Raw genomic sequence first — 123,417 nt, 5'->3', positions numbered from 1 at the left:
ATCCCGCTTAAGAAGATAGTATCGCCCAGTTACGACTAATTACTAGTTTCGGATTTTCATAAATTGTGTTTTGGCAAATAAATTATAAATAAATAAATATAAGTGTCTATTTGTGGGATTTGAAAGTATTACTAGATATTAATCACTTTTTCTGTTAGCATATGTTAATACTTAAATTAATGTAAGGTTAAAAATGATTTGCGTGTCTATGCAATTTTGAATCAAAGTTTGCCAAGAAATTTTGCAGCTTAGTACATATTAAGGGTAAAAATCGTACACAATCATTATTAAAGTGAAAGGGGAGGAATGTTATATACTCGATCAAGCATTGATAGGTAATAATCATTCTTACAATGCCAACAGAGGAACAATTTTATTTTATAGGCAACTTTCGTACCATATAAGTTAAAATTGCTTTGTATTCATATTCTAAAAACCTACAGGGTGTCATTTTATTTTCCATAGCTAAATATTTCTCTAACAAAATGTTTTTAGAAAAAATGACTTTATAAAGTTAATTTTCCAAAAGAAAAAGTTATTTATAATTGAAAATCTCTGTTGAATTTCTAAGGTTTTCTTAAATAATAAACTTAATTTTTTGCATGCAGGTTTACGAGTTTACCGAGGAAATTTTCAATAGAAAAGTATTACAAAATATTAAATGAAAAGATGCTTTTAGTCAATTTTTATAAAACTGGAGGAAAATTTTCAAAGCTCATTGAAGAATAAGGTTGATTTATACTTTTTATACCCTATATTAAGTTTAGCCCCAAGATTGTAGCGCTTAGAAAAATGGATGCTACAAACCAACCAAATTTTTGTATAAGTTTTCATAAAATTGCATAATTAGTCCATTTCAGTTTCTTCACCCACCCGTCTGTCTGTCCGATAACTCAAAAACGAAAAGATATATCGAGATTATCGCTGAAATTCTTATTGCGTTCTTGGGATCCAAAAACTATAAAAGATGGAGTCGAAAATTTGTACGTAGTTTCAAATAGTGAGACTATTGATTCTAATTTCAGACTAATTAAGGGGAGGGGGGGCAAACGATACAATTTTTGAGGGAAAATTATTTTGTTTAAAATTCTTTCCGATACAAGTAGATTCAAAAAAAGAAAAAAATTACTAGCTACAAAAATTTTCGGGGGAAAAGACCATTTTACCCTACATAAATCTTTGTTTTGTTTTATTTTTGGTTTTTGTTTTTTTTTTTTGACTTATTTTTTTTTATAAAAATAATGTATTTCAAAAATTAACTTAGTCAACTGTTTATTTTCACGTGTTTCGTGGATCTTTAGTTAGCCTAGACAACTTTTAAATAATGGAGGAACTTTAGTTTATTGACAAAGTTTTAATTGATTCGAGGTTCGATATATAAGAAATCCTTTACCTATATTTAAAAAAATAATAGTCAACTAACCCATAATAAGTTTAAAGTTTAAACTATCACAGTCACCCCAATAAAATAACGTGACTACAAAATTAAAAAAGTTCGTGTGTTTTTCTAAAACTTTAGTTAAAAATTCTTCTTTTTTTTGTTACAATATTACCTACACATTGATTTTTATAACATGTGGATGTGTGTAAACAAAAATTAGTAAATAAAATGGAATGAGTTGGAAAATGAACGCGAAGGAGCTATATCGTACGATAGAAAACATATTTTCTGTGTTAATATGTTGAAAAGAAAATAATTTAATGATTTCCTTGTTCATTTAAAGAGATAGTAGTAAAATGAGGGAAAACTTTTGATCAATAACAAATGTGAGGAGGGGTAGTTTTAAATTCAAACTGTTTTTGCTATCGAATGAATTACTTATGATAGTCAGTCAAAGACCGTCAGTGTTCTAGTTCGGGGGCGGTTAGACTCATACAGATTGGGGCAATGGACTTACTACCTAGTACAATTTGTGTCTCGTGTTTCGTGTGTATTCATAACATCATAATACATTTTAACATTGATTTTATATTTTGTCTGTAAAATAAATAAATAAATAAAAAAAAATTTATAACAACAAAAATATGGCTGCAACAGCAAAAATTAAAACACGTGGTCCTCCCGTTCGACAACAATCCATAAGTTCATCCATACCACAAAAACATGTTTTAAAAAAACAATTATCAGAGGGCACGTACAGCTCAAAAGTCAGTGAAATAACACCACCAAGAATTGCTTGGGCAGATGATAATAATACAAAAACGACAGAAAAAAGTGTTGAAATCGTTGCCAAAAAATGTCCAGAATATCCAAAACCAAAACAAATCTTAACCCCATCACCGAAAAGTGAACCAGTATTTTATTCGCGACAACAGTTGGCAGAACGTTTACGAAAAGCTTGGAAGGAGCGTGAGACAAATAGTAAGAGTATCGATATATTTTTGGCACGATCAATTACAGATGATGTTCCTGTAATATCGCGGGAATCATCTACAATGTCAGTTAATAGTACGAAAAATGATTCGAATTTTAATACGATTTCGAAACAGGAGCCTAAACCAAAAGAGGTTGATATTGAGCAGCAAAAAAAGTTAACTAAAAAGATTTCTTTGGTAATATCACCATTATTTCGGGAAACTATTGATCAAGATTTTGATCCATCTGAACCGAATCCTAATGAGACGAAAATTCCTGAAAAACCACAATTATCAATTGAAATTAAACCTAGATCAATGTCTGCTGCCACAAAACGAGAACTTTTTCGTAAAAGTAGTACTACCAAAACTCAATTAGATGAAACTATTGAACTACCAAATAATACAAAACCGGTAACTTCATTTCGACCACCGCTGACTAGATCACAATCGGTTCCAACAACACCAGTGCCCATGCAAAATCCACCAACGAAAAATAAATTTCCATCGAAGAGAAGATTAAAAACTGCTCCAATCCGTCGAAATAAATCAATTGATACTGATGGTAGTACTAAATCTAGTAGTACCACCCATAATGCCCATAAGCCGAAAGGGAAAAAGAAAGGACCTTTGGTACGTTGTCAATCAGCGACAGCTGCAGAAATTGTAACGATGGTATCTTTGACAAGTCCACCGATGAGTGACTCAGAAGAAAATGCCCAGAAACAGGCGGCCAATTTAGCAAGAATCAGAAAACAAAATCAAGAGAAGAAAGTTGAAATGAATGCGAAATTAGAAGCTCAACGGCTAATCACATTGAAAAAGATTGTTAAGCAAGGTAAATATATTCTTCAATTACTATCAATTTATTTTGAACTTCAAATGTATACAGGGTTTTTTAAATTTCTTACTGGCCCTAAAAATTTATTTTGAACAATTTCAGAACAATAAAAGTTAAATGTAATGAAAACTTCTGACCCAAGTGTTTAGGCAGTTGCCTTTTAAAACAGAAAAATTGATTCTCCTTTTGAAAAAATATATCAGGTTACATTTAGTGATGCCGCGAGAGACGAGGGAAACGAAAATAAGGATCTTTAAGTATTCGACAGACTAATTTAAGAATTTTCTACAATTATTCGCCAGGTAGCAGATATTCGAGAGATAGGCGATAAACCTTCGAGAGGGAGATGACAAATTTGCCAATCAATCTTTATTGATTTTTTTACCATGTATATATAAAATATATTAAGGTATACTAAGTTTAGTCCCAAGTTTTCAACACTTGAAAATATTGATGCTATTTAACAAAATTTTGCCAAAGATGTTAATCATTTAATTAGTCCATTTCCGGTTGTCTGTCCGTCTGCCCGTCCGACAATGCGATAACTCAAAAACGAAAAGAGATATCAAGCTGAAATTTATAGCGTGCTCAGGACGTAAAAAGTAAGTCTGAGTACGTAAATGAGCAACATAGTTCCATTGGGTCCTGGGTCTATAGAACCCATCTTGTAAACTGTTATAGATGGAACAAAAGCTTAGATGTAAAAAATGTTCCTTATAAAAAACAAACATCTTTTGTTTGAAAATTTTTTCCTAAACATCACTGTTTACGCGAAAGGACACAAATTAAGTTGGAAACATTTCAAAGTCGCAACATGGTCGTGTAATATATACAGGACTGTGGCTTTCTAAAAATGACTATCTTTCTTTACTTAGGTACATGATGTAAAAAACAAACGATTTCATAATCAACACTGACCATACATGGTATTTCAACAATTTACTCAGCCAATTGTTTGTTTTCACTTTTTTAATTCAAATTCTTGTTAAACGTATAAGTCGATCAGTTATTAATCAGGTTTAAATTCAGCTATAAAAACGAGACAAGAAAATAGTACTTTCGTCTTTTTTCACGGCAACACTTATAGAAACCGTCGCTTCCACTAATTTTATTATCCTCGCGTAGATATTATGAACTATTATTAGTCTATTCTTCCTTTATGTCCCAAAAATTCGTATACACTCATATTAACAAAAAATTTTGCTCCAAAGAAAAATGCTCTTCTTTAAATTTTTTTCTTTTACTTTTCGCAAAAAAATATACTCAAAATTTTCCAACAGGTCTCTTTCTAAGGTCCACTTCATTGTTTTGAAAGAGTAAAATTTCTTCAAAAACTTCACAAAATGAAAAAAATAATATGATTTTTATATATTTAGGAAAAATATATATACATTTGCTATTATAGTCTTTTCTTAACTCCGTACAACGAAATAAAAATCTAAAAGTACAAACATGGGTCTACCCAGATTGTGGTCCAAGAGAGAATGGTAAATCAGAAAGGGTAACATTTAAAAATGCAACAGTAGGTATTTAAATATAGGCCCATAAGTGATCAAATAAATGTATGGACAGTCAAAATCTAGGGGAGGGGGGCAGCTGCTCACCTACAGTTCATAAAAATATTCAGTTCCAGAAAAATTCAGACAAAAAAGGTATACATTGAAGACCTTTCTTATATAATTAGGGTACGAAAATCTTGAATAGTTTTTGCGTGATGCACGCACACATATGAAACAGTCTACCATTTTATTTAGAAAAAACGCATAGTAGGGTTAAAAACGAATAGGAGGATTTCCTTCATTTTCTGCCGGTTAAGGATGTACGAGCGCTAAGGCAACGTTGGATAAAAGGCTCGATTTTTTTTATATGTAAAATATATGTTTCTTCAAAAGTAGACATATGTAACATTGGTCTTATGTGAAAACGGTAGATGGATGATATGTTTTCATAGATTTCCCCAAAGTTATTCCGTAGAAATTTAAAAAAAAAAACTATTCCAATTGAAGTTAAAATCTTAATGAATTATTGAAAACAAAAAAAATTCCGTTGTGTCCGACTAATTAAGGATGTATGAGCACATTAATGATGTGGAGACACAAATTTAAAAAAATATAGTTTTTCAATTTTGATGTTGAATTATGTTATTTAACTTGATAATAAAGACGAAAGGTAAGAATAAATTTCGATATCTGGAGTAATTTTCATAATATCGAAAAGTGACAATTTTGTTAAAATATTTAGCTTTCGATATTTCGAACACCAAGGGAGATATCGAAAAATTTTATTCTTATTTTTCTACATGTATGAAGTTATAACATAATTCATCATGAAAGTTAAAAATAAGGTACAAATAATTTCAACTACAAGCTTGCCTCAGCGCTCGTACTACCTTAAATTATATAAACAGTTTACACCCCCAAGAATATACGTAAGTAACTACGGCATATAAATTTTAAAAAACAAGAGAATTGTTTTGCAAAATATGTTGCGAAAGGTTCTTGACAACACTACAATAGTAACAGATTTAATAGAACATTTACATAATTACATTTGACAAAACAAATCATTTTCATTCCTAGAATTCCATTCTAATATATGTGAAAAGTATTTACTATACATGCAATCTGAACCAAACATATATTGTTGTGGTATTATCACTGACGTGTTTCGAATTACTTTTAATATTGTCTGAAGAAGTCATTATAACTTTTATTATGAGAATCTTAATATGCCACTCTATATGTAGATATAGCAATTTTAGTTTTCGGTACATGTTTATTTTGTGAACTTGTTCAAAATTTCATATGCGGGAAGGTGTTCTATAATGATCCCCCTAAGAAAAAATGTAATTTATAGCCAAACTATTCGAGATATGTATAACATCGAAATATTTTTGGTTTATTTATTCAAGTATATGCCAATTTCTTTTATAAAGTTCAAATTTTTGGAACTATTCAATTTATCTCAAAAGGCATCGTTTTACTGATCTTGTAAGAATAGGTGGATAAAATGATTTCATTGCATTTTTTTACCAAACAATTCACGTAAAATATAAATTATTCTTTTACATTGCATCAACGATTAGTATGAAAACAAAAATCACAGGTAAAATCATCTAAATTAACACATTCAACACCCACCAAATGATGGGGGATCATTTTACCTATTATAATTTTACACACAAAATAGGGATCATTTTAATGTAAATAAAGGGGATCATTTTACCCGTAACGACATATTTGAATATCGTCATAAAAACTGACCTCCAAATTTATTATACGCTTATCAAAATGTGTTTAAAACTATTAAAAGCCAACAGAAGCCAAGAGTTAAACAACCAGCCGGCGAAAAGTAACACAAAAAAAAAGACTTAAAAGTTTACGTTGAAATTTGTATCATAAGGCTACGAAACACAAAATAGCTTATAAATCGCCATAAATCTTTGTGGAACGAGATGGCTCATTTAATGGTTCACTTAAAACAACGAGGGGCCATTTTATCCACAGGGATCATTATAGAGCACTTTTCCCTATGACTCTAATTTTGAAGAATTATACTCTTTGTTTATTAAAATGGGATAAAATTTGCTTGTGGTATAGAAAACTCAAAACAAAATCGAATTATTTAAATAAATTTGATAAATTACATCTAGTGTATAAAATTATACCAAAAATTTGAAGATAATGATCAGTTTAATAGAATTTGGATTTTAATCACGTCACAAGTACAAAAAATGTTTTGAAATTAGCCAAATTTGCTCCTATAAGTAAAATTAAACAAAAGTTTGTTATTTTTTATCCTAAATCTGTAGAATTTCGAATTCTACAACAAATTACTGAAGAATTTAGAAGAATGGTAGAATCTTTTTTTTTTTTAAATTCGTGACGTCACAAAGTACAAAAAATCGTATATAAAGAAAACCTTTGAAAATTGTAACTCTTATTTTCAAATTTTTAAAATCGGCACTGCACTGATAGTTATGTTTCGAAAGAAATTAAAAATATACTGAAAAGTAAAAAATAATTCGAAAACAGTTAAAAGAACGATTCGAATTCTGAATTTAGATAGCCATTCCAACACTATTTCCGAATAATTATTTGATACAATATATTTCAGTTAACAACTGTATACTTTTGTTAGTGATTTATCTAAGTTTTTGAAATGTTTCGTAAACTATAATAAGTGAAGCTATAACTTTTTATTTTCTTGTAATTAAAAGTTAAATTTGTGTACTTACTTAAATGAACTAATTAAACTATATGAGAAATACTTGAAAGTTTATGAAATTATCCCAACGAATATTTTATATTAGAATCATTTTAAACTGCTTAAAAACTTACTATTTAAGTTAAATTTCATGAACTTTTAATAAGCCCCTCAATCAAATTTTTTGTTAGTTTTGACATTTAATTTTGATAGTTTGATCAATTAAAAATATATCTTAATGTTGTAATCTTATTTAAGATATCACAAAGTAATTACCTACTTTAAATTTACAAAACCAAAGAAATTTAATGGATTTTGATACACAATAAGAGAACGCTGAGTTGAAGATCAGAAACGAAATACTTAGAGGATTCTATAAAGTTAGAACAAGGTTGCATGAAGGAAAAAATTGCCAGAAGCGACCCCTGAAAAAGACTCCTGATTGGTAAAAAAGATTATATTTTTGGAAAAAATAGTATTTGTGTAGCAGTAACTGATGGCATGAGACCCCTAGTCCCTAGTACTGGAACAAAATTTCGTCACAATACAATTATTAAAAAAATTGTAATAATTTCAGACATTTATATCTGAGCGAAAAATGATTGAGTCTTAGATCTCAATCGAACGTATATACTTTCAACTTTTTGAAAATATAGCAAAAAGTTGTTACTATTCCCTACCGCTTTGCAACTAAGGTGGACAGTCGATTGGGGAACAATTTTCCATTTATTTTTACGATCTTAAAAAGTGAATGCCGAGTGTAAAAATTATTTTGCATGGAAACTGGCAAGGTTGTTCTTTTCTCTCGAAAAACACTATTGAGTTAGCACATTTTCAAAAATTTTTCAAAAAGAACATACTTTCGATTGAGTTTTTCATAGAGATACAGATATCTAAAATTACGATAATTTTTTTGATAATTCTATTTTGAGGAAATTCTGGACCGGTAAGTGTATAAAGTATCTTGATTCCAGAAAAGTAAATTAAAATATGTTAGAGAGGAAAAAATTCGTCTCTTTCCCGTTCCCTCAACCATTTTTTTTATAACTTGTAATATTAGCACAATAAATTTTTTTATTAAAGCAAAAAATTAGATAAATAAAAGTCATTGGCTTTTTGAACGACATACTTTTGAAAAAGAAAAACTTTTCTTTTCATTGAAAATTATTGAAATTCATATCAATTAATTGATATATTGAATTGATTTATAACAGGAGACACAGTGTATCAGCTAATATTATACTCAATAAATTAGATTCTATTTCCGCTTCCTCCATTACACGACATTATCATTCTTGAAATATAAACAAATTACGTTTTATATTAATTACAGAAAAAAAAGTATCAACTATATTTAACCTAATTATTACTTAACTACGTTCAATTAAATTTTTGGGTATAAAATAACGTTAACTTCACTTAAAATAATATATTCATTTCCAAATTGCTCTAGTTCATGATGGATGAACAAAAAATAACAAACTACGCCTATAGACGGTTTTTCTCGTAGAATTATTTACCAGGAAATTATTTTAGAAAAATTTTAGATCAGATTATTTCGCAGCTATGTGGGGTTTGGAGTGGATTAAGGGATATTATATTGTGTGTCAGAGCATGGCAGGTTCTCAACAGATATTTTGAAAAATTCCTGTATCTCCCTTCCTGTTCTGTACTTGAGAGTACAGATGTCGATGATAGTAGTCTATTTTGGTTCAGCTAAGTGTTTTTCAGTCTCTTTGTCCAAAGCAATTTTTATCTTGCTTCTTTTGAATTTTTGAGGTGATTTTTGACTTGCCACATTCTAATTTCCGTGGAGATTTCTGGCTAGCAGACTTTCAGCATGCAGTTCTTGAGGTTTATAGTGGCTTCTTCTTTCATATTCTCATTACACATGATTTCTTTTCAATTTTTCGAACGGATTTCTGACTTTTCAAATCTGAAGAAGGAACTTGTTTTGATTGTTAGTTGTTTCTTTATATTTTCATTATACATCTCTCTGCCAGTATTGTTTAATGTTTGTGCGGTCGTTATGGAATTATTCGGAAAGCGATTTAGCTTACTTTGTTTTATAACAGTTTCCGAGATTTCTTGCACGCTTGATTTCAAATTACCAAGCTTTAATACTGCTAGTCTGTGGCGTCTGCCTCTATTTTCTATAAAAGAAAATGTTGTAACAAGAAAATTGCACTTGAGTTTATCCGGTTAGGATCCATTTTATTTTCCGGTTTATTTCAATCCCAACCTCCTTCGAAATCGCCATAAAGTTTTGCCTGCCACTATTTATTCCGGATTATAAAAAATGGATGCTTTGACTTACCGTTGCTTCACGACAGTTAGAGTCCACTTTTTGCCCCAGATATTTACATCTTCCTCTATCTCGAACATGGCCTATCTGCCATATATGTGTCCTATGAAAAAAAATTGTCCACTTCGACTCAGGAGCTTATTTACCACGCAGCAGAAAGTTAGGGTTCATGAATTTTTTTACTTGCTATTTCCTAGAATATATATCCATATTTGTAAATAACCTGATCTTTTCCAGTAATATTTAAATTTGGACTGTAGCATCTTGTAGAATAGTATTGTTATAGTTTTGTCAAATGATCTTCGTGACTGTAATTACAAGTGTGACACGAACATCAATTAAAATTAAAACAAACAATTACAAGTCATATGATAAATAAATAATAACAAATATATTTACAAACATTTTACTATCTACATATAAATAAAAATGAATGTTTGTTTGTATGTTTGTATTCAATATTTTTCCTAAACCACTGATGAGATTGCAATAAAACTTTGGAAGGATCTTCAGAGTACGCCCAACGTGGTTTCTGACTCAAAAAATCTATGTTTAAAAAAATATGGAGATATACAGTCTTATATTAAAACTGCAGCCATATGGACGCAACTGTAAGTAGCTTGCTGGCGCGTCGGGAAACTTCTTGCCTTATTCGTGTAAGCACCAGACGGAAAAACCAAGATTATTGTGTATCAAAAACTCAAAAAGCACTTTAATAAACAGAATATACAAACAAACACTGTTTTACTTTATGCCGGGTACAGCTAGTTTTATATAAATATCTGTATTCAATTCTATTATACCATGTATATTTGAAATATATATATAGTATATTATGACTAGTCCCTTAAGTTTGTAACCCTTAAAAATATTTATGCTACCAACAAAATTTTGGTATGGGTGTTCATAAAATCAACTAATTAGTCCATTTCCGGTGGTCAGCCCATCCGTCTGTCAACACGATAACTCAAAAACGAAAAATGATGAAAAATGCTGTAAAAATTTCAGCTTGCTCAGGTCAAAAAAAGTGAGATCGAGTACTTAAATGGGCAACATGGATCAATTGCATCCATGGTAAACCATTAGAGATAGAACAAAAGTTTAAATGTAAAAAATGTTCCTTATAAAAAAATAAACAACGTTTGTTTGAAACATTTTTTTGTAAACTTCAATGTTTACTCGTGAGAGCGCAAATTATGCGCAAATTATAAAGTATGTATTATATGGGAATATCCGTTTTGTATGTGTGGCATATATGTATGTGTAATGTGACAGTGTAATCAACACTGTCTATACATGGTATTTCAACAATTTACTCAGTCAATTGTTTGTTTTCACTTGTTTTAAATCAATATGTGTTTATTATATATATTACCAATTACATTCAATTAATTTAATTATTTTATCTAAATCAATAATAGAAACATATTAAAATTATATTAAAATTGAATATGAAATAAGGTTGATCGATTACTTGATTGAGAAAGAGAGCGTCACATTTTGAGAATAACCCTATATCACGAAACATGCCAGGCTTATATTGATTTGATTATAAACGAAGAAAAATATAAAAGTTTAAATCATCATCATCGAGTATGTTTAATAAATAGAGATTTTAATTTAATGCCTTACATGAAGGTCTTGAAGAAATTTTCCACAATTTTAATTAAACAACACATTCTCAACATACCTCCCATGTCGAAAATTCGTTTGAGTTTGATGGGTTTAAATTTCAATCATGTCTAAGAAATAGTTTCTGATAGTAGGTAATGTATTGTCTCGAAAAAGGGAGTAAATGTTACAGTTTTAAGTAAAGAAAAGAACAGTTTCAAGTAAGAATGATTATAATTTCCAAGAAATAGCAAAGAAGGATAAAAATGTTTATGTAAACTAATGTTATAAAGAGAAAATATTTGATTTTTTTATGCATTTGTTTGTAACGGATAAACTCAAAAACTACTCAACCCATTTTAAAAATTATTTCACCTATAGAAAGCTACTTTATTAGCGAGTCCCCGAATTTCTGGCCAATGTTTTGGCAAACTGTTTTTAACATTACTTTTAACATTCTGATAAAACATCAGCCACATACTTGATATGTATAAAAAATAATAGATTGATCCGCACTAGGCTTCAAGGAAAAACTTTGAAAATGTTTCTGAGCCATTGTATCTAGATTGTGGATTGCTCTGTTCTTTTCTCAGGTGGTTGTTTTTATCCGATCAACCCTTTTACTTGGGGTAAGTTGTTTTAGTTCATGTGGGGTGACTTAGATCGCAAGTGTCTCTAGATTTCTGGCTGAGTTTTTAGCAAATTGTTTTTAGCAAATTGTTTTTAGCATTACTTTTAACATTCAAAACATCAGCCACGTATCTTTCCGATTTCAAAAATAATTTTTTTTCTCCACTGAAACTTAAACTGTCCTCGGTTTTCAGGCTGATGTTCTGCCATTTGATTGAGTAACCTTGAATCTTTATTTTCCACAGTTCATTTGCCTGAAAGTGTTTGTAGAATCAAGGTTTTTGTAAATTTCACTTGTTAAGTTCGCTACCGATTGTATGGATGTTACGAATCGAATAACCTTAAATTTAAAACGTATATATGGTAAAAACGTGTATGTATAATAACAAACAATGCTAATTGAAAATAATAAAGACATATTACTTAGGTACTTACTTAGTTTTAAACACTTTTGTTTGTTTACTATTATTAGCAAAATAGTATAATAGATTTTATCCGTGCAAAACACGCACATATGAATAATTTTTTTTTTTAATTTTCATCAAGTATGTACTTTGTTGCATGGTATTTACTGTTATCTGAGTGATGAAAAATTTAAAGGCCGTTCGTTCTATATTAAGAAAATTCTTAATGATAATCATAACGGAAACTGAAAATTCTTAGTGTGCTGAATCATTCCTTATTTAATTTTCCAAGATAAAATTATTATAAACTTTTTCTACATAGTTCATATGACGCATATTAAGATTTCATCGCTTTTCATTTGTGACTGAGTTTATTGAATGACTCGAAAGGTGTTAGTAGAAAATTTTTAGGTTTTATGAAAAAACACATAGAACGACTTAAAGTGTAGAAAATGAAAATGTTAATTACGCAATAACAAATTTCATTTTCAATTTATTGATTAAGAAGTGGCTGAAGTTCGGGAAATTTATTGTTATGCAGTGTATGTTACTTGATCTGTTGTGCTCAACAGACTTTGGAGCCCAAGTTTCTGGAGAGATCAATAAACTTCTATAAATTAGTAGAGTCAGCTTGGATAAGCGAGTGTTCAAGGGAGCACAATCTCATTCTCGCTTATAGAGGTTTCTAACCCGAGTTTCTCGCTAATGCAGGTACATGGGTAGCGTTTCTCTCTTATAAGGCAGCAATAACAAGTCACAGCAAGTACGAATGTAGTAAATTGTAGCTATAGTTCCTCCTAAATAATATAAATAAATAAAGCTCGACAGTCGCTTATAGAGGTATAGATAAGTAGCAGTCTCACTTGCGGAAGTCCATGAGAGAAAACGACTCTCTATTATAGAGGTGTCTGTTTCTTGCTAATAGAGGTTTTGGGAGCTTAAAATGGTGGGTCCTGGCTATTACTCTCACTTATAGAGTTTTCTCACTTATCCAGTTCTCAGTTACCCAGATTTGACTGTATATCTAAACTAAAGATCACATACAACTGTTCATCCAAATAGTTTGGTTAAGCCCCCAGAGCCTGGCAAATGGCCTACGCTCACAACACCGTGGCGTAGGAGCGGCAAGCATGTTAGTAAATTTTCCTAAAGCTTATTAATTTGGCCTTTTTTTTTCTAAATTCAGATAATCTTAGTGCATGTTATAACTTTGATCTTTAAAAATTCTTAATAAACGATAACAAACCCGAAACAAAATTTTTCCTATTATTTTTTCTTATAATTTTCTGAAATAACCCGAGGTGGTAGAAAACCCTTGGTGTAGGGGGAGGCGGAGTAAATCCGCCTTTGCGATCCTCATTTGCTCGGATTAATGAAAGTTAGAGGTGTCAGGATGGTAAAAACCATTCAAATTCTAGCAGAAAACCTTTATTTACCAATTATTGAATTTTTAAATTTCGATATAAATTTTTCTGATAATCTGAATTTTAAACAACAAATTGTGTCGAAAATTATAAAATTAATATATTATTACTATAGAAGCATTGGGAAATAATACTTAAAATTACTATTATACTCTTGGTCATACGACAACGCCTTTCGATACTAGAACGTGTTACCATAAAATTGAAATTTTGTGCGTCATAATTAATGAGTATTTAATACGCCTTCTATATAAATTTCAAGTCGATTCCCTGAACGGTTTACGATAAATTAATTATTAAAATAGCTTGTTATACAAGGTGGTATATCAAGAAGTCCTAATAAATGTTGGATCAATAAGTGCTTTTAAAAATGTTACCATTTACATATAAGTACAACTTTTATCAACATTCCTCAAGTTTTAAGCTTTAAAATCATCATCAAAATTAAGAACTGTGCATAAAAATGAAAAACTTTTTTTTGTTAAAAACCCTGACTTTGATATAGTTAATTTCTACTAAACCGTGCGGAAAATCGATATGAATTTTTCATAAAAGATGTATAAAAGGATGATTAATTGGTAAATAAAATTTCAAATTTCCAAATGGGGTTCAGTAGACGTTGAATAAACAGATGGATATTTAGAAACTATAGTAATTTACAACAATATTGTTTAATTTTGTAAATGAACTGTTTAATACCCAGTAAATGAACTGTAAAAATAGCCCACTCTTCTGTTTACGACTATCAATATGATTGCTTCACGTTATTAGTAAATTTCCCAATAGAAGATTCTACCGGTTGTGACAAATTGGCAACTTTTTCTTTAACCATGTGGCAGCTATTATTTATCCTCAATCATTTACATGAACGTACATCCATTAAAAAAAATATTTATAGATGCAATTTTCTCACGGTTTGCATGATTTTGATAAATATTGTTGCCATATCATGTTTAAAGTAAAAAACCATTGAATACAAAAAAACTAAGTTTAAAAAAATTCTTTGAACTTGAAAAAGATATCTCCAAAAAGGATAATGCTATCATTAAATGTCTGGCTCATATACAATTTTCTAAACAAATCCATGTTGGTATTTGTTTATTTTGTGGCATTGACAATAAATTGAAATATTTATTGTAGTGAAAAAAAAAAAAAAATAAAAACAAAAAAAAGTCTGAAAATAATGAAAATTTAAACTTAAAGAATCATGCGCGATACATTTGGGAAAATACCACCCTTTAACTCATATTTTTAAATGTTTTTCTCTAACAATAGATTAATCAATCATGCAATTAAACGATACAATAAATGAAATAATATGAAAACTTTTATCTATTTAATTTTCTATTTTCTTGTTTTTTTGATAAACAGTTTCATTCCAACAAACAACTCCAAGTCTTCCAGTGCGAAATAGTTCAGCGAATAGTTATTTGGCACGACGAAATTCAACAGCATTTCCATTATTTCGTCCAACACGTTCATCTGTGTTGCAAATGGCTAATGAACGTGAGAAACGCGCACAAAATAATTCAGTACCTGGAGAAGAAAGTGAACCGAAACGAAGATTATTATATGATGATGGTAATGTGGATTCGAGTGACGGTGCCCAAAAGTAAGTAAACAATCTATAATAATACTAGCTTGATATTCAACCGCGTCGCTGGGATTAAAAGTAAATACTAGTTAAGTCCACACCGTTATAGCCTTCACCTCCTTTGTTCTCACTTATCTTCCTTTCATAACACTCGAAATAGGGGTAAGGATTGTTTTATGCAGGTAAAACATATGTACAGTTTTCAATTTAAAAAAAAAAATGTAAAATAGTCATAATTCATTGAGTATATCAGAAAAGATGGCTATGAATTGTATTTATACATTTTAATGTTTACCATTTTTACAGAAATCTTTAATTTCTGGTTTAAAATGATGTTCATATATGGCAGTGATGATGTTCATACAAGCAAACAAACAGACAAACAAACAACCTTTCTTTCACATTTATAATATATAGGGATATGGATAAATATGCAAGTGTTTGTTTATTTGTGAACTTATTTTTCTTCGGGCGAATTTTCTTTACGTCGAAACGAAGCAAATCTCTAGGCTATGGCATGAACTTATGAGAAAAATAAAGTTAAAGATAATTTGGAAACAAAAACTTCTCTAGATTTTATTTTCCTGCGGCAACCTGCTTAAAATGATAGATAATGTTAAAATAATGACAGTTTCCGAGTACATATAAAGCCGTAAAAGCATTCTTTTCGAGATACGGGCGTTGTACATTTTGGCAGAAAAAGGAAGTTTTAAATTATGAGCCAAGCCATGATTTAAGATGTATGGTGATCAAATTCGAAAACCATAGGTTTAGATATGAGTGTTCATTACCGCTGTTCGAGAAAAAAATCTACAGTATCACTGACTATTGAAAATGCAATAAAGATATGCAATGCTTCATGTTTGGGAAATTATGTGGCAAATTTCCAATTTTTTTAAGTAACTGTTTTAGAAATATTCACAAAACTATCATTTTTCTTCAAAGATTTGAACACCCCCTTTTTGGAAAATTGTTTGAGCCTTATATATCATTTATTAATGTCTCGCTCGTATTCGTGCGACAATACTGCAAACAACCTTGAGATAGATTAAAAAAATCGAAAGCGCGATAATCGTTTTCCGACCTAAGTTAACAGATAGACAAATAAGTTAATACGATTTTAGGAAATCATACTTTTAATGAAATTTCTATTAACATATCGCAAGGACAAACATAGATAGATATTGAAGAAGCACGCAAAACTTTTCTGTCGTCAAGGCCAGCTCTATATATTTTGCATGTTTGCATGTTTCCAATGCCTAAACTTTCTCTAACTACGTTAGTTGCTAAATCGAAAGATTTGTAACCTCAATTTCAATAGCATCCTATAATAAATATCTGCTCCTGCGTTAAGGATCCGCGCCTGTATACTGGCATAAAACTTCGACACTATTTTATCCTTCCTGCTAAATTCTAATATACCTTATATTTTTCAATTTAATTAATAAATCGTAAAATAGTAAATAAAGTTTTTATATACACAATTTTGACCTTAAGTGCAATTTTCTCAATTTTGACCTTGAGTTCAAGTCGCAATATCTATCAGTGATTATTCAAAACACTTATTATTGTAGAAAATTCAAATTTGAATTTAGCACGAAAAACCAAATCTACTCCATGTATTAATATCAGAGTCATTATGTGATTAATACCCTTCCAATGATCGTCGAATTATCGAAGAATTTTCATAGTACCGGCTTCACTTCATAATCCTGTCCTGTTAAATCAAATAAAAGATCAATTCGACTATTTCTTTGGGCTTCTTAGATTAGAGTTTTTTTATTTGCCACTCTTTTATCTCTATACGGTCATTCAGGTACTGTATTTATTAGGTCCCGTTATTTTGATCCTCTAAATCTCGATAAGTGTCGATAAGGGAAAAATAAAAACTTCTTGAGGTTCAGCGGCGGTTCATCAATTTTTCAAAAACAAACAGGTATAGGCCCGTTTCTATTATTAATTCAAATTCTAAAAATATATCATAAATAGTACATAAAAAGTACTACCATTTCATACTGTTATTACCCCCCCCCCCAACCCCGCCGTTTCGGAGAACAAAAATTTGTCAGTTTCAAACTTTCAATTGCTTATAACTAGAGAACGAATAAATATATAGATAGCACCTTTTTGGATTTTTGTTTTTGATAATATTTTGAACTCATCCCCATGGTCACGAAGTGTGTACTTCAAAAAGTTTTTTCCCAAATAGGGGGATTGAACTATATAAGCGAGAAACCTCGATAAACGAATAAAAATTGCAGATACAGTCCTTTGAACTCTCGCTTATTCATAGCCTCGACTGTATTACCTAATTACTGGTATTATTCTGAAAACAAAAACTTTAGAAAACTTCCTTACTTTTACTAATTCATCATTAGAAAATATTTTAGGAAACTATTTTTAAAATTTACAAGTAAGATAAATTACTCCATCAATTATATTTCTAAACATTCTAACTTTTCTCACGCAAAGTAAATTGGGATGAACTTATTATATAAAAATACAAATTAAAATTTGCACATTTTAAAAATTTTTCTCAGTTCTTTGATCTAAATGAAAAGGATACAATGAACGAAATCTATGTCATCCTTCAAAACAGAAATGTTTCTTGTACTAGTTACGAATAGGATTTACTTCTAAATGTGTCCATGTGTTTGTGTAAAAATAAATGAATATAAAATAATGCTAAAATTTTTCATATTTTTCAAAGATATTTTCATTGGCGTAGCTAGAGATTTATATGATTGGCTCTCCAAATATTCTCAGTGTTTAAAATAATTAAAATTATTTATTATATTTTTATACCATGTTATATGAAATAAACTAAGGTATACTAAGTTTAGTTCCAAGTTTGTAACGCTTTAAAATATTGATGCTACGAAAAAAATTTGGCCGATTATTGCCCGATTATTTAAATAATTAATTGACTTCAAAAGAAGGCATATCAACAACATTGGTCTTATAGGAAAACGGTAAATGGATGATTAATTTCATAGATTTCTCCAAAAATAGCCGGTGGTAATTAAAAAAAAACTATTTAAATTAAATTTAAAACCTTAATAAATTATTGAAAGCAAAAAAAAAAAAAAACCCGTTGAGTTCGACTAATTAAGGAAGTAAGGAGCACGGTAGTGGGGACACAAATTTAAAAAAATATATTTTTTTTCAATTTTGATGGTGAATTATGTTATAACTTGACAATATAAGATGAAAAGTAAGAATGAAATTTTTCGATATCTGGAGTAATTTTAAAAATATCGAAAACTGAAATTTTTGTTTAATTATTTGGCTTTCGATATAATTCGAAAACCAAGGCAGATATTGAAAAATTTTATTCTTATTTTTCGTCTAACTTCATGAAAATAAGGTAAAAATAATTTCAACTCTAAGTCTAAAATTGCCTTGGCGCTCGTACTCCCTTAAACATTTCCTTTTCAATTATTTGTATATTTTATAGCTTCGATAAATTGATATTTGCGATCGATACGAAAGAAATCGATAATGAACTGCTTATCGTAGACCTTGCTCGACCTTGCCTCCCACCCTCCTAGCTACGCTAATGAATATTTTGTAATAATTTATTTTATTATTTATACCCAATAAAATAATTTTTATATTTGAAATATTTTTAAGACAATAAATATTATTTCACTATTAGTCAAAAATATATAAATCATTGTTGAAAATAATAAATGGTAATAAATAGTTATGTAATTTATTCGTCACATAACATTCATGTAAAACAAATTATCGAAAACAAATATAAAATGTATAAAAGTTTATTTTAGGTCATTATATCGATAAAAATTTACATAATTCTTATAGGTTTAAATATTTAGAGTACTTATTATACGTAACAATCGAAGCTAAACGGTTAAACCTTTAAACAAATTTAACAATTTATAAAAAAAAAGTAACTTGACATGGCTATATTGCATATTTTTCTATTTATTGATAGAAAAATTCTCAAGATATACACGCGAAGAAAAAGGTTTTTCACTTTCCAATCGAATGTTCTTCTATTAAGCAGATTCTAGATTCAATGTGTTATCTTGAATATATAAATCTTGTTAAAAATTTAAGGAAACCTCCGGCATAAAATCAGGTCTAATCGATTCGTTTGTGGCATCGTATCTAAACGGGTGAACCAATTTTGATATTTTTGTTCAATCGAAATGTAATTTGATGGAGCGTGTTCTTGCTATGTTTCAAGAAAAATTTTCTCAGCCGTTTGGAGATCATCTTTGCTAGTTGTTATTGGAAACGGAACCCTAAAGTCGCATTTGAAATATGCATAAAAACACTCTCGATCAAATTATCTTTCAAAGAAAAAAAATACAAATCAAAATCGATTCAACCGTTTCGGAGATAAGATGCTACAGACGACACACAGACACGTTTAACTTTTAACTACCATCTTTTTACTCGGGCGTTAAAAAAGGTTATGTCAAAGACCGTAAGATAGTCACGCATTTACGTACGTCATTTCCACGCTTCTTCCCTCTTGTAGAGAATGGAAAACATTTCAGAGCATAATGGAATGGTTAATAAATGGTTACATTTGAAGGGACAAAATATCGAATAATTCATTTGTCATTTTATAGACCCTTCATTTACTTTTGGCCATTCGTAGACCTTGTGTCAATATTGTTTATTTGATGAACAATGATGAACAAAAACTTCTTAAGCCGACTTTATTTCGTTTTAAAATTGATGATAAAATTAGATATTCAGAGGATCCGGGTTTGAGTTTTTGGTTAAATGTTAATACGTTGATCCATTGAAGTTTACAGTCTAGCCTTATATGTTATGTGGCATAATGTGTTGATATGACAAAAGCTGTTAAGAATATCATTTGTGAACAGGCCCGTAACCAGACCTAACTAGTAATACGGGCAGAAAGTAACAAAAGAACAGAATAAGTTAAAAAAAATATTTTCCCTTAAAATTTAAGTAGTCTAAAATAGCCGTCATCTTTTATGATTTTTGGGGGAATTTCCCGTGGATTTTTGATATTTTGGAACTTAGGATTTTAAGTCACCACGCAAATTCATTGATACTTCTTCAATATCAACATAATCTCTCTTTTTTTGACCTGTGTAAAAAGGAATTTGGCGTATATAAAGTACTCAAAAATTTGAAACAAATGTCCATGTGGCTTAATAATAAAAATATGACCATTAGAATTGTCTTCTTACTAGTATTACTCAATAGATTATTTCGTCTATTAAACGACAACCTCTAAAACCAATATTGTATTGATCTAATTCGCACTTGACCGCTTTTTTTTCGGAGGCATAATAAACATAATGTTAACATAGTTTATATATTACATTTTTATTACTTAAATGATTAAATTGATATTATCATACGTTTTAATAAAATCAATTTATAATAATAATATTACCAAAAAAAAAATGAATGTATAACATAAAATATAGTAGAGAAACTAATAAAATCGATAAAACAATGTGAAAACTAAAAAGTTATAACAAAAAAAAAATGATAGACATTTGTGAATGTTACTGACAATCAAAAATAATACACAAAACAACAATTGCCAATTGAATGAGTGATGGATTATGTTCAGTAAAAGTGGTGTAAAATTTTCATAGCACTTCTATGTACAGATTTTCTTTTCGATTTAACTGAACACCTATAAGGTTGCCAAATTAAAGTTCCGGGAACTTTTGAATAAACCAGAAAGTCGAGAGATATATAGTAAAATTAATCTAATTATATCATCGAATCATAATATTGTACGATATTTATGACGTTTTGATATCCAGTTTTCTCATAATTTAAAATTTAAAATAATTATCCATCAAATGATTTAATATAAAAAGCTGCTCTAAACTGTCTAATTTATCTGAATATGAAACAAATAATCAAAGCATCTCTTTATTTACTAAGCTCTGCAGGATTTATTTTGATATCGAAAATCGGGGGAAACTACACAATTTTTTCAGAGGTAGCAACGATGGAGAGGTCTATCTGTTCATCTGCTTGCCGTATTGTCGTTTTGCCTTCTGGCCTATCTGCATGCTAAAAAGCAGGAATGGGTTAATGTCGGGTAATCAAAAAAGATTGACCCTTTGAAGAGAATAACGACACTCATTCTCTAATTGAGCAAAATAAAATACGACATTATGGAAATTCCGTTGTTAATACTATGAAAATGAGCATTTCACATGTAGGATTAAAATTAAAAGTAACTTGTCCCAAGTCTCAAACATTGAAATACATATGAGAACGGTTAGTTCATTTTTTCTGTCGATAGTATGTAGGCAGTGGTGGATCCACGGGGGAGAGGGGAATCGGGTTCAAGCCCCTTCTCCGTACGGATTATTACTATGTCATTTTATATGTATAGGGAATATAAAACGCCTCTGTATGAAGGGAATATTGACGATTTTTTTGCCTAAATAAAAGGTCATTCATGTAACAAACAGCAGAGAAAATTTCTTTTTGAATGGCTATATAAAATCAAGATGAAAGTCATCAATAATATGTTTGTATCTCTTTCTATCAAAACAGAATTTAGTATGGAGTTCTTTTGGCATCCGATCTCTTTGTCGAATATGTGTCTAATTGGTAGTATGCTTATATAATCCGTATATTTTGGCCGATTTTTATATTAATTTAACTTATTGTCATCTCTTTTACGATTTTTTAATTTCCGATTTTTCCATTAGTGTACCAAACTGTCCCAGCTTTTACCACTACGAGTCGGGATTAACCTATTTGTAAATGGCAAACCTAGCTGTTCGTTATATTTTTAAATGCATGCAAAACTATGTTTCTCTTTGTGCATGGTTTTCTGTGCAACTCCAAATAACTTGCCCGTTGACTACACAAAATTTACTTGATAATTTTAATTATTTTGTACTGTAGTACGAAATAGTTTTTGCAAACGAAAGAAGGAATTAGCTATTTCTCGTAAAGATAATCTTTGTATTCAAAAAGAGAGTACTTATCTCGAGTAATTATATTTTTATACCATGCATATATTAGGTAATATACAAGGTATACTAAGTTTAGTCCCAAGTTTGTAACGCTTAAAAATATTGATGCTATGCACAAAATTTTGGTATAGGTGCTTATGAAATCACCTAATTAGTCCATTTCCGACTGTCCGTCCGTTCGTCTGTCTGTCACCTCGATAACTCAAAAACGAAAAAAGATATCAAGCTGAAATTTTTACAGCGTACTCAGGGCGGAAATAATAAGGTCGAGTTCGTAAATGAGGAGCATAGATCAATTGGGTCTTCCATGATCCGTAGAACCCATCTTGTAAATCGCTAGAGATAGAACAAAAGTTTAAATGTAAAAAATATTCCTTATAAAAAAATAACCAACTTTTGTTTGAAACATTTTTTCGTAACTGTCACTGTTTACTCGTGAGAGCACAAATAAGGCGTAAATTGTATAGTATGTATTATATGGGAATACAAGTTATGTATGTGTGACATTTATGTATGTATAATGTGATAGAGTAATCAACACTGTCTATACATGGCATTTCAACAATCAATTCAGTCAATTGTTTGTTTTCCATTGTTATCTCCAATTTTCGTGAATAAACTAGCCATATTGTAGTCTCTTTTTTTACATAGAGGTAAAAAACCTGTATACATATTATATATGAAAAATTTATTTCGTTGAGGGATGAGGATAAACAACCAAATCAAATCGGTGATATCACGACTATTTTGTTTACAACGTTTTCCAAAAACATATTGTGAAAGAATAATTAGTACAAGCATATTAGACAAAATTTTCATAGAATTGATTACTAATACAATTAAGTATTATATAATGTTAATTTCTATAATACTCCGAAATGTTCGGTAATTTTTTTATCACGAAAAAGGCTTTATAAATTCGATTGAAATCTATTATGTATTTACATTTGATTTTCGAATTTTAAACACGACATGTCTAACCTTCTTCTAGATTCAAGTTCAAATGAAAAATGAATATATAACATACTCGACTGCACATAAATTTGAAATAATCGAAAATCTTTATTCGATGGGAACATATGATAAAGATTTATTGTTTATATTATTTTTTCAAACTGACGAAATTATTACTCTGCAACATCCAATAAAATTTCATTATTAAATAATAGCTGTGATGCCCAGCGTTGCCCGACAACATCCAGTAACCATAATCGTTTAAATATTGCCTTTGGACTTCGGGTTGATTTTGCCTTTTGGACTTCGGGTTGATAGAAAACTCGTTGATTTTATAGAAAATTATGTTTTGCTCGTACATTTCTCTGCACGTCGGTTTGGTACTTCGCTTCTCAGATAGTGAATCTATAGCGCTTACTCATAATAAATAAAAAGGTTAAGAGTAAATTTTCATCACGCAAATCTTCCACCTTCAGATATTTTGCTCTCCAAATTCCATGTAAAACTTCCAAGAAATGTATTTGACCTCCCATTTTTCCATCAGTTTAAACAAAAGGGAATTTCACCATTCACTCTCACCTACGGAAAATATAGCCACCAACCAAACTTTATTATTAACAATGGTAGATCAATGGCTGCCGTTCACCAAAATTGAGATCCGCGAGTGGATAGCTACGAAGAAAATTCGTTACGTGTGTTCAAACAACAATAATTTATAAATTTTCATGAACCTTTGGATCAAGAAAATTCTTGGAACTTTTTTGCTCAGAATTTTATTCGCAATACCATGGTTGTTTTTAACTTTAATTTTTTCCCAAGGTTTTGATTGTTTTTCTGCCACAAAACTAAGTAAAAAGTAAAAAGTTTTATTAGTTAATTTGAAGGATACAAAGCGAAACATTACTCATTTACTCGCTTACTGGAAACCGCTTAGATTAAAAAGTGTTCCATAGAACGATCCCCTTACTACAATGACAATTTTATTTACTTGTTCAGTCAGCGAGTAAATTAGTTTTGACCTTTCGCTTTGTGTATACAGATTAACTTATAAAAACTTTTTAGTTTGTTTTTTGGTAGGGTAGTCGTGTTTTGTAAAAAGAAGTAGAATGTAGATTTCTGTTTGATTTCTTAGAAAATTTGGAAAAATTATAAGAAAATTAGTCTAATATGCATGGACTAAATAATGATGCTTATCACTGTTACATCAAGTTTCTCGATATTTAGGTTGAAAATCATTTTTATATCCTTACATCAATGTTATACATTTTAAAAGTACCCATTCAAATTCAAGGCGATATGATCGTGAATAACAAAATAAAAAAAAAACATACTGCCTTTATACGATTACCTACCTACCATCGATAAAAAAGAGTATTCTTTTAATAATTATTTTCATGAAAATTAATAAACGCTATTGTTAAATAATTTATTATAATATAAGTAGATTATGTTTAACAATATACATATATGTATTAATTTTGAAATAAAATTAAATTTTCTATGTATTAATTGTAGTATGACCTTTCGTTAAATTTTGTTAAGACGGTTCTATACACATTTTTCAATGGCGTGAAATCATTATTTCATTGGCGTGAAACTTTATAATTTTTTTAAGACTCCTCTTAAACATTCGTTCGTGGGAAGGAATTTTTATAAAGAAAAGCGGTTTTCCAGATAAGAATGGTTAAAGTTACATTGGAATTTCAAACACTGCGATTATACCCTTTACTCTATCGATTTGAAATTTGAATATGTTATGGGTACTCATATTCTATCAATTTCAATTTCAATTCCCTATCTTTTATAGTTCTGGAGAAATTGGATACCAAAATTTTGTCCCAGTAAATAATCGAATTACTTTAATGGACTCATTGGAACTAAAATTAGTATACCTTGATATATATTTCATATAAACAGGGTATAAAAATGCACAAATAGTGATAAACAAAAATGATCCGAAAGTTCATTTAATTATAAGACAAATGTTTTTTAAGATATTGTATTTAGGGTATTGTGTATGGGATTTAGGGTAGTATCATAGAAACAATGCAATCGTCAAACAAATCCGTTTTTCGCAATTTTCCTTTCATAATTATCAAAAAAAACGCAAGAGTTTTATGAAAACTGGACATAAAAATCTTTTCTCGATTTTTCCTAATTTTCTTTAGGAGTAGGTACGTACCCCTTAAAAAATCGAAAAAATCACAAATACCTTTTTGTTTTCAAATTCCATAAAACTTGCTATTTAGAGTAATTTTGACCCATAAATTACAAAAAAGCGGTTTGTTTGACTTTTGTTCGATATCGTCTGAAATCGTTTCGATAAATCGCTCTTTTATTAGATTTAATCGATATCTGAGAAACCACTTATCTAATTGTCCAATGACCCCAATTTTCGTGATTTATGGGTAAAAATTACACAAAACAATTTTATGGAATTTCGAAGCAATTTTTCTCGATTTTTCACTGTTTTCTTTAGGTCTAAGAAACACCTTTTCCTTCATTCACTTAGAAAAATTGGAAAATCACAATTTTTTTTTTTGTTATTTGATAAAACTCGGTATATAATGTAATTTTGATCCGAAAACAGTAAATAGTCGGTTTATTAGTTGGGTAGTTTCTAAGAGATTCTAATCTGAGAGATTTAAATATTCCAAGAACATCAAATTTTCCAAAAAAATGAAAGAAATTATTTAGAGTTTTAATTAAATTATTTTTATTTTACAGTTCCGAAACAAAGAATACAAATTCAGGATCCAATTACAATTCACAAGATGGTTCAGGCTTATTAGAAGGAAATCGATACAAAATATTAGACGAACAAAATGAAGTAACCAAAAATTCAAAAGAAATACCTGAAACGGCTAAAATAATTCCTAATGATTCGTCAAAACCAAGTGGTGAAAATGAAGCAAGCACTGAAGACGAACCAATATTTGAAAATCCAAAAGAAAGACAATGCTGGAAATTATTTAAGAAAATGCGTGATAAGGGCGTTGAAGTATCTTTTGATACTATTTTAAAAGGTCTTTTAACACCAACTGAATACAGATTACGATCGAAAGCGAGTATTATAACTGAACAGTCGTCTAAAGAAGAGGAAGAAGTGCCAGAGTAAATTAATTAATCCCGAAAACAAAATTAACCTAAGATTGAAATGTTCAAAAAAAAATGCTTTCGAGGAGAAATGAATTGAGGAATTTTATATGTTTTAATTGTTTTTTATGAAGTACCTAAACATTAACAAAGAGTCTTTTGACAAAGTAGGACATAAGTAGATATACAATTGTAATATCTACTTATTCCCCACTCTGTATCAAAGTACTGAAAGGCCCTTTCAAACCCAAAGTCAGCAATAGCGCGTTGGATCCTTTTCCAATATAAAGTTAAGTGATTGTGTTTTACCTACTTACTTAAATCTAAAACAGTTTTCAAAACTTTCATATATTTAAACCAAAAAAAAAAGTGGACCACGCTAGAAAATAAACAGCAAATAAATATCTTCTCATAATTTCTCTGATTCAAAATCAATCGACAGTTTTCTCCTAGTTTAAAATCTATGCTTAAAATCCCAAGACATTGTTTTTGGCAGTTCGAAGTGATCCAAACGATATTGAATTGAACAAAATTAAGCTTTCATTAAAAGTTATTTGCGCAGGCGTAAGCAGTTCAATCCAACACCATTTGTATCAATTTAAGCCATAGAATATTATACAAAGATAACGCAGGGATATGCTAGCCTGTAAGTGAATGCGAATGAGAGAGAAGACTGTCAGTTAGTTCCTATGTTTGTTCCTTTGCCACAGTCATATGTCATAATCATATGATGTATAGAGATTTTATGTAATGTAAACAATATCATTAACTAACTGGCAGTCTTCTCTCTAATCATATCGCAAATCCATAAATACCCTACTAAACTGAAAAACAAAAACAAAATCCAACGTGTTGCTTAAATGAAATCTATCCGACTTTTAAAAAATCTTCGAAAATTCGAACATAAAAGTATACCAGCTATTGTAAAGATAGGCATTTACATCAATATATCAGATTAAAAAAAGAATAAAAAGTGCTCATTTGTGCAATAATTTTTATTGAGCTAAGTAGTTTAGCATATATGACGCGTGGCATTATCCAGAAAAATAAAACATGAAATACCTTAAAGAGGCAATCTTAAGAAGATCTCAAGAATAGCTCCGATTTTGATTATGTTTTTTTGAAATGTTTGTTTTTTTATATGATTTACAATCAGAAAACTTTCATGTCCCGACTCTTATATCAACGCCCAGCCTAAAGCATGATAAAAGAAACTAGCGGATGAATTTCGAAAAATTATTTTTTAAATAACGTCTACAGTATAAAATCAATAGATCCTCTTGAAATTCAAAGTTCTATCATTAATGATTTAAGCTGGGCGTTGATATATTAATCGGGACATTGCGTATTTCCCCTCGGATTACCACCCCCCTCTCTGGAAGGTTTTTGATTTTAAATAAAAAAAAGAAAGAAGAATTCCAAAAATGATCAAAATCGGATCTGTTCTTGAGAACTTCCCAGTAAAAACATGCATTGATATGCGACTATCAGGCAAGAAAACACACGTGCTAAGTCATAGTAACCAATCAAAAGCCATGTGAACTACCGTTTATGACACGACGCTATGCCAATGCTGGCTCAGGATTGTTTACTGCGACCTAGTGCGTATTTTTTCGCCTCAGTGAGTTCTAGCCTTAGAAAATACCGCATTACATCTTAATTGATCTTAAAGCGCGCCTTAAGTAATAAGCTAACAAGACCATTATTAAAAATTAATTCCATTGTACCCAATGGGATACTCTTCATAAAACTTTGGAGAAGCAACAGCTATTTATAATAGCTGTTACGTGTGAAAATTTAGTGAATACACCTGAAACTAGTTGTAATTTGATACATAGTCGAATCAAATACAAATCACAACACAAAATTGTAGTAAACTCAAAAATTAGAGTATTGAATGAAAATGAATGATTTGAATTAATGGGTGTGAGTTACAAAGAGTTGGGAAATTAGATAGAATTCACTTAGAAAAAATCGGGCAATAATCGTATAAATTAATTTTGCATTGCAAGTTCCTATAATGGAAATTTAAACATGATACAAAAACCAATTTTCCATCGTAAAAATTTTATACCCGTTTTACCGTCCATTAGCCAAGGCAATGATTATTTTTTTTTTTTTTTTTGTAAATGCACTTAATATTTTTATAACTACTTTCTATAAATTAAAATTTAAAGAAAAAAGAGTAAACTTTGTTAGAAAAGTATAAAAAAATTGTTTATTTAAAATGATTATTTTTTTACTAAAAGAAAGAAGATAATTTAAAATTATTATTATATTGTAATTCTAGATCATATTTTTATAGAATAAAAAGTTAATATTTGAACTGTGTTTTATTTCTAACTCTACATTTATGCCCTTCATTTAAAAACCGTGCTTAAGTTGATCAACAAAAGTTGAATGAAATCTGTAGTGACAATAGCGACATTCCATGTTTCAATTGAGTTAACCAACAAAGCGAAGTTAGACGAAAGCACAACTGGTCCCATTGTTGAACTTCTAGTTTCGTTCATCCTCTAGTTTTTGCTTTCAACTTGAAAGCTCGATTCATGATTGTAAATTTTACTTTCACGCTTAAACTTGTGCTTGTAAATAAAACAAGTTAAAACAATTGACTGAGTTAATTGTTGAAATACTAGCCAAATTTTGTTTTAATTTGCGCCCTCACGGGCAAACAGTATTGTTTACAAAAAAATGTTTCAAACAAGACTTGTTCATTTTTATATAACATTTTTCACATTTAAACTTTTGTTCTATCTCTAACGGTTCACTGAATGGGTTCTACGGATCCAAGGTCCCCTTACCTATGTTGCTCATTTACGAACTCAGCAACTCAACCATACTTTTTTTTATCCTGAGTACGCTATAAAAATTCAGCTTGAAATCTTTTTTCATTTTTGAGTTGTCGTGTCCACAGAAAGATGGGCAGACAACCGGAAATGATTAATTAGGTGATTTTATAAACCCCTGTACCAAAAATTTGTTCGTAGCTTCAATATTTTTAAGCGTTATAAACTTGGATCTAAAGTTAGTATACCTAGATATATATTTTATACATACAGAATATAAAAAGTAGAGTAGGGATAGAAAAGTTAGATTAGTTTTTATTGAAACGAGTGTAAAAAATTAAAAACGTATTCAACTTTTGTTGATCAACTATAAATCAACTTGAATCATGAGAATGCGCCTTTATTTTTGCAACGATAAGTCGATTTAATATTGACCATAACCTAATTTTATTGCAATATTAGCACGGACTTTATTTATTTATTTTATTCTATGCATATTTATCAAGTCTCTAAATATTAGGAATATTTTTGCAAAATTTTTTATTCCATATTCCCAGGTCACCAAACTCTCTTTTACGTAGATTAAATCAGCAGAATTTTAAATTTGATTTAGTACTAAATCTTTATATGTTTACAAAATATACCTAAGCATGATAAGATAAATTTAAAAAAAAAATGTAGACATATAAAAAACTTAAAGAAACTGAACCAAACTTAAGTAATTAAGTGTAAAAGAGCTAAAAGTTAAGACAGTCGAATCAGTCTATCACAATGATAAAACGAAAAGTTTTACAAGACTTAAAAAATATTTATTTAAATGGAGTAGCCGCCGTTACACCCGAAAAATTAATCACAAAGAATGTTTCCGTTGAAAATACAAAAACAGTAACAATATGCGACAAAAAATATTACGTTGAAAACGGTTGTTATGTGGTTGGTTTTGGAAAAGCTGTTCTTGGTATGGCGTTATCTTTAGAAAAAACATTGGGTGAAACTTTAAAAGCTGGAATAATAAGTGTACCTGTTGGTATTTTAAACACCATTAAAACTGAATTTAATCTGAAAGATACAAATCTTCGGATATTGGAAGGTGCTAAAGATAATTTACCAGATCAACAAGCTGAAAATAATTCCAAAGAAATTGTGAATTTCATTAAAGATTTACACGAAGATGTATTACTGATTGTACTGATATCAGGCGGTGGATCAGCATTACTTCCGCTCCCAAAACCGCCATTAACTTTATCAGAAAAATTAGCGATTATAAAACATATGACGAGCGCCGGAGCCACCATAAACGAATTAAATATGGTCAGAAAGCAGTTATCGGTACTCAAAGGAGGTGGATTAGCAGAAATTGTTTCTCCTCGTCAAACGGTATCGCTTATAATATCCGACGTAATAGGCAATCCATTGGATTTCATTGCAAGTGGTCCCACTGTGAGAAATTGTGATACAAGAATCGAAGTACAACAAGTTTTTGAGAAGTATAACTTAAAGTCTTTAATTCCGACTGTTTTATACGAAGAAATATTTTCTGAAAATAATTTTCGTTTGATAAGCTCCAAAGAATCAAAAATCGAAGATTACAGCCATATAGATAATTATATAATTGGGAATAATGGTATTGCATTACAAAAAGCTTTTAACGTAGCGGAATCATTGGGATATGCAGCATGTATCTTATCGGGAAACGTTGAGGGTAACGTTGATGAGGGTAGTGCAAAATATGTCGAATTAACAGAGTTAATTAAAGAATTCCTTTTAATTGAAGCGCCTGCTAAACAACATTTTTTTGAAAAGTTTAAAGCATTACGAATATTTTTCAATATTGCACATGAGACAGAGGAAAAATTATATCAAACCATATTGAGATTCAAGGAAAAAACCGTTACTGACATTTGTTTGTTAATGGGTGGTGAAACGACTGTAATTGTTAGTAATAAGAATGGCCTTGGAGGTCGTAATCAACAATTAGCGCTTCAGTTTAGTATAGATATGTCTAAATTAGATGAATCAACACCAAATTTACCAAAAGCTATTTTATTGTCTGCTGGCACAGACGGTATAGATGGTCCAACCGATGCAGCAGGTGCTATTGGATTTGCGAAACAATTTGATATGGCTGTTAATTTAGGTATAGATCCAATGTTGTTCCTAAAGGAGAACAATTCTTATAACTATTATAAAAATTTAAAAGAGGGAAAATATTTAATCGAAACAGGACATACAGGAACGAATGTTATGGATTTACATGTACTGATTATTACCAACTCTGATTTTGTCTCGGAATAAAATATTATTTTTAATAGATTAGATTTTTATGCGCACACATTTTTTTAAATTGTATATATTTTGTGGTCAATAAATGGTTGTCACAGATTGTGTATATTTTTTGCGATACTTAACCCATTGCATTGTGTGCCAGCGGTACCGTCTAGTACCGTTTTTTTGAGCCTCTGTAGGATCACGAAGAGAATTCAGGGGAATTTTTTATTTATTTACATAAAAACCTATTTATTTGTAATAAACTTAGTAAATAAACACAATTTTTTTATATTCTAGGAAAATTGATAGGAAAATTTTGACCGGTACTTAGAAGTACCGTTGGTACATAAAATCAAGTTAATTCTGATTTTCAAGTGGTTTATTTCTGTTCTATAAAAATAAAGACAGTTAAAAAAAAAAGAATTATTTTTGATTTTAAATTCAAATTTTATTGCAAAAATAAAAAAAAAAAAACTAAAATTATGACATTCTATAAAAAAAAATTATTTTCTTTTCTGATATCAGATTCAAATCACAAACAAAAATTATATATAGGTATATTTCATTTTCGTTTTCATTCCTTATTTTTCCTAATCTTCGATGTAATGCAGGGAAGTTTAGGAGAGATCCAACAAAATTAATAAGATGATATGCCTCAGTCTAAAGATCTTCGTTCTAATTTTAAAGTTAAATTTAAAATTATTCAAAGACATATAAAAGTAAGCGCTTAAAAAAAATTAATAATTTTTACTATGTACATACTTCGTCTGAAGAATGTCATTTGCAAGAATTTTATCTTTGTTCGATATTTATCTTAAATCTTTAAACTTCTTTCTTTAAATTTAAAAACAGCGCGTATTTCAAAACATGTGCATGTGATTACTAGGCATTGGTGTTTGGAATGCTCGAGTTAATTCTTGTCAAGAATTGACAAGTATGAACAAAATGTGTTAGAAATGGCGTTGTATTATTAAAAGATTTGAATAATTGTGATTTAAAGTACTTTTTATATCAAAAATAATTTTTTAAATGTGTAATAATGAAAAGTATATTATTTTTATCAACGATTTTATACTTTTGTACAATATCCACAAATGGACAACTGATAATCAATGTAAAAAACCAGGTACGTTTCATATACGTTCGACATTTTAAAATGAATTTTTTTAAATTTTATTAATTATAAAGAATTGTTGAAATACAATTAAGCAATTTCTGATATTTGATTTTTTTCTAACATTGAAAATGATAAAATAATAGTTAAACATTATTTTAATAATTAGCTTTGGGGATCACTTTAATATTTATTATCTGCGAACAATGTTTTAAATTTATTCTTTATATCTTTGTCAATTTAATAAAACGTTAACTAAAATGGTAAAATTCATTTCTTTTATTTAGGGAGGTGATGTTATTCAAGAAAGTATTGAAGCCAATGTTACAGAAAATACTGTACTTTTGGAATTTCAAACATCGGATGGGACTTTAATCAATCAATTAATTGATTTTGCAAATGTAAGTATATTTTTTTGGACTGATAAGTGATGATTTTTTTGTTAAATTTTTGCTAGAAATTAGGCAGTTTTCATTGTTTTTTTGTACATACTAAAACTGTTTTGTGTGGGAGTTTTTGATTTATTGCTTAAAATAACATCGTACGCCACCACTTTCTTAGGTTTACCACATCTTAAACCTTAGATTTACCATATCTATTTATATTGTAATTAATTCAGTTATTAGCTCCATTGAGAATCGTTATTGATTTTGAAAGCTTCTTAAATACACGAAACTTTTCGCAACCAATACTAATTCATAAAAGAGGGCACTTAAATGGTCGTTTAATTGAAAATTACAGTAAGATATCGCCAAGCGATTTGCTTATGGCGACAAGCATAGGGTTATAATATAATTTTTTTATGTTGTTTGGATGAAAAATTTTATTTATTTTTTTGGGCTGCTTAATGACCTGTTGCCCTTGTTATTAAAGCCTTTGGTCATTAAAGCCTTTGTATAGATGATTTCCCAACTAAGGCTTGTAAATTACTTGGAAACATTTGCTTATCTTATAAAAACCCCCAACCCTATAAGACGAATATGTTTACTACCGATTTTTATGGCAGTCTTGTAAAATGTCTATCTAGATTTGAACAGAGTAGAGTCTCAGTTACCTGAACATTCAATAGTTCGAGTCTCAAAAATGAAATAATTAATTTTATTAACCTTACGTTTTTCTATACAATTTCAATAATCCAGACATTCCAGTAATTCCGCACCTCCTGGTTTTTAATTTCTATCGGATTAATGAAACTCTACTACTGTATTTATCTTTTCCTTTGAATTTCTATCGAAAGTATACTTGTAAACAAAACAAGTTGATTTTTTATTAAATAATTTATTTTGGAGTTTGAATTGGTTGTCAATTTAAAGATCATATTCCAAAATCTTTGCTAACTTTAGAAATAGAAATTTGATAATTCATTGTATTAAATTCACTAAATATATCGAAAATTGGCGATTCAAAATGGAGCCTTGAATTTTATTATACGTATTAAGTTCTATTTTTGAAATATCATTCTTCTTCTTTGCAGCTCATTAAAATTGGGGATGCCATCACTTAACCACTTTTATCAAATGAACAGAACAACCATAAAAAGAACAAGAAATTAAGCTTAATGGCGAATAAAAATCGAAAAGATGTTATTTTTTGACTACTAACTTTGCCACACGTTTAGAAATATCATCTGAGATTGATCTTATTGGAGAAAGTGAGCGTTCAAATTGTAAGCGCGAATAGTAGAGTCGTGTTTACATAATTTTGTTCGCTTGCTTAAGTGTGTGGCAAAGTCCTTAACGTCCTGGAAGAATAATTCCACTCAGAAATCATTACTTATCAGTTGAAGATACTTATTAGTTGAAGATACGTAGAAACGTCCATTCTTTGATATTTAGCAATTTTGTATTACAGAGTGTACAAATTATAAGAGCCTTGGTATTGGGCGAAGAAGAACGTGGTCAGAGTCAATACCAAGTTATGTGTTTTATAACACATTTTGAAAAAAATGAATTTATTTCTTCAGATGCTATGTCAAAATTACGACAAAAAAATCCCGGGACAATTCGTGTTCCCGAAGATGATCGCGGTGGAAAAAATTACAGTATGGATTATTTTGTAAATATTGCTACAGCATCTGCAATCTCCCGACATATCAGTAGTTTTTGTGCCGAAGCAGTCAATGCTTCTTATACACGAAAACAAGATTTACTTATGTGGGCTAGAAAGCCAGGTAATTCATGGATGAAAACGAAATGATTTATTTTCGTTCAATTTTTTTAAATTTCCAATTAATTATTTTTAGGAACTTCAGAGTTGACTTTAATGTCAGCTGTACGACCATTTCCTGATGACTTTGGAGCACTTAGCGATAATACCTTATCGGTCTCCTCCGTACAATCTTGTAAAAATACATTCCCTATTCTAAAAGTGCCTTGCCAATGTCATTTTGATATTTGTATTGGATGGTATCCATGTGGCTTGAAATATTGTAAAGGAAAAGGAAATGATGCAAAAAATCCAGCATCTACATATAGATGTGGTATTAAAACTTGCCGAAGAAAATTTTTATTTTCTTATTATGTTCCTCAAAAACAATTATGTTTATGGGATGAATAGGGGGAAAGAAGTATTTTTGTATTTTGTAAATTACTTTTTCAAAACACGTACAATTCATATTTTTATACCTTTTTTTTTCGAATAAACAAAAATAGCTATTTTTCATATTTAACCCTAATTCTCCATTGTCCTTTTTCCTTTTTATCCTCATTAATCGTTTTTCTTTTAGATCGTGTGATATTTTCATCGATTTTTTCCAGGATGAAATAGAACAGCTGATGTTTCTCGAATAGCTGAAAAAGTCATATTATCAAAGATAAGGGAGTCACATTTTGCCAAGTTAGCCATTTCAAAACACGTTGGAAGATGGAGAAAATTTCATTATAATTTTACTCGGATTTCCTTCACTAAATAAATTACACTGTGCTGTCTGTATTAAATGTTACACTAATTTTTCTCTATTGTTAACCAATCCATGACCCCCAACATATATGTTTGTGATCTATTCCTAGCTCCGATGGGTCTCGGCAGCGATTTCCTCAATCCCGTGTATTACTATCCTAGTATCTATGTACCGTCGTCCTCATTTGTTTTTTGTTTTTTTGACACGCATTAAAAATTAAAGTTTTTGTTTCATGACTAATACCTAATTTGAAAATTGGTATTTTTATAATTACCTTATTTAATCTTTTACTCACGGTGTACTTCGTTGGGATGTGTTTTATCTGAATTTTGGAAAAATTCAAGACACACACGTTAAAAATTAAAGTTTTTGTTTCATCGCTAATTTGAAAATGGATATTTTCCTACTTGCCTTATTTAACCGTTTACTCAAGGTGTACTTCGTTGGGATGTGGTTTGATCCAAATTTTGGATAAATGCAAGACATGCACATTAAAAATTAAAGTTTCTGTTTCATCACTAGTCGCTAATTTCAAAATTGGTATTTTCCCAATTATCTTATTTAATCTTTTACTCAAGGTGTACTTCGTTGGGATGTTTGTTTTATCTAAATTTTGGATAAATGCAAGACACACACGTTAAAATCTAAAGTTTTTGTTTCATCGCTTATCGTTAATTTGAAAATGGATATTTTCCTAGTTGCCTTATTTAATCTTTTACTCAAAGTGTACTTCGTTGGGATGTGGTTTGATCTAAATTTTGGATAAATGCAAGACACACGTAAAAAATTAAAATTTCTGTTTCATCACTAGTCGCTCTAATTTGAAAATTTGGTATTTTCCCAATTATCTTATTTAGTCTTTTACTCGACACGGTGTACTGCGTTGGGTTGTCTGTTTGATCCAATTTTTGGATAAATGCAAGACATGCACATTAAAGATTAAAGTTTCTGTTTCATCACTAGTCGCTAATTTGAAAATTGGTATTTTCCCAATTACCTTATTTAATCTTTTACTCAAGGTGTACTTCCTTGGGATGTTCGTTTGATCCAATATTTGGATAAATGCAAGACACACACGTTAAAAATTAAAGTTTCTGTTTCATTACTAGTCGTTAATTTGAAAATTGGTATTTCCTAATTACCTTATTTAATCTTTTACTCAAGAAGTACGTCGTTGGGATGTTGGTTTGATCCAAATTTTCTATAAATGCAAGACACACACGTTAAAAATTAAAGTTTCTGTTTCATCACTAGTCGCTAATTTGAAAATTGGTATTTTTATAATTACCTTATTTAATCTTTTTCCTTGGGATGTTCGTTTGATCCAATATTTGGATAAATGCAAGACACACACGTTAAAAATTAAAGTTTCTGTTTCATTACTAGTCGTTAATTTGAAAATTGGTATTTCCTAATTACCTTATTTAATCTTTTACTCAAGAAGTACGTCGTTGGTATGTTCGTTTGATCCAAATTTTGGTTGAATGCAAGACACACACGTTAAAAATTAAAGTTTCTGTTTCATCACTTGTCGCTAATTTGAAAATTGGTATTTCTTAATTACCTTATTTAATCTTTTACTCAAGAAGTACTTCGTTGGGATGTTGGTTTGTTCCAAATTTTGGATAAAAGCAAGACACACGTTAAAAGTTAAGGTTTCTGTTTCATCACTAGTCGCTTATTTGAAAATTGGTATTTTTATAATTACCTTATTTAATCTTTTACTCAAAGTGTACTTCGTTGGGATGTTGGTTAAATCCAAATTTTGGATAAATGCAAGACACACACGTTAAAAATTAAAGTTTCTGTTTTATCACTAGTCGCTAATTTGAAAATTGATATTTTCTTAGTTGCCTTATTTGTTTTGTTCTGTCTTTTACTCCAGGTGTACTTCGTTGGGATGTTTGTCTGATCCAAATTTTGGATAAATGCCCACACACCAGGGGCGTATTTACCGCCGTATCAATGATACGGGGCCCCCGAGCTACAGAGGCCCCTTACATATGCAAGCAAAAATTAGTAAATGTTATCCACAATGTCACTTAAAGGGCCATTAATTAATTACGTAAGCATAGAAAAACTGAAATCGTCTTCAGCTATACATGTTTCAATAAATCAATTTACCGAAAAAAGGCAAGAAAAGTGTATATTTAATTTGAATAGTTTGGCTAGGTCAATTTCTAGGAGGAAGTGATAACTTATAATCAATCAATAAATATTTATTTTAATTTAATGCAAGCAATTTTGTTTCTTTTGTGAGAAATCTTCACCCTTCATTTGGGCTCCCCAAATAATTTTGATACGGGGCCCCTTTAAGGCGAGCTACGTCACTGCCACACACATTAAAAATTAAAGTTTTTGTTTCATCACTAATCGCTTATTTGAAAATTGATATTTTCCTAGTTGCCTTATTTAATCTTTTACTCCAGGTGTACTTCGTTGGGATGTTTGTTTGATCCAAATTCTGTCCAAAAACCAAAACCTTAATGCAAGATGCACGTTAAAAATAAAGTTTCTGTTACATCACCAGTCTGAATGTTTAAAATACATGATGGTTTTAATCAAAATATTTCCATTTTTATGCTGGTTTAGTTATTTGACTATATAATATAACTGATAAAAATATTGAATTAATATTCAAATCGCATAATGGCATTATTTCCAATTTGTCACCGATACCTTACTTTATTTCAGTTATACTTACATATAAAATGTATTGATTTTTAAATAAGAATTTCAATTAAAAATTACGTGAATGAAATGGAGGGCGTTAAAATTTTAGGTCATATTATTTTATCATTATAACATTTTTAATGCTTGATTATATTACTGTTTTGTTTGTGCATATTTGAAGCATACTTCATATTTAATGATTATTTAATGTTATAACAATTCAATTAAAAATATTTTATTATATTTAAATTATTGTTGGTTTTATGTTTGTTGGACAATCAAATTTATTTAGTTTCTTAATTTCGTTTTTGTGTTTAAAAAGACCTTACAAATTTGTGTTTCATTTCTTGTATTCAGTTAATTTTTAAAACTTTTTTTTCTGGAATTGTGGAATACTAGCTCCTTTTTAAAACTTTTATTTCTAGAATTGTGTGATGTAGTGATTTCATTTACAAACAATGTTTTGTTATGCATATTTCTTAAAATTATCATCACAAATGAATTTTGTTTCAAAGATTAAATCAATTTATAAATATACGTATGAGGTAAGAGTCATTTTTAGTCTTTTAGAATATATATAAATTAATTTGCTCCAAATGATCGGGATCTCATATTGATCTTTATTTCTTTGTTACCCTCTTTGTGTACAGTTATTCGTCTATAGGCAGAGATGCTTTCTGGTTACTGACTCTATTAATACAGTTTTTTTAGTAAATTGGTCCGCTGATTCTGAATGTTGCATTTTCAAAAGTCGGAGCATCAATTGTTTATAACAATTTTTTAATTAATAAATGTAATTTTTTCATATTTCTCTCTCTCTGTATTTCTAATTTTTGAAAAATCTTTACAAGTTCATGGCGCGTCTCAAACCCCCATTACATTGGAGGACACCTTAAAAAATATGACTGAATCACTGTGATAAAATAATTGATTACAGCGAACAAATGGCGAAATGATATGTTGAATTATTTAATTCCAATTCCTTATAAGCTTCAACGGACCTTTTAACTACCCTTATTTTTAACTTTTTAAACGTGCATAAAAATAGAATTTTTAGTAACGCTATGTTTTTGAAATTTCTTGATAATTGTTGAGTGAAGTTATGGCCAATTTAATCTAAAGGTGTTTGCATAAATGCAGCAAATAATATAACTAATATGTATAATAACAAATGCAATTATTTCGTATTTGCGGTTTTGAAAATATCGCAAGATAATTGAATTACAAATCAGAATCTCTTTAAATTTCTCAAAAATAAATTATTTCATCAATGTTTGGTTTAATCCTTTCCTCTTGATTAAGCGGATTTGAATATATTTCCAATAATTGACATCTTAGGTTGTCTAACAGGTATATCTTACAAGATCAAACTATACTCATTAGTATTTGAAGAGGATGTATTTGCTAATAAGCCATTCGTTCCGCATAAAGATTTCGTATTTAACTTCTCTTTCGCAGGTATTCGGATTTTTAGTTAATTATTTTTTAATTCAACCAACTAGTTTCGATTCTAAACTGAATTATCTTCTTCAAATGTCTTATTAAAGTTTGTGTAAAAATTAATTGTCTAAATTCAGAACAAATGAAATTTACAAAATAAAAAAACCCTTGAAACTTGAAACGTATGTAAGAACACTCTCCATTAAATTACCTTTTTCCTCAGAACCTAAACCAAAAAACCGATTTTGAGGATCATCGCCTTAATTTTTAGTTGTTCTGGGTACGGAACCCTAAACTCGCGCTTGAAAGATAGCTAAAACACTTCCCATTAAGCTACCTTTCGAACGAAACAAAAAAAATCCAAATTGGTTCATCCGCTTATGCACTACGATGCCACAGACAGGCAGACAGACATACATAGGGGTCAAACTTATAAGACTCCTTTTTTTGGTTCGGAGGTTAAAAAAAATTATTTTAAAATTAAATAAAATTATGTTCCTATTTTTTAACAAAATAATTTTTTTTTTTCATTTTCCTTGGTTGCTAATTTTTTTTAAATACAACTTTAATTTGGAATAAAATCTCTTTTGGGACTAAAATCTCAATTTTTTAAAATTATTTTGATATTCATAATCAATTTCTGTGTTTAAAAAAAGTTGCTATACTCGTCTGGAGAATTATCGTCGTTCGAATAATATGTAAAAATATTTGGTAACATTATACTGAAATTACTTAACGTTTCCGTGTATGGCCCAACCCTAAAAATAAAAAACAATTCGCATGTGTGTTTTCTTTCACTCACATGTGTGTGCATTAAACATAAATATTTTAAAGTGTACAATATTATATACACTTTTTTTAATCAATTTAATGTTTTGTTTCTTCCTCTATATAAACACACAAAAGCCGAAGCTGAATAAGCTAACGCCTAGAAACGGTGGTTTTGAGAAATAATATCCTGTAAGTGCAATTAGAAAAATATTTTTCTTCAAATTCTTTGTAGACATTATTATCTTTCGATTAATTTTTTGGTAGAATTCGGCTTGAAGCTGCTTGATGGTACAAATGGTATAGGTTTTTTTCGCCCTCTGTAGAATTTTCGCTTGGATCATTAATTTCATCAAAAAGTTGGTTAATCAAAAAGAGGGCGTTTCTTTCTGAAAGGTTTGATTGGTCATAGTAATCTGACACTTATTAAAGATATCTTAAATCGAAATTTGTACTCAATTTGTAAGAATTTCTAAGTGTGAATAATAAAACTACTAATGTTTGCTATTATTTGTCCTTTTCCGTTTACCACTTCCGAAACTAATAAGTATTTCTTATAATTATTTTAATTTTTCTATATATTTGTTTCATAATTGATTTACAGAAATTCTGCTTATCAAATAATTACAATCTTAAAAAATAATCAACATAAAACTCATAATAATAAAGCACTACATTTTAAGTTAGAAGCAATAAACTAACTTAATCTACTTCATATTGATACTTATTGATCCCTAAGCGCAACCTAAAGTCGTTGTTTTCTTATTTCCGTTATATATTTGAGATACGTTACAACAACCGCTAAAGCGATTTCACTGTGCGTGTTTAGCATAGCAATGGCATCCTTTAACCCCAGTTTATTGACCTCCTCTCGTTCTCTGCCTTCAGTACCCTGGCAATCCTCTAGCAAATGCTTCACGCTTTCACCACTCCCACACAGCACATACACCTTTTCTCTATTTACTCTTGAACTTTCCCAAAACGATACATTCTGAAATTCACAATTATACGTCGTTCCTCTTTATTTGCTCCATGTAAGTATTTTGCCCCATCTACATAGTGATTTAGCTGGCAATACATCACCAAGCTATTTTTTCTTTTATTTCTTTGTTGGATTTAATTATTATTGAGGCTTCTTTCATTACATTGCGAATTTTAGATTTACTGAACACATATTCCTCATCACCTACTCTTAATTCATTCAACTTATTCATCCGATCCACTCTTTCTTTCAAACACGTTATTTGCAGATTCTTTCGGTTCTGGCGTATTCGGTTGAAAAAACGGAACGCTCTCTGAAAGATCAAATAATTTGAATCAAATCAATTTGATTCATCAGCAATGTTAAATATGTAACCAAACATTTGTCAAAATTATAGCTAAGAGATATCCAACTATAGTTTCTATAAAAAATAGATTTAAGGTTAATCGTCCAGTTTTTGATCTAGGAGTCTGAATTTGATGAAATTGTTTGATAGGATTTCAATAAAATCAATAGACACATCGAGCGCTGATGTTATTTCATTACGCTACTTAATTCGATGGACCTGTGGGAATATACTTGTATATAGAAGTTTAAATGTGTATTGCATTTTCATATCTAATAAAATTAAGGTGTATCTATTTTATTAGAAATCGATTTTATAATATTGTACATAAATACATACAAGTTTTTATGGGTACAATTTTCTATTCAATTTAATTCATAAATGATTGATATACATATATTTCAATTATTGTACACAAAGTGAGTCTTTCTCTATTGATGGGTTTATCTTTATACTATGTGATTTATCCATAGTAAATACTAAACTTTACTATATGTCATGGTTACGGTGTGACTATTCGCTTCGTGCATGAGTTCAGTTACCATAGTAACGGCACATTACTTTATTGGCATTATTGTATGGATGGACATATAAATCTATGGATTGTATATATGTTTTACATTGAAAATATGACACTAACAAATTTATCTATAGCAAATACTCAACTTTACTATTTGTCATGGTTACGATGTTACGATTATTTGATTCGTGCATGAGTTTAGTTACCAGTAACGGCACATTACTTTATTAGCATTATTGTATCGATGGACATATAAATCTATGGATTGTATAGTTGTTTTACATTGAAATATATGTTTTACTAAAAAATTTAAATAAGAATAGGTATGAATACAAAAAATATTATTTATGCAATTTCGTCTCTTATTTTCATTAATGAAACAAGTTGAATTAATTATTATTTTCAAAAATTTTAATTTGACATTTACTATACCATTTACATGTAAACAATTGAAAATTAGTCATAACAGCGCTCTTTAACGCCAAAATTATCCATTGGAAGACGGCCCTCGGTTTGATTGTCTCTACAATGACTACGCACTTAACAATTATTGTAAAACTAACAATTTACATAATAAGAAAATTATTTAAACACTCTTTAAATACTGGAATTAATGGAATGAAAACGAGAATGTTTGTCTTTAAAAATGATTTTTTTTGTTTTTAAACTTAGATCTTATAGTTCATATCTTGGGGGTTTATTACAAGGAAAAAAACTAACGTATCGTTTATTCTAATTTGCTTCTATTCAATTTTTAAATTTTAATATGAAGTGATATATTGTGATATTGGATGAAGGTAATTCATTCTATGAAGATCTATAGAAACCTTTTGTTTCTATGATAATACAATAGTAAATCGTAAAATACTAACATAAAGTTGAAATAGGTGAATTCTTCGATTGTCACCACTTTAGAATTTACGATTTGGGTTCCAAAAGTAAATATTTGTTTTTATTTTATTCTTCTAATTCTTGGTATTTATTACAGCGGATGTTTGAGGAAGTTTTTTTTTTCATTTTCATGCAATGATGACTCTGATATTAACTTTTATTAAGTATTACAATATTGTTCTTGGAGCCTTGCAGTTATTCTTAAAAGAATTCTAAAGGAAAAATTCAAGAGTCTGATGGTTCAGAGAATAATTGAAATCAACTGAAAGAAATTACATGACCAAAAAACTTTCAACGTAATATTTTGATATATTCATTGCTTAATCCATCGTGGGAAAATAATTATCGGCATTTTTAATTAAAAGAAAATCGAATTAGAACTTCACAAACATTCACTATTCACAAAAACACCCGGTACGAATACTGATTTGTTTTCGAGGAAAAAAAAATTATAAAAGTTTATCAGCTGATGGCCAAGCCAAGCTAGGGAAAACAATTGTTTTTGACTAAAAGAAAACCAATTTTGCAAATACGTTTCGTAACATTTCAGTAGATAATTTTTATTATTTATTGCATTTGTGCTATTGTATATTTGTCTATTTTCGTTAATGGAAATTGTATATTTGCCCATTTTGGTTAATGAAAAAGTTTTACCGACTCAAGTATTAGAGGAAAAATGATGTAAATTCAAAAAGTGCGTTATTTAAATGAAAGTTATTATCATAACACTTTTTCATATACATTTATATGAGTAATAAGTAGGAACGTGACAGTATTAGAGAATTCAAATTCATAATTTGTTGAGAAACCAAAGAAAATCGCATGCAAAAGAAGTTTTGGAATTGCATGGTACCAGATGGTCTAACTAAATAATAAGTTTTCGAGAAATGCGAAGACAGTGAATAATTTCAAGATCAATATTGTTTAAAATTTTACTTGAATTTTTGCACGTTCTTTTTCAATTAATCATTTCTCCAAACAACTAAAAGACATTTCTTTTGTGTGCCCAGCTCTGTTTTATGTAGTACCTAACATATACACTCTTTTAAAGTATATTTATGTAAATATTGAGAACATAATGTAAACTAATTAATAGTGTTTCATGTTTAAAACAATAATTCCCATTGATACAGTAAAAAAAAAATGAAATACATAACATATCCACACCTTTATTACAATAATAATGAACAGCAGCAGTTTTAACTTTATACTCCATGTCTATGTTATTAGAGTTTGTTGTGTATACTAACTATACCACGAACAAAAACTGTCAGCCGAGTCGGCGACTCTTATTATGCTACCACCAAACATTCTACCATATCATTCAAAAATTGGTTTGATTGCTTTGGTGTATGCAGAGTAAAGTTAATTATTTTGCTAAAATAATCACTAGTCTCCTAGCGGGGACGATAATATATCAGAAAAAGGACACAGTTGACAAAGTTTTCCAATAAACAAAGGGGTTACAGTAATGGCTATTTTTAACTCGTGTAGAATATGTACTGTCTTCTCGTACTGTTTTTCATGCCATGACAAATAGTAAGTTAACCATTACGCAAGTCAAATTTCACATTAAAATCGCAAAACGCGATGGAAAGCTGTTTTTTGGTATGTTACTTGAATCCCCTAGGGGAGTGTATTATTACGTTTACCAAGCAATAAAAAGTTGTGCTACCTGCGTAATCCGTGAAAAACTGTAAAATTTTCGGACTTGTTTCAGTTTATGCAGTTCAATTCAAAAACTTTGGGCTTTTGACATTAGTTGCTATTATCATTTTGAAAGTATATTAAATTGGAAACAAGTGAAGGCAACCCACGGCACCGTATGTTTAATAGTTTTTGAGATATGATGCTTGAAAAATTTACATGGTTTTCAGAAATGTTAAAATTTTGAGTTTTGCTTATGTTAAACCCTTAGAGATAGGACAAAAGTTTTAGTACAAAAAATTGTCCTTATAAGAAAATAAACAACTCTTGTTTGAAACAAATTTTCGAAAAAAACATCATTGTTTTCTCGTGAGGGGGCAAGTTAGAGCAAAACTTTGGCATCCATTTTCTCCAAAAATATAAAACATAACATAACATATTTTGATTAGTAAAATTTTCTCATTTTCATTTTCGCTGATGTCGAAGTCTGGCTGATACTCCTATAGAACTTTTGGCTTAAGATATTTTAAAGGCCGTAGATGGTTAGAATTTTCGTAAGGTTTTTTTATGACTTTTGTGCTAAGGTTAAATTTTTCGGCTTTATAAGCATTTTGTAAATTTAGTTTTTATAGTACTTAAATTTAATTCAATCCTAATACTTTTTGGATGACCGGGATGCGTTTTTTAGGCAGAAAATATGGCAGAAATGTATTTCCTTTTCATGGTCAAAGCTTGTAAGAAAGACGATGCTAAAAGTCTCAAAGAGCGAATAATTATTGGTATTTATAAGCAATTAAAATTTGCTGTTAATAATAAGTATTAATATTTATTTTACATGGTTAGTATATAATGTTGAAACTCAGTCGCTACTGGAATCTCCGGTCAGAATTGAGGTCTCATTTAAATAAAATAAGCGTGACGATTGCTGGGCTTAAGGCCATTTGCAATTACTCCAGCGTCTTTTAATAAACTTCTTAATTGGATCCATCATTATATACTCATTTTTACATATCTCGTAATATAATTTTTGGTGGAAGTGTCGGAATTGTTTGGAATGTTTAATGCACTTACTTGCGCTTCCACCAAAATAAAGATTTAAGATATAGGATGATTTTTTTAAAAAACCTTTCAGCATTATATTTCAAAAACAAATTGGAAAATCATAAAACGCGCTTATTTTAATATATTCGAGAACGTTTTCATGACAAAACAGGTGTCAATTTAGTTTTTTTGTTTGAAAAATTTGTTGGGTGTCATCCCTGTAAAAACGTGAAAAACAAAAGATCCAAAAACAAATCATACCGAGTGTTCGACTGCTTGTGTATAGATGGACCACTAACAAAATAATATTGTAGTAACATTACTAAACAGGTAGTGACATCTCATATATTTTTTTGATACTAGTACTATGTTAACCAAATGACTTTACTGAATAGTCGCCCAGGTATTAGAAAATAATTTTTGTAACACTTGGTATATATTATTTCGTTCATCATAGGTAGTATATATTTTTATTAATATAATAATATAGTAGGTACATTCTCATTGTTTGCTGATGGAAATATCAAACACACAAACCACGTGTGTTTGCAATCATCAGTCGTATACTTGTTATATTCATTTTAACACAAGCTACACAAGATCAGATCTTTGAACAAAACTCTTTTATTTTATTTTATTTTTTTTTCTTGAATTGTAACAAAGTGACCAATAAAAAGTTTGAATTGAATTTGAATGTATGTTGGTGTTATGTAATATTTCAATTGTGATTAAAAGTAATATTGAAATTTAGAGTTTTACATATTTTATTGTGAGGCAGGTTCCAAAGTTTGAAGGTTTTTTTTTTTTTGGAATAATGTGTGATTGTTGTAAATTTTCTTAGTGTTGAAAGTTCGAAGTTCGTTTTAACTGTTTGTGTGTATTAGTGTTTTTTTTTTGTTTTGTTTAAATAAATGTGATTTTCAAATTTCCAATACAATTTTCCCTGGATATAAAATTTCGCTCCGATATAATAAATTTGATTAGTCATATTTTTGTTATAATAAATTATTAGTCATATGATTTTTGGTGGGCTAAATGTGGTAGCTTATTTTGGATAGGTTTAAGTAGGCGATTATTACATATTTTTTAGATTTTTTTGAAGGAGGAAATATGGCGCCAATTCCCTTGCCATGATTAATCGTTTAAATATAAAATAATTATTTAAATATAAAATAATTCATCTAATTGATTTCTAGCGAATTCGTAATTGAATTTATTTTATACGAATTTCGAATGCTATGTAGTCATATCATTAGTATGAATTAGCATATCGTAATTATTATCCCGAAGGATTTTACCTTAATTATCTTTGGTAATTTAATTTTCTATACCTATTTTTTGCCAACAGTTGGTTGATGCTAGACACAATAATCCATTTATTCATTTGTGAACATACATAGCTCGACAGCGAAAAGTATGTATACATTTCTTATATAGGTTCGATATAGAACTTTTTGCTCTGAATGTTAGTTCGTTGAGACAATTGTTTTTCGAATATGTTGTTTTGGTCATTTTAACTTAACAGAAACATTTGATAAATTTGGTATCTTTCGACAGTAGGTTTCTTTGTCCAAGAATGTTTTATGAGTTGAAATCATCTTCGATATGTTACCAATGATTTGTACGAAATTTTTTCGTCAACAATTTTATGGGTCTTAAACTAGATGCCAAAACCTTCCTTTTAAACCTTTTTTTTAGTTGCTTTTAATAAATTCACGTAAAAACATTACTTTGAGCGGACCATTTGATTGTAGAAGTGTATTTCGTTTTTGCATAAAAAGTTTTTTTTTTTCGTTCATATATTTTCTGTTATTTTCGGTTTCCGTTAGTTAAAGATTCTTTATAAAGATAAGATTATTGTCTAATAACGCCTAATTTTAGAATAAATTGTAATCAAAATAAAATTCGTAATTGCAAAAATTCATTTATTTTTTTTGGGAAATAAACAATAAAACGATTCATAGAATTCAGTATAAAAAAAAATTATGATAGAAATTTATTTAATTAATATTTTAAATACTTGCAATATTTTTTAACTGAATGTTATTAGAATGAAATGGAGCATACGAATAATAATTGTAGTTAAGAAAAAAAAAAAAAAAAACTCATAAAAAAATTTTAATAATAAAATAATAATTAATATCCATGAATGATTTTTTTAGCAAACTCTTTTTAAAGTTAATATAATATTATGTATTATTTTATTCATATATGATGGTTCCGTTCCCAATTCTCGGGAAAATGGCTGAAGATACCAATATTTTTGATTCAACGTTTTTTTTAAATGGAAAAAAATTTCCGACAATTTTTGTTTGAAACTATTTTTCATAAAGTTGATGGTTTCCAAGATATCGGCCAAAAATAGTTTTTTATGTATACATAGCGTTAATGGACGCAACCTTAGCACTTTTGAGATTGCGCGCTAGAAGGGAACTAGATGCCAAATTTTTAGTTTCTTTTTTTTTTATCTTTGAATAAATTCATAAAATCGCCAGGTGATAAACCTATCACCTACGCGATAGTTTTGCCGTTTGATTGTCTTTGCTTGCTGATAATTTTGCCAATCCACCTATCTTAATATACCCCTTTGTTCGCCCTTTATCCAGGAATTCAACTGAGATGCACTTTGCTAGCTCCATTTATGACAGAGACATTCCCAGCAAGCTATTTTTGTTGGTAAAGATGTTATTGCGGCTTTGATGATATTTCGGTTGATTTATTAATTGTAAGTTTGTATATTCTCAGGAAATAGTTTGCAGGCTGTGCAACATTTTCAGGATTTTGTTTCAAAAAATAATTTCATATACGATCTTTTAAAGCGCGTTTTTTGGGCTGGATGTAGTAAATCAATCGCATTCTCGATAACTTAAGCGGCTGATTGATTATCTTATCTTTGTTTGTTGATACCGGTTCACATCGCTGTGTCAAAGAATTCAACCGAGATTCAATTTTCCTTCTATGATCTATGGTAGTAATATTATCGAAAACTCAAATCTGCCTTTAAACAGGTCCCGTTAGCTTTGATGCCCCGAGGATTATTGTTGGTTGTCACGTTTTCGTCATTCTCATGTATTAACGCTACTTTTCATATTCAACGACGATTTTAGCTTGCAGGACCCTGCAAGCATTCTCTAGTTAAAATCTACCTCCCTTCCTTCATCTACACTCTCGCAGAGTATCCTCGCTGGTTTCGCGAAAGTTAGCCGAAGTGGTGCACTCACTACCACACTCTCGTCTTATTTCGCACGTATCTCATTTATACGGCTGACATCGAAGTGGCAGCACCTGTTTTTTTTGAACTGTATACAAGACACAATAGATACTGAACTACATAAGTAGTCAGGAGAATGTGGAGATGATATTTGCTTAATCTCGCTTGGAGGTTTTTTTTTGCCTTTGACTCGGATATAAAAAACCGCTTTTTTAGAGAAGTCGGACAAAACGAGGCATGGCTTCTATGTTTGCGTTACTCTCCCGACTTCTTGTAATTTCGAGAGAGAGTGTTGGGGAGGTGTAACTCAAATATCAGATAATTTAAATAAAACGGAAGCTCTTGTTGAAAAACCCGTTATATACTGTTTTTTCTAACTCTGAACCCAAGAAAGCTAGTTCGATGCACACTTAATTAAAGTTGAATTAAGTCTGTTATATGATTATATGTACATAATTAATGTAATGGATGAGCAGTATATAGGAAGATATTGTTTTCTTTTCGATGTAGAAAATATAAATATAAAATATTGTATTGTTTGTTCCTTTTGGAAGAATTTCGGTCATTTAGTTTCTCTTTTTAATTGATAATGTACGAAGTGGAAGAATAATTAAGTGATTTGATTTTTTTTAATGAATTTAACATCATAAAAATTAAAATACAATGCTATGTAATTTTTGTAGATAAATCATTGTTGTCTTCTATTCATACATTATTTTGGTGAAAATTTGATGAAATTTTATTGTGTATCTTAACAGTGTTCGATCATGCAACCTTGATCTTTGACCTTCGTTCTTTCAATCTAAAACAATTTCATGTTTTAAAATAGTATTTTGAATTGATTAATGACAAAAGGAATTATTATTTTTTGGTTAAATAAATCTAAAGAAATTATATTTTTGCCATTAGACATTGAACCAATGATATTACAAATGATTACTTATGTTATTTCGGTCAAATTATCACAGTTAAGGAAGACATCCAACAATACACCGTATAATTCAAAGGCATATGCGAAATTAACAACTTTTAATCGCCAATTTTAATGGATAAAAATTTACGTAAGGAATTCCCCCCGGAAAATTGGAAAACTGCAAAAATTTCCATTTACAGTTCTATACATGCTAAAAAGAAGGGATTTTTTTATGCGGTTGAGCTATAAATTTAATATGTTTACTGCAAGTATCTCAGTTTCTATTTCAAATACGTCCAAAGTGACTAGTAATGATTTTATATAAAATTTTGATACTTACATTTTTAAGTTTTTTTCCATATCTTCATATGTTTTCGAGACATTTTAAAAAAAGGGATTTTGGGGGTAGTTTTTAATGGTTTTCTACCCTCTAAATGAAATTCAATTCAATTTTTTAACGATACGTATACTTCAAATTTATGTTAAAAGGAATTTATATTCAAAAATTCAGGCTTCCGTTTTGATGGTAGTTTAAATCTTCATTTTATTGGATTAATATACATTACTCTCTCGTTGGAAATGTTTGTTTCTTCAATATTTTTTGTCAGATTATGTCCTTGGCATTCAAGACAAATATGAATTCGACAAAAAAAAAAGTGAGTGTTAATGTATAACCAAGCGACTGGTTGATATTAGAACTAAATTGTTAATTGAATAAAGTAAATATTTAGATTGCAGATTAGTTCATGTTATAAAATATTAGCGTTTCATTTGCTTTAGTGGTTTTAATAATCATAATTTTATTTTTTCATATGAGTTTGCTAATTATTACAATTGTCTATTGTGATATTTGAATCTAGTATGGCACATATTACTTTATACCATTTGTGTGGTATAAAGTAATATGTGCCTCCATATTCATATCGCTATTGAGTTTTTACTGAGTCTTTATGTTTAAAGGTCCTCTGATATCATTTTAAGCTTTCTTTTTTGAATAATGCTCCATTGATCTCAAGACCAAAAAAACTGCAAAACTTTGAAATTTCATTCGTAAAATATCATTAGCAATGAAGATTTTTCGGTTTTATCAAGCTTTCAAGAAAGTAGCAAATTTGATTCTTATCTACATACAAGGAAAGTCATCTTTGATTCGCCAGTATTTAAATTTGTCGATGACTTTTGAATCGAATGATTGTAATTCCGCCTTGATTTAAATATTTAATTGAATTCCCTATCAGTAAGAGTTTTTTTGATACATGTTTATTTTGCGAGATATGTTCCGGATACGGAATTCTAAACTTACACTTGAAGCATAGCTAAGAACACTCCCCATCAAATTACCTTTCAAACAAAACAAAAAAATCCAAATGGGTTAATTCGTTTAGGTGCTACGATGTCAAGAATCAGATGCTAGACAGACACATAGATAGACAGACACACATAGCGGTCAAACTTGTAACACCCCTTTTTTTGGTCCGGGGGTTAAAAATAAGTCAGGATAGAGTTTATGTTCAAAATTAAAAGTTTAACACCCTGAAACTCGAAATTTAGTACCGTATGGTGGATTTTGCTGCTTAGAAAGGACATTATCTTGTATTTTAAGAAATTAATAAATCAAGAAAACGCATTAATGGTTTTGTTGTTACAGATGCAATGCATTTTTGTCTTCGTTTTATGCTCAATCGAATTTTTTTAATTTGGTGATCAATTTGATGATTTCGAATAAAAGTAGGGAAATAGGATAAAACTTATCTTGCTCAGACAATGGAAGAGCAAGAAAAATTAGGAGAACTATATTATCTACTATAATCTGGAGTAATACTCAGAAGTTATGTGGCGTTCACAGTAAATTTATTAAAAAAATATATTTTATTTCAAATTCTAATTAAATTATAATAATTGAAAAATGTAGGTTAAATTTAATAACTTATTAACAATTATTATAGAATATCGTATTATAATTATCTAGGGTTTTAATTTTTATTATGTTATAATTTTTAAAATTATTATATGAGTGTTTCCTCCATTTTTTTTTTGCTTACTTTGATTGTACATAATTATTTAATTATTAATTGCAATTACCTTTTTTTGCTTATAACCGTCATTTGAGAAGAGAGCATACCATTATAGGTACTTTATCATTAGTGGTTGTAACTACTTATTAGCTATAAACCTATATTTTTAATTTTATGACATAAATCTTGGATAAAAATATAACTAGATGCTTATTTTCGTCTACGATCGACAACATTTTGAGTAGTTCTCATGAAAATCACCCGCTGAAAATCTTATGGAGCCTTTTATATTTCGGGCGATATCATAGAAAATACTCAACCAATTGTGGGTCGTTTTTGGGTCGAAATTAGCTTTTATATCGAATCATTTTCCGAAACAAAAAGTTGTTTGTGATTTTTTTGTTTTTTTCAAAGAAAAACTTGAAGAAAAGAGACAAAATTTCGTCTCCAAAATACCTTGTTTAGATAGTGTTTAATACTACGCTTTGCATTTTTTAAAATAAATTAGATAAATTAAAAAAAAAAAAAACAATAACATTTATACTGAATAAATAAAATTGATGAAATGGCGTTTTCGAAATTTTCTATTTTCATCTTGTGTAGTTTATGAGAAAAACGGTTAAAAGTTTTGGCCTAATTTGCAGTCTTGGTGGAACTATGGTGTAAACAAAAAAATATTTCAAACAAAAGTTGTTTGTTTTTACATAAGGAACATATTTCTTACGGTTTACGAGACGGGTCTTTTATGTCTTGATATTTACAAAATTGGTTCTACAGACCCAAGATCCCGTAGGGGATTGGACTAAATTTTTTAAATCTCTTCAGGTGAAGAATTTTTATTGGATGTGCAGAAAAGTGAAGTTCATGAAAGAGGAATGTACTCACTAGTGACGTCATACGTGGCTATCGTGAGATTGCATATTAAACTTTGTTTGGCTAAAAAGAGATGGGAAACTTTTGAATGCAATCTTTGATTGATTATATAACTTCTTCGTTTTTAATCAATTTTAAAATCACATTTAAATTTTGTCATGGTATCTAGTTTTAAATTTTTATGGGTAATATGGTTTATTCGACATCAGGATTATGCCCTATTGACCTATGTTGCTGATTTACGAATTCAATCTCACTTTTAATATCTTGAGCAGGCTATTAAAATTTCAGCTCGATTTCTCTTTTGGCTTTTTAGTGATAGACAGATGGCCTGACGGACAAATCGAAATGGACTAATTAGGTGACATTATAATTAGGTATCATCAATATTTCTAAGCGTTACAAACTTGGGACAAAAATTAGAATACATTGATATATATTTAATATATACAGTGTATAAAAAATGATTCAACAGAAAATCTACGGAAGAAAGACGAATGCACCCTTTCAGATTTTTGTGTGTAGAGCCCTTGATTTTAGTCGTATCGTAATGAAACTCTATAAGTATATAAGCCAACCAATCGAAGTAAAAAGGACGTGAATATTGTCCTTACGCCCTTTTTCCACCGAGTTCCTCAATTTTTATTTGATGTGAATGAAATTTTATATTCTGAACTACTGACAAGAAAAAAAATTGTTTTGGAAATTTGTTAAAAACTATTAATATTAATTTTCAATAACTATTTTTCAGTAATATTTTCCATTTTATCTGATGTAATAGGTATTGTAATTAATTTATCATGTGATAAAAATACTAACGAACCGAGTGATACTTGATGACAACCTTGATGTGTGATGATACTGTGAGATAAATATTATAATGTGAAGCTTAATACCCAAGCGTTAATATTAATAACTAGTGTTATGAGTGTTTATATTATTAAATGATAAGAAAATTTTCATCAAAAATATAAATAATATGGCATATGTGTTATGGCGTGTATTTATGAAAAAATATTCAAAAGTACGTTTGGGTATTCATCGTAATGCGTTACCACCTATAAACAGCGTAAGTATTTATTGTTTGTTTTTGAATGTGTTCATTCATGGAATTTATCAATTTCGAAATTATTTTTAATTTTTTCTGCACTTTTTCCTATTTGCAGTCTATTTTTTTGAGAAAAGCTTTTATTTTATATTTTTTAGGAATTTTAATACGACTTAATGAGTATAGTTTGTAAAAATTCGAAATTCATCCATTAATTTTTGTATATCGTCCCCCATCTACTTGAAGGTTAAAATTCTTTTTCTAAATGTAGATAGGACCTCATAAGAAGTGTTAGAATCTCTGAAAAACGATAATTTAAAAAAAAAAAGCAAGGTAAAACAAAAATTGACTGAGTTTAATTGTTGAGAAAATTTTAAGTAAAGAAAGATAGTCACTCTTAGGTAGCCACAGTCGTGTATATGTAACTTGACTGTGTGGTCACACATACATAACTGATATAATGTTCTAATATAATGTTCTAATTTAATTTGCTCCCTCGCGTGTAAATCGTCATGTTTATGAAAAAATGTTTCAAACAAAAATTGTTAATTTAATTTAAAAGGAACATTTTTTATATTTAACCTTTTGTTCTATTCTATCTCTAACGGTTTACAAGATGAAGATCCCTAGGACCCAAGATCCAATTGATATATATGATACTCATTTACGAACTCAACCTCACTATTTACGAACTCAACCTCACTATTTACGTCCTGAGCACGTTATCAAATTACTAAATTTCAGATTGATATCTCCTTTCGTTTTTGAGTTATCGTGTTGACGGACAGACGGATAGACAACCGGAAATGCACTAATTAGGTGGTTTTATGAAAACCTATTCCAAAATTTTGTTCGTGGTATCAATTTTTTTAAGCGTTACAAACCCAAGACTAAACTTAATATACCTTGATATATTTCATAGATACATGGTATAATAATACATCTCTAAATTTTTGAATTGTTTACGTGAAAACATACTCTTTCAATAGAATCATTCGAGAATCATTAAAATTGGTTCTTAATAAGTGAAAATATCGCGTAACAAAAAAATACAGTCTACCTGGCAGCGTCCCCTTTTTCTTCCGATAAAAATACAAAAATCATTTCCTTGGAGTTTTGTTTTCATCAATAAGTTTGCGTAGCTCTATTCTAGATTTTCTGGATTTCTTTGACAAGAAATCGCTGGTGAAAAGAATTTTCGTTTGAGGAAAAAGCTGTTAACATGATCTTTAACAATATTGTTTCGAATTTCTGGTTTTAATAGAGTTGTCTAAATATACTCAATGTACCTACTTACTTCTACAAGTACTTAGAGTACTTCTGTAATTTTTGCGTATCTGTTTCAGTATCTCTGTGGTATAAATGAGAAAATCAATAGAAATCTGACACTATTTCCTAGTCTATTGGATAATTAATTTTTTATGATATGCATTTTCACCGTTGAATGTTGCTAAGTAAAAAATCTTTAACACATACATATATGACTTCCCACGATGAGTCGATGTCTATTTTAAAATTTTCATGGTCAAATTGAGAGTTATATTGTTCATTTCTCATTAGTTTAACATTAAGTGGGTTTCGTTTTAGCTGAATTATTTTATAGCCTCCAGCATTGCAAAATTTATTTATTTGCATTTTACGACTTGCAACTTTTTTTTCGGGGGAGATTAATTAGTTTGTAGATAAAATTCCTTGATGTTTTTTAGTAAAAGTTATTTAGCAAACTATTTTTGGCTAAAAATTACATTTTTTAGAGGTAATTGAGATTTTATTATTTATTTTTTTACACAATTTTTAATTGCACAACTAGTTTCGATTTCTATATGAAATCTTCTTCAGGTAATCAATATTTTTCATTAACTTAAAAATAATTTAGTTTTGCAAAACACCTCCTTTGCTCTGACGTGCTCCAGGTCTGAGGTTCAATTTTTTTATGTTTTTGGACATATCGATGTAGCTCACAAAATCATACTATCTTCTACGAGCTTTACAGCCTCTAGCATATTAATTTTACTGTGCAGGCCTTTATCAGTTTTTCTCACATGATTTCCCACCGTTATGACTACAAAATCTGAAGCAAATAATACAAATAAACTCAATTTGGTATTATGGAATAAAACTATGGAACGTTCTTCTATTGTGCCCCATGGGTTCTCAGAATTTTCAAAATCTACTTAAGTGCATTTAATAACAAAAAATATTAAATTTATACAAAAAAATAGCACATGCTTGCTGTAATTATGTATTTTTTTTTGTGAAATGATTACCTACAAAAAAAAAAAAGAAAAAAAAAAGAAAATTCTCCAGTTCGAAATTTTATCTTTACACTGCTCAAAATAATTTTGATCGCCTCAAAGCTGAGGTGCTGTAATGGATTCATGTGAAAGCGCATGAATTGATTTGAATCTTGAATAATTTTCTGCGGTGTTCCATTGAGACCCCACTGCCCTTTTATAATCTACTACATATTAACAACCACACATGCTAAATATGTGATGGTTTTAGCGTGCAAAATATTCGAAAAAAAGTATTGTGAAAATGGTTGGAGGTGCTAATTTTCAGAATTCATTTTGCTTGAAAACGACTACAAATTAAATATTAAAAAACGATGTTCTAATCTTTAAATTTACATTTACACCGTTTCAGAGACTTTTATTTATTTAACAGAAGTTTAGATACCTTAATTATAGTAATAAAAGTGATTGCGTATTATTTTAAATAGATGATAATAAAATTAAATGTATGAATTAAATTATTATTTATGATTTAGAATTATTGTAGAAAATAGTACCATCTGAAAATTTTCTTTGAATATAAATAGATTATTGAAAATTTTGAAAAACAAAAATATTATTGTTTAATTTAAAAAGTTATGTTTATTATCAAATTTGAAGTGGAAAAATATTTCATTTTAAATTAAGCATATGCAATTCATTTCGATTTCTACGTCATACTGACGTATACTGGAAAACATTATTTGATTTATTCCAATAATAAATTCAGTGAAAATTAATTTTCATTATGAAATTTTTGCACACCATAGAAGTTAATTCACAAAAATAACTCAAAAATGAAGTATTCAAATCTTACAGGCATTTTTTCGTATCCTTATCTTTCAGGTATTTGGATTTATTGACTGTTGATAATAGTAAAACTTTTATGAAATTGATCTTGGCGAAATCGTGTAAGGTCAAGGTATACGATTGATTGGTAATCCTAATGGTTAGAAAAAATTTCTTGTAACAACGCTAGTTTTTTTTCGAAGAGACAAGCATGTCGAATTCTTAAGCTTTAACTGTACAATTCGACTTCCACAACTGTCTCAGTGAGGAGGAGGAAGAAATGATGATACATCTCTTCTATCACTGTCGCGATTTTACAACGGGAAAATTGACGTAATAAAGTCAGATATTCAAGGTTCTTTGATAGAATTTCGGAACTAAAACATTAAATGTCATGTCTCCCCAATTGATTCTGAGGAGCTCAAATTGGTGCAAGGAATAACGACTTCTTGCGGGCAATCTTTGCAGCTATTACAATGAGCCATATGATATAAGTGTGTCTTCGGCCGGACAGGTCATACTGCTATAATTGTTTACAAAACTGAATGGAAATAGCACTTCATATAAACAAGATGTTCCACGTCAAACTTTCTTCTATTCCTACCTAAAAATTGGAAGACAGGTCATTATTCGAAACGATCGCATGAAAGCGTATCAAGGTTGTTAGTCGCTTTCTTGATATTTTTTTGGGTTTATAATATGTAAAAAAATATTTGATTAGCTTCATGAATTTGCATTTCTTTCAAGATTTAATTCAATTTTCAGATTATGCCGAATAGATCATCAGTTTTACCGCTGTAGCACAGTTTTTTTATAGTTACCAGATTTTAGTTAGCAATTACCTTCGAAACACTGAAGTATTAATCATTACTTCTTTTTGTTCTTTAATTTAGTAGATAGTAATATCAAAGAAATATTGTGATTATACCGTTAATTCTTCAACAGGTTTCGATTAGTTATGGTTAATAATAAATTAACCTGATAGTTTGACAAATTTTTGCTTGTAATCTTATATATTAAAAAAAAAAACGTCATCCTACATGGAGAATACAAGACAAAAGAGAATAAACCACAAGCAAGCATATCTCCTCAGTCCTCACCCACATACATTTATCAATTTATCTGTATCTGTATCTATATCTAATTTTCTTGAAAAATGGTCTTTATATTTATATTTATTATGTTGTTTTATTACACATGTTATGCTTAGGTCATGATTTTATAATGTTTTATTACAATATTTTGTAAGTAAATTAAATCATTCAATGTTCATTGGTCAATAAGGTGTGTTTGTTCTTTTTGAACTTTGAATTTTATTTATATAATAAGGTTAAACGCATACTGGTCATGTGAAACACTTTTGTTTTAGCTTGCTTAAAACGTAACAGAAGTCGGCAAAGTGATTTTTTAACTTCCTAGTAAAGGGAAGTTCTTGTAACCAATCTGAAAATGCAAATCGAAATTTTCATAATATCTTTTTGTTTATTACCACTTTAGATAAAAGTCGTCTGTCACCACTTTAGATGAAAGTCTGTCACCACTTTAGATGAAAGTTTGTCACCACTTTTAGATGAAAGCCTTTTACCACTTTTAGATGAATGTCTGTTACCACTTTTAGATGAATGTCTGTTACCACTTTTAGATGGAAGTCTGTTACCATATTTAGATGGAAATCATTTGTGCATTTGTTATTCTGGATACTTGATGTCATTATACTGTCGTTGCGTACGCATTTGTGTATGTGTTCAGGAAGCTTTTTTCGTTCACGATTTATCGTGAGTGTAAAGTGATGGTGATTTCGGACTTACGCCAATCGTTGCGTAGTAACATTAAGATGGTATTAGAAACCTTGGCAAAAGTGTTGGGAAGCACAGTTATTATTATTAAGGTATTTTCATAATCTGGGAAGTTGAATACGTGGACCATAAGGGTCGTTTTTACTGTATCACAGTTCAGTTTAGGTTTGTAAATGGGTAGGTTGAAGGGCTGACGTTAAGGGTGCATTTTTGAAATGATCCAAATAATCTAGGGTCGTTTTATTGGGTTCAAAACATAGGTATTTGCTTCTTTGGAAGGAGAGAGGTATACAAAAATGGGAGCAAAAGGGTTTATGGTAACATCCGAAATATAAATCTATAAGATTTTCTGTAAAAGATACAATGGCAAAATGCGGAACACTCATTATGAAAAAATCAATTACTTCTGACTCCTGGTATATGACGGGCGGGGTCTTAATAATATTATTTGTTGTTGTTTTCTGAGAATAATATAATAATAAAAAGCTCATTGAGATAATTTGATAATTAAATAAAGACAACAACTTATACCAATTAAATCACTCTATAGTTTTGTGAAAGCCCCTTCCATATCATTAAATGACTATTGATATAAGTTTAAATGTCTGTCATTGTTAATTTAAATGACTATCTATATAATTTTTCTAATTTTTTCCATAAACATATCCCCTCAATTAGACCTCAGATCGAAAAACGGTAAATAACTTTTTCCTTCGTGTTTATGAGCTTATTCAGGAAGTTAAACGTTTTGCAGTCAATTATAGAACACCCTGTATATACAGGGTATGAAAATTAAAATATAACTTGATTGGAAATTTTATTTCAGCATTTATTTAAATATTAGAAAATATTCTGCCCACTGTTATTATTTGTGAGCAGAGTTATCAGAGTTAAGGGTTTGAATAACGTACAACACGTATCCATGATTGATTGTACGTCTAAAGTGTTCCAATTCATTGACGTATCCCATAAAAATCCTGATATTTTTTGTTCAATAACCGAATATATATAACGCCATTCTTGGCCTAAATCTTTATTTTATTGCTATGGGAAAAACATAATTGTCGTTTGAATCACAGTTTCTTTGAAAAAACCTGATTAGTCATAATGATGCAGTTTATGCATGGCGGTTATGTTCAAGAAGGAAGAGATAATATTTTTTTTTAAATGACGTTATAGCTAATAAAGTAATTGTAAGCTTGTCGCGTGTGAACTTCAAATCACGTTGTTTCAATGCTGACTGACTGATATGTTGCAACCGAATAAGATACCTTATAACAATAAATAAGTAAATGCAATAATAATATATAAATAAATATAGTTAGTGGTTTATATTTACAAATATACAACACTTACAAATATATATCATTTAATTGTAAATATAACCTTTTACACTCTATTTAGCATTCATTACATCAATAATAATATTATTATGTACAGAATGGCTCTGAAATGGGGATTTTCTATAGAATACTTGAAAAATCTTATACAGAGTGTAAATGAAAATAACTTGAGAAATAAGCTTGACGGAAGAGAATTTTTCAAATAAAAGGTGTTGGGTTCAAAGAACATTTGTTGTCCTTGAATTAAATTTTCCTCTCGGGATCATTTAAGGATGTACGAGCGTCAGGGCAATTTTCGATAAAAGGCTTGATTTAAAAAAAATATGAAGTTAGAGTAAATCTAAATCAATTCTGAAAACTAAAGGTTGGGTTGCCCGATTATTTAAATAAATAAATGACTTCAAAGGTATAGGCATATTAAACATTGGTTTTATGGGAAAACGGTAGATGGATGATATGTTTTCATTGTTTTCTCCAAAACTAGTCGGTGGAAATTAAACAAAAAACTATTTAAGTTAAAACCTAAAAAAATTATTGAAAATAAAAAACCAGTTGTGCCCGACTAATTAAGGATTTATAAGTTCCGTAGTGTGAACACAAATTACCAAATATATATATTTTAAATTTGGATGGTAAATTATGTTATAACTTGACAATATAAGACGAAAATTAAAAATAAAATTTTTCGATATCTGGATTATTTTTCAAAATATTGAAAATTGAAAATTTTGTTTAATTATTTATTTTTCGATACTTCGAAAACCAAGGCAGATATCGAAAAATGTTATTCTTATTTTTCGTCTACATTCATGAAGTTATAACAAAATTCATCATCAAAGTTGAAAATAAGGTACAAATAATTTCAACCCTAAGTCTAAAATTGCCTCGTACAACCTTAACAGTCGATCCAGGTTCAGATAAAAGTTAGAATAGATTAGGTTAGGTTATATTGGCTGTCCACGAAAGACACACTTACGCTATGGAGCCCATTGTAATACCATACGTTGTTTTACTACCTTTCCGCTGATAATTTCATTTATCTTATCAGCTTCTCAATTTCAGAGTCTTAGTGCACCTTCGTCATGCATATACCATGCACTGCACCAGCCCATCACAACTATTAATTAAATTAATTGTGTTGCGACGGCGAGAATCGAAATGTACTTATAATTAGTCAATTTGGTAAGTGCTTTAAGGGAAGTCAAACTATTTCTTGTATGAGATCTGTATCTTTTATGCAATTTAGAAAAAAATTCGTTAGCATGGATCTATACACCTCTAGTTGTTGACAGATATAGCGGAGTTAGTTTCATTTTTAGTTAAAGTACGAGTTTTGTTTCATTCGATTAAAATCCCATCCCAAACGGTGGCAGAATGCATTTGCACGTTTGGTTTCACTTGTCGTGCCGATCGATATCTACTCATAGTTGAAAATGATTGACAATGATAGTTGATAATAAAAGCTAATTGAACCAATTGAGTAACATGCATTTTCCACAATCTTCTTCTTATTCAACAACAAAAAGTGAAATTAATTTTCTAAAAATTTCTACACATGTTAAAAAAAAGAAGAAAATATGACATCAAGATAATATATTTAATTATTTATATTAAAATTATGATTATTACAAGTTGAACAATTATTAATTATGTGAATATTTATTAAAAATATGTATAACATCGTTGGTTTGTCACACAAGTAGACAGACAGACAGACAGACAGACATATTTGTATTGTTTCCTTTATTAATTAAATGTAAAAAAATAAGTAATAACAATATAAACGTTACAATTAATTAAAATGAATGAATATTTGTGTACCATTTTAAAACTATTATTATGGACCGGCAGCTAACAACATTTTAAATTCTCTCTTTTATTGTATGCCATTTATTATTTTTATTATAGCACATTTGGTGCGCAACAATAGTGACATAGTGGCAGTTTTGCAAGGTTCTTAAACAAAAAAATATAATAAACGAAAAAAAATTGTTTTGATGCGGGTTTTGTTAAACGAAAAAAAATAGTTGTACCCAGTATCATAAGTTTAAATATTAACATTTTTGGATTTAAAATCGTTCACAACATCTTGCAAGTAAATATTTTCAGTACATCATTTTTAATCGCCATTATCGACAACGGGGATTACTGAGACACTGATGAAGTTTTTTATTAGACAAAACATTTTTCAAACTAAAATCGTTCGAAATAAAATCGGGTAAGATGTTGTTTTTTTGTTTTTTAAAGAGTTGCGTTCTTATTCTAATTCTGCCGTGATATGCTTTTTTAAGCGGTTCCAAAGCTGCGTAAAAATACAGATTGTCATGATACTAGAAATGTTTTGGGAGTTCCTAAATCAATTTTTTATATTAACACAAAATTTTGGACATCGAATTAAAGAAAAAAATTTATGCAGATTAATAAATTTGTTTTTTTTTTTTTTTATTTACCTTATTTATTGTAAAATATTGTTTTTTTTTTTAAGATAGCGTTTTTTATTTGACGACGGCAGAATTTTCCTCTATCTCTATCTTTATCCGTCTTAAAGCCACAGTGGAATTTGGCTTTAAGGTGCCAATCGCCATCTCTTAAAATAATTAAATGCCGTTCAGTGGAAGACGTATAAGACAATTTTTAATTATTGTTAACTGTCGGTCCATTATTAGAAAACTGCGTGAACAATTATATTCAATTAATAATTTCCATTGAATGGATGGAGGAATACACACATTTTTACTTTTTTTTTTTTTTCTTTCTTCAAAGTTGATTGTTTTTATTAAAAAAGGAAGGTTCAAAATTATTTCTCTATTTTTTTTGTTTGAAGAGATAGATTATTAAAAGAGAAAGAAAAGAAAGAATATGATTTATTATCTTTTTTTTCTTTATGAATTAATATGCAAATTTAATAGTGGAAATTATATAAGTGAAAAAACTCAGCATGAAAAGCTTATTCATAATATTTTGGATCGACGAGTTTTTAACTTCCTGGCAGGAAGTTAAATTTATTTTGATTCATTTGTTTAGAGCTAGATAAAATTACAATAACACTTTCAAACACTTCGATAATTTTTTTTTACTCAACTTCGCATATTCCAACAAAATTAGTATATACACATATATTATACTAGCTGCATCCCGCGATTAAAAGAGATTTTGAGAGTTTTCATCGTTACTATGTGTAAATTAATCAAGCCTTCTTGAGAAAAATGTGTTTCACGGACTTTTAAAAAACTCTTTTAAAAACACGGTTCCTGTGTTTTCCTCTGACCCCTAAACTACCACTATCAAAAATTATGTCGATCCTGTGCTGTATGAAAAATTAAAACAAATCTATCCCACAGGAACCATACATTTTACCGGGATAAAAAGTAGCCTATGTGGTATTCTAGACTATATATAATATATCCCTGTGCCAAATTTTATCCTGATCCGTTCTGGCGTACTTTAGTAACAAATCTGTCCATCAATCCATCCAAACTTTCACGATTATAATATATATCAGATATCAGCGGCAATCAGTTTATTTATAGTAGGTTTTATACAGTGCTCTTGACCTGATGTGATTATTGTTTTGAGTGAAAACACGTCGATTTAGATATCGAGGGAGAAGTACAAAAATACTACCTAAAGAATTTTAGATTTCATCCCTTCACCTTTAGCCAACCCCACTTTGAAATTTCGCACCCCTACCTTGTGATACATAATTTGAAAGTTCTCTATTCAGCCATGATAAAACAAATGAAATCTTAAATCTACTACAGTTTGAAATGGTCACCATTATTTGCTGGACAAAAATACATTCTGTAGAAAAATTTATTGAAGGGTTATATCTTCCATTTCCTGTGCAGTCAATCTTAAGAACTAATCGATCGATTTCATTTTTTTTTATCATGGTTGATTAGACCTGATTTTGTGTTCTTTAAATTTATTTAATATTTTTCAATCCTTTCTGATAATTTTTCCGATCAATTTGGCTTGGAAGTGTTAATCTTTGAACTTTCTTGAGGGTTAATAATCTTTCAACTCGGTTTATATTTTTGATAATGAAATCACGTCATATACCGTTAAAAAACTATAATTAAAACACGAGAAATTCATGTATATATTTTGTATAATTTTGAATATATTTTTGATAAGATTTATGTGGGGAAAATTAACTGTAAAAAAAAAGAAACATTTTTATGAATGTTTAAAAAATATTATCAATAACAATACAATATTTGCCATTGTTACACTAAGAGCCAGGCAGATCAAATTTTGTATGTGCGCTGAACTTCTTGCACACGATTTTGAAAATACAAGAATGTATTTTGAATCAATAAAGAGTATTGCGTATAGTACAATATCATAATGCACCTAGAATTACCCTTGTCAATTGTACCTGAAAGATCTCTCGTCAACATATTTCTCTACTACTCTTTCTCTTACAAGAATCTACCAAAATTAAGTGAATTATGTATTACCTACCATGTATCAATAGAATTGAAACTTTACGTCCCATAAACTTTATATTTAAGCCTGGAATATGGTATGAAATCACCAATAGCCATTGATTTACGTTGGGTATGGTTTATAAAACAATATGCAATTGTCTGCTTGAAATAGACAATCTGTTTGTTCAAAAACAAAACCACATTGGAATCAGTCTTCAGCCTTCCTGCGTTCTCAATAACTTCATTTCAATAGGGGAAGGTGTCCTATAATGACCCCCCTTAGAAAAAAAATGTAACTTATTCAAACTATTCGAGATATGTATAACGTCGAAATATTCTTGATTTCTGTATTCAAGTGTTTCAATATTGGCATGTTAATTTCTTGTGATTTGTTCAAATTTTTAGAGCTATTCAATATTTCTCAAAAGGGATCCTATTATTGACCTTGTAAGAATAGGTGGATAAAATGATTCCATTGCAGTTTTTACCAAACAGTTCACATAAAATAATAATTAATCTTTTACATTGCATCAACGATTAGAATGAAAACAAAAATCACTGATACAATTATCCAATTCAACACATTCAAAACCCGCCACATGATGGGTGATTTTATCTATTATAATTTTATACTCAAAATCGGGATCATTTTAACGTTTATAAAGGGGATCATTTTACTCGTAACGACATATTTTAATATTGTCATAAAAACTGACCTTATAATTTATTATATGCCTATCAAAATGTGTTATAATATTATTAACAGTCAATAGAAGCCAACCAGTAAAACAAACAGCCGGCGAAAACTAACCGGCTGAATTTTATGATGAAATTTGTTTTACCATAGATCATAAGCAGTAAAATTTATATTTTTGCTATGAAACACAAAATAACTTATACATCGCCATAAGTCTTTGTTGAACGATTTATTTGATCACGTGGAAGCCATCTATCGATAAATATACTAGATGGCTTTAATGGTTCACTTAAAACAACGAGGGATCATTTTATCTTGAGGGTCATTATAGAGCACTCTCCCCTACATACATATATGCCAGTAATTAGCAATATTTGTATAGAAACTACAAAATGATTCAAAGTACCTTGTACTCTAGGTACTAAATCTGACCTTACTAATACTAAAGTCCAGCGCATAGTATAAAATTTACCTGGCTCTTAGTGTATAAATTTTTTTTAAATGTATATCATAATAATATACTTTACTTAATTAATTACTGAATAAATAATATAAATACAATTAGTGTAGTGACATCCGTTCGTAAGCAAATTTAACAATAGCTAGGTATTAAGCGCGAATTATAAAATAACATTAAAAAAGTGAAGGTTAATACTTTTTTATTGTGTATTTAATTTTTGATTAGTTCTCACGGTTGTTATTTTTCATAGTTCATTTTGAATTAAACCAACCACACACAATACACAAAAATCATCATAAAATCATAATTCATCTTGCTTTGCTTGCATATCCTAAAATTTAATTAAAAACGGTTTTTACTTTTTTAATTGTTTGGTTCCGCTTTTACTTTATCAATTTCAAATCTATACATTTAATTTTTGATATTTTAACATTGAATATTTTCAACAAATTTTCCACATAATGTTTCTAATACCTTCTAAATCAATCGCTAATAACAGTAGTTTATAGGGAGTGTTGGCTACGTCCTAGACCGGATATATCTAAAGGACTCGGGTTTGAGTTCTGGCTTCTGTGTAATTTTTTCGTTTCTTTCTTTTTGTTTAAATAAAAATATGTTATGTGCTTTAACCCATTGAAATGTACACTCTCGCCCTCAAGTAGAAAGTGGTATAATGTGTTAATATGACAAAGGCTATTAAAAGTATTATGTATGAGGTACTTGGACGTATTTTAAATACACAAAATTTTAAACAAAAGTACAAATTTGTCATGGGTAGTAAGTATTTGAAATAAAATTGGATACTGATAACTTATAACGTTTCATTTAACAACTAATGAATCATTTATAAACAAGTGAAATTTACAAAATTTCCTCGACAAATGTAGAGTACGGAACTCTAAACTCACACTTGAAACATAACTATGAACATTCTATATTAAATTACCATTTTCCTTATCCAAACTAAACCGATTTTGGAGATCATCGCCTCTTGTTAAGTTGTTTCTACAATCCAGATAAAAACACTTTCCATAAAATTACCTTTCAAACAAAACAAAGAAAAAAATCAAAATCAGTTCATCCGTTTATTAGCTATGATGCCACAGACAGACAGACACATACAGCGATCAAACTTACAATACCACTTTTGTGGTTCGGAGGTCAAAAAATATAAAAATTTTTGTGAGATTCATTTGGGTCTTGTCTTTTTATTTCAGTTGTTTTAAAAATGCCCAAACAAAACTTTTTGTGTCTGATTTATAATACTTCTGATTAATTCATTTTGAGAGTTTTTGTCTCTACTGTTATATATTTCCGAAGATGTTTGTCTCTTCTTCAGTCTTTTCTTCAAAATATTAGTGAACAATATATGTAACAATTAATTCAATATGATGAATTCTAAAAAATGGGATATATTTTCATAGTTTTTTGAAATGTGACTTAGAAGTACAAAGTTAAAAGATTTGTTTAACCCTTTAAAAATTTAAATGTCGGTAAAACTGGGAAAAAATTTTGGGTTCGCTATTTTTATGTACTTGCGCTTCCACCAAATATGTATTATTATTATTATTATCATAATTTCTCCCAATTATCTCCAAAAAAAGCTTTAAAAACATTTCTATTTCCTTATTGTATTCTCGAATTCCTTTAGGATATCAAGTACATGATACTCTAATATTGTCCTCATGCAGTATGCCTGCATCGTTACAAACGAGTTGGTTTCAATTTCAAGCTAATATAAACTTGATAATTAAAGTATTACTAATAATTTGAAACGATCGATAATTGTTGCACGCTAACTTCGAACAATATATGATAATTCATTGAAAGGACGGAAATTCGTCATATTCGCGTTTTCCTTTTAATTAAAAAAAATTACTTCTTAAACTTTAAAACGTTAATCAATTTTATTAATTTATTTACATCAGTTTCAGCTTAAGAACCACATACATTAAAAAATATATATTAAATTTTCTAAATAAAATATAAATTTTCTCAACAATACAATATGACATTGCCATCTGTTTGGTGTTAGTAGAAATATAATAATTAGATACGTTATTTCAACTACTTTTACAATGCTTTCACATTCATATTCAACAGACTATTACTTTAATGTAATGTCTTCAGGTGTCTCACTCAAAATACCTGGGTTCATGTCTATACTAAATACCTGGTATTTTAAATTCATTAACTGACTAACTAACTAAGTTAATTGTTTAATTATTCTGTATATGCTTGGGTTATGTTTGAACAATTTATTATTAGTAAATAAATTGATTAGATATTTAGACAATACCTATTTTTGTTTATTGATGCTAATTTAATACGTAAATGTATTTTTGTTCAAGTGCTAATTTTGTTTATATATTTACTATCTAACCCGGCGAACGTCGTACCGCCTAACAGTTTTTTTTTTTTTTATATGTTACTATCGTCACTCAATTGTTTTGCTTTCCCGGAACCCTCTACTAAAACTGAAACTTTACGGTATGGTATTAAAGCTCAAATTTACTTTTATTATTACGAATCTTCTGTATGGGAATATAGAAAATTGTTGTTTTTAGACTTTTTCAGATTTTCTATTTTTAATATTTTTCTCTCCATAAAAACCATCCTCCTACTTCAACTAATATTATAAAAAAGAATTAGCGAAATCTGTTCAGCTACTCTCGAGATTTTAGCATCACATTCAGCGATTCATTTTTATATTATATATACATATATATATATATATATATATATATATATATATATATATATATATATATATATATATATATATATATATATATATAATTTTATATCTAAGAAGTTTCAACAGTATAAATTTTATTCCAAAAATTGCCCCATTTGATGAAATTAAATTAGATACACTCTTCGATGTTACTTATATATATGTTATATTTTCTACGTCTCATATTTTTAGAGAAAAAGAAAACCAAGGTTTTTCCCCGAAGTTTTTGCTTGCCCGTGGTTGAATTTGGACCAAATTTAAAGTTTAAATTAATCTATATTCTTTTTTTTTTTTTTTTTTAATTTTTTTCTTTTTTTGATGTTTATTATATATTAAATAATATGACAGTAATTTTCTTCCTTTTATCAGTTTTTATCAGTCTTTCAAAAATTTTTTCGATCTAAGCGAAAGTTATCTTTAAATGTATAAAAAGTGAATCATGATGAAAAAACATTTGGAGTTGTTTAATTATGAGTATGTACAAATTCTTAACATTATGGATACGCTTATAAGGTAGTTGATAATTTTTTTAATCGAAACGAAAATAACAGAACCGTATTGAGGCTAATAAGTCAACGTCGTAATTAATTTTTTTTTCTATTGTATATTCATCGTGTACTGGGGTTCATCGTATTCTTAATAAGCAATGTAGAAGCTGTAACCGTATTTCCATATGAACGTATTTCAATTTTTTATTTTGTAAATCTTATGTTTCTTTAAGTGAAATTTTCTTACATTTTTATGCAAACACATTTATTTCACGAAGGGCTTAGTATTTGCCAGCCTTTCGATTTTCGTATCCCCATCCCCCAAAAAAACCAATTTACATCCCCAAAATCATTAGACCCATTAGATCCAGAATAGGAGCTATTTTGAGCATTTTTTGTCCTTCGACATTTTTTCCTAAACCTCACCGTTTCTTAAAAATTCGGTTTTTTGATGAAATTTTGTGGCTTTGATCAAATATTTATCTCAAGACCAATTGGTTCTTATAGTTTTTTGGACATTTCTTTTTTTTAAATATTTGTTTTTTCACCTAACCTCGCCGTTTTCGAGATGTCGACGTTTAAAAATTTTTAGGCTCAAATTTGCTATCAACAAGTTTGAGGATGGTTATTTATCGAATGGTTTTGATCAAATATTTGATTAGAAAACCAACCGAGCTTTTGATCATTTTTCAGCTACATAAATTTTTTTCGGTTATTGCTGAACAGAAACGACTATAGTTAGAGTATTGGTGGTTGAAGAGAGGTATCTATATTAACAGGATTGTAAACAACATACTTTCTATTGCATGAGAAATAGTTTCGTGGTACCGTAATGTTAAAAATAACACATTATTTGACGACAAGGAAGAATGCAAAACTATTTTACAATACTGCAGGGAAACACCTTAACCGTTTATACAAAAAAGAGACAAAAGATAGAAGCAACACCGTTTCTTTTGTCTTAAACTCGAACTTGTTTATTTTTTCAATCCATTCCTGTATTTTGTTATTTTTAAGAGTGCAGTCAGTATACAACAAACACATATTATTATGACTCAAACAAAACATGTAACAAATAATAATTAAAACCACGTTCCATCCACAACTAAAACAAAAAAAAGACAATAATAATACACCTGCACACACAAAACTAATTATAATAAATAAGGTCCGTTTAATAATCATTTCCGATCTTCAGTCAGGTATAGTTGGTGGATATTACTTGTCATCGTCAATGACATAATAATAATATACACACATTATATACAACCACCATCGTAGAGTTGCGCGCAGAATATTATCAATAGAGCGCCGGTCCTACCCATCCTAAATTCTGTATATGTATACACAATCGACGCTTGTAAAAGAAAAAAAACGGACGGTAGTGTTTCCCGCGCCTATACATTAATATTATTGCTATCGTCGCGACGTTATGTGGTATTAGAGAGAGTATTCTGTGTATGTGGAAAATGCATTCGATGTTGGTTCGCATTCCACCCTCTCATTGATCATCAGTTAAGTTGTGTGTGTTGCTGTCAGTGCGTATTTAAATTTTGACAAGTGTGACGTATTATTTTTAATGTGTTCGGGAAATTCTTGTGTGGAAAGTGATGAAGTGATTTGTGTGTAAAATTTTTCGTTGAAACAATAATTTATTGTGATTGTTTAAAAAGAAAATTATTTTATTAAAATCTCAGAAATATATCTCATAATTTTTATTATTTTCTTCCTTTGGCGTATTTGGAGTACCTACCCTTATAACGTTTGTTTACAATAAATAGGCCAAGCAATTTATACTTTCATTTATAATTGAATGATAGGCGGGGAAAACATTTTGTTTAGTTGATGAAATGTCAATTTCACTTGAAAATTCGAGTTCAACTTCGAAATCAGAAAGTTGACACCCCCCAAAGTATTTTAAATTTTGTAAAAGTGATATGACGAATTCGTAAAAATGACCCCGGAAAGTAATAACTTGCATTTATAAGAACCTGTTCTTAGTTCGATTTGATGAAATGAAAGTGAAAACTGTTAAATATTTCATGTTTTATTGAGGGAAAGGTTTTTAAAGAAAAACCCAACAAATTGAATTTATGCCTTGGTAAAAAATTGAAGGAATAGCAGGTTAAGAGGATTGAAGTTGGTTTCTGGCAAAAATGTATTTTAATTATTAGTACCTAATTATTTCGATGAAAATTTATAACGAAAGCAGCTTGTTTTTAAAAAAGAAATTCTTGCCTTTTTCTTTGTTTTCTTATTATTTGTGAAGATAAGTTTGCATTCATTGGGAAAAAATATTAGAACTCGAAATTTTTGCATATTCAAAACTGTTTGAAAACTGTAAATAAGAATCAAGTTTACCTACCAAAAAGTTCGCTCAATTTGTTCGTCCAAATGTATGTAGTTATTTTTCATAAACTTGATTTTTCCGGGATTGATTCAGTTTAATGTTTGAGGAATAAATCGTAAAGAATCGAAGAGAAACAAACTATTTCATTCCAAAGCTTAAGTTTTTAATTATTAAGCGTTATTTTTATAAATATTAGTGGGCATAATAAATGCGCTGAAAAGAAATATCTTTTTGATTATTGAAAGATTTTTATTGTATTACAATTATTTAAAAAATGCAACTAATTATTTACGAAATATTTGGCTAAACTGATTTTTACTCCTTTGAAATATAAAATAAAGAATGGATTTGTCTTTACTTCAGAGAAATATTCTGAATTTTAAATTAATTTGATTTACATTTCGAATAACAAATTTCTTCATGATTACTTGAACTTTGTTTTAACCGGCCCGAAAGGAGATGATTTTCGAAAAAACCTTCCTGCTTTCCTAAATTATTTACAAAAAATTCGTGAACATCTAGTTTTCATTTATCTTAAAGCACAACGGATTTGATAAATTCAAAATAAACCCTGTTTTATTTGAGAGACTAGAAATCCAGACAAAACAATATTAATAATATACACTTAGGGGTTAATAATAGTTTTCCCTTGAATATTGTGATATGGAAATGAGTGAAAAACTCCCACACACATAAATAATTGATTCTGTCTCGTTTTTGAGCTACTTTTCACATAACATTGATATAAATAAATAAACAGTATGAAAATTTTCTGCTTACCCCATCAATAAAATTTTCCTTCTGCATAAATCATTCGTAACTTATTAGATTCTATTTGTACTTCAGATAAATTGTTTAGTACTTCAGTAGGGTGTTGTTTGGGAGTGGTATATACAGGATGGCCCTTCCCTGACCACATGTACCCCTTATTTTAAAACTGTAGAATGTATTCTTTCAAAAAAGTAAAAACATTTTTCTTTATAAATCGAATGTGCTCCATACGGAAATAAGAGTTTCATTGGTCAAGGGCCAGTCAGTGTAGTGTTTCTACCAATTGAGCCAGGAAAATTTTTAATCGCGTGTCAAACTTTAAAATCGACGAATATATTTTTAATAAGATATTTAAATAAGAATGTTTTTGTTGTTGGAAAAATTTTTGGAACAAGTTTTGTATTCTTTTTAGAGAATCCAATATTCTCTCTAAGTTGTCTTTCTAAATCTAAAAAACCCTTTTTAAAATAAATTAACTTCCGGTCTGAACCTTCCAGATCGAACAATAAGCTGAAAGTATCAGTTTTCAATAGAGAGCAGTCTATTTATACGGAAAAATATTGAAATAATCAAAACTAATTTCACTATTGGGTTTTCCAGCTATGCGATACTCCATCTAGCGTTTTTAATAAGTAACAACGATACACAACCTGTTATTCATAATAACAATATCATTACACGATTTTTTCTGGACTGGAATAAAATGAGAAATGGTTTCTGGAATAAAATCCTCAATGATTTTTACTGTTTCCAAGGAATCAAAATTGTATTGAAAAAAACTCTCAATTTTATTATTTTTTGTTTCTGAAGAATCAAAATAGCATTGTTTTTGTTTTTTTTTTAATTTTCTATATATTTTTAAACAATTTCAAAAACAAAAATAGTTACATTTTGAACTAAAAATAATTTCTCGACACTTGCGTGAACTACACTCCATTAGGATTCGATTAAAAAAATTCTCAATGTTTGTTATTTTTTGTTTCCAAGGAATCAAAATAGTATTTTTTTTTTCATTTTTTAAATATTTGTAAAAAAATTTCAAAAATAAACGTAGTCACGTTTTGAACCGCCAAAAAAGTCAAATTATTTGATACAAATGAATAAAAATTTTCAGTTTTTGTTTTTTTTTCTATGGTGTTAAAACTATATTTTGATTAGTAAACTGCTATTAGATTCTAAATGAAATGAATTCGATTATGATGATTTACTTGGTCATACAAGTCAAATTTGTGACATTATAGCGCAAAAATCTTGTAAATAACGCAAAAATAATTGTAAAACCCAATAAGTGAAAAATGGGTTGTTAGGAGGACACCTTATACATTTATGTAAGTTAGGTAAAAGCGTATTATATACAGAATCGTTTGTATATTATATTGAATAAACATAATTTTCCTCGTTTTTATTCATGAAATGAATGAATATTTTCCTGTAATTGAGATAAGGGAGCGATAAATTTGGTAAAAAGAGATATAAAATAATAATATATTATGATGTTTGTAGATTTGATTGAATCATATGTTTTATTCATATTTATATGTGAGATCAAATATCATTTTATGCAATAAATATCAATTTCTTAATAAATTTGAGTTCGTTTTTTCGTAACAATGTACAAAAAAATTTGGGGAAAAAATTTTCTTTTAACAGAAGATGGTTTTATTTTAAAACAGAAAATTAAAAAGTTAAAATTAAAATACAAAATTTCGTGAATATTCTAAAAGCCGAAAACTTTTATTTAATAGTAGGTGTTCCATCAATCGAAATGTTCTATTTATACTATTTAGAAAGCGATTAAACTTGACACAGCTTCGTCCATTGCTTATATTCTTCGTGGGATTTTCTTACTATACTTCTATTTCCTTACGTTTTTATTTACTCTACGTTCCAATTCCACCATAGTTCTATTTCCAATCGTATTTCTGCATTGTGGTTAGCACATTCAGATGATGCCAATAGTTTCTATTTTCGTTGGAAATTTATTTTTCATTAAGATTGTCTTTCTATTTCCACCCTTGTTTGTCTCTTTTTATTAATTACTTAAGCAACAGTTTAAGTAACGATAAAACTTTCTTTTTTTGTGACAACAATTGAATAAATATAGATCCGTTAAAAAAATACTTTATACCACCCACACCCTAAAAAGAAATGTTGATAAATAGAACGCGGCAGTGAAAATATTATGATAAAATTAGAACAATTTCATCGTATACATTTTTGTATTTAGATATAAATAAGCTGTTACTCATACACACGAGTGGATTAAAAAAATCAATAATGACCTAATTTTCGAGTTTATATTTAACTTTGAAACTATGTAAATAATTTTCACAAAACATGAAAAGCTTTTATTATAAAGAGTTGTTAATTTTCATAATGGAAATGTAATTGAATTAATTAACAATAATTTGTTCCAAATTAACTAATGTTTATCAAGACCTAGATCTTTTTTCCTGTGTTTCTAGGTTAGGTCTTACTTAACGCAACGCGAATTTTAATCCCAGAATACAAATAATATTGATGCATAATAAAATAAGCTATTTCTGGCACTAAAAGTGCTGTTCATTTCTCTTAATTCGCTCAATAATAGATTTGGATATAAATTTTCTGCAGAATTTATTAAAAGTCCTTCGAATTTGAAGTCGTGTCACGATCACCAAGTTATATAGCGAGTTAAAATAAGCAGCTATAAGATACATTTACATTTCTTAAACTTCAATTTTCCTAACTAACCATGGTGAATATTTATTGAATACATATTAAACGCTTTAATGAATATTTAAAGTAGAAACACGTACTTTTTAATTACAAAATAAACTCGAAAAGTAAGCAAAGAAAGTGTTATCATTTCAGAAAACAATGGAACAACAGAAATATCTGTATAATGAAAATAAACCCCAAGGACATTCATGTGTGAATAATTTATGGGCTTACATGGTACTACAATAACCTCTTCTTATACACTTGAGGATTATTACCGTATTTTTAAAAACTAATTAAGTAAATGTTGACCAAACCTTTTTTTCCGTTGGGTCATAATTGAGAAAAAATTACTTCACTAGATAATTATTTATTACACAGGTCTGCGACTAAAAAACTGCATAGGATTTTTTACATTTTCTTATAGATTTTGACCTCCCAAAAACAGGAAAACTATTCAAAACATTCTATCACATAGGTTTTCATAGATATTAGTAACAACATAAACTAGTCTTGAAGTAGTATTATTGCACAGTAAAAATAAATTAGCTTCGCTTCCAATGGGTTATTCTGTGTATATGGAATAAAACTAACTATAACAATTTGGAAATTACCCTGGAAAGAATCAAATATCAAGACCATCAATGGAAGGTTTGTGGGGACTTCAAAATATTCACGATGCTTTTGGGTCAGCAGGCAGGCTATACTAAATACCCATGCTTCTTATGCTTATGGGATAGTAGAGCCAGAAAAAAGCACTGGAGCACTGGACTAAAAGTGATTGGCCACCCCGAGAAACTTTAAAACCTGGGGAGAAAAATGTTATCAATACTAAAAAAAGTTTTGTTGCCACCTCTCCATATCAAATTGGGGTTGATGAAACAATTTGTAAAATCACTGCAACAGGATGGAGACTTTAAATATCTATGTACAAAATTCCTGAAGCTGTCAGAATCAAAGGTTGAAAGGGGGAGTTTTCACTGGACCCGACATAGGAAGGCTTTTAACTGACATCCTCTTTGTGGAAAGTATGATTGAGAATGAAAAAGAAGCTTGGGTATCGTTCAAGGATGTCAAACGAAAGTTTTTTGGAATTACTAAGGATCCTGACTACAAAACCATTGTTCAACTAGCAGCATACGAAGCTCAAAGCTGCAAGATAAGCCTGAAGGTCAATTTTTTGCACTCCTACATAGAATACTTTCTTGAAAACCTGAGAGCTTACAGTGAAGAACAGGGGGAGCGGTTTCACCAGGCTGTCCGCGATATCGAGAGAGGGTACCAAGGAAGCGCATTCTAAAACATATAATTTAGTAAAAATATTTCATGCAGCTTACAAAAAATTTTTTATTGCAGACCTTTGTTATTATTATTATTTATTTATTTATAGTCGCTTTTTAACAGCGACTTATTTTCTTAAAAATTTGATGTAAAAAAGGTGGCAGAAGAATTACTAAAAATACCCTTGCTTTGTAGACCGTAATGTGTCGGTGGCTGTAAAAAATTACTCTTTTTTATGGTGTCACCCTTAATTAAGGTTATCTTAAATTTGGGTTTACACTTATAAGGTTTTCTTATATTTGGGTTCACACCTATAAGGTTCTCTTAAATTTGAGTTCACTTAAAAGGTATTTTTAAATTTGGGTTCACTTTTATGGTTCTCTTAACTTTAGGATTCTCTTACTAAGACTTCACTTTTAGGATTCTCGTACTAAGACTTAACTTTAAAGTATCAGGCTGTGCTGTCAGAATGAGATCTAACCGAGATGAGATTGCATTTCTGACAGCACAGTAGAATTAAAAAATACGTTTTAAATTGGAAATAATGGTGAAAGCGAAATTTAAGTCTAAGAATACCTGTTTATGTATACCTTTAGTGTTTGTCAATGTAAAAATTTTGGGTTTTAATCACCACCCTCTGTTTACCTTATTTGATAACTTGCCATCCCTATTTTGTTTCCATTAGAAGAATTTCTTTAAAAAGTTACCCTTGACGAATAATCACCGTAGTTTAAGTTCTAATTTCAATTGCCATAAAATATCTCGGAAATTTATTTTAAATATTTGTAGAATGCTTTGAACAACGATATAAATATTAAATAACAAAAAAGACAAATAAATAATTTAATGGACATTTTCTTTTTGATGTGAAAAATAAAAAATAAATTTTCTCTGAGAGATGTATTTCTGATTTTAATAAAAACATTTTTTTAAAGATTAAATATATTAAAATGAAATTTAATTTTTCTTTAGCAAAATAACAAAAGGTTTTAACTCTTTAAAATAATTAATTAATTAAATAAAACAATTAAAACATTATAAAAAAAAGTATTTCCATCACATCATCGTGAACTTGTTCTTGAGATAAAGTGAAATTGAAATTTTATGAAAAAGAAAGAACAATGATATTAATTTTAAATAATTTTAATAAATTATTTTATTTGGAATATTTATTAAATAATTTTCATTTTATTTTGTTTTTTTAATCTGAAAATTTGTATTAATAAATATGTATTTTTTTCGTTATTGTGAAAGTGAAATAACCTTTTTGTGGAATGAAAACAACGTATTTGTTTTTTGAATGTGTGAAAATATTATAGTACAAACGTTGTTTGAGAAAACATCGATTGAAAATCGGATTAGAAAATTGTGGATAGAATTCAAAGGACACCATGATACGGAGAAATAGAAAGGTAAAGTTTTCGATGCCAAGAACATTATAAAAGTATTATGGCTTCGGGATTTTTTGAATAGTATTTGGCTGTAATTTCTAGTGTGGATCATTATCAAGAGGTGGCTCATTATCAATGCATTATGGGCATCAGGTACATACTGTTTGGCGGTACGCACAATACTTCTAGTGGATGGCCCTATTCAATACTGTAATATTTCTCATGCTAGCATAGTTACTATAGTATCTGTATTTATACTATACCAGCATTGTAGTAAACACCATGCATTTCTTATCGTGTAGAAATTAATGTGTGGACTAATTATGCTTAGCCTAAAATGTTTTTTATATAAAAAATTTTTGTAAGCGCGGTATTCTCTTTCACTCGATTCGGAAAGTTATTAATGGGTCTTGTCAGACTTGAATTTGAAGAATATCTCCGATTTTCTGTTAATCCATGACGAAGACAAATGAGTTACCAATGCCAAATAGTTTTGCCCGATACTGAATTTAAACGGGATATTTGTCCCACAATTTTCTACCCATTTTCTCTAATTTTCAATTTGTCGAACAAAAGAGAGCCTTTTTTATTTGGACAAGTATATTTATTAGTTATTAAAGTACCTATCTATTTAAATATAAAGACAGAAATCTGTCAAATTGTAACCTTCAGTACCGATCCGAAACATCCGGCATCGCGTGACTTAAAAATCCCATTTCCAAAAATTTTTGTAGATTAAAAATACTGTTTGTCATATTTAGTTTATTAATGAAAGACTGGGCTGTAACATACGAATTTAGTCGTTGGACTAAATTCCATTTTATCATTTTATCAATACACAAAGCGTCAATTTTATAGATTAGAAAGGCATTCGTGAGTTATGAATGTTCTTTGGAAAATTCATATCAAATGTACTTAATTTCTAAACGTATTGTTTTCGCCCAGCTGCAACTTTGGCAACATTGTAGCTTTAATGGTTCAATAACATGTTACATATTATTGTGAAGCTTCTTTTTTACTTTAAAAGAAAGTTTCCTTGATATATGTAATTGGGTAATTCGATTTGAAAATCAATCGCCACATTTACAAAATAATACTTTCTATCATTGTGTGATGACCATTTATTGTAAATGAATCTAATCTGATATGATAGTCTCTTGTTATTTTTTAATCGTTACACGTTTAATAAAATGTTACATTTTAAAATATGAATCATTACAAATCACTTTCTACGTATGTACTTAATATACAGGATGTCCCAAATAAAACGTACACACTCTTTTAATGAATGTAACATTAATAATTGTTATATAATTAAAAATTGGCCAATTGGAAAAAATTTAAAACAAATATTTCAGCTATATAATCATAAATTATTTAGAAAAATGTTTCGAGATTTTATTATTTCTTCATCAGTTTCTTATAAAATAAACAAATTTGCAAAACGTTTAAAACATATTTTACGTCTTATGGGTAAAACTTCAAAAATTTTAAACAGTTTAAACAAATGTAGAAATCACCTATTTACCGCAAGTGTTCTGGTTGTTTAACATTGTGTTCCAGACACGGCAGATAATACTGACCCATCGAATTTTCTTGTAGTTACAATTGGTATTTGGATACAGCGTTCTCAATGATTGCTTTCAACTCACCGTGTTGTAGCTGGTTTTATGCTATACAAATTGTACTTCATCTTTCCTTGACCTACCTTCACTGTCTCTTGTGAATGCCTATATCTTAAGGTGAATCTAACGACCTGGTGATTCTAATTTCTTGTTGATCGATGCAAGATCAATGAGATACATGGTTACCATCTCGCATACATTACTTTGGTTACGATAACAACCAATTACCCTCAGCAAGTGGATTGAAAGACGTCAATCAAGTTGTTATTATTTTTTCTCCACATTTCATGGTTCCGATATCGGGAATCGAACTTGAGCCTCCTGAAAGCCAGGTATCCAGATATCCAAAATGTAACGACCTGGTGATTCTAATTTCTTATTGGTCACATACAAGATCAATGAGAAATTAGAATATAAGAATTGTCCTACAACTCGCCCTATAAAGATAAACCATGTTGACCAAATATAAACTACCAAATTGAGGAGTATTTCAGTTATAACTTGCGTCTCGATGTATTTCGGGTGGTAGCACAAATTCGATTAGCTAGGTCGTCCAAATTTTTGATAATTTCCTTCAATAACATAAAATATACTATTGAAACTTTAAGCGTTTGCCTGGCTTCTAAACTATTAAAGAGAAGATATATTCTATATATTGTTTAGATGCATTCCTTATGAACACGTCTTTTGAAATGATCCTTCCAGGCATTTTGATCAGTTCCCAAAATTTATCTTGCCAACGAATAATTAAGAGTCACGTTGGTACATCTTGTGGTGTTCGATATATCTCCTTAAAAGAAGCCGTTGATCGAGCATATTCTAAGAAATTGCTAAAACGTTTCGACGGCTTTCTCTTGTGAGGCAAGCTGATTCCTCAAAATAATCTGGCCAGTTGATGCATTTTGTTGAAGTCCCTTCATCAGTGTGTACTTTTTTATGGTAGACTCTGTATACAAAAATATTTATCTTGATTTAAAGTAATAACTATTTGTACAGAATTATTATTAAATCATATAAATATTACTTAACAATCAACGAAAAATAATAATACATTTTACGAAATAGACAATAAAAAAACAAAAACCCATCTTTGAAATCAATCTATGAAAGTTGTATGTAATAATATAAAATGGAATAACTTATTGACAAGGGCAAATTTTATGTTTAGGTGTTATGACGCGGTTTGTATGTAGCCATCCCACTGAGTTTAATAATAGCTTTAAATAAATAAAATCGAAGGAAATATATATATTTTTTATTATTATTATTTCAATTGTAACTTTTTAAAAATTGATATTCAAGTTTGATCATACTATCAAAAATTATTATGCATGCTTAGGTAACTTTTTTTTTTCATAATACTTTCTCTTCAATGCGGGAGGAAGTATTTGAGAAGTTTTATTGAACACAGTTTGAATTTCCTCAAGCTGTGGGTAACTTAGAGAGCTAGTTGGGAAAGTAATATAAGTTTTTTCTTCTTTATGTGAAGCAATTTATTTCAATGGTTGAAAATTTGCATAGTATATTCTTACGTAAAACCATACATCTGAATTATGCTCACCCTGCAGGATGACATTACAGCACTTTTCCGGAATTTTACAATTTCTTGTGTTTTCTTCATTAATTCATGCTTTTTTTTGTTTTTTTTGTTTTTTTTGTTTTTTTGTTTTTTTGTTTTGTTTTGTTTTGTTTTTTTTTTTTTTAAATTAATATTTTTCCTTGTTAGAGTCAGTTCTAGTGTCTTTCTTCCCTTTTTACACTGAATTCTGTATTAAAAACTTCCTTTTTTTTATGTACCCAGCTCGTCTGATAAATCGCAGTGAATAGCATTTGAAACAGAACCCTCTTCGATTCCTTCGAACAATCAAAGAACGTTTGCCCTACATTCTAATGACAAAAACAACAAGTCACTCGTACTTGATATTCCTAGATATCGAATCTAGGGCCAGGGTAAATTTTGACAGCTAATTTTTGCAAGAATAGAAATTTGAGAACAACATCCTTTTAGACGTTGAATATATGCAGACGATAGTCAAAAAACAAGATAATTGAATACAAAACCTTGCGGCGGACAAAGCGATTTAGGTATGCATTTTTTATTAAATTCACTTCGTATGTAAATATCGTCCCTAACAATAAAGGATCATCCTAACGTCAATTCGCCATATTACCCATAAAAATATAAAACTAAACTTTATACTATGCCAAAATTTGAAAGTGAAATTAAAATTAATTTAAAAACGAAGTTATAAGCAATCAAAGATTGCATTCAAAGGTTGCCCATCTCCTTTTAACAAAACAAAGTCTTATATGTAATCTCCATGGCGATACCCACGTATGACGTCACTAGTGGGTATCTTCTCTTTCTCTTTGTTTAATTAAGAATTTTAAACGTTCATACATTGCATACTAGTAAAGATTTTTAAAAACCAAATTCTCTTTTCTATTCGTGAATTGAGAATTCTTCGCCTGAAAAAAAAATGTAGTCCAATCCTCTATAAACGATTGTTAATCGATTTTTTGTAATTTTGACAAGCTTATGAAAATTTATTGATTTGGGGGAAAAAATTTTATCGATTATTTTCATAATCTTACCACTGAACCTACGGAGAACTTCCGCATAAGGAATCGTTTCAGTCTAATTTCTCGCCCATACGTCATCAAAATAAATACATACAGAATTCACATCTTTAGCCCTTCACAAGATAAATCATTCAGCTTTACTTCTTTCCTCAATCTGGTATATTCTCTCACTGCTCTATTAAGTTACCTACGTAATTCGTTCACCCTTGTTTCATCCTTTCTCTTTTCACACTGATAATGTGCCTTTTTTACTTGTAATATTTCCGCAGACGTTTCAGCTGCCTACCAAGTTAGTCTTCTAATTTTCCGTGTTCGTTACTTAGTATATTGTAACTATTTTTGACCAGCACAATCTTGCTATTTCCTCCAATTCCGTGTTCTCATCTGTAATAAGATTAGCTTTTATTCGCTAAATAATTTTCGATGTCGAATATTGAAATTTGAGATTTTTTAATCAAGTTCCCTGCATTTTCTACCATTGAACGTCAGTACTAAGTTGATATTTTATTTTGTTTGATTATTACAAGTTTCTTCCCAAAGTTTTCTTTGAAAAGTAATAGGTGTGAAATAATAATAATCTTTGAATAAGAGATTTTATTATTGTTGACATAAACTGACAAGTCATGGTGTGTTGTATATGTTAATTGAAGTCGATATATTTTATATATGCATAGTGTTTGAAATTTAATTGGATAATAGGAATAAGTTAGTTGTGTAATAATCTTATTTAAAAGGCCTGTAATCGCATCTATTATATGTAACGTTCATATGTTTTTTAATAACCAATTAAATTTATTATGTATTATTTAATATTTATGAATTTTATATTCAGTGATTCCAAAATCAGTTACCATTCATACATTTCCTTTTTTTTTGTCAAGATGAGCTAGGGTTTTTTAGTTGTCCTTTTTTAGATGAATCTCATAAAAATGAGTAATCAGGACTTTATACAGTGTCTCGTGTTTATGATGAAGACACTCTAGACACTCTCATATTTTCGTTAATTATAGGAATATTGGTAGGAAATTTTGCACAGCCATACAGGGTGATGAGTTACATTTTATACGTTACTTAACCTAAATCTAAACTTTAAACTCAACCCACTACAAAATGACAAATAGATCTGATTCTTATATTTTGCCTCGCGCCAGAGATGGTTAGAGATATCGAAAAAATTTATAAGAAAAAGTGGATTAGAATATTTTTTTATACCCATATATCGATTTTTATAACAATCTTTGCATTTTCAATTTTTTCTTTTAATCACACTTTATTCTTTCATTTATATATGCATTTGTAGCAAAAAGAAAATTAATGCAACTTCTTTATTACATTTTTATTTAATGAGACTCAATTTAAAAAAAATGAGGGCAGTAATTTGAGTTCAGTATTATCGAAATGGATTCGTTTTCTTCAAATAAGGTTTATTTTAACTTCAAATTAGGTTTATTTCAACCGCAAATTAGGTTTATTTCAACCTCAAATTAGGTTTATTTATTCACGATATCAAATATATGACGACGAAAGTTTTTGGTATATTGTTGCAATATTCAATACCTTCCACGTTAGGAATCATAACTAGAAAGATACCATACCAGATCCAAGATTATTGATCAATTGCAATACTATTTATATTTTATTTATAGAAAACAAAAATTTCCATTTTATTGGTTGTTACATTTTATGTTTGTGAAAATTATTTCCCAACCATTAGAAATTGTTGTTGCATGCTATGTCAACAATCATTTAATATCTTCATGCAATTTCAACATTTTAATTGTGTTGAATTGTAGCGAAAATGTTTAATTTTTTTTTGAGACCTTTGTTTCAAATTTTTTAAGGATGAATTCTGAAACTAGATAAAAATATATGAATTTTCCAAATAGTGAAGCCTGAAAGCTTAAGATGGAAAAAATTATTAATAGGAAATACTCTATTTTCTCAATGAAAATGTTAATCATTTCATTCTAATGAAGAATGTGAGAACAAAAGTCCTTCAAAAATCGCGACTTTGTCAATAATTTTGGTAAAAAATAAAGATTGAAAATATGAAAATGACGACTCATTTAATGAAATAAATTAATGATTATTTCTTTTTCAAGAAATTTTAACAAAATTATTATTGTTTCATAATAAGACAACATCTCTTTAGAAATTCGAAATACCTTAATAGCTCGAATCCTAAACTTTGGCATCATAAGCAGTTTTAAAAATTTTATCTGCTTGTAAAGAACTAATAAAAATATATAAACGATTGAAAGATGATCCTTAAACGAAGAACGTTGTTAAACTTTCGAAGGTGTTCTTTTCTCTCGATAAAAAATTAATGGATTAATGGATAGTTAACGCACTTTTTGTTTTCTTTATGAAATTGAGGATGAAATTAAAATTATAAATTTCATGGGCATGTGCCATCAATAAAAAATTCATTTACATATCAAATTGGTTAATCTGTTTGGCACGAATAAAATGATAAATATTTCTTTTGTTGTTGTTTAGTAAACGTAATCGACCTTTAAGTGTCAAATCAAATCACTCTCGGTACATCTACCCTGTGGTCAAAAGACGACACTTATAATTTCATAGTCAAGGTCAATCATCATATTTTTCGTATTGAATACCAATTATAATAGAAAGTAATATTTTTTTTTTTAATATTTCTTATTTGATGTGTGAACGTTTATCATCCATCCATTCATTTAATAAAAATGCATTTAACAAAAAACAAGATAAATGTTTGTAGAATGACTTTCCATTTTATTTTTGGGTGGATCTCAGATGTGTTGGCTTGGCTATAAATAAAGTATTATATGGTAATTTTAATTAGTTCACAAATGGATCTTGCCCCATTATGTTTTTATATACTTATCGCTCAGAAGCTACTAAGTTAGCGGTTATGCTAACTGCGTTTACTAGCGCATGTTCCCGAAAATAGCTGCAAAAATTCCTGGCCTTTCGGTTGCCATTTATTTGCTAAATTAAAGTATCTGCTAGAGTTTTTTTTTTCATTTTTCGTGATTATTTCACAAGACTATTAGTTGAAGCTACTTAAAAATTTTCATCTCCCTATCTTTTTATAGTTTTGGAGAAAAAGGTCACCAAAATTATGATCTAATTTGCGCCCTCACGGGTAAACAGTGATATTGACAAAAAATTGATTAAAAAAAAGGTTGTTTATTTTTTATAAAGAACACTTTTTATATTTATATTTTCGTTCTATCTCTAACGATTTACAAGATGGATCCTACGGACCCAAGACACAATTGACCTACGTTGCTTATTTACGAACTCAACCCATCTTTTTTTGTCCTGAAGACGATATAAAAATTTCAGATTAATATCTCTTTTCGTTCTTGAGTTACCGTGTTTACAGACAGACGGGCAGACAACCGGAAATGGACTATTTAGGTGATTTTGTGAATACCTATATCAAAATTTTAAGCGTTATTAACTTAGTATACCTTGATATATATTTCATATATACAGGGTATAAAAAACGTATACAATTCTTTTACCTGTCATTTTTACATGATTTAGCTTTTAAGATAAAAAATGTAATTTTAATTTTTCAGGCTGAAATTCGGTTGCATTACTAGCGTACATCCAGCGTTATTTAACATTCGCGTTAAATGTATTTTCAGTAAGAATACTCTATTGAGGAAATTTGTTTCGATTCATTGATTATTTTCGATGTGATAAACTCACCACAGATAGTATCATTCAGATGCTATCAATCATTTTGATTTAATATTAGATGACCCGGTGAACTTCGTTTTACCAATTTTATTAATTGTAACCATATTGATCAGCGCTACTATTAATTAACCTGCAGCTCCAATTCATTAATGGCTCTACTATGCTTAGCTCGTTCACTTTACACAAATTTTACTACTACCTCTTAGAAAGGCATTCGGCCTGGCTGAGGCCCAGCTTTGCCTACCCAAAATCTATCTAGGTGGTAGATATGATTTAAAAAGTTGGTAGTTTTCAGCAAATTCTGCTTAAAAGTTGGTAGATCTTTAATCTTAAATCTAATTTCTTTGAGTATCTTTGAGCCAAGTAGAGATACTCAAAGTTGGTAGACCTACCAAACTATTCTAAAGATACTCAAAGCTAGTAGATTTAACTAAAAGTTGGTAGAGTTGGCAATGCTGCTGAGGCCTTCGGTAGTGGAAGTTGCTGCGCATATAGCTCTAGTAAATACCTATTCACAATGCCTGAAAAATCATAAATAATACCTCAATGCTATTCAAATACTTGTTCACAATTCTAGATAAATATGGTGGGGGCGCAAATAAATACATAGTATATATAGAAAGATGTATTTGTGTTATATGCGTTTCCACCATTTATTGAATTTAATACTTTTTTTAATTTTCTAATATCCAGCTCAACTTTCTTAATTTTTTCTTTCATAGAAACCTTCTCACAAAAATTAACACAACAAAAAAGAATTATCGAAATTGTTCCACCCGTCCACGCGTCATTCCATTACTTGGAGAAATACGGGTTCATTTATATATATATATATATAGATTTCATTATGATGACAAAAATTTTTCTATACGTTCGTTTCGTCATAAAAAGTAGTTGGAAAATAATGATTAATCCAAAAAAATGATTCCTCAAGCTCGCGGTATAAATATTTCATGTACGCATCATAACTAATCAAAATTACTTTATTAAAAAATAATACATAGTTATCAATATCTTTGTAAGAATAATGTTTTGTTCTTTAATAATAATATACAATATACATAATCGTTCTCGCACCTCGTGTGTATATAAGTGTAAGAGGATGTGCCGCACATCAGAGTGTTTGAATCATCTTCGTAATAAATATAATAAATATTGAAATTACTTAAATAGTAAAAGTCAAAATATATGTTGTTAGTTTTTTAATTTTATTATAAATGCTGATATCGATAGGTTTTGTATTATAATAAATTAGTTTTATTTTGAATATGTATGGTATATATACAAGATGGAAAAAAAAACACGTTAAAAAACCTGCCCTAACCTTTCTTCGTCTTTGATGAATTCTTCTTAGTCCCAAATCTCATTTGGTTTTAATACTCTATAATGAAAAGGAATCGATAATCGAAAAGGAATAGAAGGAATCGATTTTAAGTAGTTTCCATCTCTTTAAATTTATGAAACGTGTTTTATGAAACTACAGAGTGTTCATCATTAAAAACTTTGGTTGGCTCGTAATTCTTGATCAAAAGAGTAAAGTTGAAAGTTTATTGATTTTCTTCTCTATATACGGAAAACAATCGAATAACCGTCAAAAATTGGAGCTTGAACCGTTTAAGTTTCTCAAAAACTTACGATTGCAATCTTAATATCGTTTGAAGGCAAATTTCAAAATAAAGGGAGCCTTTCGCCGCCAATGTTAATTAAAAAATATTCGATTACAACGAAAAACAATATTTTATATAAGTCTATCTATCGTATAGTGAAGTTTCGATCATACTTTACCTTGTAAATTTTTGTAAAAGATTTTCAAAAATGCTAACGTTTGTTGACAGTCTTACGGGAAAGTAAGACCCCACCAACTTTTCTTGAATTATACTACAAGTTATCGCTTAGATGGAGTAGAAAAAAACTGAAAATTAGTTTTTCGAAATATTACAGTTTCTGTTTTTGCACAAGATATATAAGCAAATACTTTGACTTAAGACAATATTTTCTTGCTTCACTTTAATTCTTAAGAATTCAAATACTTATTTTATTGAATTAGTAAAGTCCTTTCACCGCCAATATTAATTTAAAAAAAAAACACAATTTACTTCTAGCCAGTGAAAGGAGTACCATATTTTAAATTTTTGTATAACTGCTTTTGTGGTTTGTTTTTGGTCGCTCAAAAATAATTCCGTATTATCTAAACCTTAGAAGTTAGTCCTACGGTTTTGGGATTTGAGAAAACATCTGACAGAGGATATACAAGAAATTTTTTCATACATATTTGATTGGTTTATATCTGATAATTTTTTAATTATATATGTATAACTTAAAAGTTCTTTCAGTTTTATAACAACGTTCGTATTGTAACTAGAATTATTATTATACAATTTTTTATTCTTTTTCAAGAACATCATGTAACTACCATTTACAGTTTTAGTTTGATGATACAGTTTTTTTCTAAGTATCCTTTGAAGTGGAATTATCTAGTTTTGTTCAAAGGGATTAAATACATCTTACATTTTCCTTTTTCTGTACAGTTAATATCACGTTGGTCTACCATTTAGGTACCCTATTCGTAGAAGATAATGTGTTCTATATTTTAAAATGATTACGGGAATATTATATCTTGGTTTATAGATAACTAGCAGATACCCGGAAGCTTTTCTGAGAAATTTCAACTTTAAAAACAAAGATTATCGTGTTATAGCCCCACTTTCCTTAGCCTCACTCATCCTCTCTTTTGTTCATAATTTTAATTTTTCGTTGCGGAACCCTAATTTTTTGAAAATAAAATTAAGTCTGTTATACTCGCTGAAAATCTAACTTTCTAGAGGTGAAATAATTTAAAAAAATACGAAACACTGTTTATGCAAAATTTGAAGAAGATTGGACCAAGGAATTACGTCGTCCCATACAAAATTTAACCTAATTTTTCACCCCGTTAGGGGTAGAATTTCGGAAAATTCTTTCTTAACAGATGCCTACGTCATACGAAAGGACTCATCATTCAAGTTTCATGCCTGAACGATCAGCGGTTCAGGCTGTTCGTTAATCCGTCAATCAGTCAGGCAATAGTTCAGGACAAAGCATTTAAATGTATAGATAAAATAATGACAAAAGCCCGTTATTATTCCATAAATTGGACAAGAGAATTCCAAAGTGTTTCTAGTTTTTCCTATCGTTTATCTCAATTATTAGTCTACCTTTTATGACGTATTAGTCTACATGATTAGTCATCCTTTCTCTACCGTATGATATCTGCTTCGTACTTCATTCGTGCTATAAGCCTGGTAAATGGCCACTTTAATATCTTCCTAAAGGCAACTAAATATTTTATTTTCATTAGGAGGACAATGCCTTATTTTATCGAGGCTAAAACTTTAGACTGCTTCTTAATCGATTCAATAATGTAGATAAATGGAAGTACTCGGATAAGAAAAACACAAACTTATCGAAATGACTACTATTAATTACCGCTTATTTATTATATTTAGAAAGTGATATTTATACGTTTTTTTCTTCTTTTGAGCAAACAAAATTTATGATCGGTAATAATATTTTTCAAAAATTAAGCATCCATATATTTTTTATTCACGATCATCGAAGTGTGTAATGTTATGACTAGCTGCTTAATTTACGAATATAGTTTTTTAATTTTTATTGGTTTCCAAAAAACGTAATATTTATTTAAGTAAAATTAATTAGTGTTCAGGTATAACTGAAAACCTTAACGAATTTAAGTTATGCGAGTGCCATCCATTTCTTCTTTAAAATTACTTTTACTTTTTGTGGTTAACTATAAATCAGAAATATATTTGGAGAAACTTGTTTGATCAATCGTTGTGGCCCGTTATCCCGTTTTAATCTTTCAATTAGGATACGTTTACTATCCATTCATTGTGATTCTAGCACTCATTACGATTTCAGTACTATTAGCTCTGACTGTTACACCATTTGTTAACATTAGCTTTGACTATTGCACCCTTTGTTAAGAAGTCGTAATAAATTTTACTTTTTTAGTCAGTAAGTGCTCTCAAAAATATTACCATTTACATAAAAAAACTGTTATCAATAGTCCTCAAGTTTTAAACTTATACCAAAATTAAGAACTGTGCATACAAATGAAATAGTAAAGTATCGAAATACCTTAAAGAGTTGAAATGAAAATGATAACAAAAATTTTAAATTTTATTTATCAACTGAAAACCCTTATACAGGTCTTTTGTGAAAAATTTATAACGATTCTCTACGGTTTATGAGAAATGGGCCACTCTTTTGTTAAAAAAACTGACTTTGGTTACTTTCTCATTTAACCGATCAGAGAATCGATATTAATTTTTTACAAAAGACGTATAAAATATTAATTGATAAATAAAATTTCAAATTTTTTGGACCATTTTCATTTTTTTGGTATCGAAATACCTTATATCTCTGTGACCATTTTTAGCCTCACGTTGTGATCTTGATGGATATTATTTCGTTTGCTTCACGAACCCTTTTGATTTGCGATATTAGCGATTAACCAAATTGCAAAGTGGAGGTAAAAATATTTCTCCTTTGCGACACAGAAATAAAACATTCATAAGAAAAAAAAAAATATTTCCATGTTTGCAGGCACATAAAAATTTATATTGTAAAAGACCTAGTTTATATATCCTTCATTTCAACAGTGTATAGTAAATGGATTTAGACAATGTTTTTCTTTATGAAAATTCCATACATTTTTTATGCGAAGGAAAACATTTTCTGTTTTTCTATCATAAATTTTTAAACTAAAGATATTTCTAGCGTGCAGTGTCTGCATAAAACATATCCTACCTATATTTATATTAAATTGAAAAATTTTGCTCGAACTAGAACGAACCCAACCACCAAGGAAGATTTATTTGTGAAAAGTCAGTGACTTATAAATGTGTGCTACTGTATACATACTTCGTTTGGTAGTCATAACATGTTGTTATTACTGTAGAATAGGGAATTGCTCTTGAAGTTAACTGTACACGGTCTCTAAAAATGATCAAACTAGGCGATGCTACGATTTTCGCCGAATATAAACTAAGAATAAAAATACCCTCTTCAAATCATACGGGAGAAGAAAAAAACACTCCAAACTTTATAGGGGAAGAAAAGAAAGTAAGAAAAGAATGAAAAAAAGAAAAACTAGAGGTTGACCTTGATATTGACTATAACCTTTATGAGGTTATTTTAAGATTATTTCAATGTAAGTTGAAATTTCCGAAGGAGAACGTTTATAAATATCTGTTCTCGGATTCTTGAATTGTGCAGATATTTAACGTTCAGAGATGAGATGTAGCCGTTAAAATGCAGTCACAAAAGTGAATTAATCAAATATTGTGACGTACAGTGACATCACAATTCACAGTTGCCTGCCATTAGAACATCTCATTGTTCTACTCATTAATTTCACCCGCGTCTGTAATTAATAGGGGCAGTTTCGGGATGCCTTAGGAGTCTTTTATTAAATAATTCGAATAACACATATTTGGTGTGATTTTTTCTACATTAATATTAATTTTAAAGTTAATTAAAGCAGTGCTTCAGGGGAAATGACAAAAGAGCGTCGATTGTTACAAGAAGGGAATCTTTGCATGAGATACCCTTATGTTGACCTAGAGTGTGGGTACTCATTCTTGAAATAACTTTGGAAGTCAAGATTATTAAGTTTCTTTTTAACCCCCGAATTAAAAAAAAGGATTTTATATGTTTGGCTGCTATGTGTGTGTGTATGTCTTTCTGCCTGTCTGTCTGTGACATCGCGATTAAACGGATGAACCGATTTTTTTTTTGGTTTCGTTTGAAAGGTAAGTTAACGGAGTTTTTTCTTAGCTATGTTTCAAGTGCGAATTTAGTGTTCCGTATCCGAAAAAATTTGCCGGGGTAAGGGGCTTTTTGAACTTTGTAAATTTCACTTGTTTTTAATAAATACCAAGTTTTAATAAAATTGTTCCGATACTTTCTTGACGCCGTGTATAACGAATAACGTAGCGCGGTGTATGTATAAGAAGATCGATATTCACCGACTATCATATCTATCTGGTTTCGCGTGTATGTATGTGTGTTATGTTGTTGAAACACACATCAAAATGTATCTTTCGTTGTCTACCTTTCTAGTTTCCATTACAATGACATACCTACTTTTCGAGATACTCGTATATTCATTGAACAATTTCAAAAGAGGTGTGTGTGCTTTTATTTCTAGTTTTTTTTTCTGTTTTTATACGTATTATAAAATGTTTGTTAATCAATAACTGAATTTGATATTGGCGAAGTTATTAATTAAACTTCGGAAGTAAATAAGAATTCTAGTCACACCCAAAAACGTACAGTAACAAGATTGAGGTTAAATCTCGTCTTATTTGCGTTCCTTTTCCTTTATCATACTTCTTTCAGCTTCTCTTTTTAGTGAAGAGTGAATTTACGCTTGAATAAAAATTATTTACCTCATATTCTTCGATATTTATGTCTAACTCAGTTTTGAAAATTTTTCTTAGCTTCTGTATTAAAAGTTCTTGACTGGATAAGACTTGATTTTTTGTCTTCTTTAACTCCAAAAATTATTAAATTGTTTAGTTTCTTTCTTCCTTTCAAAATTTCGATCTCTTTCTTGAGGTTTCCTAATTTTGTTTTAGGTTTATATTTTCTGTTATGATTGGTTATAGTTTTTCGTCCAATTTCCCCAGTAATATGTTTGTTATAGAGTTTTTTAAGCTCCTTTGTTTGATTTTGTATTTCATTCTTCATTTCCTTAATTAAAAGTTGAAATTGATCTTTCGTTTTTAGTGATGTTTACAAAAAAATGTTTCAAACAATAGTTGTAAATTTTTTTATAAGTTGTTCTATCTCTAACGGTTTACAAGATGGTTTCTCAAAACCTATGAGCACTCGCATGAAATATTTCTAAGCTTTACAAACTTGGGACAAAAATAAGTATACCTTGATATATATTTCACATGTACAAGGTATACAAATTTTAAAGTATGTTTATTTTTCTAGTTCGCAGTATAGTATTTTGTGGAAAGGTAAAGTGGTCCCTGTCATTACAGGAACGTTTCAAGTTTGAATTTTAAAGCATCCCAATTAGACTATTTTTGATATCGGTACACCTATATTTAAAAACGAAATGAAGCTTTTCGAATTGATTAGACCTCAAAAGTTAATTTTTGTATGTAATGGGAATTATAGATTCTGGGTATAAATGTATTAATTTGTATAAACTAACAACGTTTACAAGGATTATAATGAAAGAAAAAGTAAAGATAAAATCGTTTTATTTGACAGATATAAAAAATAAGAATCTCGATAATTCTATACATTAGACTTACTAACTGAAGATAAATTTATTAACATTATAATTTAATGTCAAGAGAGATATTTTTTATCGATATACCATGGTATAATAGAAGATGAGACTTAATCTTATTGGTATAATCATATGTTTAAATCGTGTATACTTTTGTTAAAATAGCACACGATTCTTCGAGTTTTTATTATAACATTAAAAAAAGAGATGTTTTTATTAAATTCCTTTAATAATAAACTATTAGAATTTATTAATTTTATTGATAAAAACTTTCCTTTTGAATATATATTAATTTTGGAAGGTATTAGATCGTCAGATGATGACAGATCAGTTACCCCATTTTTTTGATGGTGACTTAAATTTCTGATAGAAAACAACTGTTGTTTCTGTATTTTTTGAAACAGCCAAGATTTTGCCGGGCTTTGCCACGTTTGATCGATGTATTGCACAATAAGTTGGTAGGTTGAAGAGTAAGCTCGGCAGTTCCGATACTCACTCGAAGGCCATAAGGCTCATTGAGGTACACCCAGTGTATGTTGCCACCCCTTTTCTCTGATTCTTTCAGCATCTCAATTATTTTTAGTGGTTGAAAATAAGTATTATACCATGAATATACTACACCACTAAATTTTTATTTTCACCGTTAAATTTAATTAACGGACCACTACGGTTGGTTGGCAATAGACGTTCGTTATCGATGTCATCAAAAACTTGAAGAAAATATGAAGTATTTAAATGTACAAACAGAAAGATATAGCAATTGGTGACGTCATAACTAGCGGCTGTCGTACAGATTACATATCAAAAGTTGTTTTGCAAGAAAACGATAAAATTATTTAATTGTTTGCCTTCTATGTTTATCAATCGATTTTAATTTTTATTTCAGATGTGTTGCAAATTTTCAAATTTTAACGAAAGATAAATTTCAATCGATATCGGGACACTAGTTAACTACGGACCTGACCGGTTTATTGATAATTTAGACAAATTGTGCGAAATTAATTTCTGGGTATATTTATTATTCACATGAATACCTCGGAAAATCATCATTCTTGTCAACAATACCTTTCAACAAGATATCACGGAGCAAGAAACGTAAAAATAACCCACCCTAATTCTGGCACTATGATACGGTCTTTATTTATGTTTTATATGTGAACTAATATATATATCTCTACATATGTAACTCATGTAATAATCATTCAAATATTATTGTTTGTTACATATTTCATGATATTTTGTGAAATGATTTTCACAAATTATATAAAACATCTAATAACATGGGCGTAGTTATAGTTTAGAGATTGGGGAATATCCATCTATTTAAAGTAAGAACATAGTTTTAAATTGAGTATTAATTGATCTTCAAAATTCAGTATTCGTAACTCTAAAATACTGACCTGATTTCTATTTTAAAGTGAAATGAGGAGGATAAGGGTGTAAACATTATCTTAGAACCTACAATTAAATGGCGTAAAAAGCAAATTTATACTAATTCACTTACGAACTAAAGTTACAAATGATCAATACATAGTATAAAACAAAGACAGTTCCCGCTGTCTGTCCTTTTGTCCCTGTGTATGCTTAGATCCTTAAAACTAATTTACTAATTTTGATGCGGTATAGAGTGATTCAAGATGAAAGTTTTTATGTGTAATATATGCATAATATAGTAGAGAATCAATGATAATTTTGGAGAATAAACGTAATTGTGAACAAAAGAAGGGTAAGTGACTGCATATGAAGTGAAGGTTATAACATAATAATCCCTGTATTTAAAATTGAAGTTGCTCAGCAAAGCGGGTAGTTCACAGCTGGTATAAAATAAATTATATGTTCTATGGTTTTTTGTTTGTTTATATCATGGAGGTAGATGTTTATACCCTCTAAAATCGCCATTAAAGTGCCACTTATAGTTTCTTGGAGTGTCACCTATAAGACTTATGGTTTCCTATAGTTTCGATTTTTTAGACATACTTTCATAGATAAAAAAACAATGCTGTCTAAATTAGGGAATATACAAATATAAAAACAGTACAGTCGATTCGATTGTTGCTTCTGTCTCACAATAAATACGCTCGTGATGATGATTTAAATGTAATATATTAGCATGATGATTTAAATGTAAACTCATTACATGAAAACTTTTCATAATTACTCTTGTAACATGAAGAAGTGATTTGTGCTAATTTTCAAGTGTTTATTAATAATGTTTAACGTATGTTGTGAGAAGTTATTTTGTTTCGTGAGTATCTTGTATCATAAGGGAAGGCGATACAGAACGTTTCATGCGCTTGTAATGCTTATAGTAATAGAGGGAGTAATTGAAGAACTAGATTTGAGTAATTGAAGAACGATTACAATTACGTTCCAATTGATGAATATGATTGTAGCATAATTTTCTTCCTGCCTTTTACCATAGAAGGTGGCAAAAATAATGATATTGTTTTTCGAAAATTAAGCAAAATAGTTTCGTTTTCTTCTTCTAAAAATAAAAGATAGATAGATAATCTTTTGCTTGCTGCTTCCATTAAACTACAGAGTTACAAATAAAAATTTCATATTTATCGACTCCACTTTCTTTTTTTGGAAACTTTGGGCTTAGCTGAAGAATTAAATGAAGCAGAAGTTGCCAATTTAAAAGAAACTTGATGCACCTTTAAATTTAGTTTGTACCAAGACATCTTCAGTTGCAGCACCTTTTAAATATTTTTTAGTTGCTTTTACTTCACGAACTTCGGGTGCATTGAACCTGTCATCTTGCACTAAAAACTCCCATACCATAAAAATAGTTACTATTATTGGTAGATTTTCTTGATCTGCCTTTGAAAATCCTGGGTCGATTTTTGATGGCATTTTATTCTTCGCTTTCAGAAATGATATAATATAGACAATACCCCTTTAATGTTGATATTAATGATATATTAATACGACTGTTGACATAATAACCATTTCTGACGTACGTGGATGTGTTGGTTTTGAATGTTGTTTTGTACGTTTAGCACCAGAATCCAAAATACTTGAAACTACGTGAGTAGATTCCTTTTGACGAGACTACCAAACTTCTCTCTTCGACTTTTTCCGAAAGTGATGCGTTTACTATCATAACGGCATATTTAAGCTATCTGTCTGAAAAAACTGCGGTATGGAATTTGTCGGACACTATGACCACTTGATAATATTAATAATTATTATTTGCCTAAATATCAATAAATTCATTTTAATAATAAATAATATAGGCAAGAAAATCATGAATATTTATAAAATATTAGTATTTCGTATGTGCGTTTTTCTGAAATAGGAGGACTATACATTATAAATATAACCTTTAATCTTAATCGATGCATTTTGTTAAAAACACCTGTTTTACAAGTAATTTTATTTAGTATTTATGTTGGATTTGAATTTTGGAGTTGTTATACCCTGCAGGTTTTTCATCTTAACGATTTAACAAAAGTAAAATATAAAAAAAAAAAAACACATTACGCTTATATAATTACCATAGTCTTTACCATATTTTAAAATATCTATACATATATTAAAATTTCATCAACAATGATGAACGACTTTTATTAATTCTTTTTCGTAAACATTTTTTGATTGTTTTATTATACTTAGTTAAACCATTGAAGCCAGAAATATAAAGAAAGTATCACACCAAAATTTGGTTAGATTCAATTAACAGATTTTTTTAAGGTCGTTTATTTTTTACAAGTAAAGTACAAGCTCTGTAATTGCCTCAGAAGTATTTTTTGGGATACTATAAATGAGTCAAATTATTTTTGATAAATATTCATGTCAAGATGACACCAATAGGCCTTCGTCCTGATATCGATTTCAATGTATCTTTCCTTAAAATTTGAAAATGTGCGATCTGCAAAACAACTTTTGGTATGTAATCTGTATGGCAATTGCAGGTTATGGCGTCACCAAGTGTTATTTTCCTTTCTTTCTATTTGCATACATTTAAATCGTTCGTATTTATGTAGTTATTGATGTTATCCAAAAATTGATTTCACACGATGTTTTGGCTCGATGACGAACGTCTTTTGAAAAAAAAATTTTTTGGGACAAAAGTCCAATGTGGATTAACTTATTAACAACAGTGTAACAGCGAATGATGATTTCTGCAGATTTTGCCATTTATCAGAAGCTCTTTAATAATCCTCTATTGTTTTATTTATCTAATGATGGATGAAACTTGATTCTTTTTAAAGTTTCTTTTGTTTATTCACATTTTAATAGCTTTTTAGGCTTTGGACTATTTATCCTGTCACATTATGAACCATTTGATTTTAAAAAAAATTAAAGGATATTTTATATTTATTAAGCTAAATATTACAAGAGTTTCATCTACTTTTTAAGAAAAGTGCGTTAACGAATGAGCTACCTTAAATAGATAGTAATTCTTAAAAAAAACTGATACGATTTTTATGTAAATACTATAATAATTATCTTCGGGCAATTGAGAAATAACAGCAGCCACAAAAGTCAATATTTAGGGCGTATTTTAATAGTTTTTCTCAGATTCTGTGTAATTATCTTCTGTATGGTGTGATAAAATATATTTATTTATTCAAATAAAAATCGCCTAGTTTTGTTTTTATAAAAGTTTTATTTTTAAAGATTTTTATCAATTCAATTCCAAAATAGTTTTTATACTTTTATTTTTGATAAAGAATTTCATTCAATATTGATCGACCATTCGCCGTTAGCAATCCCAAACAATATTTATACAGAGTTTTAAAAGTTAAATGTGTTTGTATGAAATTAACTTCCTCAGTTTACTTCTATACAGGGTGGGTTATTTTAATCTATAATTTCTAATAGATCCTTTTTTTAACTAACCAATCAAAAAATAACTTCAAGAAAAGTTGCAGAGATGCATCAGATTGGACTCTTTTCGAGTTTCTTTACTAGCCAACTTAGATCCTGAAGGTTAAGAGATATAATAACACTTTAAATTATGAAGTTAATCTTCATAATAAAACTAACATTTTTCTAATCCATTTTTGCGAAAATCGTCAGTTTTCGAAGAAAATGGAACTTAAAAATGAAAACGCTTTAGCCAAAAATTTTCAAGGTCTAGCCCATGATTTAAACCTACAATTGTCAATGAATTTTAAGCGTATTTTCGTTCTATTTTTTATAATAAAGATATATTTTTAAGACGTATTTCCTCCGAAAGCTTACGCTTTTTGAAAAAATGTTTTAAACAAAAATTGTTAGTTTTTTTATGAGGATCAAGTTTCTAATTTAAAATGTTATTCCATGGCTTAGCGTTTAGAATCTAAATTGACTTAAGCGAAAACTCGGTCCAATCTTATACCACAACATTATGTCCCCCATCAAATTCTACAATTTTTGGAGTTATTTTTTGATTGGTTAACTACAAAACGAGCTATTAGCCATTCATTATATATTAAAATAATAACCCACCCAGTAGAGCCATTTTGAATCACGTGAAATTAAAAAGAATTCTAATCTGTATAATTTCAATATTTTCGGATATTTTGGGATAAAAGTAAATCTCGGAAAGATTACGAATTTTCAGATTAATTAGTTTTAAATTTTCGTAGTCTTTGAGCCGAATGTTTTTCATTTATGAAGTGTTTCATTCGATAGATCAAGAGATTAAGAAATTGAGGTCAAATAAACGAAATGATTGCTACATACTTGAAGCACACAGCATGGAGCTGCATATTTAAATTTTAATATTGCATTGCAATTATACAAATGTGTACATTGATACATTGCATATATTACAACGTAGGCGTTATATATCATCTTTTATAAATGGTTATATACATTGACAGATGTAATAATATACCTAGATAGGCTTTCAACACTAACCGCCTTAGTTCTAATAACATTCCATTGATCCATGTTTATAAAAGTTGTTTTATATTGTACAGAAATAAAATCGAAAATAATCTTTATAATTAAACTGGAAAAAAACTTTCTTTAAAGAACATATATCGACCAAATATACAGTTCTAAGGTAAAGAAATTTTCTGTAAACTCATTTTATAAAGGACAGAAATTTGACTTACTGTTGCCAAGATCGGTTCTAATAAAATGCTTCTTCAAAAATTCTCATAATTGGAGATTTCTCCTTCGATGGTCCCGAAAACACGAAATAGATCGTACAAACTCTCATATTTAGTGTTGTTTGATTTCATTATCTACCATTCTCGTGCAGGCATGCTACATCTTTTCGTGACGTTTGATACTTATCTGTAGACAATCAATCTGCGATAACTCAAAACATCCGATAAAATTTGCTCTCCTTTTAGGTGAGCAATCTTTTGGGTGAAAACATCACCTTTTAAAGTGATGGCAACCAGGGGAATTTTGGATAAAATGATTGACATTTTTAATATTAAGTTGGACTAAGTCTATAAGTTCCTTGCTTGCCTGATTTTTAAATAAATAAATGACTTCAAAAGAAGGCATATTTAACTGGTTTTATAAGAAAACGGTAAATGGATGATATCTTTTCATAGATTTCTCCAAAACAAGTAAAAACCTTAATAAATTATTGAAAATTAAAAAAAAACTCGTTGTGCCCGACTAATTAAGGATGTATGAGGATGTATATTGCTATAACTGAATAAAATATATATGTTATAACTTGAATTATGAATTATGTTTAAACTTGATTATACTGTATAAGTAAGAATAAAATTTTTCGCTATCTGGAGTAATTTTCAAAATAGAGATAATTGAAAGTTTTTTCAAATTATTTAGCTTAAGATTTTACGAAAACCAAGGCAGATATTGAAAAATTTTTATTATTATTTTTCGTCTACATTTATGAAGTTCAATTTTCAACATCATCATCATCAAAGTTAAAAGTAGGGTACAAATAATTTCAGCCATAAGTCTAAACTTGTCTTGGCGTTCGTATTACCTTAATTGAAATCATCATCTTTTCGGTTAAAAATCTGTTCCTGCTTTAGATGTGATAGATGGAAAACTATTTTCGAAAAAAAATTCAATTTCAAAAATTGATCGAGCATTGTCCAGCTAATGTGTTTGTATGAACTATTTTTTATGATGCAATGAATGCAATGAATATTATTTATTTTGGAAAAACCGCTTGTTCTCGTGTCGTCAAAATAATGTTTATCCCTTAATGTTCGATTCTGTTCTCAAATTACGATAAATTATCGATTTCATTTTTCATTCATTTTAGTTTACTAAAATATTTTTTTGAATATTTTGATATGTAACAAAGTCAGTGAGCGAGCTCCAACGGCTTTAACTTGCATTTTTATTTGTATAAACATGGAAATATAAGTAATATTTCTAAAAATGTGATTTAAAATTCATTCCGCAGATTAATTACTATTATCAAAAGGTGTAGTTTTGTAAAACTCGATTCTGTGCAGATGTGTTGTTTCATTTTCAACTTTTAATTGTTCAATAAAACAATGAAACAAGTTACTATTTATTATTGAATAGATAGATAGATTCCATTAGCCTATGTTTAGAAATTAAAATGAGATAATAAATTAAAAAACTGAATGTGTAAAACAATAAAATGTATTTAGTATGTATTCAACGGCGGAAAACCTATTGAAAAATCAACAGTATTCTTTTTAGCCCGTGTAAAGTATGCTTTATAATTTTCTAGTAACGTAGGTTCTTTTGCTCTTTTTAATTTTTTTAATAACGAGATCCCTTCTAAACTATCAGCATTTTTGACTAATTTACTCCATTATTTTTACAAACTGTCGCAATTTTTGACTACTTGTCGTAATGTTGGACTTAACGCAATAGGTATCTCAACTTTTCAGTATCTCAGACTTTTTTCAACTTTGCAATATTAAGTACTCTTTTTAATTTTTCCACAACCTCACATTCAGTAGTTAAACGAGTAAAGTGAATTGTGCTTTAACTCACACGGCCATTGAGCCGGTTACTAGTTATAATACTTTTTGACTTCTTAACAAGTTAATTTTTGACTAGTTGCTGCACAAGTTATTGAGTAGTTGCCGCAGTTATTGACTAGTTATTGCATTTATTGACTGATTGCCGCAGTTATTGACCGATGGTCGCACTTATTGACAAGTAAACGCATTTGACTTGTTACCGTACAGTTTTAACTTGTTATCGCAATTATTTATTTTCAAAAATATTACAATACCGTTATAAATATCAATTTTAATCATCTTTGGGACAACTATTACATTATAAGCTTTTCTGATAAACGAGTAGAACGAATATCGCGCATTGGACAATCGATAAATTTATATGTATTGTCATAAATTAACAAAATTTTTATACGCATACTACTTTTTAAATTGCTAAGTATACCGCCGCATCGCCACGTAAAATCGTGTGCGATATAAGTTATAATAATTAAATTATTGTGTACGTTATAGATGAAAAGGAGACAACCGCAACACTTTGACCTTACAAATTTGTAAAAAGAAAGCCTTGTGGGTTGATTTGAATATACATATATGTATATACTACTGCTGTAGTATCCATAATATGTGTTTAAAAACCTTATTTTGTAGTATTTTAATAATTTTTCATTTAACATTTTGTGTAAATAAATCATGAGAATATAGAAATTTTCTCTTTTTGTATTTTATGGCTTATGGTGACAAAAATGACAAATTTTAGTTTGTTTCTTTCATCGATTCATCTTTTAAGAATCAAAATGATGAATATATTGTTTTGAAATAACGTGACGTGGGACACTCGTTAGGAACTATATTCCTTTCGTACTTTGGTACATTATAAATGTAGTACTTCCGTTATTTATTTATAAAAAGTTTTTCTAAAAATTTAAGGTATTAATTTTAGAAGTAAAATACTTGTTTGATTCTTTTACTATACTTTGTTTTCGTTCTCTAACTTTTGCACATTATTTCTATTGATTTTCATCTTTCATTTTTTGACCAGAAAGCATAAATCAGACATATTTTTAGCTTTTAAGTATATATACAAAAAAAAAACTGCTTTTAATGAAATTAATTTTAAAGAAGCAATATGATAAAATTATAAATGTATAAAAAAAAGTGTAATTGAACTTATCCATTTTTTAATTAATTATTTGCAATCACCCACACGAAAAACAAATAAATAGCTTATTTATTATTCAAGAGTTGTGTGAGATGTATGGAATTAAATTAAATATTCTTTGAATCCAAAACATAAGAGGAAATGTTAATACAAGACAAAAAAAAAAACAACCGTTATTTAAATATTAATAACAAAAATTAAATACAAGTGAAATGAAATAATATTTAATAAAACTGAGCAAGTGAAGAGGATTCCACTGTTGCAAAACCACATCATATTTGGTTCAGAATTTAGCTGAATTCTGAATATTTTCATGAGAAATATAATTCATAGCTTGTTTTGAAATCATGGCCTAATTATGTTGACAATATCAGCTTTTATGTTATCTTTGTCTGTATATCGTCTTCAGTTTTGTCGATGTCGACAAATCTTCGATTTATTGACAAAAGCGAAGATTTGAAACGAATACTATATTAAATAATTACTAATAATCATCCACCCCTTAAAAGAATTCGAAGTAAAAACATACAAACCATAAGAATTTTATAAAATTTGCCGTTTTGTGACTCAAATATATATCGCTAACCTCTCAAACATCTATCGCTAACCTATCGAATATTTAGCGCTAGCCTATCGAATATTTATCAACAGCTTATCGTATACCTTTCACTAGCCTCTCGAATATGTATCACCAATCTCTTAAATATCTATCGCCAACCTAACGAATATATATCGCTAGCCTCTCGAATATTAGAGATAGGAGAGCTTTAAGAATTTTCTAAATTTTTCGTTTTGTGAGTAGTACATTTTTAAAGATTTATTTTTAAAGATTGTATAAATATTATTATGCCTTTCGAATATCTATCGCTAACTTTTCCAATATCTATCGCTAGCCTCTCGAATATCAATCGCTAGCCTCTTGAATATGTGCCTCCTGCTAGCCTAACGAATTTCTATCGCTAACCTCTCGGATATCTGTCGCTAGCCTATCGAGTATCTATCGCTAGCCTTTCGAATATCATCTATTGCTAGCCTTTCGAATATCTATCGATAACCTCTTGAATATCTATCACTAGCTTATCGAATATCTATCGCTAGAATCTCGTATATATATAATTTTCTCTTTCGACTTATTCTCGCATAATCTCATTTTTGGTTGACTTATTCTCGTATAGTCTCATTTTCGATATCTTTATAATATTGTTTCTCGTTGACTTATTCTCGTATAGTCTCGTGTCTTGTTGACTTTTTCTCTTAAGGTTCTTAATTATAGCCAATGGACCGTCATAAAAATTAACTATATAATAAATTGTAAACAATAGAAGAGAAATAATCAAAACTAACTGGATTTTGAACTTGAAGATAACCAATAATACATATTATGATGTCCTTTTTGAATGAATAATAGAAATTCAATTGCGTGTGATAGTTGTAAGAGTTATTGAACACAAGTCTGCACACAAATTTGTGTGTATTTTTTAATTGTTATGTAAATAAAAATAATTTTATTACAATACTTGTGTGAGAAATTATAAATTATTTTTCACATAACTTCTTTAAATAATATAATCTATTTTATTTTAATTTTTTTTATACACACGTCATTTACTGAAGAAGTTTACATCTTAATTAATTAATATAATAAGTAAAAGTAATTGAAATAATTGTTTAATAAAAATATTTTTGGTATTTAATTAAGAGTTCATTTAAAAGAATTTAATTAATTATTATACGAAATATTTCTTGAATTTCTTCTTTTTGATTTGAAGAGTAAGGTCTTGCACTTGTAATATTCGATGATTTGATTGATTTTTAAAAGTTTATTGAGGCTGTCGCGAATGCTCAACTCAAATTGTGGGGTTCTGGATGTCATTGTTGTCTCAGTTGCCCATACAATTTTTAGTCTAGTCTGTCTATTTTGAGCGCAATGCTATTTTTTCTTAACTAAGATACAGCAAACTAATGTAAAAAATCAGAAATTTTCCATAGAATTCAGTACACCATTTTTTTTCCAAACTGACAGTAAGGGATCACATAGCAAAAGGCGGCCAAATTTGAACAACATCGGTTTATTATTATATAAATATTATCGAAGATATTAATAATAATATTTTGTAAATACGTATTTCGACTACGAAGTAGTCATCATCAGTATGAATTAGCTAATCGTAATTACTCTTATTATGTATGTTGGTTACACCGTGCAGTCCGCTACCAAATTAGCAACGATTAACATACTTAATAAGAGTAATTACGATTAGCTAATTCATATTGGTGATTACTAATTGGTAGTCGAAATACTTATTTATAAAAGACAAAAAATGATCTAGGAAATTGGACAAAAACCGATTTTTTTTTTTTTTTTTAATTAGTTTTGTACTAAAAAAGTTTCGTACAAAAAATGTGTAATTTGAAAAATAAATATATTTATTGAAAAAAAAAAAAATGTTAAAAATATCATTGCCCGTAAAAAATGTTGAAATGCCCGTATGCAAAAATCACTTTTTTCGATTAAACCCGTGCTTCTTTATAATTAATTGCGTTAATATGAGCGCGTATTGCGCGCTTGACTAATGAAGCGCGAGTGATGAATGTGGTAATATGCGAAATATCAGTCGAAAAATTGGTTATGAAAGTTTGTTAAATACTGTATTACTTATGTTGTTTTTTCTGTATATTGATGAGTTTCTGTTGCTATTATTTCAAAGCTTAATTTAACACTACTCAATTATCAAAATTAGCCCCGCAGTTTCATACAACTCTTTTCTAATAAAAATTTCGATAAAGTAATGAGTTGTTTTTCTTTTCTCAGGTCACTCCAACTGGTCGTCATGTTCGCAGTTTTGACGAATCATCATGGAAGATTACGGACGAACATGCATACATGTCAACAGTGGCGGCAACACAATGTGTCAAATCGAATCCATCAACCACTGGTGGCAGCACGACCAAAGAAGAAATAATAAAAGATGAAAAATCCGGAGATGAGCTTTCACGTAATGAAGTGCGTAAAAGTAAAACGAAACGTGTTAAAAACTATTTAAAAAAGTGTAAAGATGTAGCTTTAGGTACCACTTCGAAATCATCATCGATAAATGACGAAACGACAAAAAATAATCCATCCAATACGTCATGGTATGTTCCAAATGATGAAACAGGTATTAAAGATGAACCTAAAGATACAAATGCATTTATAACAGTGGTCACAATAAGTGACGATATTTGGGAAACAGTGGATGATTTAAAACCGGCAGTTGATACAAATTTATTTGAACAATATAATAATAGTGAAAATTTATCAATTGAAAAACCTAACGAACTTGTAGAGAACGTGAGAGAAGAACAAGATACGGATGTTAATTTAGATGTTACTGTACCTCCTTGTGCGGATATAGCTTCTACTTGTGTTCAAACTGAATTAAATGATAGTAATCATTTGTGTGATTTAAAACATTCTAGTGTATTTGATTCGTCTTCGGATGTTTCATCTGAACATACTCTGGTTGGGGATGAATCTGCGGATGATAAGTTACATGTGCAATTAGATACCAAAGAATGTGAGGTAAGTTATCGATAAGGTGCTATTTAATATCTGTAAATAATAGACAAGTCTTTTTATGGTTTTGTCTGCCCGAGATAAAATTTATCACAATTCAAACAAGAAATTAAGTAAATATCCGATTTCTATGAATCCATAATTGGATCCTTGATTCGACCCAAGACGTGTTACAATTTCGGGATGTAAAACTAAATTTAATTCCAGACTTGTTCAAAATTCAATCTATCCTGTTATTACTATGATCGTTAAATTGTATTTTTAATTCTTCAAGATAAGAATATAGAAATTCGGTTACACATTTTTTAACATCTTCGTTTAGTAGACATAACCGTTCTCGGGTGCAAGATGTACTTCTTCACTACCTAATGTTTCTAAGAAAATGAATATCGGAAATTTAGCCGTTTTAAAATTGTCTCTTTAAAACTTTGCCGACTTTCGTATCAGGAAACAGAGTTAGTTCTTCAATTTCATAATTTTTGGCCACTTTTTAAACCTTTTTAATTATTGCCTACAGTGTTTGTTTATTTTCTGTAATATCCTCACGGTGAATATTATCCAAAGAATGTGAAATTCGTATAACTTTTTTCTTCATGGGGTTGAAATAATAGTTGGTTTCGATGAATATTGGGAATATAAATTCGAAAGTATTTTTGTTGAGGACTTTGAGGAGTTAAGGTTTCTTTAATATTGGACTTTAAGCGTTGTTTTTTGGCAAAACCTCAGATAAAAAACAAAACGGGGTGGTTATAGAGCTTCACATAACATTAATTGATCGAAAATCAAGTATTAGAAATTTTGCCTCTCTAATAAGTTGTTGTATCGTTCAATTTCTTAATTTACGGCACATTTTAAAGAACTCACCTTTTTAATTATTGCCTACAGTGATTTGTTGTTTATTTTATAGTAATGTCTTCAGTCATTCAGTGTGAATATTATTAAATAAATACAAGAGGTTGAACATAAATGAATTCGAAATTAAAATAATATCTTTAAGTAATATGTAAAACATAATATTTTTTATGTTTTATTATTATTTTTTTGTATAAATAATAAGTAAATCTATGTAGGTTGTAATTATTGTGTATTTTCTTGTGATTTGCAGTGAAATTGAACATTTAATGTACTTACTTGTATTTTAAATATTGTAATGATGTTTATCATATTGTAGTCAGTCGTTATAAGTGAAAGCTCTTTATGTAGCTCTATATATAACATTAGGGACCAAATTGAACGGTATTATTCTAGCTAGTTATATTGGTTTGTGTCATAGATGTTATGGAATTTTGTGTATGAAATCAGTTACAAATGTAAATATTGGTTTTTCTCTGAGACGTGAATGATAAGTTCTAGAAAGGCTTCTAGCAAGAACATATATAGGTTAGGTTAGGTTATATTGGCTTTCCACGACACACTTAGGCTATGGAGCACATTGTGATACCATATGTGTGTTTTACCACCTTTCCGCTGATAATTTCATTTATCAGCTCCTCAATTTCAGAGGCTGAGTGCACCTCCTTCATGCATATACCATGCACTACACCAGCCCATCACAACTATTAATTAAATTAATATTGTTGCGACGGCGGAAATCGAACCCGCTACCCTAAGCATACCGCGGACAGAATTGGTTACGCCTTAACCAACTGAGCTAATTGGGCGACAAGAACATATATAGGTATATAAGGACGTGAAACTCGAGTGGAGAAGGTAGCAGGAAAAAAGGAGCCAATCTCTTTGGCTACTTTGTACTGCACATCAGGCTGTCTTTCTGATGTTTTGTTTCAGCCAGAGGCGCTTAAAGCCCGGCATAGGAGGTTTTATGTCCTTTGGCTTATAGTTTCGTTCAAAGATAAAAAGTTTACCTTCACTTCGATAGGGTCGATGTTTTTTCATATTTTATCTTCATTTTATATATTAAACAATTTATTTTGGTTGGATTTTTAAATATTTTCCGTATTCTTCTTTCATAAAATAAGTTTTTTATTTACTGGAGAAAATTAGGAATAACTTTTATTTGTAAGATAGTTTTCTGAGTAAAAAAAAAATTAAATACAACTTTTTCAAGTCCGATGAAACTGCTCGATTCTGTAGGCACAAATCTAGAGAGATCTGGCAATGATGTCTTTAAAAGCTTTGCCGTTTTTTAGTGACTTTCAGTGATAATTTATTTCTTGCCAGCATAGATATATTTCTTGGTAGAAAAAAATTTATTGGATTGTCTTAGATATTGATAGTCTTTTTCATTCTTCTTTTGTGGCTACTTTTAGTTTTCTTCTTCTCTCATTACACTCTTTGATATCTTTGCATTATGTTTCGATATCTTTGCTTTTTATTCGTTTATCTTTTCTTTATTTTTTGATAACTATGCATCTTTCTTGATATCTTTCTCTTTTTACATTTACACTCTACATTTACACTATTGGTAATTTCACAGCATTATTGGATAAATCTTGACTTTAATTCTGGATAGCACTAATAGTTATTTACGATACAAATGGGATAAGAGCAGTTTTAACGTACGTATGCGAATTTTGCACAACGAGTAGTTTTTGAAATAAAAAAAAACTTTTAACAAAAAGAAAGCCGACTTCAAAAGAAAAATTTTTTAAAAACAAATAAATATGCACTAAAAAGTAAAAAAATAACGATAATATAATGTAGTTAAAAGTTGAGTCGATGTCAGCTAAAGAAACAACTCTGACAGGACAGTTTGCTACATTAGCTTGGCTGACACCGACTCCAAAAATAACAATAATTTTAACTACATTATATTATCGCAATTTTTTTTACTTTTTAGTGCATATTAATTTGTTTTGGAAAAGTTAGTTTTTTTTATTTTGTGATTTTTAGTGAATCTGAAGTACTCTAACTAATTTGTCACTAAAAAAATAATCATCAAAATCGGATGGCGTGTTATTGAGTTATTCGTCCTCTTAATGCAAATTTAAGACTTTTATGGTTTTCTCATGGATGCCGTTGTCAGAACCAGACCAAAATAAAAAGGGATGGCACCAGCTATTAAATAGATAAAGAATCATGAAAATCGGTTCAGTCGAAAGTTATGAGATAACCCTAAGCGAACGGCGGTGATCGGTAAATGAAAATACGATTTTTTTTGTATAACAACGTTCAATTCTCATTACAAAACAGTAATTGGGTAGCGGGCACAATCACTATATGCATGAAATAAATGTGATTGCCTCGGGTTACTTCAGATTTTTTATCTCTATAATATTAGATTTTTTTTTTCTATATGAAAAAATTACTTTGGAAAAAAGAATAAAAAATCACGGAAAAAGGTGTTTGTTATGTCGAGTTTTGTGTTTGATCTACGCAACGAAATAAGACGAAAAGAATCACATTATAGGTATACTTATTGTTAGTAATAATAATAATAATAGGTATGTTTAATAGTATATTTATATAGTAGTTACCTTGTCAGTAAGTTGTCACACTTGGTCGCACAATAGATGACTTCCTGGACTGCGATAACCTAAACAATAACAAAATATTTAATACGACAACAATAAGAATGTCTTTACAGAAATTATGTTTTTGTTTCATGACGATATTCACTTTTTACAAAAGTTCCGATTATTCTTGCAAATCGTTTATTGATAATTAACTGCAAAGGATCCTTAACCGTTATCCATTTATTTTTTAAATCAATATGCCGTCTAATTCGTCTTAGAATAGGGGATCGGACTAAATTTTTTTGATCAATTCTGATAAAAAATTCTCACTCCACGAATATGAAAGTGAAGTTTTTTTTTTAAAATCTTTACTAGTAGACAAGATATGAGCGTTTAAAATTCCTAATTAAACGAACAGGATGATATCCACTAGTGACGTCATACGTGGATATCGCCAGAGATTTCATATAAAACTTTGTTTTGCTGAAACAAGATGGGCAACCTTTGAATGCAATCTTTGATTGCTTATTATTACTTCTTCGTTTTTTATTCAATTTTAATTGCACTTATGGATAGTATGGCCAATTCGATATCAGGATTATCCTCTATTTTGCGAAATTTTGTTTCTTCAAAATATTTAAGGCTTTAGAGAATTTCATAAAATTTTTTTCTACGTATTGGTGATTTCCTATTTCTTTAAATATCCCTTTATCCAAACAGTACGTGGCAGTAGCGCCATTTTGCCATCTGTTACAATATCTCTGGTATCTCCGTGTCTATTTGTAGTTATGTAGTTGTACATCATTTCAGAATACGTATTTGCGTAATAATAAAATGTGTATATTATTGACACTATTGATACGAACTTGTGTAAACTACACGGTCGTCTATTGATACACGTTTAATTAGCACGTGTTAATTTTGCACGTGAATTACTAGGTAACGTTTCGTTAGATATAACGTTTAATACCTACACACGTGATAACAGTTTTGAATATAATACAAAAATTGACAAAATACTCTTATATATTTTTAATCTAAAATTCTGCATAAAATTTGTAACGGTTTGAATTATAAATTTTTGATTTAATTTTTCTGGTTATACTTCTGGTTATTCTAATTCGTCTTAGACTTTTAAAATTTCAACTTCTTCGAGAATTATAAAATCTCGTTTAAGATTTGGCTTATACTCTTAGATTAATTAGATCTCCTTTCTTTTCGAATTCTATTACATTTCTAAATTCATTCTATTCTTCGGCATTTGTTAGACCACTTTCTTTGAATCTTTTTCTTCATTACGCCATATACTTTTTTTTAACAATTCTCCTCCACAAATTTCCAGACCATTTATTAAGTAAACTAAAACCACACTTTTTTAGATAACTTTCGATTTAGGTCTCAAACTTTTTTCTGTCTGTGTATATGATAAATACACATGTAGTGTTATTGAAATATACGTCATATCAATGCGTATTAAATTCTATTTCGCTTTAACTTTTTGTGCTTTTGTAAAATAATTAATTTCAAATTAGTTTTATTGTTTAAGTTAATTTTCTGTTAATATTCATCACTGTTTATTGTTTCGTTTTATTGATTTTTGTTTAAAATGACATATTTGTGTTATAGTTGCGTCAGTCCCGAAACTCGATTGGTTAACAATTTTTAATATTTTGTAGCTGCATAGATCCTTTAATTTTCTTATATTTACAAGAAAGAAAACCTCATCATAAATATATATCGCCTATGAGCTTAAGCAAGTAGTTTAGTTTGAGAAAAAGACAGTTCAATGGCAAAGCTTATATTTTTTGTCTGATATTTTTTACCTATTTCATATTTTCCACCGTTTCGAAGATCTAAGAGAGCATGATACAAATTGTCTTGTCAGAATTTCCAGGTTATAAAACGAGGGTCCATTTTTGATACAATAGTCTTTAACCTATACTGCCATCAATCCTTTGCCGATATTTGATTGGATGTTTTGTTAGTCTACTCAAACTGTGTTTATATCAACTTCATTTTGAAGCGTGACCTGCCTTGTGATATTTAAGATTAACCTGAGTACCCGTATTTTATATACTGACATGACAGAAATATAAATTCGAATACTTATTTCATTGATTTCAGCCTGCAGTACTCTGCAAACCTTACATTAGATGATTATCAAGAGTCATAACCTTAGAAAATCTTATAAAAATATTGTATATACTTCACTGTGATTTTTTTCTACACTAGACCTTTTCGATTTATTCCTAATCTCTCATGCATTTCGTTTCGTTCGGTCTCTTCTTTCCTTTTAACTTCTCTTAAGACTTTTAGTATTGTAAGGTATGGATTTTAAGACATTTTAAGTTAGTCAGAAGCGAGACGTTGTGACTTGATCTCATTTTATTTTCGCACAAAATCACTCACTTACGATTAGTTTTAAAAATACGGATCTTGTCTGTATCTCATGATTTATTTTACATATCAGTGCGTCATTAATAACACAGTTATAACAAAAAAATATATATAACAAAATAAAAAAAGATATAATAAGGCCTGAAATATTATATATGCACTAACATAATAATTCCAACGAATTTTTTTTTACTTTTAAAAAACGTACCATAAGAAATAACATGAAGTATATATGTAATACTTGATTGGTCACTGTGTTTTTTGCCTTGCAGACGTCACGGTTTTCTTAGCGTATAAATTGGGCACGAGAGTCCCTTGCAGCATATCGACACACATCGGCATATTGTATCGATTCTTATCACTGACTGCAGTTAGTGTGTATGTTTGTTTGTACACTATGCTGTGAAGCTGTGATTCCTTCTTCCAATAGAAAGTGTCGGTATGGTTTTTGTATTCATTTTTTTTTTCAAAATAAACATTTTTTATTAAAAAAAAGAAAAGAAATTAAGTTTTTTTATTGCTTATTGTGTATATTTCTAAGATTTTAGTTTTAATGAACTTAATTCATTGTTTGAATGCCCTTAAGAGTTAAACAAAATTATTGTAATTCATATTAAATTGATTGTGCTTAATCCGAAAATCGAAATAGAAAATATAATGGGAGGTGAGTCCGAGACCAGGTCGTTGTCCCAAAATATTTGAGTCCTAGTGGAGCCAATCGATTCAAAAATAATCGAAGAGTGTCCGAGAATAAAAAAGTTCGTAAGAAGACCAAACTTTGGTCCAAGTTAAGCAGGTCGCCGAAAAGTGATAGCGTTAAAATAATGAAAATTTGTCAAAATACTTGTAGCCGTGAAATTGTACTTTTTTAGATATACTTACATGATTTCATAATTTAAAGCTTCCTTCATAATTTAAGGCTTGTGATAATAAATAAACGGTTGGCAAACTGAGCATCAATTTTTTTGAAACAGATTTTTTGGCAATATTAAGAAAAATCCTTTTTTTCTAAAATTACAAAATCGTGCATTTTGAAAAGAATGCTTTCCCGGCTACAGGTGTAAGAAATTGTCATTATTTTAACGTTTTCAAATACTGTAAAAAAGAATTTATCTCATTTTGCGTACCTTGTAGGAATTAGGAAGTAATTGACTTGTCTCCAATATCCATATCCGCTACGGCTTAAAATTTTACTTTTTTTGTTACCTAAATATGTATACGGCGCTGCCTTGCTACTGAGTACCATTGACACAGATTAAGTAGGATTTTTAATGATCAATAAAAATTGTATTTTCACATAAATCTTTATTATTGATCTGTTTTTGTTTAATAATGCAAAAAAAAAAAAATAAAGTTTACGACCTATTTTGTAATATTACTAATAAAACACAGATACACGTGCTTCTTGCTATTGTTCTCAAATTATTTTTGCGTTTTATTTTTGGGTATTGTATTTCATAAAGCATTGAAAATTAGGGCAGACGATAGAATTTCAACCTTGATGAGATTACAATAAATTGCGTACGATAGTTATTGAATTGTGAAGGTGGTTAAAATATGAAATGTGTTTGAGAGTGAAATAATTGCAGCGCGAGCGATTGGTAGTATTTATTGTTGACTTTTCCAATACACATAATTATTTTCTTGTAGAACAAGTTACTCACAACCCATGAATATTTCCATTAATTTGGAATTTCAACAATTCCAAACAACAACAGTTCTTGATTGGATACTAGTTTTTCGGTTATCGTCCAAAATTTTAAACGAGTAGTATTTCTCCAAATGATTTCAGACGATATCTCAGAAAGTATTCGATTAATCACCAAACAAACCGAATTTTTGTATTTTTGGGTCAAAATTATCCCCAAGACTGAGATTTGTCGAATTAACTAAAAGATGATTTGGTAATTTTTTCGACTTTTCAAAAACGGCACCCCTTAATTCCCCCTTAAGAAAATTTCGAAAATTTTCTGTCTCTTAATTCGAAAAAATTTAGTACCTACAAATGATAATCTTGACCCATATATTATAAAAATCAGGTTCTTTTGTTGATTGAAAGCATAGTTTCTAAGATAATTTTCCCGGTCCGATTGGAAGAATGAGTCCTACACTGGACATTCTCGCTGTATTATGTTTGTTAGTTTAAGTATGACCTCGGATAATCAGCGGTTTTTGTTTTTGTTTCATGTGTGTGGTTATATCTGGAATTGATATTCCTTAACATATGTTGAGAATCTCGATTTGCATTTTCGGAACTATTACAATAACTTCCCTATAAAACTCAAAGATTGTGTTGTAAATTATACTGGAACAGGATCAAAGAAAGATGAATGAGATTACGTAACATAGTAACACAATTGCAATTTCTAGTTTTCTTAAGAAAATTTTAATTATCGAGTAATAAATATTATCTACCATTTATGATTATATTAACTTATTAAGATTAATAAATACCGATAATATGTATGGATGAATATATTTAAATACTGTTATGTAATAATCGTAAATTTGCATAAATGACCTACACAAACCAGATTTTTGGTTTTTTTTTTTTTTTAAATCCAATTCATTTATTATTTTACTTGTTCGATTTTAATTAATTTAAAGAACACAGTAACACATTTACTTACAAACAAAAACTGGAATTATAAACTAATAGGTAATAAAAAATAAATCAGAACAAGGTATGTAGATTTTTAATTTTGTGATTACATTGAAATTTCATTAAATAAAACACTTGGATTCTGTATTTTTAAAATCAATAAATTTATTCGATATTAGTAGAAAATATCGATTATTTTTTCATTTTTTTTAAAGTTCAGAAAGGAATTTTGAGCCAATTTGTTTTTCAAGTATATATCAAATATTCAAATCCTTAAAATTTTGATTTTAGCTATTTACTTTTCGATCGCAAAGTAATTCTAGTCAAATTCCTATGGTTTCTGTCAACATTTTCAATATTGTTTTCACGCTCTTCTTCCAGAAATGTATTATAATGATACGAGTATGTATTTAATACACCTATTTTTAGGCAAGGATATGCTCTATTATCGCCATTCCGAGCGTCTTCAACTGTTTGCTGATTAAGGGGAACAGAATACTTGCCAGGGCCATACATATAAATATTATTAAGTTTTAAACAAATTGTATTCGGTTCAATTCGTTTAAAATTGTATTGTCTGTGTAAGTTCTTATTAAGTTATCTGTGTAAGTTGATGTCTTCCTGTCTTCGAAGACTGTCGTTTAGAATTTGTGTTGTACGTTTAATTGGGGTCCCGACACTCTTACATTAAATAAACTATTATTAAAAATTATAATAATTAAACTTTTATAACCGAAAGATAATTTTTGCGATTTTGCCAATGTTTTCACCTCTAATGTTTTGACTTTTTAGATCAATAACTTCTAAAAAATAAGACAATTAACACTAATTTTCAATTTTTGTTAGTCGAAACAGGTATCAAGCAACACGTTTGTTTCGTATTTAAATAATCATATTTCTTCTGTACCAACTATTTGAACAACGGGCTATTTCAAATTTGTGTACTGGGAGATTGAGTAAAAGCCTCTGTAAGTGATAAAAAATTAACAGCCTCTTTAATTGATAAACAAGAGATTTGAGATACTGTGGTTCCTTTGTATTGGAAAATAATGAATGAAATGTTTAAGAAAGATTTTATCAATCTATAAAAATGTATCTAAAAACAAGTGTTTTTACAAAATTTACAGCTATATATACGGGTCAACTGGTTATATACTATTTAATAAATAATAAAAGTTTTTTTAATCATGTTTAATCAATATATGATCGGAAGTACAATATTAAATTACATTTTTATTATATCGTTTTCATAATATTCTTCTTTTTTTTATTAATAAAAAAAAAAGTAAATGTATTCTCAGTATGATGTACAAAATATTAATAATATGCGCTTTGTACAGTATTAAAAAAAATATACATATGCTAATGATATAGTTTGGTGTATCAAATATATTTACGAGATCCGAAGGAACCACGTCGAAAAATCAACTATTACAGGTCTAGTTTTGGCTATAGTCGTTATTCCATCGCCAAGAAACACTGCATAAGATTCGCTATAAAGCCTACGAACCAGTTGAAACTGTTTTAGAACAGTATCCTGTACGCCATTAATATAACACCTCTCGCAATAATTATCTGTAAAGCCTAAACGTTCAGTGTTCTTGTCTTCCAGCAAATGCTCTGGAATAGTTGTAATTGAGAAGTGAGATAAAGTCTTCAAAACGCCTACGATTGTGCTCTCTAATGCGGGTTTTCCACTAAACAGACAAACAAAAACAAAAAGTAAACTCAAAAAATAACTAAACTTTTCGTAAAATTTTTGAAGACTGGCATGCTTTGTGACAGTTGGAAAATAATAATAGTAATACTCAAATATGGCTTTTTTTCAATTGTCTCAAAACACGCTAGTCTTATTCAACCGACTTCAGAAAGTTTGCGAAAAGTTAAGTTATTCTTTGAGTTTTGTTTGTCCGTTTAGTGGAAAACCGGCATAAGAGATTGCTGTTACATATAGATGCTGAAACGTGTAGAAGAATGAAAACAATTTCATTGATGCCTTGAAGTCCATTTTCTGAGGGTAATTGTTTGTTATCGTAACCAAAGTAATATAAACGAGATGGTAACTATAGATCTCATTGATCTAGCATAAGATCAAAAAGAAATAAGAGCGTTCCTTCCTTACTTAATATTACCTTTTTTCAGATTAAGAAATAGTTTTGTAGTTTATAAAAAGTACTCCCGAATTTTATTGATGCATGTCTGAGATATTTTTCGGCTTAACAATTATCTGTCATTTTTCTATGATTCCATTCCTGTTACAAACAGTGGAGAAAAATTATTTTTCGAAAAACTATAAAAACAATCAAGATAAAAGCTATCAAAGATTTCTTTGTATCTCTTTCTCGCAAAATAGAATTTATAGTATGACTTCAAATACTATGTTAGATCTCTCTGTCTAATTTGTAGTTGAAAATGCTTATATCATCCTTAATTCTTGGATAATTTTAATTTTTCTTTTTGTCATCACTTTTACGGTATTTTGTTAAAAAACGCGAAAAAAAATTCATGAATAATCCCTATTGTTATCATTTCCGCCTGATACATACTCCAATGAACTGAGTTGAATTCATAATATTGGATATGAATTTTCAGAGTGAACCCCTAACCCTATGTTAAATCGCCTTTCTGTGTAACCATAATCTCGTCCTATATTCGTGTTTGGAAGAAGGTATTCTTACTGAAAACTTGAGGATGTGCCATTTATAAGTTTCAAATTTCTATGTGTTTAGTTATTTTCTGCTATTCTACATAGTATATTCAAGACAATGATTTTAAATAATATTTTGTATGCATAGAACAAATAAAAAAAAATAGTATTACACGTAAGAATCAAACGCAACGATGTGCGATGTGTTGTACTCAATAAAAAATTTAAAACAGGTAAGAGTGTCAGATATTATAAGAACCGAACCATCTGTTATCATCGTAACATAACTATAATACTTATTATACTAACAACATTGATTACTTAAATAGGCGTGGTGTGAACATATTACTTATTATTATTTGATTTTGAGAGATATTATTCAATGAAAATAAATTTAAAAATACATATATTTATGTACATTCATATACAATCATATACAGCAGACGCAAAATTCATATTTATGTCAAATTTGGCAATTTATGCAGGCTTAAGATATTTTATTTTTAAATCGGAATATCCATGCAAAAAGGTTGCGATTCGCACTTACGTGTAGGTCACGTAGTTTCCGTTTTTGTAATAATATTCTACCTTTCGGGAATACACAAAGCGATCTAACCTCAAGGATTTAAGATAGCAATCAGCCCACATGTAAATCTAAATCAGGTCAATTTTTCATAAGGTACAATAATTGAAAATTTTCAATTTCGTTCAGGTTTTGAAAAAAATAACCGTATTTAAAACCTGAAAAAAGTTGAAAATTGTAATGATGCAAATATGGATTTTTTCGAGTTTTTTGCATTTTTGTTTTGTAATGTTTCGGCTCATAATCAGGTTTGGAAAACCGTTGGCGCTATCCGGAAGTACATAAAAACTCTGTAATTTAAAAAAAAAAATTTTAAATCCGAGGATTTGCCTGAACTGTATTAGCTGTTTTTCTCAAAATGGACGTTATGTATGGGACTAAAATTTACCACCCTTTTTTACAATCATAATTTACAACTTTTTCCAGAACTTCAACTCAATTCCTTCATTTTTCGAAAAGTTATCAGAGAAAGTGGCAAATAAAAGGTTAATGAGATTTTCTTCAGATTTCGAGGTTATTTTGCTATGTTCATGGTTCGATAGCAAGGCAGGTCGATGCGGAAGTTCTTAGCCAAATTTCTTTTTTTTATTCGTCTCAATTTGATCAATAGAAGCAGAGATATCAAAGAAAATGTCATCAAAGAAAACAATGTAGAGCTAAATTGTCTCTGAAGCGCGTGCAGAAGGTCGTGTCGATTGTTCCGAAATCGAAAATTACTTTTTTGTGTTTTAACGAAAGAAACCTTTTTAAAAAAATTAGCCTCCTCCTAAAATTTACCGAATTTATTATCAAAATCCGGTAGATACCTACCCAACAAAGCAACTGAAGCTAATAAAAGCATATCTAAAACCATCGTTAATTTTCAATGGCTTTTTGTGTCTCTATAACAAATATGTCGTTTTGCATTACAATTACAGAATTAAATTCAATATTATTCCCAAAATATAAAAAGATACTATTTCTCCTTTATTGACATAAATACACAAAACCCCATTTATCACTGAATGGTTATTGAGTGTAATTTATTCAATTGCTATATGGGTATTACAGTTTAGCTCTCTACACTTATAGATTCCATTGTTGTGTTTATAAATTCGACAGCGACAAGTATATGTATAAACATATATTCAACAGAGAACATTCCACACTCTAGAATCTGGTTGTTTGCTGGAATCGACAGTATTATTGTTACCATTAAATAAGTGTGCCCTGCTTAATCAAGTAAATAAATTAAATTACTGCTGCGTATTATATTCTGGTGTTATTTTATACTATTCGTTTGTGTGTCCCCTTGTTTAATTTTGGCTTTTAACTATTATTTATTGGCTTGGGCCGTATGGATACTCTCAAATAAATATTTTATTTAAATTATTCATATGATTATTTTTATTTCCAAATATTTTTTCAAATTTTATTCCACATAGAAATTTTTAACCCTTAATGATAGTTTTTGTCGTCGTTATTTACCCAAACATGAGGGTTAGTTTAAAATTCCAACATAAATAAAAAATTTTGTTGTCTTGTAAATCTAAGGGATTTTAAAAACGTGGTTTTGGATTTGTGGGATTATTATTATTATTTATTAATAATTGGGGTGGTTTTCTTGAATGTAACTTTGAATAAAGTTTTATTCGCATTTCTTTGTCTATTGGGTTGGGGCTCTTTGTATTCAATTTTTAAATACAGTTCCTATGAATCGATTTCCTTGAAATTTTGCACCTTTGTTTGCTTGATCTTTAACCCTTTGACGTCGATTGGAAAAATTATATGGAATTCAATTTTTTATTAATAGTCCAGTAAATGAGGGTTAAACTTCAAAATTCTTTAATCTCGCTCCAATTAACCTGAAAATTGGACTGTGAGTAGACAAAAGCCAAAGAAATAAAAGTTATGCAGTGTCGAGAAGTGCTTTTGCTCATGGGTGGTAACGACTCATTCTAGGAAGTGGAACAATTTATGGTGAAAATAAATTGTTCCATTATCAATTGTTTATTTGACAATTGTTCCCGTTGTCAATTTATGAAGGATGAATTCTAAGCAATAAGTGTCATTGAACCATTTTTCGAAAATTCAATACTTTCCGAAAAAAGTATGTCATACACTTTTAAATTATGTCAAACACTTTCAAGTGATTTTTACGAAAATTACTGGAGATATACTGAAAAGAAAGTTGCTCGTTTTGTTTTTTATTTTTATTCAGCTCAAAAATTGATAAAAAAAAATTTCCAAAATAAAAAAAAAGACCCCTTTGTCGTTAAATAACTCGAAAAATAATAAAGTTGCAAATTTATATTAATAATTTGTTACACTTTTTCTAATTTACAACTGGCAAATTTCAATTCATATTTGAATTTTGCATCAGGCGAATGAATTAAAAAGAAATTAAGGTGGTACTATAGCGATTGTGGAATTTTGAAAAAAATTTGCATCTGGTCATAATGAAATGAGGAGTACAACGTCTTTAAAACACAAAATGCCTAATTTCTCGCTTATGTTATGAAATGAATGTTTTATCATAAGTTATACGTATTAATTTTTACCCGAACTTATCATTGAACCATTTTTCTACAAGTCTAATATTTACAGTTATGGACTAAGAGCCAGCGCCTGCCAGACACACATTAAAGTATAAAAGCTGAATTTTTTTTTGCGTATTCTCACTGGTGTAGGGACCAATCTTTGGGGGCTACAAACCTTGACTAACGGTTCCTTCGGTAGGTAGCAGGTAATCAGGGGCGCAGTACCCGAGCTCTCTCACGTTAAAGTATAAAAGCTGAAATTCACACAGAGTGTTCAAATGACCATTTTAAGTCAATATTGAAAAAGACAGATCAATCCGAAGGTGCTAACACTCCCCCAGACGTAGTAGAAGGTCAAATGCAAAAATACATTTTCTTCCATGATTATGAACTTATTTCACTGCAAGAGTTATTTTATTATTTAAATATGTTCAGTATCACGTATTGAATGTAAAAGCACAAATTCCTTACAAAAATAAGCGGGGGAAGTGCCTCCATTTTAAGGAAAACCGTTTTAGGCTATATCTCCATAACCGTGCGCTTTAGACCAAAAATGGTAATAACTTTTATTGTAGATAATTAAATTACCTACTTTTTTGTAAACTAATTTTTTTTGTATCACTAACCGTTTATGGCTTATACAACTATGACGATTTACTTATTGAATATTTGACCGATATGTTTTCTAATGTTAGTTGGATGGATTGATATGTCTTTTTCAATATTGACTTAAAATGGTCATTTGAACACTCTGTGTGAATTTCAGCTTTTATACTTTAACGTGAGCGAGCTCGTGTACTGCGCCCCTGATTACCTGCTACCTACCGAAGGAACCGTTAGTCAAGGTTTGTAGCCCCCAAAGTTTGGTCCCTACACCAGTGAGAATACGCAAAAAAAATTTCAGCTTTTATACTTTAATGTGTGTCTGGCAGGCGCTGGCTCTTACTCTATTATATTTATGTTCTACTTCAAAAATTTGGATCAGATTTCGTTCCATTACTTTAATGCAAAATTTTATTTGTTTCAGGTGAAATGTGATGTGGCCAGTTTAGTTGATAGACTCTTAGGACCATTGTATCCGAATTTTAAAAATACGCGATCGGTATTAGTGCGACAAGCTCGTGATATATTAGTGTGTGAATATATGGGAAACATTTCAAAATTCGAAACTGAATTTTGTATTCCAGCTGCTACACTTTTACGACATGTTAAAAATAAAGTTGAATTTAAACAGGTGAGTTACCTTAAAATATTTTTATTAATCAGAAAAAACATAGCGTTCTTCCAATTTTTAGCTTTTTTATTTTACTATTTTTTAATTTTTATTGAAGATGAACAACAAAAGATTTTCTTTTCGATTCGGAAATACATAACAAAAATCAAACTAGCAATATTTTTTTATTTTTATTAACATGCAAATATGAAAATTACTTTAAAATTTGGTGAGTAATTTAGGAATCTTCTTCAGTGATCTTCATGGACTAATCTAACATATTTGGCAAACTGCTACAAAATCGGCATTGTTTGTTGTGAGTTACACAGCAGAAATTAAAATCGTCGGAATAGTTTGGGCTAACAATTTGACCAGCTTTTACCTTTCAACAATTCCTTAAGTCGACCTATTAACAGGTTTCCATACAGTTACAAATGGTTTGTAATTTTGTGTCAGTATCTCCCAATAAGGTGCCTTAAAATTGATTTTGAGACTTAAACCGTCAATTCCAATAAATTCAGCTGTTCTTAAGGAATATTCCATTTATAGAGCATATAAAAGCATTTTAAAATCTTGTGTTTTTATACGACAGAAGAAATCATTAGATCCAAATAGTCGATAACAAGAGAATTCCCTGCTCCAAAGAAAAAAATTAATGACAAGACAATATCTTAACAAAGACAACATGAAGAGAAATTCATTCTTCAAAATATATTTTTATGCTAGAAAAAATTGTTTGCCCATAATAGTGAACATATCACAAAGAAACATTCTTGAAATTAAAAAAAAAACTCAACCCGAAAATTAGTTATCAAGATTTCTCTTTGCTTTTAAATGGAATACGTCCCCTCCACTGTATACAAAGGATTGATTATTATCTAGAAAAATCGAATGAATTGCTTCGTGATGTCTTTCGAAGTACACGGTAAGAAATTTTTTGCCGATATCACTATGTAAGTATAGGCGTGAACATAATACTGTACTAATGTAAGCGGTGCCAAAGTAAGTTTTTTATACCATACGGTATTGTAAATAACGCTATAGTTGTAGATCTTACTACAATATTATCAGATTATCTTTGAGGGCTGTCTCTGTACCATACCAGCATTGTAGTATCGCTATGCATTTCTTACCGTGAACCTATCTTTTTTATTTAATTATTATGGATAGAGAAACACTAATCATGAGAGTCATAACAAGCCTTTCTGGCTGCATGTAATGATACAAATTTAGGAGTATAAAGGTATATTATAAGGTTTCAGTATACACGGATGTAAAAAATATGAAATGAGATAATTATGATGAATTCCCACCAAAATAAAAACAGAACGACTGCTCAAGCCATGCCATACAAATATTAAATAAAAACCATAATAATGCATACAATATATCACAACTTACAAATATTCGTGATACATAAACCAAAAAAACATTTAAATTACATAGGTATATATAATTCAGGTTAAGTAACAAATCATTATACATTTTAATACATTAAAAAACATTTATCTATTTCAAAATATGAGATGGATTAAGGTATGCCACGCTTCAAAATTAAATACAGGCAGTACTCTCGCTTGCCTCTTTGAGATTGGAAATTTAAGTAGTGTAAATAAGTCATAACAATTTGAATGTAGGGAATAAAAAAGTTGTAATCAATTTTTTGATAATTTTAAAACTACGAAAATAGGAAGGGATTTGAATATACAAATAGAAAGAGAGGAAAAAAGCACGTGGGGACGTCATAACTTGCGAACGCCATTGTCTTGCAAGAAAGAGATTAGATAAAATTGTTTACTTTAATCTTTTCTTTTTTTTTTTCAATAGATTTTAATTTTTATTTTAATTTTTATCATCAATGCTTGCACTTTTACTTTCTTTCTTTTCACTCGTATAGTGTCTGCTTGTCTGCCGAAAAAACTTTGAATCGTTTTTTAACCCTTTTGTCGTGATCCACCGTTTCCCCGTGAATCAAGCCGAAACTTTCAAGTCAGAATCGTGACGTCGATAAAAATTGTCGTTTGATAATTTTTATATAGTATAATTTTGGATTTTTGGGAATTTTAAGGGTAAGAAAGGGAGTATGTTGGGCAATTATCCAAATTTTCTGAAATGAACACCGTACTTGACTTGACATACTTGTTTTCCCATTCAGATTTACTCCAACGGAACATGTCACGTGTAAAATCTTCTGTACCTAACTTAAATTCATTTTTATGTTATAAATTTAAAATGTATCTAAAAAATAATGTCATTTACCAAAATTATTCCAAATTTTAACAATTTATACTTATGGCGAATATATTAAGAATGAGGGGAGTGAATAAAATGTGACATCGGAGGAGGGACTTTAATTTTGATTCAATATTTATAAAAATATTGATTATGAAGTATTATTTTGCTAAACCAAAATACTAATTTTCTTTCGAAGTAAATAATTCCTTAGTTGTTTCGAAATGATATTGGATTTGTTGTAAGTATCGAGGATTCAGATATAGATGAAAAATTTTGGTCTTGTTGTAAAAGTATCTACTTAGACCAAGTAAATGAAATTACTCAAACTATATTACTTTTTTTTATTTATTTTATTACAATAAATAAGTTCTTGTAATTTAAGGAGACGAATACTCACTTTTCTGAATTAAGTATTGAGATAGATGACTCAAGAAATAAATACTTATAATGAGAACATCGATAGCCAAGCAAAAACGCGTTTACTCCAGTAATTTTATTGAACAGTGTATGTAAAGTTTCAACAGTAATTAGAAACTTTATTTGGCGTGGGTCTGTGTGTCTACGGACTATTTCATTCATTATACAAATTTGATGAGCCATCCTGTAAATTATATTAATATCGATCATTTTTCATCAAAATTTTTCAAGACATACCTAACAAT

At 29.2% G+C, this 123,417-nt stretch overlaps 4 protein-coding genes across 4 annotated transcripts; all 4 read left to right on the top strand.

Annotated features, from left to right (window-relative positions):
- Positions 1-1,742: 1,742 nt before the first annotated feature.
- LOC123295657 (nucleolar and coiled-body phosphoprotein 1) lies at positions 1,743-26,957 on the top strand. Its single transcript, XM_044877077.1, has 3 exons — positions 1,743-3,193; positions 15,148-15,388; positions 26,017-26,957. The coding sequence occupies exons 1-3, from the start codon at positions 2,026-2,028 to the stop codon at positions 26,405-26,407; spliced, it is 1,800 nt and encodes a 599-aa protein (XP_044733012.1). The 5' UTR covers positions 1,743-2,025; the 3' UTR covers positions 26,408-26,957.
- Positions 26,958-29,858: 2,901 nt separating this feature from the next.
- On the top strand, positions 29,859-31,500 carry LOC123295518 (glycerate kinase). Its single transcript, XM_044876898.1, has one exon. It carries the CDS (start codon positions 29,946-29,948, stop codon positions 31,467-31,469), a length of 1,524 nt encoding a protein of 507 aa, XP_044732833.1. The 5' UTR covers positions 29,859-29,945; the 3' UTR covers positions 31,470-31,500.
- An 872-nt stretch (positions 31,501-32,372) lies between these two features.
- Positions 32,373-35,178, top strand: LOC123295282 (out at first protein-like). Its single transcript, XM_044876564.1, has 4 exons — positions 32,373-32,568; positions 32,844-32,957; positions 34,408-34,726; positions 34,799-35,178. Exons 1-4 carry the CDS (start codon positions 32,482-32,484, stop codon positions 35,110-35,112), a joined length of 834 nt encoding a protein of 277 aa, XP_044732499.1. The 5' UTR covers positions 32,373-32,481; the 3' UTR covers positions 35,113-35,178.
- An 18,576-nt stretch (positions 35,179-53,754) lies between these two features.
- Positions 53,755-121,142, top strand: LOC123296194. The gene is made up of 4 exons (XM_044877655.1): positions 53,755-53,844; positions 104,400-105,149; positions 120,335-120,541; positions 121,113-121,142. Exons 1-4 carry the CDS (start codon positions 53,755-53,757, stop codon positions 121,140-121,142), a joined length of 1,077 nt encoding a protein of 358 aa, XP_044733590.1.
- The last annotated feature ends 2,275 nt before the right edge of the window (positions 121,143-123,417 follow it).

This window comes from Chrysoperla carnea, chromosome 3 (genome assembly GCF_905475395.1).
Source record: "Chrysoperla carnea chromosome 3, inChrCarn1.1, whole genome shotgun sequence".
In the NCBI taxonomy this organism is placed as follows: Eukaryota; Metazoa; Arthropoda; class Insecta; order Neuroptera; family Chrysopidae; genus Chrysoperla; species Chrysoperla carnea.
This window is presented reverse-complemented; position numbering and strand designations above follow the sequence as displayed.

Bases quoted from the DNA above. Each gene is read 5' to 3' on its own strand.
- LOC123295657 (XM_044877077.1), top strand. From the start codon at position 2,026: ATGGCTGCAACAGCAAAAATTAAAACACGTGGTCCTCCCGTTCGACAA. The intron at 3,194-15,147 runs GTAAATATATTC...TTTGATAAACAG, and splicing joins GAAAAAGATTGTTAAGCAAG to TTTCATTCCAACAAACAACT. The intron at 15,389-26,016 runs GTAAGTAAACAA...TTTATTTTACAG, and splicing joins TCGAGTGACGGTGCCCAAAA to TTCCGAAACAAAGAATACAA.
- LOC123295518 (XM_044876898.1), top strand. From the start codon at position 29,946: ATGATAAAACGAAAAGTTTTACAAGACTTAAAAAATATTTATTTAAAT.
- LOC123295282 (XM_044876564.1), top strand. From the start codon at position 32,482: ATGAAAAGTATATTATTTTTATCAACGATTTTATACTTTTGTACAATA. The intron at 32,569-32,843 runs GTACGTTTCATA...TCTTTTATTTAG, and splicing joins TAATCAATGTAAAAAACCAG to GGAGGTGATGTTATTCAAGA. The intron at 34,727-34,798 runs GTAATTCATGGA...AATTATTTTTAG, and splicing joins TATGTGGGCTAGAAAGCCAG to GAACTTCAGAGTTGACTTTA.
- LOC123296194 (XM_044877655.1), top strand. From the start codon at position 53,755: ATGGCATATGTGTTATGGCGTGTATTTATGAAAAAATATTCAAAAGTA. The intron at 53,845-104,399 runs GTAAGTATTTAT...TTCTTTTCTCAG, and splicing joins CGTTACCACCTATAAACAGC to GTCACTCCAACTGGTCGTCA. The intron at 105,150-120,334 runs GTAAGTTATCGA...TATTTGTTTCAG, and splicing joins TAGATACCAAAGAATGTGAG to GTGAAATGTGATGTGGCCAG.